We start from the raw sequence: 144,179 nt of genomic DNA, 5'->3' as shown, positions 1-144,179 counted from the left end.
TTTTTTACTTCCCCCCCTTCACACTTATTGTGGAGCTGGTTCCCCTGGGGTTTGTGCCCTCCTAGATTAATAGGGCCACATAGCCAAACTATTTTTCTTGTTTTAATTTTTACCTCAGGTTTGAGACTACCTATGTTGTCTTTAAATTAAGATTATAAAATGAATAAAAACTATATATATTTATCTAAAGAAGTTTATACAATAATATACATATATCATCAGTTTGAAGTAAGCTAATTTTTATAAAAGTTTGACCTAGTTATTAAACAGGTGCTCTTAATTATATTGAAAGTGTCATCTCAATTTATGACTAATTGATGTATTCTTAATAATATTATGTTATTTATATCCTCAGTGAGGCATTTTAGTAAATTGAAGCTTCATGGATAAGAAGCTTTAACAATACATACTGGCAAAATAAACTCTTCTATTACATAGCCTCCACTGAGACATATTATTATAAGATTCATTTCATGATTCAATAACTAAAACTTCTTAGGAAACATCCAATATACGTTAATGTTACAGAGACTTAATATGAAGGCCCTACCATTTAAACAGCTACTTTATCAAAGAATAAATTGCCATATCCTCAGAAGATTGTATTGTTATTTTACAACTATCTGCTGGTTATAGATAATTTTATAAGACACTTAATTATATAAAACATATTATAATATGTAAAGTTGCTCTGATATGATGTCCTGTTTTTAGGTAAGTTGTAAGGTATTTCAAAATTGGTGCCATATTTAATGTAATTATATTCAACAGAGAGGTTGTCAGAATGTCCTAAACATATCTTGAGAGTTAAGGGTATCAATGTAAAATACTCCTTTCTTTTCCTCTAGAAACAAATGGAATAATAGATACACTAGACAGCCAAGTGTATATGAAAATTGTTATTAAAAACAACATGAAGTCGCTTTAGATTTGTGTCTAAAAAGGGTCGACTATTATTCTTTCTTTGCCCCGCATAATCTCCTTTTCCCATACTTTTAAGTTCCTTGGAACATCCCACCTCAGGGAAAGGCTGTGTCTACAAAGCTACTTAACTTTTCAAGATGACTACTGCCTCTTAAAGGTCAAGGTGGCTAAATACAGAGCAAATAATACCCAGAAATTAAACATTTCAATATTTTAATTCTACAAAATCAAAAAAAAAATGAACCAATGAATGACAATTTCTTCTTACCTACTAACAAGAGAGAAATAAAGATAAGGAATGTAGCAAGAAGGGGTATTCTAACACAAGTGCTTTCATCTGAAAATGTGATGTCAGAGAAAGGGAGTGTTCCTACCAATGTAATGTGTTCTAATAAAATGTATTTTACTCAATTCATTGGCTATTTCCTGATAAGATACTTTTATCCTTCTGCCTGTGTCTCATTAATTTTTTGGAACTTACCATTAAATGGAAAAAAAAGAAAGTCAATGTGCCTTCAGGGATTCTGTAGCTCTGCTGTTGAAATAATGATTATCTACCTGTGATAGATATGGATTATATGAATGAAAGCAATTACCAAAACACTGAATTGATTACGTGGTAGAAAATATTTACAAGAAAGCACTAATTTTTCCCTCTGTTTAACATTTATAAAAAAGAATCAAGATTAGTCTTAATTAAAGATTCATTTTTGTTTGGATCTTAAAATATTTTTATTATTAGCTTCTGTTATTCAATTATGCTAATAAAAATTGCCATTAAAAGGTGCTTTGAGGTTTTTGGAACTTTACACTTAATTATCTAATGATTCTAACTGAGGTAAATTCAGATAGGATATGGAAATTTGCAAATCATATCCTATACATGTTTTCCTCCTAAATTCACGAGGCTAAATTCACAGAAATTAAAAAGATATATATATGCCAGCATAAAGTTAAATGTTTTTATTTTATTCAGAGTAACTTTAGTAGTCATAGTTATTTTAAAAAAATTTATGATACATAATTATGTTAAACTACCTTAAAGAGAAATATTTGATAGGCAGTAATGTAGTAGAATATGAAATTCATAGTTTATATTGATATTTCTCATTCATGCATATTTGATAAAATAGTGTCTACATTCTATTTATAAAGCAGGTTAGATAGGACATAAAGAAACAAGTTTTAGACTAAGGATATGTGTGTCATTTCAATTGTTTTTAATTTATTATATGTAGTACTTTGACATAAGAAAAGATTGAAGGCACTATGTGTTTCTGTATATCTGCAAAATTCTATGTTATCTAGATTTAAAAGCATTAGCTAATACATTCTACATGACAGACCAAAGGGAAAATGAAAAACAAGCTAGCCTACACATTACCATGATTCTAAGCTATAATATCCTGGTATCTTGGAGTAATCTCTAACTTAATTCATTAGAGGTAGAAAAAACACAGAAGTAACATTTATGAATTGCTTTTTTATTCTGGGAGTGATCACAAGACCTTCTTTTGAACACTAGGTATATTTATACTTGTTCAAGTGGTGTTCTTTGCAAGATTTTATGACTAGAGTTTGGGGAGAGGAGAGATTTTATTTTGAATTATAAAAGTAGGTAATAAAATATAAGCATTCATTTTTTTCTATAGCTTATATACATATATGTCTATAAATTAAAGAAAATAAATAAAATATATAGGGAGATATGATAGACGATAGATCAGTAGTTCTCCCTTATTCATGCTTTCACTTTCCATGATTTGTTACCTGTGGTCAACTATATCCAAAAATATTAAATGAAAAATTCCAGAAATAGACAATTTACAAATTTTAAAATTTATGTCATTCTGAGTAGCTTGCTAAAATCTCATGTCATTTTGCTCTGTCCCACTTGGGACATGCTCATTTCTTTGCCCAATGTATCCAAGCTGTATATACTATCAACAAATTAATCACTTAATAGCCTTCTGGGTTATCAAATCTACTGTCACAGTATCACAGACAGTATCTTTGCTCAAGTAACTTTAATTTTACTTAGTAATGGCTCTAAAGCTACTCACGTAACTTTTTTTTTTACAATATGTTGTTATAATTGTTCTATTTCATTATTAGTTTTATTGTCAATCTCTTACTATGCCTAATTTACAAATTAAACTTTACCATAGGTATATATGTCTGTATATATGTATAGGAAAAAAAAACATATATATGATTTGGTACTATCTGCAGTTTTAAGCGTCCTTTGGTTGTCTTAGGGCGGCGGGGGGCGGGGGGGAGATAGATAAGGAAGGACTACTGGATATAAATATGGATGTTGATAGAATAAATTTATATTATCTACTTTTACATATATATGTGATAGAAGAACATATATATTCAGAAGCTAAACTTTTGCTGATGAAAGCTCAGTATGATTCCCAGGAGAAATAGTATTCAATGGTTTGAGAGCATTCATCATCACTATTCTCTCTCTCACTCTCACTTTCCTCTCTCCACCCCACTCCCCACCCCTTAGTAAGGATCTCTCTGTCTTGTTTCTTCTCAGGACAGTAAAGGCTCTGACCATGCTAAATAAGTGTGGGTTGACAAGGCCATGACCTTGTTAGAAAATTCTCCCTCTGAAATCTCAAAAGATCTGAATACCAACATTAAATTTGCTTGAGTCTGTTATCTGATTTCTGCCAACACATTACTCAGGAGCTCTCTGTAAAATTTGGTGATGCTGGTAATACACTAGTCCCTTAGATTTTTATATTAAGTACAAGTTCTCTACGAAACTTTTAAAAGCAAAAAAAGTATAGAGAATATAGGGAGGAAGTTTTTGTTGTACAGCAATACATTTACTCTGTAAAGCATTCCATTTATTTATGCTTATGGTCTTTACTTCTATATTAACCTCATCTGATTTATGTTAATTTCTTCTAAAAATGACAACAGAAGCAGAAAATTATAGAGTCACATAGAGTATTTGCTTTACTATCACTCCACCTACTGGAATTGCCCTTTACTGACCACAAATCCTAGAACAGAGACTTGAGCAAATATGTGGAAAGAAAGGGAATTGGAATTATGTGTATGTACTGTTTTATTAATAATGATTTATTTAATAAGCTGATAATTTGAAATGAATGTGTAATTTTATTGGAGCATGAGTTGAGACACTTCAGTAACAAGATACATTGTTTTACTCTATTATTTTAATGTTCTTCCAGCTTCAGAGTCCTAACCATATCATGTAAAAACAGTGTTATTTTGATGTCAAAATGCTATACTATTTCATTATTACAGTATGTATCATTTGCTTTTCAATTAGGCATGCATGCCTTATAAAAATAAAATGGAGGTAAAATATAGGTTCTCTGAGGTTTCAGAAATGTATTCAAACAAAATGATTTTAAAGGAACACTGAAGTATTTTGTTCAGTGCAGTCTTACATATTAAGGTAATTAAAATAACTTTTGTTACGAATACAATATAGAAAACTTTGAGTTACTACAAATTATACATTCTAACTTAATAGGTTTTCCAGATCATTTAGATCAGAACGTGGGAATCCACTATGTATAAATATATTTGCTTTTGTTTTTAGAAACATCATACCTTATTTTTAATCTTGGAGTACCTGAAGAATATAATATAATTTTATTGCAGTTAATTAGAATTTAATTAGAACTAGGATTGCATGTGATATCTGTATAGCGCACTAATTGAGCAGGTAATTTGTCTATGGCTATACATATTTTTTTTTTAATTTTTATCTTAACATACTGACTTAAAATATTTGGGGATATTGTCAGTTATTAGGCTCACTATACTTTGTCTTATTTTTAAATGACTCAAAATAATCTGAATTTATTTTGGAAGTAAATTTCAAAGTGACTTTCCTTTATGGTAATGTGGAAACAAATTGACTGATACTAGACTAATGCTAAATTGTATATTTATAAATGTGAACAAATATGATATGTAGGGGTATAATCAATCTTCTCATTTACATTACCTTTTCTTGAATTACATAAATAAAAATATTAGGACAAACAACTTTAATGAACATCTAAAGTGGTTTTAGTCATCTTTCAGCATATTCCATTAACCAATGACAATGTAGAGGCTCTTAACTCAGTCATCAATGATTATTATATAATAAATCTTAGATTAAATACTTCTATTTTTATGTTCAAGAAAGTCAAATATTTTAAATTAGTCATAGACAAATTTAAAAGAACTTTTTGTGCAGTTACTCACAGCTATCATTGGAACTTGGCAAAAATCAGATGATCTTACATTGTTTTTGATGGAAAATACCCTTTTTCTGAGCACAAAATAATTTTTTTTTTCTGAAGCACAATAAAAGCATGTTCTAGAAAAAAGTGAATCAACACAGCTGCTTGCTAGCATTATGATTAGGGATGCATTAGTTTGGATAAAATAAGAATTGGCCTGAATCTTTTCCCAAAGCTTGAACTGAAGTGACCTTGAAATAAGTAAACTACTTTGCCAAATTTCTCTTTTTTCCCCTTTTTATAATGAAATATTGGGAAGATTCTATTTTTTGATTCACTTAAAGAACTTCTAAAAAAAATGACAAAACATGCAAGTATACAACAAAACATATGCTGAATTTTAACAACCCAAATTTAAGGCCCCAAATTGAGTAAAGGTATATTTATTTTACGTGAATTCCTTTTGAGGTTTTTTTAAATAAGTAATATTTGAAATTTTATTTTTTTACCAACAGAACACACAAAAAAATGAATTTTTAATTTTCCACAAATTTTTTGAAGAATGTTGTATTGTATGTCAGTGTTCAAGTTTCATTCTTCTGTAATCATTATAGCTCTGTTCTGATAGGTCATATTATGAACAGACTGAGTAAATATGTAGCTACCTATTGTGCAATATGGGTTATAGTATAGGTAAAAATATAATGAGAAAGAATGTGTTTCAAGGAAGAACATTACTGTCAGAAATTGATTTGGCAAAAGTAGAACTAATATTAGAGTTACAAGTAAGCACTCTAGAGGAATCATAACTCCCAAATGTCCTTACATTCTTAGTAAAATGCAGATATTACGATTAATGTTTTAATAGCGACACTGGCATTGCATTTTTCTTAAGCTGGGGCCCAGTAATCATAAACTAGGTCATACAGTTTAATGTTATTCTACCTCCTGTCTGACCTCTCAGAGTAGAGTCACATGACTTAAGGTCAATCAGCAGTTATTGAAAATGCAGTCTTTAAAAAGCGAATATAGAGAACCTCTAAAGAGCATATTACTCACCGGAGTGCAGCAGGCTGAAAACACAGAACACCTTTTCCTTTTAGGTGAGAGGTGGCCAGCAGTGGCATAGAAGGGAGATTGAAGAAATGGGGAGAGAAAAAAAAAAAAAAAGTCTAACAAAAGAAAACTAAGAAAGTAAGAAGTTTTGGTAGGAAGAAACAAAGAGGCTAAGAAGGAAAAAAACAAAGGAAGAGAAGAAATGTGAAGGACAGAGAAAGAGAAGAAAGAAAACAGGTGGAAAGAAGAGTGGGGTGAAAAGTGATGAGTAAAAAGCCAAAAATAAGGGAAAAGAAAGAGCAAGTGAAGATAAGTAAGAAGAATCAGAAGAGGATGAAAGAACATGGTCACGCTTTCTCTCTAACTTCCTTTATTTGTTTTTAATATCTGTTGAAGCCTAAACAATAGGCCTGCTTTGAGAGAGGCCTCCCTGCTGCTCACAATCCAAGTCCCAGGCAAGTAGTGCAAGCCTGCCGTCAGAACTCCCTTCACCAGCACGTGGACACAGAGACAGGTCACTGTGTGAAGATACTTTCAATATTCTCTTCTAACTTTTAGCCTTCTTTTATTTTATATGAATAATAAAACTCAGACTTAGTCACAAGTGAATTAGAAATAATAGGCTTTGTAAATACTACATAACAAACATTAACTCAAGGGCTGTATTTCAGAAAAAAAATACCTTCTAAAAATTTTTTTGAAAGGAGCCTCATTCTAAGACTTCTTAGTAGTCTTCAGTCTTTTAGAATGAATTCATTAATTAATCTGCCTTTCTTCAAATTTATCATCAGATTGTTTGGAACTTACTCTACTGTGATATTATGATATAATGAGAAATATATATAGCTTGATCTTTTTCCAGTCTCCTGGCCAGAGTTCCAAAAACCCTTGTAATTTTCTAAGTGATCTTTAAGTGTAATTTTTTTTTTTTAATTTCCTAAGAGCAATGGGAGTATCTTTTGTTATAATATTGGTTTTTGTCCTTAATGCCTGAAACAGCTCAAGAGCAAGAGATGAAATGAGCACCTTTTTTTACTCATGACAAACGCCTTTTAAACACACCTGACTTTATGTTAATAAAATAACTTAATTGCTAATAATTGACATATTTCATAGAATGAATAATAGTTGCTTAAATTTAATCTGTTCAAAATATGAATTAAAACTTGGTTTATCTGAGCATAATTTTTTGAATTCAACATGGCACATACTGTTTTAAACTATATAATGTCAGCACCGAGCTGATTGAGAAGGGAAGTTTTCGGTGGTGAGATGCCCAGTTGGAAGAATGCATGAGGGACTGACATAGGAATGAAATGTCAGGCAGGCACCAACATTATTAAAGGAAGCACATTTCTATTGCTGGAAACATGTTTCCGCTCCAGTCCCTGCTTCTGCTCCCCAAGGGACTGCATTGGCTCCACATATATCAGAGTATGATAGTGGCATTCTGCCACACATGCATGGTACAGTAATTTGAATCATGTTTACATGAGTTGGGCTCAGGCACCCTACTACACTAATGTAACATTTTAAATCCAGGGTCCTACTCCTAGGCATGAGCCTGGATCACAGCCAGACCTAGGACCAGCCAGGCCTGGGACCCACAACTAGCATATACCATGTAGCAATATATTTGTTTTTTAAAGGTAAGTGTGGACATTTTTATTTTCTTTTTTTAGATTCCTCATATGAATGAGATCATACAGTAGTATTTGTCTTTCTGATTTATTTCTCTTAGCAAGATCTATCCACATTGTTGCAAATGCCAAGATTTTATTATTTTTTAAGGCCAAATATATTTATTTATATGTATGTATATATGCATGTGTGTATATATATAACATTATTTATTCATCTTTGGACACTTAGGTTATTTTTCTAGCTTAGCTATTGTAAATACTGCTACAATAAACATGGGGGGCTGCATATATCTTTTCTAGTTAGTGTTTTTGTTTTCTTTGGATAAATGGATCTTTTCTATATTGAGTCATAATTAGTCTCTCATTTGTTACCTGTAAATTAAAATAGTTCAATGTGGTGTCAAAGTGATTTTATTTATTTATAATTTATTATGGTGATATTGGTTAATGAAATCCAATGTTTCAAGTGCACAATTCAATAATAAGGCATATATGTGTGTGTGTGTGTGCGTGTGTGTGTGTACACACACACACGCACACACACACACACATATATATAGTATTATGTGTTCACCATCCATAGATTTCTTTCTGTCACCACATATTTGACCCCTTTTACCCCATCTACCTCATCTTTACCCCCCTCTACCCTCTGGTAACCATTAATTATTGTCCATGTCAATGAGTCTCTGTTTGTCTTGTTCGTTTGTTGCTTTTAGGTTTATATGCCACATATAAGTAATATCATGTGATTTTCAACTTTTTCTGTCTGGCTTATTTCACTTAGCATGATTATTTCGAGGTCCATCCATGTCGTCACAAATGGCAGTATTTCATCTTTTCTTATGGCTGAGTAATATTCCATTGTATATATGTACCACCACTTCTTTAGCCAATTATCTATTGTAAGACACTTAGGTTGCTTCCATGTCCTGGCCACTGTGAATAATGCTACTGTGAACATCAGTGTGAAAATTATCTTCTCAGACATATGTTTTCAAGTCTTTGGGGGTAAATACCCAGTAGAGGGATTGCTGGGTCATATGGTAGATCAATTCTTAGTTTTTTGAGGAATTTCTATACTGTTTTCCATAATGGCTGTACCAATTTGTAGTCTCACCAGCAGTGTATGACGGTTCCTTTTTTTCTGCATCCTCTCCAACACTTGTTATTACTTGTCCTGTTGACAATAACTATTCTAAGAAGTGTGAGATGGTATCTCATTGTGGTTTTGATTTGCATTTCTCTAATAGCCAGCAATGTTGAGCATCCTTTCATATGTTTGCCATTTGTTTGCCTTTTTGAGAGAAGCATCTATTCCTCTGCCCATTTTTTCATTGAATCATTTGTTTTTTCTGTTGTTACTGAGTTATATGAGTTTTTCATATATTTTAGATATTAGGCCCTTATCGGAGGAATGCTTGCAAATATGTTTTCCCATTCAGATGGTTGTCTCTTTACCTTGTTTCAAATAATAAATTCCTTTGTCAGTTCATGGTTATAGGACAGATCATTCAGATAGTCCAAATATATTGAGTGTTTTATATGCTGTTGAAATGAAAACAGAGTATATTTAAATATGACAGAGAACTTATGAATTCTCTGCGACTTAGGTTATACATGACCCTGTATGAGAAACGTTGCTGTTGCCACATTAGAATGTTTCCGTGATATCGACAAGATAATAGGGAATCATTTGAAGTCCCTGAGGATATACAAGTCAGCTTTAGGTTTTAAGAGAAGTGCCTGCGAATGTAGATAGAAGTTGTAAGTGTGTAGGAAGTATGATTCTAGACTCATGAGATTTTTGATGAAAATCATAATAGAACTTAAATATTTTTATTCACTGTGAGAATGTAAACATGGTTAAACATTATTATTCAAACCATTTTTTTATCTTTTTAAAATTACCTTCAAAATGACTTAGACTTGTATAGCAAGTCAATTCCATTACTTTAAAATACCTAACTTTTGCTACTAAATTATACTCAAAGATAAAATTGCTTTATCACTGAGCATGCTTAGTAGAGCGGTGAAGTTTGAATAGGTCTTTGGCCTGCTTGGGGGTACTACAGTTGATCTTTGAATAATATGGTTTTGAACTGCATGGGTCCACTTATACTTAATTTTTTTTTTTCAAAGAAAGGCAGTTTACCCTTTGTATCTGCTAGTTTCGCATCTGCAAATTTAACCAAGTATAAATCAAAAATAATATTTTGTGTTCCCAACTGCGGTTTTCCAATCATGGATTCCCAACCATGAACTAAAAATACTGCTTTTGATCTGCAATTTGTTAAATCAATGGATGCAAAGGGTTAACTATAGTTAAGATTTTGGGGAGTCAAAAGTTATATGCAAAAAATGTCATATGCAGATTTTCAGCTGTGTGTGGGGTCAACACCCATAACCCCTGCATTTCAAGGACAACTGTACTGTTTTCTATCTGCAGTTGGTTGAACTCAGATTCAAAACCTACAGATACTAAGGGCCAACTATAGTTAAATTTGGGGGAAGACAAAAGTTATACATGAATTTTCATTATGCAGGGATTGATACCCCCTCACACCCGCACTGCCCAAGGGTCAATTATACTCTAAGTAAAGAATATTCATGATATGCACTTAAATGTACATTACCAGGAATACCTGTTTTTCCTATGCAAAGTTTGATAACCATGATTTTTTTTATTTCTACTTTTGTATGTAACAACTAAGTAGTGCTCTTTTTCGAAATATCTAAATCTCAGTTTTTTAAAAATCTGTTATCAATTTTACTATCTATAATTATATATTATTTATTTATAAAATAGATGTCTGGGAAACTATTAGTAGCACTTACATTGACTCTTTCACTAATATGCAGAGTAAGTTGATGTATTCCTTGTATGTGTGTACATGTGAGTATGAATTTAATTTGATATACATTCATTCAGAAATGATATATTAAAATTCTTTGTTTTTTTGACATTATATAGAAAGTTACATATTATTAAATGTAATATTGAAAAATTCAGTTTTGGTGATAAAACACTGATAATTACAAAGATCATCATTCCCTGAACATTATATTGATTATACATTTACAGCTAAAGCAATTTTCTGAACCAGCTATTTCTCAAAAGCCACACCCAGATGAGAAAAACAATAATGATTACAAAATGCTCAATATACCAAACAAATCAACAACATATCCATGTGTGCTTTATGGGCTTTTGATTCTTTAATTTGTGTTTTATAAAAAAAGTGTTCGATACCTGATAAATTTATGAAATTATGAGCTAAACTGAGTTAGATAGATTTATACTGAATTTCTCTAACCTACCACATAATAATTTGCATTATTTACTTTATGATAGGAGGCTATAGTCTGTAGAGTTATATAAACATTATTGAGCAAGATATCACTTTATTCTTATACAGGATCATAGAGGTACATCACCAAGTAAAAATAAGAAAATGCCTATTTCTTTTAAGTTATAATATTATAGTCAGATGCTAATAGGTATATTTACTGCATAGGTAGGAGATTATCAGTGTTACTACAAATTTTTGTTTTTATGACAATGATAAACATAAAAGTAGATTAAAATTGATTATATTGAAATATTTTATAAGTTATTGTACAAATTTATGTTGCAACTATTATTAAATAATGACCTAAAAATATGAAGTCTTCAATACAATAGTCTTAATGATAAAATTATTTTATTCATCATTGAGAAAATTATTGCTTTGGGCTTTAAATGATTGTTTTAATAGGTAAACAGAACTTTTTATAATACCTGAGATTATTGTGTTGCATTATTTCAGCAAACAGGTTTATATTTTTATTTAGGTTAGTTTTCTAAATCACATACTTTGTTTGTCCTTTAATGGATTTCAAAAATTTTGTCTTGAATCTGATAGAATTGGACCATTCATTTATTCATTGAAAAAATGTATATTGAAAACCTATTTCCAAACAGATTTTAGATATTGAACATAAAATGATGAAAAAGTCCTGATATTATAAAATACCTTTTTTATAATATCAATAAAGAAATATGTAGGTAAATAATTCTAATATTTTTGATGGCAATAAGTGCTTTGGAGAAAAAAATATAGAGAAATATATTCAATAAAGAAATATGTAGATAAATAATTCTAATATTTTTGATGGTAATAAGTGCTTTGGAGAAAAGTAAGCAGAGAAGAGGACTAGGAAGTGCCAGGCAAGTTTGCAGCATTAAATAGAGTTGCCAAGGAAGTTGTCACTCAGAAGGTAGAATTTACACAAAGTGCTAAAATAGGTAAGAAAACAAGCATTTATATGTCTATGTAGTGGGAGAATATTCCAGGCAGAAGAAAAAGAAAGTGCAAAGGTGCTCAGGTGGGAATTTGTCTAGTATGTTCAATAAGTAGCAGGGCATGTACTGAATGAGAGGGAGAAGAGTAGGTGATGAGGTCAGAAAAGTAATAAAAAGGAAAACAGATCATGTAGGGCCTCCTGGGTCATCATAACGACCTTTACTTTTACTGTAAGTGATATGGGAAGCCATTGGAGGGTTTGGGGCAGAGAAATAACATGATCTAACTTACTTTTAAAGAACACACTGAACTGTTTGAGAATATGCAGTAGGGGAGAAAAGAGGAACAGAAAGATATGTAGGAAGCTATTGCAATAATCTAGATAATAAAAATGGTGTAAATCAGGATGTTCATGGTAGATAGTGTAAAAAGGTCAGTGTCTGAGCAGAGTTGAAAGTAGACACAATAGCAGTTACTGACTGGCTGTTGGATGTAACAGCCAGTCAGTAACTGCTATTTTGCTCAATTGCTTAGAAAGATCTCATTGCCACTTATTGAAATAATAAAAACTGGAGGAAGAGATAGGTAGAAGAGCAAACGTGAGAAGATTATGAGACTTCTAAATGGAAATACTGAAATGGTAATTGCAATATTTAATATGGAGTTCAGAAGAGAAGTCTAGACTAGTGTTGTATGTCTGGGGGTTGTCAGCACAGGAATGGGTCTTAAGTCAATGGGACTGAATTAGATTACCAGGGAACTGAGTGAAGATAGAGAAGGAACAGGCACTAATCCCTAAGACTTTCCAAATTGGCAAAAAGAGAAAATGAAGAAAGACAGCAAGAAGGATACTGAGAGGAAGAAGTATCTAGTAAGACAGAAACTAGAATAATCTGGAAGCAAAGTCAAGAGCATGTTAAAAGAGGCCAAGTCAGATGAGAACTGAAAATTAATTTACCATCTACAGTTGATTTTGATAAGAGCAATCTTGAATGAAATCTTGAGTGAACCTGGGGGTAATAGGCTGAATACAGTGAGCTTAAGAGAAAATGGGAGAAGGGAAATATAGAAGTAACCAGGGAATTAAATATTGATATGTAAAAGTAGAGAAGGGAAAGAAGGTATTGGTATAAGGGGATTTGGAGTCATGAAGTTTGTATTTTGATTTGATTTGGTTAAAGATTGGAGTAATTATCATTAAAATTATTATGTCTGTGTGTAGATGAAAAAGAATGCAATGCATACAAAGAATATTAATCTGAGAACACAAGTCCGCCATAATAAAAGAGGGGAAGGACCATGGGGCAGGTAGAGTGCTTGCAGCTGGTGGAAATTCCTTCTTGATTGCCACCCTCTTCCCTTTTTTCAAATACCAAACGAGGTTATCAGCTGGGAGTGAGGATCGAGGAGATAAAGATCTGAAGAAAAAAGGAAAAAAAGTAGCTTTCTGGGAGAATGAGGTATTGACGAATTTAGGGAAATGCATTTTGATTTCTTGGCACCAGTAAAGAGTACACTTGATGTTAATGATTATGAACTTAAAATGAGACAACCTACTATAGATGACTGTTTCTCTCTAGCTGTGCTCAGATATATGAGTATAGGTGTAGAATAAGCAGAGATGAGGTTTTGATAAGTGAGTATGACAAATAATGAGAGAAGCGGGGAGTTAAAAGTTGGTGATCAATTTCCCATGTATGAAAAGAATTCATTTAGTGATATTTTATTAAAATATTATTCTTTAAATAATATTGCTGTTTAAAAGGCAACAGTGTAAAGGTGTATAAGATAGTAAGAGCAAATTCACATAAAAAACCCACTTCATTCCATGTCCCGGAGGTAGCCACTATAAATAGTTTTGTGTCTTATTCTCCTAGACATTTTCTATGAATACATAAACAGATAGATTTTTTAAAACCAAATATTGCTTCACACTATTCATATGGTTACTTTTTTTCACTCAACAATATATCACAGGCACACATCCATGCTGGTTCTTAGAGATCTTTCTCATTCTACAACTACATGATATGCTATTATATTACTGGGACATAATTTATTTAAATAATCACTTTTTGGTTTAGGTTGTTTCCAGCTTTCGCTATTATGGATAACACAAAATGAACATCCTTACCCACTGTTTATTAGTTCTTGAATTATTCTTCTAATGTAAATTACTAGAGGAAGAATTGCATAGTCAAAAAGTATGTACTATTTCATAATTTCTACTAAACGATTGCCACAAAGAGCATAATAATTTATTCCTCTTCTAAGTTCTCAACACAAGATATGATAATTTAAGTATATACTTATTAAGTTATGAAGAGTTTGAGTATCACTTTTCATTTTAAAAATAGAAATATTTTAAATATACAAAAATTATATACAAACATGTAGATACTAATGAAATTAAAACTGTTTTATGATGTGATCATTGTACAGGTTTCTTATTTCATTTGAGAAAGACTTTCTACTCACTCTACATTTTCTCCTTTTCCCCACTACAAGTAAATATCCCAAAATTTTTTTTCTGTTTACCATATTCTATATTTTACAGTTATCTTTTTGTTTTCCTTCTTCATTAGAATAAAAATACCATAAGAGGGAGGATTCATGTTTAGTCGATTCACTTTGAATCCTCAGGATAGGAAGAGGATGGCATATTATAGGTTCTCGAAAATAACTGTCAAATGAATAATGTATGGATTAATAGAGATATATATTCTCATGTTATTTTCCTTTTACTATAAATATAAATATACATAAAATGTTATGTATATTCAAAAAATTAATATAATTGGAATCATGCTATCTGTTCTTTTTCAAATAGATTTTTGACTCAATATTTTGCTTTTGAGACCTAGTGATATAAATATTTTTTGATCTAATTCATTTATATAAATTTTGTACATTATTCATTTTCATTGGAATAACTTACCATTCTCTTATTAAGGGCAGTTAGGTTATTTTCATTAAGATTATTAATCACTTTTTCACTGTATATACAATTGCTATAGAAAAATTACCAAGCCATAGTGCATGTGTGTGTATATTTTTTAAATTATACTAGTATTGCTAAATTCTTCTTAAGTTTTTCTTTATTTATTTATGGTGACATTGGTTAACGAAATCCAATGTTTCACCTGTACACTTTAACAATAAAGCATACACACACACACACACACACATATTTTTTTACACTGTGTGTTCACTTCCCATAGTTAGATTTCTTTCTGTCACCACATATTTGACCCCCATTACTCTGTCTACCTCCTCCATCCCCTCTCCCCTTTACCCTCTGGTGACCACTAGTCTATAGTCTATGTCCATGAATCTCTGTTTGTAAGATGATTATATCAACTTACACCCCTCTAGAATTTCTGCTTCTCTACACTTTCACTAACTCTTCTCATTCAAACTGGGTCAAACTGTTGACAGTGAAATTGTATACTATGATTATTGTTTTGTTATACTTTTGCCTAATTAACAATAAAATTGAGAATCTTTCAAATTTGTATTGGTCATTTGGATACCCTTCTCTTTTTAGGGGCCCAGTTATATCCCCCTAATTGTTTTATTTTTCTTATTGGGTAGAAATGGATCACATGTAGTAAATATACATGAAGTAAAATTGAGATCTGGATAATTTTTATGTGCCCTTTTAAACAACTTTATACCTAAGTTGATATGTGACTCAGTTAATTTAAAACATTTTATTTGTTTCCATAAATAAGATATATATATATAGTTAAAAATAAGTATTGTGGTCAAGTTTTACCTCATAATATTAGGATAATAAATTAACATTAGGTGATCTGTTATTTTAACCAAAACAACTATTGATGAACCCATTTATTTCACTTATTTTAATTACCAAATATGAATATGTTTGGTGAATGTATATGTAATAAAGTAAAGTTTAGAGCTCTTGCCTTGAACACTAGAATTATTTAATGGTACAGACTGGTAGAATCTCTTTCAGTATATTTTATTTTAAATAAAAAGGTACAATGCAGTGTTGTGCAAAAAATGCACAAGATTGGGGAATGGAGGACTAAAGGCCCAGGTTTCATTTCTAGGAATTTCTTTCTGGGTCACTTCTGGCACACTACCTAAATTTCGTAAGCTTTGGAATCCTGAATTGTAATATAAGAAAAATGATAATTACACTTACTTTTTGGATTTTTATGAAAATCAATTTAGAGTTTGTAATTGAATTTACACATCTCTAATCTGTAAACAGGGTATCACCAGCCTACTGTTCCCTTTGTGCTGTCTCAGCATGTGTAGATACCAGAGGAGCAGTTAGCCTTGAGAATCAGTGGTACTGGGTCCTGGGATCTTCTATTTTACACAAGGTGAAGCCTAGATATTATTTCAGGGCATAGTGGACAAAGATCCAGTATTCAAGTACAGAAGTTTCAATATTCAAAGCTACTCCTCAGACCCTTTCTTTTTGATGTCATTATATTAAACGAATAGGGACAAAGGAAAAAAAAGTATATCCTGGAATGTCAATAATGTTTTCAAAGGAAACAACAATATAAAATAACAAAGTTCATGGGCCTCCATTTAAGCACATACAGGCACAAATTAAAAAAGAAAACATGAAATTCATCTTTATGGAAGAAAAATTAAAATGAGGCAAAATTTAGAGCAAAATAGAAATGGAAATGCCAGAAGCATTCTTAAGGCGGTCAAATTGCAAAGTGCCTATTACTTAACTGCTATTATGATACAAGTCTCAGTACAGTATTGATTTTCTGTAAAGAAGCCTCTATTTTTTTAAGGGGAAGTAAATGGTATTTTCACACTTTAAGACCGAGGACATAAATTTATAGGGTATATTCTTAATGGAAGTATTTTTTATAAGTTTGAAAATATAAAGAGATTCATCCTGTCTAATTTCTTATAATGCTACAATACACCAGCCAAAGGCTTTATGCTTTGCAACTCAAATACAAAGGCCATTTTTAGCGTTCCAATAAAATGCATGAACATTTAATAACATATTTTATTTGTAATGGAAATTATTATGGTAGAGTATTAAAATATTAAGTATAGCTTAAATAAATAACTTCTTGGAATTATCACTTTCAATCATGTTATTGAAAAAAATGGTTACTTCATATGTGTTCTGTTCAAGAGTTTCAGCTGGGATTCATGTTTCCCATGCCTTTGTGCCTTGCTAACAGCTTTCATTTTTCCAGTAACACTTTTGGTAAGACTTCTGCTGCTTGAAAATAAGACCTAATTCTACCACTTTGTATGCTTTCTGACCCATATATATTTTGTATGACTGTCACTGGTGCTAACTGCCAGAATTATCATGCAATAATATAGAAATATGACAATATTTATCTTACTTATAAATATCATATCAGCAATCAAACTGTTCATATATTTTATTGAAACACCTTATTTCTTTCTACACCACTGCTTGCTAATAACAAGAGGTGGGGCCATCTGAAAATTTTCAGAGCAATTTAGCACAAAATGTGGCTATGAATAAAATGGTATTTTTAGGCTGATTCTTAAAAAGATAATGAAAAGTCTTTGAGTAAAAGGCAAGATACTCATTACCCTTTTTTGAAGTTTTCTATAGTTACCATGGATGATACACACAAACACCTTTTTTTTCTCTTGCTTTTCCTTACTCGTCTACAGAATGCGTGATGATTCAGTAATAATTAAAATATTGCCTTGTCATTGAGGTTTTCTCTGGCCAGTGATATCTTCTTTGGCCATTTTATGGAATAATATAACTGCTCTAACACTTGTTAATTTCTTCTTTGCTTTATTTTTCTGCTAAATCTCATCATCAAATACCACATTCTATAATTGGTTTAATAGCCGTGTTTGTTATCTTTTTTCTCCCACTACAAAGTCAGCTTCATAAGGCAGAAATAGCTCCATTTTGTTTGTTAAATGTTTATCTCTGTTCCAGTATTTGTCAAATTGTAACCACTAATCCTTGCTTTTTTAATAAATGAAAAAGAAAGGATAGATAGAATACGAGAAAGAGTAGGCACTATGGTTAAGAAAATACAATTTTTAATATTTATTTACTATATTTACCTGTGTGTAGTTGTGTGAGTTTTGATAAATGCATGAGCATTTAACCATCACCATAATAAAGATACAAAACTACTCCATCGACCCAGACCGTTTCCTTGTGGTGCTTCTTTTAGTCAATCACTCTCCCTATTCTTTATTCCAAACAACCACAGAAATGTTCTCTATTTTTGTAATCGTGCTTTTCCAGATTGGCATAAAAATGGGATGATATGTAGTCATTTTACTCTAGTGTGTTTAACTTATTGTACATTTGTGGTTTATCCATATTGTTGATTGTATCATTAGTTCATTCCTTTTTACTGAGTTGTGTTTCATCATATAGATGTGCCGCAGTTTATTTTTTTCACTAACTGAAGAAAAACTACATTGTATCCATTTTTTTACAATTAAATTTTTTACAATATTCACGAGCAGGTTATTTTGGGAGGTTAGATACCTATGGTAAAGACCACTGGTCATATAGTTTGTGTATGCAAAAAAACTAAATTATTTTCTAAAGAGGATGTATTATTTTGCATTACCACCAGCAATAAGAGTTTTAATTGCTCTGCATCTTTATCTATATTTGTACTGTCAGTTTGATATTATTGTTGCTTATTTTTTATTTTCTTTGTTTTGAAGTTCAATTCATCAATATTTTTAGATGAATTACATTTTATTTCATATCCAAGAATATTTTGCCTAAAACATGGTCACAGTCATTTTCTCCTATGTTTACTCCTAAAAATTTCAGGTTTTACATTTACAGTAGTCTCCCCTTATCTATGGCTTTGCTTTTTGCAGTTTCAGGTACCTGCAGTCAATCGCAGTCTAAAAAATATTAAATGGAAAATTCCAGAAATAAACAACTCATAGGTTTTAAATTGCACACAGTTCTGAGTACTATGATGAAATTTCTCGCCCTCCGGATTTGTCCCGCCAAGTACGTGACAAAGGGATCTCTAATTTTCCAGCGACATTTTCGAAAAGACTGTGCTTTCACCCTATTTTATTGTTTCACCTTTGTTGAAAATCAATCATATATGTTGAGTCTCTTTCTGAACTCACCATTCTGATCTACTGATTTATATGTGCATTATTTTGACAGTACCAGACTTGTCAAGACTTTACATCTTGAAATTGATAGTGCAACAGTTCGTCAACTGTTTTATTTCTTGCTATATAAATTTTAGAATATTTTTAATACCTACAAAATAATTCTACTGGAATTTTGATTTAAATTGATCTATAGGTCAATTTGAGGAGTATTGATATAATACTATTAAATTTTTCAATTATGAACTTAAAATATTTCTTGATTTAATCATTGATTTCTTTCATCTGTGTCTTAGAGTTTTAAGCAGATCTAGCCTTATTGTAGTAGACTTATAACTAAGTTCTTTATTTTGTGTGCATGCTCTTGTAAATTATTTTTTTAAATGTCAATTTCCAAGTGTTCAGTGCTACTATTTAGAAAATCAACTAATTTTTGTACTATTGATCTTAAATCCTGCATTCTTGGTAAATTCACCTAACAGTTATAGGAGCTTTTTTGTCTAGATTCCATGAGATTTTACAGACAATTGTTTATAAATAGAAACTATTTTAAATTATCATTCCCAAACTCATATTCAATATGAGTGCAGTGGCTAATTTATTATTTTTTAAATCTTTTTCTATTTATATTTGAACATTTCTATCTTTAGTTTCACTTATTTTTCTATCATTTATATTCCAATGTTGAGACCATCCAGCATTTCTCCAAAAATTCAAATATTGTATATTTAATTTCTAAAATTTCCATTTTGATCTTTTTCTGTGATTTTCTTTCATTGTTATGAACTTTTACCATCTGTTCAAAATATTTATATTTACTTTATCGATTATATCTTAAATGTTCCTATAAAGTCTTTGTATAATCTCATTGTCATGGTAATCTTGGGTTGACATCTTTTTGTCTTTTCACATGATGATTCATCAGTTTTTTCCTTAATTTTCTTTTTTTCATTTGGTATGTTATTTTGTATTCTGGATATTTTGAATATTATGTTGGAGATTCTGGGCCCTAGTCAAATCCTCTGGAGAATGTTCTTTGTTGTACTGTTATTTTAGAAAGAAATTAACATGGTTAGGTTCAAAAGATGAGTTCTATTTCATTTTCCATGGGCACTAGTTCCAGTGTCAGTGCACCTATAAACTGTGTTGTGTATTTGTGCTTGCCTGTGAATGAGTCACTCAGAAGATCATCTGGGACTAAACTGTAGTATTTTTAATCTGCAGTTGGTAATCTCCATATGTGGAGACTGCCTTAAATTATACCTGGACTTTTGACTGTGTAGGGGGCCAGCACCCCTAACTTCTATGTTGTTCAAGAGTCAACTATATTTTGTTGGTGGTTTATATTATAGCTCAGTTCTCAAATCTATTGTTTTATTAGTTATTGACCTTGGAGATGAGCTCAGACCCATTTGCTTCTCTAGTGCTCATTTCTTCAATATTTCCTCCAGAATTCCTAGTTCTCAAGGATTTTATTTCTCACCTCCTCTGGATGAAAAAAAAAAAAAAGTTTCTCTCAGAATTATATTCCCTATGTCATCACACAGTTCCACACACCTTGGTCCATCTTTGAGATGAGATGTCAAGTAATTAGAGAAAAAAATAGCTATGATTCTATATAGACACTCTAGAACATAGGGGTTCCTCTGATTAAAGAGGAATGTTTTTCCTCTTTAGAAGTTTCAGGAGCCTATACTATTGTCACCATTATAAGAGTGCAACTCCATGACTGAGGCTGACTTGAGAACAGAAGTGAGAGAAGAAAAATAGAAAAAAAATTTTTTTTCTCACCCCTGGAATCTCAAAGTTTCCTTTTCCTAGTCCTCTAGATAGATGGAGGAATTCCCTTGGAAATTTTGAATTCTGCAATTTAGACTGCACTCAGGTCAAAACCAGTTAAGAAAGGAAGGTAGGGAGGGTGGAAAACAATGTGAAACTGACCATCCTACCTGCCATTCTTTAAGTTTTAACTTTTTACCCAATCTGTCTGCTACTATTTACTTTAAAGGGTCCTTGTCTAGTTGCTTTTTGTATTCTGTCCAGATTTTTTTATTATAATCAGTGTGGGTAGGGTGAATGTAATGGGTTTACTCCTTAACAAGAACTAAAGTCAGAAAATGCAGGTTTAACTCTACTGATATCCAGGTTTTCACTTGATAACCTAAATGGAATCTAATAACATAAATTTCAGTTGTTAATGACAGAAACCATTAACATATGTTTAAATGTAAAAATATATATATATATTAGCTATGTATTAGAATCTATTAAATAATTAATGTTAGATGTAAGCTAAATGTGAATTTTTTTTAGAAATTAACAATAATGGTGTCCCAATATAAGCTGGGAATCATAAGTTGGAGAGATGCCAGAAGCTGCTTTAATGTTAAATTGCTCGACAAAAGAGCAGGATTCAAACCCAGGTCTTTCAGTTATTGACCTGGGCTCACAAACACTATGCAATGTGTGTTAAGAAAGACTATTTTTTTCTGATTTACAACTTTAACTTAATATTTAATGATTTCTCTTATGATTGCATGCTATAAGAATTTATTAACTTTAAGAAAGAAAGAAGAAATGTCAGGATATGCACTCATTCATTTACAAAACTTTTGAACAGTACCTTTAAGATATATGTTTATACTGTATTATAAGCAACGAATCCTTTCCTCGTGAAATTCATATTGTAATATAAAAGGTGAATGTGTAAGTTAGTACATAATTACCAGGCAGTGTGATTAGTTCTATAGCGAAGTTAAGTATAAGGTTCAAGAGTGGCACAGAATGGCAAAGGTTATCTCTCCCTGGGAAGAGAGAGAAAGAGAGGTTTTATTAAGACCTGGGGCTTACAGCATGAGAAACCAGGGGATATGAAAGGGGAGGTCATACCATGAAGAAAGACCAGCAGGTACAAAGATATAAAAGAGGAAGTAAATGACTAACATTATCTCTGTTCTCATGGCAAGAAGGAAGGATGTGACCACCATTATATTAACTAAATTGATTGTTATTACATTATCAGTGTTAAGTTCATAAAGCCATTATTTTATGATAAATTTCTGTGGAACTTAATGGCATCTGTTGCCTGTCACCAGGAAAGTCCAAACACTTGTGTTCACTGCATATTGGTATCAGAGTGCGCAAGGGAAACACAGTACAATTAAGCGCTGGATGTATAATGCTCTACTCAAACAGAGCAAGATCAACTTCTGTAATAGGTGCCAGGGTCCCATGACCAAAGGATCCTTCCTGACAGCCAGCACAGGCAATTTGTCTGCAAGGACCCTTTTTGTGCTGTAGTAGAAGAATTCTATCCCTTCCTCACAGGGGAAGACATAGTAATGGGGTTGGCCAGGTCCCATATGATACATACGGTTAAGCAGAACAAAGTTCACCTTGAGTCTGAAACAGGGAAGGACATCCCCACACAAAATGATAAGCTCAGGCTGTGAGGGTTCTTTCTCTCTTATTAAGGAAGTGTTCCAGGCCCAGTGCCCACTTTCATACAGCCAATAGGAAGCTGAAAGATTATGTGAAAGACTGACTGCCTTTAACCACAATTTCATAGCTGTTTAATACTAAAATGGCTTCATAATCATTTAGCTACAGTCCTTTTTATTAAAAATTGGTTTAGTATTTAAAATTGATATACCTATTAGACCATCATGGGTTCCTGACACCCACTCCAGAGTTTTATCTGCTGCATGTTTTTCTTTTTCTTCTTCTTTTTCTTCTTCTTTTTTTTTTTTTGGAGGGGGGTGGGTCGGGGTGGGGGGGACTACTTTTAACGTACAAACAGAAAGCCAAGAAAGAATTAACATAAAGATTATATCATTAACATATGTATTTAGAATTTGAATAAGGAATATGGTCAGGTTCAATTGTCATTTGAAGGGTCTAAGAACTCAGCAGTTTTGTAGCCTTGAATAAAAAATCATGTTTATCCTACAATCCTATAGCTATGAACTCCTAGGCAATGAAAACTGTGACTAAAGGATTTAACTAGCTATTTCCAATGGAATGAATAGATAGCTCATCATAATAAATATACTTGGGTTTTAATATAAAGACTTTTTATTATCTTCTGTAGTTTTAAAAACGTTTACTTAGCTTTCCTCTTTCCTTGTTATGCAGCTAGCTATATATATTTACCCCCTTAAAAATCTTTGGCCATTTCCCTGAAGGGAATAGAGTCAGTGGACTAAATAGGATTAGCATCAAAAGTCACCACTGCTTTCCCAAGCAGAGTTTAAAAATAGGATCATTGAATAATAAGGGATTTAAGTCTCAACCAAGCAGGGTGCAGAAGGAAATTATTTGGATTTAGACCAATAGAGATTAGAATATGATTACAGACTACCATGTTCTTTATATCAGATTCAGGGACTTGAAAGAGAAAACTTGCAGGAAAAAGTCAGGTTATAAAATTTTCCACCTGCTTCCCTAAATCAATCAAAGAAAGATCACTCTTTTCCTATACATTTCTGAGTCTGAGAGTACTGACTGAAACAAACACAAAGAGATGAAGGTCCAGCAGTGTGACAGTGTAAGTATTAATGAAAATTACCTTTGGGAGATAGTCAATATAAGAATCAAGGAACCAAGACAGGTAACCAATACTAATAACCTTTATATAGATATTTTAACTTAAAGAATCCCCAAACAATTTCCAGGGAAGAAAATGCATCATATACAGGAGAAATCTATCCATCCCTAGAGTGAGACATTTGTGTTTAATACAGAATTCTTGGCCGGGACAAAAAATAGAGAAAGATAGATAGATAGATAGATAGATAGATAGATAGATAGATAGATAGATAGATTAGATTAGATTGATAAAGTTACTTTACATTGCTTAATCAAAGTTGGAATAAAAGAGTTTCTCTTTCATTTTGCCAAAGTATTTTGGGGGAAGAAAAATACCTATGCAAAATCACTTAAAAATGTTTCTCAAACTGAAGTAGATGTCTATTTTTTTTATTTAACAGAGTTTAAGACAACAATTAGCATTGAAGCAAAATTGGGTAGCATACACCACTTAAGTATCAGCAAATATAAAAAAATAATCATTTGAAATTGCAAAATTTTTTACTTAAGTTAAAATTTCAAAATGTTAGAAACTTGTTTTGAACAATCTGTATTGTTTCCTTTATGAAGATAGTAATGATCTTTTGAAAGAGAACCTGTTAAAAATCTATGTAAACAAACTAGGACATAATTCTTGTACTTTTTCAAAATATCCATCTAGTTAAACTGACTTTTGAACGCATTTTTTTCTATCTAAAATTCCACTTATTCTGAAATCTGCAGAAAATTTCAGAGCAGCAGCAAGAATATAAATCTTTTACCTATGGTTAAAAATTGTGACGTGAATAGGTATCTGTTAGCTTTGTTCTTCTCTGTATTTTAGCACATTTTTATTATGAACCCATAGATTTAATTTTCAGATAACCTGAAATTGAGACTATGATTTAGAACGATGTACATATCAAATTTTGTATAAAGGCAAAAACAAATGATAAACCTTTTCTTTCCATAGAAGAAATTACTTATCTGTGTTTATTGCATTATCAATAATTCCAGTTTTTACTATAGGGCTATGAAAGCATTCATAAATATAATTTGTATTATTTACTAAACTGTAGTGAATTGGAGACAGTCTGTGTTTTGCCATATCCATTTATTTAATCATAATTATTATAATGTATAACTTTAAAAAACTGTATTGTTTGATCATTTACCTCGATAAACTATTTTAAATAGTAACCCCACTATTTATTTAAAACTATTTTAAATAGTTGTGCATGTGTGCATGTGTTTGTGTGTGTGTGATAAATGTATACACATATATTATTCAGAGATAATATAGTAATATAGTCAGGTACAGAGTTTGAGACTCTTCAATAGCTACCTTTAAAAAAACACTTTATGGAAATATGATTGATATGCAAAAGCAATATATATTTGTTATAAATAATAACTGATGAGTTTGTAGAGACGTATGTATTTATGAAACCATCACAATTTATGCTATAAACATTTCCATTGCCTCCAAAAGTTTCCTCCCATCCTCTTTATTATATTTTTTCTCTATAGCTATCTTAATCATGTTGTTTACTACCAAGATCAGTATTCTTTTATTGTTTAGAAGTTTCAGCATAATATCAATATTCTATTAATAATTTAGTAGAGAGTTCTAAATATGAATCACTACTCCATACTGTTAACCTTTCATAGACCACTGTTTCAGAAGCAAATTTCATTGTTGTCATGATCTGTCAAGTGTCCTGAAATTAAAGGGAGCTTTACAATGTCATAAAAACTAAATACTACTTTGAAAATATTTTTCCATTACTAATCTATCATTTAATTAACAGCTCACTGTAATAAAAAAAGATAAATCTCAATTATAACAGTGCCTAGAACATAGTAAGATCCAAATAATTGTTACCAAATGTTATTTTCTATTCATCTTTTTTTTATTTTTTCATTTTCAGATTGAGGATAACAATACTTAGCTCATTGAATGTCTTTTGGAAATGAGTTAATGCATGGGATATAATTTTTATACTTCTTGAGATGATGTTAATAATAAGGTAGTTATAGTTTGATAAAATATGCTATTATTGTTTTAACTCTGAATAGAAGGAGGCATCATTTTGCATGAGTCATTTTAGTGAGATTCTTATGGATGTGTTGGTTTGGGCATGTTGATAAGGAATGAGGAAGGTATGTGAGGTGGGGAGTAGGTGCTTATAAAGCCTGAGATTTAGCATTCGTATTTGGAGCACAGGGAGAACTTGTTGATGTTAACAGGAAATTGTGAAGGATAAAAATATTATTACCTATAAAACCCAATAATATGGTAGGGCAAAATTTTGGCAAGTCTTAAAAGTTAGGTAAGCAGCTCGGATTTTTCCATATTGTATTTGAATTTCCTTTTGTGGGAGGTCACTTTTTCCTTTGTAAAACTTCATGTTGTTTAGAAAATAAAAATTTCAAATGTTTTGAGGATTGAATTGATTGGGAGGAAAGTTATCACAATGACTTTAAGGCTTTGAAAGATTATACCAAAATGACACATTGAAAAACAAAAGAAAGCTTAGGTTCCATATCTGTAAAGAGTCATATATAGTATGCTGAATATTTTGGTTCTGGTTTTTTTTTTTTTTTTTTTTTTTTTTACCAACTAGATTTTACATTTGCAGCAAGAAATATAAAATGTATTTCTAAATAGAAATTTAGTAGGTTGTTTGAAATGAAATCAGCTGCCATGTATTTTAAACTATTTCAAACACACGAGTCTTATTAGAAAAGGAAAAGAATCATTGGCAGACATAGAATTTAGAATTTAAAAAAAATGTATTAAAAGCCTTTGCCTAATTGGTATATTTTGCTATTCTCCTAAATTATGGAGCCGGGTATTCTGATTAATGTTGAGAGGCTGTGGAAATGACTTCCCTAGAAATCTTGAATATACTAGAAGCCCATCTGTCTTACAGGGCTTAGTTGTAGTCCTGCCTGGAGGCAAAGGATAGATAACCTGAAATAGAATAAGCAACCCAAAGGAGAGGATTAAGCCACTAGATTAGTGGTGACCATATGCTCTATGGAAGGCTCATGAAATTGCTCATTTCCATGGGAAAAGATATGTTTCTCTCAGTGGCTGTGGATTTTATAAGGAGACTAGTGCCACCAGTTTCCTTTTAAAATGTCCATTAAAATCACTGGAACAAGTACTCTTTCTAGGAGAATATTTTTGTTCCAGTTACAAAAACACAGTTGTTAATACGAAAACTCTCTTACCTTTACCTCTCCTTACTTTCTTACCCTCTCATTTCCCTTTCTCCTCTCATTCTCTGTCCCCTTTCTGATACATTTACTTGCTCCTTTCTTTTTTTTCTTTTCTTTCTTAAATATTTAAATTCTATACTAATATTATTTTTCAGATGCTATGTTTAGATGGCTTAGAAGAAAATATTCTAAAAAGAAAAAAACTTTGAATTCAAGGCATACTCTTATTTACATTGATTTTTAAAAATTTTACTGTTAGCAACAAAAGGTTTTAAGCATAGAACAAAATGTTATTTTTCTAAAAGTAATTCCATACTACTATAAAATATTGTACTGCACTACATAGTTAGAAAATGGGTTTTAAATGGAGTCTTCTCTTTAACCTCTCCATTACTTCAACCTATAATATAGAGCTTTCTTTACTCTTGCTTAAAATATACTTTATGAGATTGATAGGTTATAAATTCTTCTTAAACTCGAAAAGGTCTAACTTAAGGTTTTGTTTCATTTTTTTTTCTCTGTATTAACACTTAAATGAAGAAATGCTATTAAAGTGTAATATGAGTTAGTATTTTCAGAGGATAGAAATTCATAATTATATTTAAATGTTTCTATTATCAAGGAAAATTAACTTGTGAATCTACTTTAGTGTCATGCATGAAAATTCAGTGCCATCATGTACTCTTGTCATCTCATCAATTTTTTCTCTACCTTTCGTCAGACGTTCCATCTTCCTGGAATGTTTCTGTCTGTCTATTCCATCTGTCTTTCATTTCCCTATTCCAAATGCCACCTCTCTTATGTACAGTATGTTGCTTTTTTTGAATCCTCTCCCCATGACCTCTTGTAGAATGTGATATAGTTCTTTCTCCTCAAATTTCAAAGTACTTTATCATGGAGTTTCTTTCTGCCTTAGAATATAAGTGCATATGATAAATGTTTCCTATATAGACTGTAAACTTCTTAAGGGCAGAGGCAGTTTCATATGTATATAGATATGGCTGGGAAGAAAATGTTCAATGTTCGGTATGTAGGTATTTAATAAATTTGGATGAGTGGATGGATGAAATGCCTTATTCCAGATCTGGAATGTGGAGGTTTTTACCTCTTGTTATAAAGCCTTTATTTATTGTAAACTGTGTCTTAAGGGATATATTCTTTTCTTCTTTTTCCTATCTGAAATGAAGTAATAGATATCCCACCATGCTGCTTTTCATGGCTTAAACCTGCTTATTAGTGATTCTATTTCTTTCTTAAACACCATGGTTCTTTTATTTTTTCTTCCTAAGGTGATCTTAGTATCTACTGGCCTATGATGTCTAACAAATGACTACTGTCAACCTAACCCCAACATCTTTTGGTTATTTTAGTTACTTAACCATCCACATGACATTTCTTACACAAATAACTATGTATTTATGTTATTTAATTAAAATTTAATTTTCTCTAATATCTCTAGATTTTAAAGCAGAGTGCTTTTTTTCTGCTTGTAGGCATGACCAAATATAAATTCATGTTAAATGGAATGACCAGAATTGTTCCTTTACAATATGAATTTTTAGTGAATGGTGACCAGATTTAGTTCTCACATTATTTTTCACATGGTTTATACAAATATAAATATACAGAAGAATATACAGTACAAAAGAGATAATATAAAAAATACTGAGTTCACTTTTATTAAACTAAATTGAAATATTAATGGTTATGGTGCCCTGTTATTAAAGAAGTCACTTATTTTTATTTATTGCTGTACTTGACAGCCAACAATCCTCTTCTCCTGCTAATCTACATTACCATGACACATATGTCATGTTACTTAGTCTCCCACAAGGTTAATATAATTGCATTTCATGCGGATTAAAGGTTTATTAAGGTCTTTGCCCTCAAGTTTATAATCCATAAGAGACCTAAACATTTGTTACTACCGATAGACAAAATTATTAATTCTGAATATTATTTTGAGCAAAGAACATTCTTAAAGAAGATATGAAAAATAGCTTCCTTGACTTTTGTCTTTTCTGTTCTCTAATCTTCCATTCTTTCTCAACCAAATTCTCCTCTGGTCTTTGCAAATCCTTTTCCCCAAACCAATCATTCTTATGTAGAACACACTACTCCATTGTAATTTCTCTTTCTCTTTTCATACTCACCATTTTCTCTCTTTCCTTCTAGTGCTAATTAATAGTATATGGTTTAAGAAAGCGGTCTAGTTTTATTCTTTTGCATACATCTAATTTTTCCAACACCATTTATTAAAGTGACTGTCTTACCCCGATGTATATTTTTTGCCTCCTTTGCCATAAATTGGTCATGTAAATATGGGTTTATTTCTGGGTTCTTTATGCTGCTTCATTGATTTATACATACATACATATACATATATAAGTATATATGTATATGTATGTATGTATATGTATATACATATATAGGTATATATGTATATGTATGTATGTATGTATGTATGTATAGTTTTGCAAGTACCATGCTGTTTTGATTACTATAGTTTTGTAGTATAGTTTGATATCGGGTAACATGATACCTCCAACTTTGTTCTTTATCAGGATTTCTTTGACTATTCTGGGTCTTTCATGATTTCATAGAAATTTTAGAATTATTTTTTCTAGTTCTGTGAAAAATGTCATCGATATTTTGTTAGAGATTGCATTTAATGTATAGATTGCTTTGGGTAGTATGGACATTTTAACAATGTTAACTCTTTCTATCCATGAGCATAGTATAGCCTTTCATTTATTGTCTCTACTTCAATTTTTTTCTTCAGTGTCTTATAGTTTTGAAAGTAAGAGTCTTTTACCTCCTTGGTTAAATTTATCCCTACATTTTTTATTCTGTTTAATGTAACTATTAATAGGATTTTAATTTCTCTTTCTGATAGCTTCTTATTGGTATATAAAAATACAACTGATTCTGAATAATAATTTTGTATCCTAATACTTTACTGAATTCATTATTCTAATGGCTTTTACTGAGGAATCTTTAGGATTCTGTCTACATAGTGTCATGCCATCTACAAATAATGACAGTTTTACTTCTTTCCAATTTAGACAACTTTTTTTTTTTTTCTTGTCTGATGATTGTGGTTAGGATATCTAATACTTTGTTAAATAAAAGTGGTGAAAGTGGACATTCTTGTCTTGTGACCTTAAAGAAAAAGCTTTCAGCTTTTCAACATTGAGTATGATATTACCTGTGTGTTTGTCATATATGACATTTATTATATTATATTTATTATATTATATTATATTACTGCTATTCCCAGTTTGCTTACTTTTTATTATAAATAAATGTTGCTTTTTTCCTGCATTTATTAATATGATCATATAGTTTTTATTCTTCATTTTGTTTATGTGGGGCATTACATTAATTGATTTGAGAATATTGAATCAGCCTTGCATCCTAAAAAATAAATACCAATAGATCATGGTGTATGATCTAGTAAATGTATTGCTGAACTTGGTTTGCTAATATTTTCTTGAGCACTTTTGCATCTATGTTCATCAAGAATATTGGCTCATAATTCTTTTTTATGTAGTGTCTTTGTCTGGTTTTGGTATCTGGATAATGCTAACCTCATTAAGTGAGTTTGGGAGCCTACTTCCTTTTCAATTTTTCAGAATAATTTGAGGGTAGGAATTAATTCTTCTGTGAATATTTGGTAAAAATTCACCTGTGAAGATATCCAACCCAAGAACTGTTTGGTGGGAGTTTATAATTACTGATTTGATTTTGTTAGTAGTTATCTCTCTGTTCAGATTTTCTGTTTCTTCCTGATTCAGCCTTGGGAGATTGTATGTTTCTAGGAATTTACCCATTTCTTACAGGTTCTCCAATTTGTTAGCATGTAAGTGTGGTATTTCCTTATAATTCTTTTATTTCTATGCCACTTCTCTTTCATTTCTGATTTTATTTATTTGGACCCTTTCTCTATTTTCCTTGATAAGTCTAGCTAAAAGCTTATCAATTTTGTTTATCTTTTCAAAGAGCAGACTCTTGGTTTTATTGATCTTTTCTATTATCTTTTAATACTCTCATTATTTCTTCTCTGATCTTTATTATTTCTTTTCATGTGCTCACTTTGGGCTTTTTTCTTTTGCTAGTTCCTTTAGGTGTAAGTTTTGATTGTTTGAGTTTGTTTAGGTAGGCCTTCATATATATACGAGGAATATATATATATATCATATATATATATATATATATAGAACTGCTTTGGTTATGTCCCATATACTTTGGGTCATTGTATTTTCATTTTCATGTGTTTCAAGGTCTCTTGATTTCTTCATTGATTTCATATTAACCTACTTATTATTTAGTAATATCTTCTTTAACCTCCACATGTTTGTGTGTTTTTATATTTTCTTGTATTTAATTTGCAGTTTCATGTCATTGTCGAAGAAGATAATTGGCATGATTTTAATCTTAAATTTATTGAGACTTGTTTTGTGGCCTAACGTGTTCAATTCTGGAAAGCATTCTATATGTAATTGAAAAGAATGTATAGTCTGTTTTGGAGTGAAATGTTCTTAAAAAATCACCTGGCCTAATGTGTCATTTAAGGTCATTGTTTCCTTGATTTTCTGTCTGAATGATCTATTCATTGATGCCAGTGGATGTCAAAGCCCCCTATTATGACTATTACTGTAAACTCCCTTTAGGTCTGTCAATTTTCACTTTATGTATTTAGGTGTTCCTACATTGTGTGTGTAGATATTTATGAGAATTATGTCCTCTTGTTGGAATGATTCCTTAAACATTATGAAATGCCCAATTTTTTGTCTCCTGTTACAACCCTTGTTTTAAAGTCTATTTTTTTTCCTGACATAAGTATTACTACTCTAGCTTTTATTCATTTTCATTTGGATAAAATATCATTTCCATCTCTTACTTTCAGTTGGTGTATGTCCTTTGATCTGAAGTGAATCTCTTGTAGATAACATCTGTATGGGTCTTGTTTCTCTTATTCATTCAGCTACCCTATATCTTTTGTTGGAGCACTAAGCCCATTTGAAGTAATTATTGACAGGAACGTAGTTATTTTTATTTTAGTAATTGTTTTCTGATTGTTTTTATAGTTCTCTATTCCTTTTTCAGTCTCTTGCTCTCTTCTCCTGTATAAGGATGACTTTCTATAATGTTTGGATTCCTTTCCCTTTATTTATCATATATTTTAGATTTTTGGTTTGTAGTTACCATATGCTTCATATGCCAAGCTATGTTTATTGCATTCTATTTTAAGTTGATAGCTGCTTAAGTTGGAAATATTCTAAAATCATTACAATTTTACTCACCCCATTAACATTTGTCATTTTTTACTTTTGTGTTTGTGTGTATCCCTTAATATACTGTGTAATTACTCATGACCTTACTTTTGCTGTTTAACCTTTGTACTAGCTTTATAGTTGATTGAACCACTACTTTTACTGTGTTGCCTTTGTCGGTGAGAATTTTTTCCCTATATTTTCTTATATATATTTTTATCTTTTCTATTTAAAAAAATATCTTTAACATTTCCTGTAATTTTGATGCACTGATTTAGCTTTCTCTTGTCTGAGAAATTCTCTCTCCATGGATTCTGAATGATAGCCTTGCTGAGTAAATAATGCTTCAATGAACATATGGAAGCACTTATCACTTCGAAGTATTGTTTAAGTTTCTTCATATATACACTCAGAAGTAGGATTCTGGGTCCTTTATAATCTCTTGTTTTAAGGTCTATTTTGTCTTGTATATATATTGCTACCCCAGCTTGTTTATTTTCATTTTTATGTCATATCTTTTTCCAGCTCTTTACTTTCAGTCTGTGTGTCTATCTGAAGTGAGTCTTCTGTAGGCAGCATATGTAAAGATCTTGTTTTCTTATCTACCCAGCTACCTTAACTTTTGATTGGAGCATTTACATCTAAAGTAATTATTGATAAATATATAGTTATTGCCATTTTATTATTTATATTTTTAACCTATTTTTCTTAAATAAATGCCTCTCATGTTCTTTGTAATACTGGTTTGATGGTGATAAACTTCTTTAGCTTTTTCTTGTCAGGGAAGCTCTTTATCTGTCCTTCAATTCTAAAGAATAGCTTTCTGGGTAGAGCAATCTTAGTTTGTAGGTCCTTGTTTTTCATCCCTTTGACTATTTTCTGCCAATCCCTTCTGGCCTGCAAAGTTTCTGTTGAGAAAAGAGCTGTCAGTCTGATGGGCACTCCCTTGTGAGTAACTAACTGCTTTTCTCTTACTTTTAAGATTATCTTTAAATGTTGACATTTTATTCAAGATGTGTGTTGGTCTCTTTGGATTGATCTTGTTTGGAACTCTAACTTCCTAGACTTGTATGTCTATTTCCTTTGCCAGGTTAGGGAAGTTTTCAGTCATTATTTCTTTAAATAGGTTTTCAATCCCTTGCCAGCTTTCTTCTCATTCTGGTATCCTAATTATGTGAAGGTTGATATGCTTTAATATATTAATTTTAATCTATTCTGATTTATTTTATGGTTTTTAACTCTGTTGAAATTGTCACTGAGTTCATTTATTCTTCCCCTAACTTTATTGAGCATCTTTATAACTAATGTTTCAAACTCTGTATCTGGTAGATTGCTTATCTTCATTTTATTTAGTTTTCTAGAATATTTGTTCTGTTCTTTGAGACATGTCTGTCCCCTTATTTTGGCTGACTCTATGTGTTTATTTCTCTGTATTAGGGAGATCTGCTATGTTTCCCAGTCTTAGCAGAGTGGCCTTTTGTAGTAGGTGTCCAGTGAGACTCAATGGGACTCAATGGGACAATCTTCCTGTTCATTCGATCTGTGTGCTTCGGGGGTGTCCTTTTTTGTGGGTTGTATTTACTGTCCTGTTGTAATTGAGCCTTTATTGCTGTTGGCACATTAATGGTGGGATTGGTCCTCAGAGTGACTGGCTTTGAGAACTGTCTGTAACTACCATACACAAGCTGTTGTGCAAGGGCAGATTTCACAAAAAGGAGCCATTTTAGGGGGACTTTGGTGCCTAGTCTTCCCTTCAGGTGGTATTTGTGGAGCTAGTTGGGTAGTTCTCTGGCATTGCCCTAAGCTGGACACCAGGTGTTTTGGTTCTGGAGGTTCTTAAGAAGGGCTCTGGTGAAAGCCAAGGTCAGTTGCCACTTGTGGATGGCTTTGAGGTCACTTGGTGAAGGCTAGAAATTGATCTGAGTCTAGTTTCCATTTGTGCTGAGCTTAGAGGAGCTTGGGAGAAGCTATGCTGTGAATCAAGGCTGGCTGCCATTAGTGCTGGGTTTCAGACCACTTGGTGACCACTATGTTGCGAGCTGAGAACATCCACTACTTGTGACTGACTTGTGGTCACCTGATGGGAGTTAAAATGCAAGTTGTGACTGGTAGCTGCTTGTGCTGGGTTTGGGGCTGCTTAGCAAGAGGTACCGGGCTTTCTCAGGGTGATTAATGTTTATTTGGGTTTGTGGACTTTTGAGAGATTTTAGGAGCATCTGTAGCCTGAGCTGAGGCAGGCAGTGGAAAAGCCGCTCGAAGAGACTTGGGCTAGGTATGGCAGGGTCTCAGTAAATCATCAGCATGGAGCAGACAGTGTTAATCAGAGTTGATGGAGAACTCAGACTTGGCACCTGCCAGTTGGGTGCAGGAAGGGCTCAATAAAGGAGCAATGGTGCTTGCCTTGGTTTCTGTTCCCAGAGAGAGCTACCCTGACTTCTCCACCTCTATCCCTAGCCAGAAACTAGTCAATTTAGTTTCTTGTGAAAAGCACCATACGGTCCTGGTGCTTTTCAAGTTGCTGCCCCTACAAACTTAGAACAACTGAATTTATAAGCAAGCATATCTCTGCAGGGGCCCTTCAGTGGAATGCCTGAAACTCTAACAGCACTTCTCATTCAGATGTAATCCCCACTGCTTTTTATGGCCAGCTCTTAAGGGGGTTCCTCTTTCCAGCCCTGGTGCCGCAGGCTGGGGAGGTCAGTGTGTGGCGGGGTCCTCACTCTTCATTGGGGACCTCTGCAGCCAAAATATATCTCCTGATTCTTGATTGCCATACCATGCTTGTAGGACCTGCCCATTCCATGTCTCCAACACTCCTATCAGTCTTGATGTATCTTCTTGTTTATCCTTATAGATCTTCTGTTCTGCTGGTCCTCAGGTAGTTCTTAGTAATTGTTGTTCTATAGTTTTGATGTGGTTATGGGAGGAGGCAAACAGAGCATTTAGTCTGCCATCTTGACCAGAAGTCAATAAGTTATTTTTAATAATTTCAAAAAGTTTCCATTCCTTCATAAAAACTAAATTTTCATGTGTCTAATAATAGAGAAACTCCTCTATATTATTCATACTGTATTCTATTAGGACTGAATTCTTTGACTTTTAGGGAAGTTCATATATATATATATATATTTGGTTCAAATTTGTCTCAACAAGTCTAGCAATTTTTTAGATAAATTAATATTTCATAATAAAATAATGTGTCTATATCTTTAAGGTCTTTTCTGAACTTAATATTGTTCATATTAAGAAACAGTTTGGGGTATAGGCATTAATTTATCATAGTATGAAGTCCTTACATATGGAAAATTTAATTACCTCAGACTATCTTACACAATGATGAATTTGAATAATGTTAACAAAAATATATTAGAACACAGGATATAGATGGAAATTTTTAGTCAACCTGAAAACATGAAAGAAAAACATTTTGGACAATGAAATTCCTCTATGCCTATAGGAGAAATAAAGTTATTTCTGATCTTGCTGCTTTCCATTGGATAGGAAGACCTAATTTGTATATATTTGCTGATGATTTCCATAATATTAACTTAAACAGCTATAGCAATCAAATTTCACTGGTAGTAAGTGGTAAAGATGAGACAGATGATATAATCGGTAGAGCTCACAATGTCATTTAGAGGTCAAAACAATGATTTCTGACTTAATTTTCTACAGTGTTAATTAAATTAACTGAACAAATATATTTTATCTATTAATGACTATCTTTTGGTATGAATATGTAATGGCAGGACATAGTGAAACTCTTTTTAAAATTGTGATTAAATTAAAATTGATGGAGCAATATTATTGGCCTTACTGAGTAGCATAAGCATTAAAATAATTTGAGGTATTGAAAATAAATATGCCATTTAAAAGTATAGGTGATTGTTTAGACACAAATAAAACACACTCATATGTTTAAAAATGTGCTTATTTAATTTAAAGTTTGATTTTTAGTGTGGCTTTTTTCTTGTCTATAATATAATTAGTTATAAAAATTTTGGTCTGCTGGAAATCAATTATTAAGCATTTGATTTAATTTCTTGTACATCTAAGTACTTTCAGGTATTACGGGGGAACTATATTGTACTGAGATCTTCCTACTCCATTAAACATATTTTACACCTTATGGAAAATACATGTCCTATAGAGATTGTTCACCATTTAATCACATAGTAGGATTCCCATCTTTGATTTTATATTTTATAATATAAATGAAATCCAAGTAATAGAAATTTTTATTATGCTCAAAATTTATAGTTATGACTTTAGATTTTCTTGTCTCTGAAAAAAATATATGGTTGGTAAAAAATTTTAGTAAGATTAAAAAAAATGATAGTGTACTGTGTCTCATATGAGATAAATATATATCAATTCTTAAACAAACCATTACAGACTAGAAGCATTTCTAAACCATACTTCACAATGGCATGCTTTTGATCTTTTTAATGAATTACTTGGGCATTATTCAAGTAGGCATGTAGAATTGAAAAAAAAAAAAAACTTTGGTTTTTCATAGGTCTCTTAAACTAGCTCAAATGTTTTGCTCCCTTGATATTTAATTTAGATAATATTTTAGTGGTATTGGAAAGTCTTATCTATTCAAAAAGTATTACTATTTGGCAAAATTAGAAGCATAGATAAGTATTAAAATTCCATGTAGGTGAATGTCTTCCCTGTTTCCTGTAACTTCCTTCAGAGAAGAAAACTGAACTGAAAATAATATAGAATTGCATATGATACTTTATGGATATGCCTAGTTTTTTTTCTCCCTCTCTTTAGCTTTACGTTCACGCTCATCTCTAGGACTATTTACATAAACACACTGAGTCTGAAGCAAATCTGACTGGTTTTCAATGTGATTATAAAATGTAAAATTTATTGTTGGAGTAATTTATAAACAGAACTTTAATCCTAGTGTAACAGAAATGTATATGATGATCAATATTTAATAATTTTTTTTCATGTGGTAAATTGCAAAGCCTGGAACAACACAAAGCAGAACATACATCTATGATTTGACATTTTCAGTGATCGAGAATTACTATATTTTGTAAATGGAAATTCCATTACCAAAAACAGAATGCTATAAATAGAATGATGACATTTGTTTCCAAAGACTATCAATACACTACAGATATGTGAAAATAAAAGTAAGATATTTCATAGCAAACTTGGGGGGGGTGGGTAAAGTTAGGGCTGTATTTGAAAGTAATCTTGGGGTAAATGCTGCATCTGCAAGAGGTGCCAGTGAGTATTCTCAGGGCAAATGAGAAATGGGTTAAAAAAAGTATTTCTTGACCATAAAGGTTTTACATTACTTATATCATCCCTTTTAAAAGAACAACATATTCCTTGTGTCTTGCTGGCTAAGATATCGAAAGTAGAAAAGACATTTAGATTATCAACTGTAAGTAATCTTTTTTTACAGCTGAAAAAACTGAAACCCAATGAAAATATCAAGAATATATAAATACCATATTTGCCCATTGTTTGTTTGGGTTGAAATCATAAGGCTTTGAGGCAATACATATTCAGAATTAAAATTAGGAAAGAAGATGCAATGAAGAGCTAAGCATATATGTGTACTTGAGGATTATAATGGAGAAAATTATAGGTAATATATTTTCAAGAGGAAAGAACTTCCCAAGCTAAATAGAGCTTAAGAACCTTATAGAAAAATATTTATAAAATGGTGATTATATAAAAAGGAAAATTTCTCTAATGAAAAACACATAATTACCAAAGTTAAAATTGATAAAATAGGAGAATATGTGTGACACAAGGTTAACCCTTCAAACATGTAATTCAAGAAAAAACAAATAGGCAAATTAAACACCTAATAGGCACAAAGAAATGTGTTTAATTTTGTTAAATCAATGGTGTTTGATATTTGAAATTTTATAATTCCTACTATTAGCCAGTGATTAGAAAGGAAATACTATTATACACAGTTTTTAATTAACTACGGACTTTGGGAATGCACCATGGAAGTGTTTATCATAATTTGAAATGTGTATATTACTGAGAGTAACATCATGGCAGCATGAATTGTTCCTCTTTTCTCTCTTTGATAAACTAATTGGACATCTATTATCATATAAAAGCACCGCTGTCTATGGCCATGCTACCCTGAATATGCCTGATCTCATCTGGTCTTGGAAGCTAAGCAGGATCAGGCCTAGTTAGTACTTGTTGGTGAGACCACCTAGTAATACCAGGTGCTGTAGGCATTAAAAAATAAATAAATAAAGCAAGCACTTCTGCGCATTATAGGAGAAATACCTGAGAGGTTTCTACCCACCTGTATATCTGAAAGTTGCAAATAGGGCCTCAGTGGGGGCTGCAAATCCAAGGAAATCAATGAGCCTTCTTCACTCCTACTCTTAGCACTTGAGGCAGAGGTGGGGAAGAGAGCCTGGAGAGTACAAAACTGGGAGGATGACCACAGCCAACAGATAATTTGTAAAGGTCCTGCATGCCTGACAGGAGAATCCAGCAAACCATCAGAAGAGGATAAAAAGTATTTGGATGCGGAGGAGGAAAAAGAACTCACCAAGGTGACCTCATCCCCAGGAAAACACTGAACAGCACAGGGCTCTTGATGGAGTCAGTGGCAAAGCCTCTCATACAGAGATGATAGAAAGCCAAAGTGGTGAGTCACTGCTCGGTTGTTCTAGTTTTTCAGGGTATGGTTGAAGGGACCCATCTATCTTCAGCATTTAGGTTTTTGAGGTGAGGACTCCATGATTGGGAGGATAGAGAGGAAAGGGAAGGAAGAAGACAGGTCTATCAAAGGAAATTGAAAGAATGGTTTTCTGTTGTCTACTTCCGGACTTCAGCAAGAATCACACACTTGGGCTATATCACCCCCTTTTGGAAGACAAAAGAAAGTTTTTTAATAGCTAGTTTGTCAAATTGTAAGATCAAAATAAAAACTTAATTAAAGAAAGTTGTGCGCTATTTCAAATGTGAAGCAAAAACACACATCTTCAAATACTATGAAAAATAAAGAAAAAATAGTATCACAAAAATAATTTTTTTCAGCAACAGAACTCTGAAACAGAATATAAAGAATCCAAAATAGCTATTACAAAGAAATGTAATGAATGATAAGAAAACTCATAAATGTAGTTCAAAGAACTCAGGAAAAAAAATTAATGAACATAAGGGTTCTTTACCAAAGAGATTAAATTATAACAAAGAACCAAACAGAAATTTTAGAGCTGAACAATTCAATGAATGATATAAACTATGCAATAAAAAGCGTTGGTAACAAAGCAGACCAGATGGAAGAAAGAATAAATGACTTTAACTATAGTGACATAGAAAAATAATTCAGTTAGAATAGGAGAAAGAACTATGATTTTTAAAAGTGAAGAAATCAAATGCTATTGAATTCAATCAGAAAGACAAATATCAGAATAATTGATGTACCAGAGAATGGACAGAGAGTTTATTTAAAGAGATAGCTGAAAACTTCTCAAGCACAGGGAAGGAATTGGACATACAAGTCCATGAAGCAAATAGAACACCCTATTATCTCAATGCAAAAGATCTTCCCCAAGACAAATTTTAGTGAAACTGTCAAAAATCAATAATAAATAATCTTAAAAGTAGAGGAAATAAAAGTAACCAACAGAGAAATCCCCATTAGGCTTACGGAGTTTTCAGTAGAAACTCTACAGGCCAGGAGAGAGTGAATGACACAAAATCTTGAAAGATAAATATTGTCAGCTAAAAATACTTTATCCAGCAGTTATTTTTCATAAATGGAGAAATAAAACTTTCCTTAGATAAACAAAATATAAGGGAGTTCACCACTGGATCTGCCTCACAAGAAATACCATAAGTTGTTCTAACTAAAATGAAAAGATGCTAATCAGTGACACAGAATCAGTGAAAGTACATAATATTCTGGTATAGGTGAAAAAAAATTAGAAAATTGTATTATAGTGCTGTGTTAACCACCTAACTACAAAGTTTAAAGAAAAACATTTAAAATATAGATACTGTAATGTGTTAATTCATACACAGCATCAAAAAGATAAATTGGTGACATTAAAAGTATAAAAAGGGAGGAGTAAAAGGATGAAGCCTTTGTAGACAAATTAAGTTGCCGTCAGCATAAAATGAACTGTTTCATACATGAGATGTTTTTAATAACCTTATGGTAACCACAAAACAAAAATATAGAATAAATTTATAAAATAAAAAAAAAAGGAAGACTGAGCATACTATCACGAAAAACTACCAAGTTACAAAGGGAGGCAGAACAGGGAAAAATAACCCATGGCAATACACAACAACCAGAAGACAAATTATAAGATGGCAGTGGCAAATCCTTACATATCACTCTAGATATAAATGGATTAAATTCACTAATCATAAAGCATAAAATGGATAAATTTAAAAAGCAAGACCTAATTGTATGCTACCTATAGGAGACTTCTTTTATCTCTAAAGACACACAAACTCAACGTGAAGGAATAGGAGATATTCCCTGCTAGTATAAATCAACAGAAAGTGGAGATAGCCATATTCAGATGAAATAGACTGCAAGCCAAAAACAGTAACAAAAAAGACATTCTATATACCATAGTAAAGAGTTTGATAAATCAAGATATCGCAATTGTAAATACATAAACATCCAACATCAGAGCACCTAATATATTAAGAAGAACAAACAAATATGAAGGGAGAAATAGACAACAATAGTAGGAGACTTCAATACCCCACTGTCAGCAATGGATAGATGATCCGCACAGGAAATCAAAGAAACGTTGTAATTAAATTATAATTTATACCAAATGGACCTGACATGTATCAAATTTCCTATTCAATAGCAGCAGAATACATTCTTCTCAAGTACACACAGAACATTCTCTAGGATAGATATTATGGGACATAAAACAAATCTTAGCAAATATAAGGTTGAAATTATACCAACTATCTTTTCTAACCACAATAGTATGAAACTAGAAATCCATAAGAGGAAAGGTGAAAAATCTACAAATATGTAGAAACTAAACAATACCCTTCTGAACAACCATTAGGTCAAAAAATAAATTAAAGGAAACTAAAAAAAAAAATTTTTTCAAAGAAATGAAAATGGAAATATATCAAAACCTTTGGGATTCTGAAAAAGCAGTTTGAGAGGAAAGTTTATAGCAATAAATGCACATATTAAGAAATTAGAAAGCTCTTAAACAACCTAACTACATCTCAAAGAACCTGGCAAAGCATAAATTAAGCCCCAATTTAGCAGAAGGAAGAAATATACAAGGATCAGAGCAGAAATAAATGAAACAGGAACCAGAAAAAAAAAAAAATAGAAATGGTCAGCAAAGCTAAGAGCTAGTTTTCAAATGGATAAACATAATTGACAAACTTTAGCTAGACTAAGAATGAAGAGATTTAAATAAAATTAGAAATGAAAGAGGAGACATTGTAATAATTACAGAAATATATAGGATCATGAGACTACAATGAACTATTATATAACAAATTAGACAATCTAGAGTAAATGGATAAATTCATAGAAATAAATAACCTTCCAAGACTGAATCTGGAATAGAAAATCTGAACAGACCAATAACAAGTAAAGAGATAGAATGAGTAATCAAAAATTTCCCAACACAGAGAATCCCAGGATGGCTTCACTGGTAATTCTATCAAACATTTAAGAAAAGTTAACACCAAACTTTCTCAAAGTCTTCTAAAAAATATAAAGAGGAAGGAAACATTTTCAAATTTGTCCTGTGAGTCCAACACAACACTGATAACAAAGCTAGATAAGGACACTACGAGAAAACAATAGACCAATATCTCTGATGAATATACAAACATTCTTAACAAAATTTTAGCAAACTGAATTTAAAAACACATTAAAAGGATTATATACTATCACCAAGTAGGATTTACCCCTGGGTTTGAAGAATATTTCAACATACAGAAATTAAAACATCAAATTAGTAGAATGAAATATATAAATCACATGATCACCAAAATAGATGCAAAGAAAATACTTGCAAAATATAGCATCCTCTAACGACAAAAAACTTCAACAGACTGGGTATAGAAGGAATGTACCTCAACATAACAAAGGCCATATTGTACTCAAAGGAGAAAAACTGAAAGCTTTTCCTCTAAGATCAGGAACAAAATATGGATGCCCTTTCTCAATACCCTTTTTTCAATATAGATTTGGAAGTTCTAGCTAGCACAATTAGTCAAGGCAAATAAATAATATATATAAAAAAAAAACCATACAAATTGGAAAGGAGAAAGTAAAATTGTCACTATATTTAGATACATGTGGACTCTAAAATAGCTTGACTTGTAAAAACAGAGTAAAATAGTGATTACTTGGGGATGGAGGCTAAGAGGATAGGATGGACATTGTTTAAGGGTACAAATTTGCAATGAATAGTAAGCCCTAGAGATCTAATGCATAGTATAGTGAATGCAGAAACAATATTGTATTATAATCAAACGTTCTAAGAGACTAGAACTTAATTATCCCAACCACTAAAAACAAATTATAATTATGTGACACAATAGAGGTGCTAATTATCACCACAATGGAAATCATATATAACATATAAATGTACAAAATTAACATATCACACATCTTAAATTTACGCATACTATATGCCACATATATTTTAATAAAAAGATAAATGCATAATTCATGATATATTTAAGACTTTTGCCTTAAAATACACATGTGTGTTTTTAAAATACCTTCAAGAATATTATACCTTCGAGAATATTAATTGCAGTATGATAGCTATAGTAAAAGTTGGAGAAAACACCAACAACAATAAATTATAATACAGAATAACAATCCTCAAAAATGAAATATAGTATAACAACCCTCAAAAAGAATATATACATACTCATATGAATTATTTTATATGTAATAAGTGAAAAATAAAGTCATATTTTAGACCTGGATATATAGCATAACTACATTGAATAAAATGTGCATACATACACACAAACTCATAAGAGTTTATATTATCTATTGGCATATACACAGAAAAGGTCTAGGAGAATGTATAAAATAAAAATCCACATATATATATATTTTTTTTTTTGGAGAATCAATTTGGGTATGATAGAGTTTACCCTCTTCCATATTTTAAAAATATGTATATTAAATCAAAATGCATTCATTTTGTAATTTTTAAAGAAGCAATATATATTTTTGAAACAAATATATGTCTAGAGTTCCTTTTGTAAAAGAAATTAAATATAATAGAATATAATACTAAACAGGGATTATCCAATGCTGTGTCTTAGCTTTAATGACTGTGGCCTAATTTAAAAATTGCAGCTTTCCAGTTTTGCTAAAATGTTTTTTGTTGTCAACTATTAATTATTTAATGTTTCTTTGAGCATATCAGTGCACTCACTAATAACTTGAAGAGTAAAATATTATAGTTTGCATGCAGATGTTCACTTTTTTGCTAAAGTGACATACATTTTTGACTAGTTGGCTGTAATAGTTTTAATTTAGTATTTCCTATATATTTTTTCCACGGGCAATTTTAAAAGTGCCCTTGAAAACAGATTAAAGCATAACACATTTGAGATTATGTTAACAAATATACTTTACATTTGTGTGCATTTACTTGGTTATCTATCACATATGTCTACAGTAGTGTTTTGAATACTGAAAAAGGTTTTTTAAAAAATCTGAAACTATAACAATAAAGAACTATGATTAGAATAATTTAGAATAGAAAGAAAACTTGAAAGACTAAAGTCACTATACATATAAATTATTTTAAAGAGATTTAATATTATTTGTTAATGAATAATACAAATTGGGGCTATGATAAGTCTACTACTCTGAATCTGCACTTATATGTACCAAACAGATTTAAGAAAAACAAAACTTTTTAAAATTGGTATTCGAATGAAAGGAAATGTGAAGGTAAGTGTTGTCTATGTGTTATTAGAAATGAAGACTGAAGTCTTGCAATTTTCTTCCCTGGAGTGTTATCGAATGAGAAAAGAGTGATAAGAGAGAACTTAGCATGACCCCTGCGGTTAGTTAAAAAAAAAAAAAATCAACTAAGAGTGCTTCAGTTATTGAATCTGTATAATGCACTGAAGAGTCTCAAAATGCCTGGCTATACACAATAAATTTTAAAATGAAGATTGAGACATTCATCTATTTTTTGAACAGGAATTTTCCTTCTCTTTCAACTGTCCTACAGTAGATAGATAACTGTGGCACTATGGACTTCAGATTTAGTCATTCATGCATATAACAGCATTTATTGAATTGGCAACTTAGTCCAAATATTGTCGGCCTACTTGTCTCAGTCTTTTTCTCCTATAGATGCTGATCTCTCAATCTATGAGATCGAGTCTTTTGATTTCTGAGTAATTGCTAACCAATGCTTTCACAGACTTACATCTACTTATTATAAAGTCTGAAATTGTTTTGGCAGCTGTAAACAGGGCTTTTGGTCTGAACTGGGTCAGTAGCTTCTCAAAATAAACAAACACACATACTATATAATTTTAAAATATTTTAAGTATTTTCATAGATGAACTATTTTTATCACATTATTACTAGTACATTTTAGTTTCTGAACTGCTAAAATACAGGCTTTTAGACCTGAGTCTTGAAATGTCACTGCTCCTTCATTCTTTTCTTTCTAGTAGGGGTTGCATTTTGCTTGCATAATTCTGGCTCTTGACTTTCGGCTGTAAGTGTCCTTCCATACTGTGACTTATCAATGAGGAAAAAAAAAATATCTTCTTTTCTAACTTCTCAGCAGCAAAATCTATAACCTCATGAAGCAAAAATGGTCAGGGCACTCTTGAGTGAAGGGGCCAGTACTTGGTAGGGTCCATGCCACAGAACTAAACTGAGTAAAGAAGTCATACAAAGTGTCCAGTAGCAGCACACATCATGGATGAAGAATTATGTGCAAGCCTTGTTCTATAGTACACCAGGGGTTAAATTCTCCTGTAACTTCAAGGGAGCAAAATGACTGAAGTCATTGAAATAAAGTTGATAATGGAGGGGAGAGGGTGGGATAATCAGATCATTTTCTTAAAAGGGGACAAGAGTGACTAAGTCATATATGTTGACCTTTGAATGATTCTGTGTAGTTGGGCTATGGTACAAGTCAAGGTTATGCTAGTTGCTCTTATATACTAGTGGATAGTGCATACTGGCTCAAGCATGAGCAACACAATTTCTTGTTCACAGAATATTACCAAAAATGTTATCAGTGCCTTATAGTCACCTATCTAATAATGATTCTAAGATCGTGGTCTAGCTATATCTAGGAATAATAAAAAAAAAAAAAAATGGGTGTTATTAAATAGCTGGTCAGTCCCTATTATAAATACTCTGAAAGACACACTGTTGATAGAGATATATCTGGGTATCTGTCATATAAAATTGTAATCTCTAAAATATAAGAATGAACAGAATTTTTAAGTACATAGCTTTTCAGTTTGCCCCAACCTGAAAATACCCATGGAACCTCATCATGGGAATGGCCAGCAAATAGTACCTGTAATTTTCTCCATAGTATCATTCACACTACATCTCCCTACCCCAGCAATAACCAAGTACATCAATACTGAGATGTTAAAAATGTAGGAGAGAATAATTGAAATATAAAAACTGAAATATGAAAAAATATAAAAATCTTTTATGCTTCTTACTTTTTTTTACTTTCTACTTTTCCTCTATATAATTTCACAAACATCCAATTCAAAATATAAAATCAGCTTTTGTTGAATTTGAATGTATTACTCTCAGTTGACTTCTCCATCTTTGAGGTATATAAGATTCTTAAATGTGTGGGGTCATACCAAGGTTTCTCTTTTCACCCTTAGTCTTTTGTAAGTTCAATATTCCCTATAGAAGAAGAAAAAGATTACAGAGAATTTAAATGGCATTGCTACTGCTATGTAGATAACTGTTTTTCCCTGGACTCCGATTTTGTGATAAATGTATTGGAGTCCTCTGTTCCCAGGTCTGATCCTTGTAAACATCACCTCTGAATTCACTCACAAGTCAGCACCTGAAGCCTGCCAAGCTAAAGTAAATAACTAAAATCAATTATCGGTGCTTTTACAGCCTAATTTCCTTGCCATCTAAATGAAGATAAATAGAAAATCTAATTTTTATTATACCTCACCTACAACTTTTAATAAATATTAATGTACATGACTGCGGCTGACCTCTCTCTAGACTTAAAATCAATAGGTGTTGATTAAGGTCTTTTGGGCAGCATTTCAAAGATGAAGACTCACTATTTATTCTCATTGCTATTCCCCAAACAGGTTAACAGTGGACCTATTAAGAGAAGTAAAGTATTGGAGCAAAATATGGTCATGTAAGAATACTTGTGCAGGGAGTTGAGTCATGCCTATTTTATCTGCATGGGTTATATAACATTTCAAACTATTTTTTATCACTTGTGATTTTAGTTCTGATTTTTACTTTTTAATGGCCATAATGAACACTCGACATTTCTTTTTTTTTTTTTTTTTTTTTTTTTTACCATATGCCAATCCGGGGTAGCAATTTAAAATGTTTTTAATTCTATAATTTCTTAATGGTTTATTGATTGCAATTAAAATCCAAAATCATCAGAAACACCCATTTTACTCAAGGACAGTTTCTATGACCTGGAGTTTGATCACTAATTTGTAGTACAAATATTTTGTTTTTGAAAGTATTTCCTTATGCATATTTATTCTTTATATATTCACTTGGTACCAGATATGATGTTAGACACTAGAGACTCAACAGCAAATAGCATAAAGTTTCCACCCTTGTGGAAATTATGACAATGAGGAATATTAGGAAAGTAATTATATTCGAAGAGTAAAGAGTAAAAATATATGTGTAGCTGAAGGAGAGTGTATGAAACTGGGAGATATCATCACTGTATAAAATTAAAACATGAAAAGTCTGGGGTTTCATAAAAACTTGGCATGATGTGATAATCTAGAAGCTTATATATCTATCTGCTGCATAATGTGGGAACAACTTAAAATGAGTAAGATTCACCCAAGATAATGCATATGAAGAGAAGAAAGTACAGCATCAGTGATTGAACACTGAGTACGCAGCCGGGGACGAGAGAGGATTTAGTGAATAAGATGCTGAATAAGGAAGTGAGGATTAAGACATTAAAGAAGTAGACAATTTTTTGGAATACAGAAATTCAAAGAAACATCCTTCCCATCTCATCCTGAGGGAAGGTCAATAGACCATAATTGAAAACTAAGGGGCCCGAGGATCAGGCTCACAGATATCATTATTTTCTTCATTGTTTGAATGAAGATATTCTAATAAAGAAATTGATATATTTCTTCTCTTTGTTGTTCCTTAAGCTGATGTACCATGTTGAGAAAAACAATATATATTAGCTATGTAACTGAATACGAATACCTAGGCATACAAAGAATTCTGAGAATATTAAATGCCAAATTTAGTGGGGCCCTAGTACCTGGCTAGTGTAAAGGACATATTTAAGTGCTCCTCTCACCACAAAAAAAAAAAAAAAAAAAAAAGTAAAACTAGCAGAAATTTCAAATAACATGATGCTGCTAATCCTCAACAGTTATCTGAAAGAAAAAGGGGAACTATAAAATATTGTAATTATACCTTTAATTTTTATAATAATATCAATTATAATGGTATTATATATAATGGTGTATGTTGTATATAATAGTATTTTACATACATAATAGCACTATATGTATATTATATACATATATATATATATTATAAAAGAGAGATTGATTTCATTAAGCTCAGGAGCATGGAACCTAAGGATCTTATTACAACTTGTAATTCTTTATGGGGTTGGGGGGGGGAAACATCTAATGTTCCAATATGTGATTTCCAAGTCTTTGAGACTTGGTGAACCTAAATTGAATGTTGCCTACATTAACTTGTGAAGTTTAGAAACCACCTACTGACCTACGAGATAACCACAAGAATTCGTCCTAGATTTCTAGACATTATTATTCCTCCTCCTCCACTGACAGCATTTCAGATCTCTGGCAAGGTGCCTTCACTTTCCATGGTAGATTTAAAACACTGTGGTGTTTGCAATATTCTGGAATAGTAAACAACAAAGTCAGTGAAGTATTATTTCCACTAAGCCTGTATATTTCATTTGAAGCATGAATTTAAAACTTTACAAAAATGCAAGGCCATAATCCAACCTTCGGGTAACCAACTGGTTATATAATAGTTTTGTACTTAATAGGAAATTTGAAACATATCTGATAACTATTCTAAAACGTGGAATAAAAATAGGCACCTATGAATTACAAAGCTTTATTACCATCAAGACATTCCCGAGGACATGAAAATGCCTATGTGATTTACAGGAGAGAAAAAAAAAAAAAGCTTTTTTCTTTTGTAATTGGTAGTTAGGAAATACTTTGATTTATTTCAAATGTTTACAAAATTATGAAATAGGAGTTGAATATCACATCTTGCATGTGTGGTTTCTGTTTTCAACATATACATCTTTTAGTACCCAGAGGGCTTATTGCAGTCAATTATGTCTCCTAAAGAGAAATAATGCAACCTAATAAAAGGTTGTTTTATTTTGTAACTTTAGTTCTTGAGCCATGTATTTATTTCATGAATTTGTTCTCTTCAGTATTGGCCCAAAGCTAAAGTCTTAAGACAAAACTGGTCTTACTTTGCCCTTCCCTTCACCTTTTTTTTCATTTCTTCCATTCCCTTTCTTTATTCTCATGGTAGCACTCCAACTTGCTCTATTTTTTTTTTTTTTTTTTTTTTTTTTTGCAGATAGTACCTCAACATCCTATCTCAAAATATAAACAAATAAGCCAACATAATTTTGACACCTTATTATCTAGCTTTCAGTTGTTTATTATGGAATAAATTCCTTGAAAATAATTCCAATTCAGGTACTCATGACTGATACTATATAACTCTGCATTAACATTTTTAAAGATTATTAAATACCATTATTAAAGACTTTTAACACATTCAATTTAGTTTGACAAATATTAATAGAATGGATATTTTGTGAAAGGCACTGTTTTAGGTGTAGAATGTTAGAAATGAAGAGGAAAGAGGATTGTGATCTAATATTTTATTGTTTTCATGTGTTGTTTCATTTCATCTTCAGAGTAATGTAATTCCTGTTGTTGTTGTTTTTTTTTTTTTTTTAATAAAGAAACAAAAGATCAAAGTCTGAAGTTACCTCTTCATGATTAAATTAGAAAAACAAAAAAGTATACATTTGAATTCATGACATCTGCTTTTATGGAGTGAAATATGACAGTTACCACAGGCACACAAAAGCCTAAATGAAGCCTATGGAAAGCTGAGGGAAGGAGAGTAGAAAAGTCTGTCTTAGTTGCCTGGGTAGATGAGAAAATACATCATAATGAAGATGGAATTTCAGATTGGCTTAAAGTATAGGCGAATAAAATTAGCTTAGAAAGTAGGAGTATTACAGTTATAAAATCCAGACTTTAAAGAAACATGGCTTAATTAAAATGTAGAATGAGATATATTCATTTGACAGAATTATGGGGTATAAAGAGGGAAAAAGTATGAGAAGAAATTGGAAAACAGAGCTGAATATTATCACAAAGATCCAGGTATATAAGATTGAGGGGTTATAGGTAGTATAAAAGACTATGGGAGTCTTTGAAAACTTTTAAATAAATAAGTAAAATGTATTCGGTCTGCTTTGTGGAGAGTATAATATAGATAAGTATCTAAATGAACCAGATGGAATTTGGGGGATTAGCTTAGGTAAGAAATAATAAGATGCTAAGCTAGAATAGTAGCCATGTGAGGAAAAAAATGAATAAAAGACATGTATGTAGTTGAGATACAATTTACTTGTCAACTGGTTGATTGTTAGTGCATGAAGATGTCAGTATCTTCAGGGTTTGAAAATAGGGTGACTTAGGTGATAACAATACTCAATGAATTGATAGAAAGAAAAGCCTATCATAGGCTGATGAGAAATGGCTTATTATTTATGACTCCTGGGGGATAGTCAAAGCCAGATGGATTGAAAATGACCATAAAGCTCTGAAGTTACTTTAGGCCATGCAGCAGTATTACTGTATGTTCTACATTTACCTTATTCCATTGTGACATAGCCCACAATGACAACTGATTCAAAATGTCTACACACCTTTTCCTCCTCCATCAGCAAATTTTATTTTTTACCAGAAAGATTATCCTCAAAATAACAAAATTTTCTTCCAAAGTATACAAACACTTCTTCATTTTTCTTTGTACTTTGGATAAACTTACTGTATTTCTTTCAAAGGCCAATAAGATTTATATTCCATCCCTTAATAACTTCTCAGGAATTATCATACTTACTAATCCCTCGTTGGGATCATCAACCTATTCCATTATAGGGGGAGAGAGTTTATTATCATTACCTATGTAGAATCCTTGATCTTAGGACAGTAAAAATTATAATAAAAACAAGATAGTTCCAGTTATTTTTCTCTCTTCAGACCACTTTATGGCTCAGCTTCTACATCCTTCTGTCTCATTTATTCTTCAACCCACTCCAATCTTAAATCTGTTCTATTTGTACCAAAAACAAAATAAAACAAAAAACAAACAAACAAAACTTCATATTGAAGTATTTAAGTATTGAAAAATTAAGTAAACTTATTTTGTTACATTATTAGATCAAGAGCATTCAACAAAGTTAACCACTTCCTCCTTATTAAGACAATATTTTCCCTTAGAATACTTGACACTATAGCCTTTTGAGAATCCCTCTTACATTTAATCACTCCTTTAGAGTCTCTTTTTCCAAATTTAGCTTTTCAAAGGATTTTTAAAGCTGGAGTACTTCTCCACATCTTTCTCCCTCCTCTCTTCTCCCTCCCTCCTATTTGCATCTATTCCTCTGGCCTCGAATGCATTTTTTGATCTATATTTATATAGATAATTAATTCAATTAATATTTGTGGATTATGAACTAAGGCCAAAATTCTGCTCCCCAAATCCTCATTCTAAATTTGAGAGTGATGTCACCTAGATGGCAACATAGGTCATTCCTGACTTTGCTCCCCATCACAAGAACAACAAACAAATACTTATGGATAAGACACCACTGAGAGAATCCTACAACATGTGGGTGAGGCTGAAGCACTCTCCTGTTCTACATTAGACTGCATTAGAAGAGTAAGAGGAGCAGTTACATGCTGACCTTATTGCCCCACCCCTAGGCTAGGGAACCACTATCCTGAGAAGTTTCCCCTGAGACTGTAGTTCTTATGGTGAGAACAGAGAACTAGGGTGGATGTCCAGTTATCCCAGCATTGTAAATAACTTTTTGGGAGCCCCTACTCTAGTCTTGCCCCAAATAGATTATAGGAGATTCTCTTGAGCTTTACCACTAAGAATTGGATTATGACAGAGAAGAGGAAAGGAAATTACAAAAACCAACACTTGGATATTGACAGACCAATTTCATAACCTGCAGCACCAAATATTAGTGTCAACAGCTTTGCTCATCTGTAGAGAAAAAGCAGTTACACATTCTGACCGGGGAACTCAGCCGGTACAGATCTGCCTGATGCAGATTCTCAAACAAAGAGCCTTATTAACCCTGCAGCCTGGTTTGCCTCCACCAAGACAAGAGAGCTGAATCATAGGCTTCCAGCTTCACCCACCAGAAAACCAGCCAGAACATCTGATAGCTACATAACCCAGCAACACTTGAGCAAAATGTATGATAGGCAGAGCTGATCATCTGTAGATTAAAGCCAGTGACATAAATGATTAAGGGAACTTGGGGCATTGGTCAGCTTGAGTCAAGACCACAAAGAGGTTATTGACTGTGGACATGATTTTTCTCTCAACTTGGGCAGAGATATTAATTAATAGCCCTTTCCATAGCTGAGAAAGCCTTTGGCTTGCCCAACCAGGCACCCAACCAGAGCACATGGAAAGCTGCATAGCCAATCCAAAAGCCTTGCTTACAATAGCACATGAACAGAGAGCACGGCCTATGACTTTCCTTTTCTTCAGAGAAAAATCAGAGGCCCTTTCTGGCCAGGGAAAATGATGCATAGTCTTGCCTGATTCAGATATTCATTGAGCCATGTGGGCCCTAGGGACAATTCTGCTGCTCTATAAGGACTAAGAATCTAATTCACCACCTACTGCTAAGGATAGTACCTAGACCTTACCATCTAGTAAGCCTGACCAGAACCCAGAAAATTGTAAGGCTCATTCTATAACCTGGCTTATGCAGGGAATCAAACAAGCAGTACTATACAATTATTATCAGCCTCTTTCCACTTCATGATGACAGAGCTCAGGCAGTGGCCTCACCCAAAAATAGACCCTAATAGCAAGTTCCACCTGCTCAAGGACATTCCCAGAAGATACATCCAGACAAACAAACAGTTGACTGATAAAGAACTATCTACACCAAAGTAAAACTGTAAATTCTGGAAGATGAGATTACTTAATGCAGGTAGCAAATTAAGGAATCAAAGAGCATATAAAATCAAGTAAACATGACACCACAAAAGGAAACTAATAAGGCTTGAATAACTGATCCTAAAGAAAAAGACCTATTAACTATCGGACAAAGAATTCTGAAAAATTCACTCAGAGAAGTTTAGTGAAATGCAAGGACCCACAGACAACTAAATAAAATTAGAAAAACAATGCATGACTAAAACGTAATGTTCAATAAAGAAATAGAATCAAAACAAACATATTCTAGAGCTAAAAAATACAAGGACTGAAAAGCAATTAAATACTTCAAAAACTGACTTTAGAGTATGGAAGAATCAATGACCTAGAGACAGGATATTTGAAATTATCTAGTCAGTGAAACAAAACAAAACAAACAAAAGAATGAAAAAGAGTAAAGAAAGCCTACCAAACTTAAAGGATACAATCCAAAGAAATAATATAAACCTTATGAGAATTCCAGAAGAAGGAAAATGGACAAAAATGTATTTGTCCATTTCCCAAATCAGGGGAGGCAAATGAACATTCAGATCCATGAATCCTAAAAGATTCCAAATAGGTTGAACCTGAATAGGGTTACACTGGGATTCATATAATCAAATTGTTAAGAGAGAAAAGACAATTTAAAAATCAGCAAAAAAGAAAAATTACATACAAGGGAACCCAGAGAGAATACACATGGGCCTCTCAATAGAAACTCTTCAGACCAGGAGGAAATGGAATGATATCTTGGGGGGAAAAAAATCAACAAAAAATTTATACCTGTCCAAGCTGTCTTTAAGAAATGAAAGAGAGGTAAACAAAAGTTGAGGGAGTTCATTACCACCAGACCTGGCTTACAAGGAAAGTTAAAGGAGTTTTTGAATGGAACTAAAAAGACACTAATTATCATCATAAAAACATAATAAGGTAGTGTAAAACTTACTGATAATGATAAATACATTCTTAGAGTTAGATTAGGTAATATAGTAATAGTTATGCACGATTCACTTATAATGTTAGTATAACATTCAAAAAGTGTAGTAAAAATAATTATAACTACAATAATCAGATATTGAATATATAATGTAAAAATATTTAGGCTGTAACATCAGTAATTTAAAATGTGATGGGGAAAAGAAGTAAAAGTATAGAGTTTGGGAATGCTCCTGAAGTTGTTATTATCAGCTTAAATAGTGTTACAATTTTAAGATATTTTATGTAAGCCTCATGGTAACCACAAGGATACAACCTGTAGTAATTACACAAAAGAAAGTGATAAAGAACATAATAAAGTAATTACACAAAAGTACTGATACAAAAAGATATTAAAACACATAAAAAGATTGCTGAATTAAGAAACGAGAAATTATACTTCTATGAAACAGCCATATACAGTAAACAAAATGGCAATAGTAAGCTCTTACCTATTAATAATTACTTTAAATGTAAATAAAATTAGCAAAGGTCATAGAATGGCTGAATGTAAAAAAAAATAAATTAAAAAAAAAACAAGATCTAATGATATGCTGCATAGAAAAATTACTCACGTTAGCCTTAAAGACACACATCGACTTAGAGTACAGGAATGGATAAGATATTTCAAGCAAATGGTTAAAAAAAAAAGAGGAGGAGTAGTTGTAATCTATACTTATATCAGACAAAGTACATTTTAAACCAAAAATAAGACACAGAAGGTCATTATATAATAATAAAAGGGTTGCCCCATCAAGAAGATATAACTGTAAATATTTACACGACCAACATCAGAGAACCTGAATATATAAAGAAAAAAAACAGACCAAAAAAGAGAAATAAACAGCTATCTAATAAGAGCTGATTTTAATACCCTCACTCAACATTGGATAGATTATCCACACAGCATATCAGTAATAAAACAGATTTTCATACAATTTAATTCATATGTAAGATATAAAACAGAAAGCAACAAACAAAAAAGCAAACAAACTTATAAACACAACAGTATAGAGGTTACCAGAAGAATGTAGGGGGAAGATGAAAGGATAAAAGGGGGTCAAATATATGGTGACAGAAAAAGACTAGGCTTTCCGTGATGAGAACAAAATACAATACTCAGTGATGTGTTATAGAATTGTTTACTTAAACATATTATGTTATTAACCAATGTTACCTCAATAAATTTTTTAAAATAGCAGATTTGGACAAAACTATAGCACAAATGAGCCTAATAGATATATACAGAACATTTTATCTGACAATAGAAGAATACAAATTTTTCTGAAGTATATATATACAATTTTCTAGGACAGACCATGTTAAACTTTAAAACAAGTCTTTGATAATTCAATTCAAGAAGACTGAAATTATACAAAGTATCTTTTTGACAACAATGGTTTAAAACTAAAAATCAGTAACAGGACAAATGAGTTTCTCTTGAATACATGAAAATTAAACAACATTCTTGCAAACAACCAAAGGATCAAAGAAGAAATTAAAATAGAAATAAAAAAGTATACTGAGAAAAGTGGAAATGGAAATACAATGTACCAAAATTTATGGAATGCAGCAAATACTGTTCTAAGAGGAAAGTTATAGCAATACATGCCTACATTAAGAATCCAGAAATATCTCAAGCAAACTACACATCAAGAAACTAAAAAAAGATCAAACTGATTCCAAAGTTAGTAGAAAGTTGGAAATAATAATATTAGAGCAGAAATGAAATACTAAATGAAATAGAGAACAAGAAAACAATAAAAAAGATTAATTGAGCTAGAGTTTTTTTGATAAAAAAAAAACCTTTAATTTAAGATAACTCTCATTTAAGATAAATAAGATTGACAAACTTTGGCTAGACTCACCAAGAAAAAAAGAGAGAGGATCCAAATCAACAAAATTATATAAAATGAGCCATTACAACTAATGCCACAGAAACAAAGAATCAAGACTCTACTATGAACAAGTATATCCTAACGAACTGGACAACTTAGAAGGAATGGATTAATTCTTAGAAATATACAACCTACCAAGACTAAGAATAAAAAACAAAATCAGAACAGACTAATTACTAGTAAGGAGATTGAATCGACTATCAAAAATTTCCCCTCAAAAAAAAGTCTAAGATCAAATGGCTTTTCTGGTGAATTTTACTAAGCAATTAAAGAAGAATTAATACAAATGCTATTCAAACTCTTCCAAAAAAATGGAAGAGTAGGAAACACTCTTCAAAAATGATATGATCATCTTAATAGCCACAGAAAAATCATTTGACAAAATTCAAAAATTATTTTTGATGGAAAGTCTTAACAAATTGGATCTAGAAGAAACTTATCTCAACATAATAAGGGACATATATGGCAAGCTCACAGCTAACATCATACTCAATGGTGAATAGTTGAAAGCTATTACTCTGAGATCAGAATAAAACAAAAGTGTCCACTCTCATCACTCCTATTCAACATAGTACTAAAAGTCCAGTCAGCAGTCAGGCCAGAAAAGTGAGTAAAAGGCATCAGAATTGGAAGAAAAAGCAGTAAAATTGGCTGTTTGCAGATGACAGGTTGTTCAACATAATCAATGTATCAGTAAAGTTGCAAGATGCAAAATTCATAAATCAGTAGTGTTTCTATACACTGACATCCAAGTACGTGAAAGAGAAATTAAAAAAAAAAAATCTCATTTACTGTAACGTCAAAAGGAACAAAATACTTAGGAATAAATTTAACCACGTTGGTGAAAGATCTCTACACTGAAAGCCTCAAGACATTAATGAAAGGAATTGAGGAAGACACAAATAAATGGAAAGAGTTTGTGTTCATGGATTGAAGGAACATTGTTTAAATGTCCACACTACTCACAGCTATCTATAAATTCAAGAAAATCCTTATAAGATTCCAATGACATTTTTACAGAAGTAGAAAAACAATCCTAAAATTTGTATGGAAGCACAGAATATCTCGAAGAGCCAAAGCAGTCCTGAGAAGAATGAAACTGGAGGCACACACTCCCTGATATCAAGCTGTATTATAAAGTTATACTAATCTAAATAGTATGTTATGTATGCTGAGATACATAATCATAGCCTATAGACCAATAAAACAGAATTGAGAGACCAGAAATAATCCCAAGCATATATAATCAACTAATATGTGACAAGGGAACCAAGAATACTCAAAAGAGAAAAGACAATATCCTAAATAAATCATGATGGAAAAACTGAATATTCACATATATAAGACATGAAATTAGATCCCTATCTGAAACCATTTATAAAAATTAACTCCAAATGATTAAAGGTTATAAATATAAGACATAAACCATAAAACTCCTATAAGGAAACATAGGATAAAAGCTCTTTTAACATGAGTGTTGGCAATGCTTTTTGAGATATGACACCTAATGTATAAGCAACAAAATAAAAAAGTAGGACTGTATTAAGCTAACAAGCTTCCATACAGCAAAGGAAACCATCAACAAAATGAAAAAATAACCTATGGAGTTAGAAAAAATATTTGCAAACCATATATTGAAGGAGTTAACATTCAGAATATACAAAGAACTCATACAACTCAATAGCAAGAACATTTTTTAAAGGCTAAAGGAACTGAATAAACACGTTTTTGGGTCAACATATATTTTCTTCATTAGAGAAATGCAAATCAAAACCACAATGAGCTATCACCTCGTACCTGTTAGAATGGTTATTATCAAAAAAAAAAAAAAAAAATGGCGAGGATTTGGAAAAAAGGAAACCCTGTGCACTGTTGCAAGATTGTAAATTGGTGCAACCACTGTTTGGAAGTTCTTCAATAAATAAAAAAACAAAAACAAAAAACAAAAACCTACCATATTATCCAGAAATTCCACTTCTGGGATTATATCTGAAGGAAATGAAAACACTATGTTAAAGAGATATCTACATTCCCATGTTCAGCATTATTATTTACAATAGTCAAGGTATGGGAACAAGGTAAGTGTCCATCCATAGATGCACAGGTAAAGAAGTTGGGGGATACACACACATACAACATAACTTTCAGCTATGGAAAAAAAAAAAAAAAAGGAAATCTTGCCATTTGCAACAACATAGATGAACCCTGAGGGTGTTATGCTAAGTGATAAAAGTCAGACAGAAAGACAAATGCCGGAGGCCAGCTCCAGCCAAGTCCAGGGCTGAAGGAAACATGGAGGTGGTGAAGGAAAAATGACAAGGAAAGGGCCTTGATTCAAGGTGGTTTTATTTTTTATCACGCTAAAATGTAGAGGTACAGGGTTGTTAAGCCCAAAATTTCATTCTTCATTCTGTCTAAACACTAAGGTCTATTTTTCTTCTATTCACTACCTGTCGACCCACAGGTTGGGTGTGCAAGTAGGGGTACAGAAGCAAAAAGCTTATTGTTAGAATGTTGTGTTCCTATGGGTGACAGCCCATGTTCCCATGGACATAGCCATGTTCCCATGGACACAGCCACAAACTTACATTTAATATTTAATCTATGTTTTTCATTTTCTTACCCTTATGACCTATCATATTACTTTCCTGTGGTTAATGTGTGAGGCAAAGCAGAACAAAGTGATAGACAGACTTTTTCCTCTTATGTCTCATAATCATAAAGACAGTATTTACATTTCATTTTCCTATAATGTTGATTTAGATATCTCCTAAGACTATTATGCTGATCCTTGGTAAGGAGGCAACTAAGAGGGCCCTGCCAGAAGAGTCTCATCATAAAAGGTAGATCATAATATCACACCCGTTTCCCATTTATATCTACCATTCTAACTCTATCTATGTCAGCTCCTGTATAAGGTAAAGTAGGTAAGGGAGAGGCGGGTAATTTTCCAACAGACCGCTTTCTCAGAGGGGGTCTTCCACTTAAGCACTGACACAATGGCCTGCTCAGGAAACAAACCTTGCTTTCTCCTTTCATCAAGTTGTTTGATTAATTCCTTATTACTCATATTTCTTTGTGCCCCATTCTCAGAAAATTTGCCTTTTCCTCTAACACTCCCCTCCACTCCAAAGGACGGGACAATAATCAGAAGCAATACATAAATTCTAAATATAGACAATACAGAAGAAAGCAACAAGCACAGATGACTCTAGCATCGCTTGCTTTGCAAGTGATGCCCCACTCCCGCTGCGACTGTGTCAAACAGCCTGAGGTCTGTGGCCTGTGGCAGACAAATACCATTTGGCCTCACTTAAATATAGAACCTACTCATAAGAAAACATATTAGATTTGTGGTTATTAAAGGTTAGAGGTGGAAAAGGGGAAATAGGTGAAGGTAGTCAAAAGGTACAAACTCTCAATTATGAGAAAGATAAGTACTGAGATGTGACATACTACATAATGACTACAGATAACACTACTGTGAGGTATATTTGAAAGTTGTAGAGAGTAGATCTTTAAGAATTTATATCACAGGGGGAAAAAAAATACTTTTTTCTTTTTCCTTTTTTTTTATCTGTTTGAGATGATGAATATTAAATAAACTTATTGTGATCATAATATCACCATATATGTAAGTCTAATCATTATGTTATACACCTTAAATTTATACAGTGCTATGTATCAAGTCTCAATAAAAATGGAGAAAACTTATGTCCCTGCATCTTTAGATAATCAAGAGCAAACTAAGATAATGTAATAATTTTAGGTGATGTGCCATTATTTATTCTTTTAGCAAACCCTCTTAATTCCTTAACATACACCAATGTTATAATGAAGCAAACTTCTTATTGGACTGCTATTCTTTTACTTACTCTATATTTTTTTCCTTCTATTATTCTTTTTTTACTTACATTCGCTTTACTTATCAATAACCCAATAGCCCGTAGTTCAGAACTCTGGCCCAAAAACCTTTGAAAAATCTTAGTTTTGGTTATTTAATGTTGCATTTTACTTTCTTTAGTTGCACTAGTAATGATGGAATTGGGAATATGGTCAGGCCAGTTTTTCAGCCTCTAAGAGAATTTGAGTTCGAGGTGATTGGACATCCCCATGAGACTGCTGGTTGGCAGAAAACTCAAGTATGATTTGAGATCTAGAGTAATCTAGTGGATGGCTGAGGATAAACTTGAATTTTTCCCTTCATATGCCTCAAAATCTGGCTTCTTGTGAGACTAGGCTAAAGGTGGAGGTTAAATAATCTGTTATTCTGGTTGGAGGGCCATAAAAGGAATGAATTTAAAAAGACATTAAAATAACCTCATGAATTCAGAACATTTAAAATGGGATTAAGAAATTTCCTGCAAGAAAGACAATAATTGTTGCCATAGTAATATGCTCAGCTGGTTAAAGATTGAGGCCAAGGTCATAGATCCATTTAAGAACCAGTTAGTTCTAAATTAAAAACAAAAAATAAAAAAATAAAAAATAAAAAAACAACAAAAAAACTTCATGATAATGAATGCTACTCATAATCTAAGTCTTTTGCAAATATGTATTATACACATATTGGAAGCAGGTAAGAGACTGAAGCAGCTCAGGGCATGCACATATGAATCTGGGAAAGTAATTTAAAAGTACATATACAACTATTAGCAGATGATATACTACCACCTGGATGATTTCATTCATTTTCATTATTTCAGATTCACTGATTGAAAAGCCCATACTTCTCTTAGGTTTGCCCGCTAAATAAATCATTAGATAAAGAATCCTATTACATGTTAGTATTAGGGCTGGTAGCTATTCCATGGCAATTTCTCTCTCTAGTTTCCTCATAGCTTATGTTTCCGCCCAGCCACTAGGCTGAACGAACATGATTAAAGATTATAAACAATTGCATATGGCTTAGGGACAAGAAACTATAAAGAGTAGGAACTGAGGCGATCTAAGGAGACAAAACAAACACATCTGTAGGTGAGATGTTGCTCACAGACTGCCGGTTTTCAGCTGTGCTAATGGTCAGCATTTCCAGTGCTGAGCCTCTGTTTCTTTGTCACAGTATGTGCTGTTGAACTTTGATTATGGCTAATAATTTATTACCTAATATCCAATAAGTTATTACCTAATGTTTCAAATGTTAAGTGAGCAATAGTCACATAAAATGGAATACACTTAGACTTTCTAAATGGTTTTAGTTCTGAATATAAAATGTCCATGTGAAGGGGCAGACAAAAATAATCATCATCAAATACCCCATTTCTTTGCCTTCTCGAGTATTTTTCTTATGTATTTTTGTTCACTTAAAAATATATACTATCCTTGTCTTTTAAACAAATACACAGTATTTTTCCAAAGAGAGTGCCACTGATATTACTCTTTTATTAGGTTATATCAGGAACACCTATAGTCATTAAGACAAAGTTCTATTTTGAAAGTAAATTTTTGTTCAAAGTAAATTATTCCTTTCTGGATACAAGAAGGCTGACCATAATTTAACACTGTGAAAGTCCCAGGTTTACTTCTAAGTAAAGATGAGAGGTTTACTCCTAAGAAAGCATAATTTTTAAAATGCACTCCTATGATTAGACTCAATATTAATTTTATGTTATGTATGTCAAGTTCAATATATAGCCCCATTTCTTGGAAAAGTAAAGTAAAAATTAAAGTACACTAATGCTAGTAATTCTCATATTTTATATTATGCCATCGAGTTAAAATATTTTTAAAACTTTAAAACTTTAAACAAAATTATTATGCTTTATATTGGCTATTTTATTTCAAGAGATGCTGGAGATGAAGATGTTGGAGACCCCAGCAGGCAGATCTTCATGAATTAGGTCACATAGAAAAATAGAGTCACATAAGCCAAGGGTCAGTTTCCAAGCCCAAAGATATGTTTGGGAAGAAAAGGAGCCCAAAAAAACCAGGAAGGAAATATAAAGAAATCATGTACAGACACACAAAAACAAGAATATTCACTGAAGGAGACACCAAAGGACTGAACAGTCTAAAGAAGGAAGAGTAAACACTGGGTCAAATGCAATATTCAGAGAAGTCTCATCAAATAAGGACTGAAAACTCATAATTTTTTTCTATCACATAGAAGGTCATTGATGACTTTTGCAAAAGGAAATATACTACAAGACCTTAGAAAAGTCAAGGAAGTCAAAATCGATTTGCTATGAGTTATAGAAACAAAATAAAAGGCAAAATCTTTTTAAATATCTAATTTAGAAATGGGATTCTAAGCTCATTATATTGACAAATAATTTGTTGAATTTTCTAGAAACTCCTTCACTGTAAGCTTTTCAATGGCAGAAGTATGACATTTATTTTTTGTTCTTGAGTGGGTATTGTCTTTCTTTGCTAATTTTTTTTTGTGAATATTGAAAAAAAGAAAAAAACAACATGACTAAAATTATATGAAGAGCCTTTTGTTATCAGAGGACAAACTAAATGACCCATATTACTTTTTAGTCTGTGATATTTTTTCTTTTCTTTTAATATAACAAATTATCAATTAGTATTAACAATTATATTTATGTTACTTAAATCTCAGGAATGTCTTTACTCCTTCCCTCTTTATTAATGTAAAAAATCCATAAATATAATTAAAATGCCTTTACCTGAAATTTTCCCCAATGTCATCACAACTAAATAGAAAGAAAATGTTTGATATAACCAAACCTCTTTTAAAAGTTTTCAATCATTATCTTTTTCACATTATACTAGATCTCTGCCACACCTTCTTTATTCATACTTTTATTTTGATACATGGTTGGACTTAGTCTGACCATCTGGCTGTGCCGTATCTAGCTCAGTCATAGCATCTTATTAAGTCAAGTAAACCAAAACTGAAATTTGGAAGTCCTGACTTTGAGGTATATCTATTTTACTCATTATACATATTTTTCTTCTGTGTCCAGATAAAGGAGGAGGAAAAGAAGAAATTACAGTATTTCCAACTGTCAAAAACAGCAGAGATGACTGTTATGTTGACTGTCAACAGAAATATTGGAACGCCAACTATATGTAAAGTATACTCTGTACCGGTACTCATTTATGGATGATCATAATACCAGAACGTGATTTTGATAATCTATTTGTGCAAGATGCTATATATGATAATCTTCAAAAGACATATTCATTGCTCCCAGAATTCTTACAGCACTGATGAGACTTGGCTGGGGTAGATGGGAAGAGGCTGCTCTTTGTTATGCATCAATGTTTCTAGATGCCGCAGTGACTTCTTAGCTGCATTTTCTGCTATCATTTTTAGCCTATAATGTAATTCTCATAGAAATCAGTGCTGCTTTTTTTTTTTTTTTTTTTTTTTAGCATATTTCCCATGATGTTATTTCCTTGGGTAAAACTATTAAAACCCTTAGCCACTTCACATAGAAGAAAAGCCTCATGCTTTCTCTATTTCATGAAGCTCTACTGCCTCCTACCTAGGTTCCCTCTGCTAACTTCTAATTTGTTCTAGGTTCCCACTGCTGCTTCTAATTTGTTTCAGCCACACTGCTCCTTTTCTTTCATTATTTGAATTCACTACCTTGAATGCTGCATCCTAATATTTGCAAAAGTGGTTCTTAGTACTCATTTTAGGGAGATACTCTCCAACAACCCAATCTAAACTTGTCACACACAGTGTTATATCATTTAATATAATTTCTGCCAAGCTCTCTCTAGTGGGTGATGGTCTTTTATGTTTATTGTGTGTTTCTTTCCTTACAGAACACTCTGTGACAATATAAACTTGTTTTTTTTTTTGTTCACTGATGCATTCTCAATGAGAACAATAAATGACAGTGTGGGCATTCATAAATATCTATGGAGTGAAGGAATACCCATGTATAATTCACTTATACTTAAACAATGGGGCAAATTAATAAAGTCATAAAAGAATTCAAGTTTCTGGCTTACGTAGGAACTCCTGAATTCACCTCCTTCCAAGAATAATTCAAGTCTACAGCTACATATGAAACATTCCTCTGAATAAAAAAAAAAAAAAAACAACAACAACAACAAAAAAACTAGCTGAGCAATTCCCACATATTGGGTGAATGAGAGGGAAAAAATATCGAAGTGAGAAAGAGATGCTGAGACAGAATTTTGCCATAAACCATACCCATAACTAGAAATTAACCTAGAGAATTTAACTCTTAAAGTTTTCAACTATTAAGTAGTAAAACTGGGATGTGCAACCAGGTCTTTCTCACTTCTCATGTGGAAGTCTTATTCCACTAACTATATACAAAGTTATACATTATTGCCCCAAGAGAAGATATATATTGGGTTGAAAATTAACACTTAAGATAAAAGTGTAGAAAGCTTCTATGGACTGAATTGTGTTCCCACCCCCAGATTTATATGTTGAAGTAATGCCAGATGTAACTGTATTTGGTGATAGAGCTTTTAGAAGTAAGGTTAAATGAGGTCATAAGGATGGGCTCCTGGTCTGATAGAATTGGTGGCCTTATAAGAGGAGATGATCTCTGTTTCCCCCTCTCCCCTTTTCTGACTTAGTAAGAAGGTTGTAGTCTGTAAGCCAGAAAGAGGTTAGGTCGCTAGAATCTGACCATGCTGGCAATCTGATCTTGGACTTCAAGCTTTCTGAACTGTGAGAAAATAAATTTCTGTTGTTTAAGTTACCAGGTCTATGGTATTTTGTATGGCAGCCTGGGAAGACTAAGACAGAACCAAACACTGCAATAAAAAAAAATACACACACACACACATATGTATATATGTATGTATATGTATATATGTGTGTGTATCTATATGTATATATGTATATGCATCTGAAGAAGAAATAGGGAAAAATGACAATCGTTCTAACTAGCCAGAATATTTCTTGCAGATATATTTCCACACTAGATTTATGAATCTTCCAATGCTGTTAACTCTCTCCCACTTTACTCACTTCTGAGTCACTTCAGATACCTTGGGAGAAACAAATGTAGCTTTAAAAATTTGAACAAGAGAATCTTGATATGTTCAGAAATTTTTCTGTCAAAGAGCATAAATAGTAGACATGCAGAGCTTTAAATAATTATTGGTAGGTAAAAACAAGTTTTTTAAAGGCTTATTTATTAGGAAAATTTCAAATTTTGAAAATACATAGGAGTTATACTCCAATAGTTTCTCATGTTGATGGCTTCAGAAATATAAAAAGAACTTTCTCAGCCCTCTCCTATCTACTACCTATTATCCATTATGCTTAGTTCCCATTGACTCAAAAATATCAACTGGGGATCAAATACTGGGCAAATGGGTGGAAGAACTTAGAAATGAACATCCTTGCATTAATACAAAGATATTCTATAGATGCTCAGTTAAATAATTGTAATAATAATATGTTTAATAGTCAATTTTGATAATCAAATACATTTCTACAGATTTTAAACCTGTAGCCGAGTTAAAAGCATATTGTAAAAAAGTTGAAGTACAAATGTTTTGTCATAAAATTTACTGAGGAAATTTGATGACAAAATTTCTTTGAAGGTTTTCTCTAATAATTCTAGAATTAAATAAAAAAAAAGCTATATCAGCTCTAGTTCATTGTCCTTCAATTATTTCTCCTTCAGGCTAATTTTGCCACCAAATGAGCAACAGTTAAATGGTAATTCAGTGTGTTGATGTCAGCTTAATGCCTAAGAGTCATGGAAAACTAAATTAAACTGCATTTAATCATCAATATGTTAGTGTTGCTATTTTACAAACATGAATGACTGGTTCTTTTCCAAATAAACATTTTATTTCTCATTACTGATGTCAGAAAAGGCAAAAATAGACCTTTACTTCAAATTATTTTTCTATTCCTTAATTATTAAAACTATTTAATACCCTGTAACAGCTTGCTTTCCTGTCTAATAGGATATATGTTGACACTATTCTATGTTAGAACAGAACTATCTTCATCTGATGTAAAAAACTTTTTAGTGAAAAATGAACTTTTCTCCTTTAATTTTTAGTGAAATGTGTTGGTAAATCTGTACAGCTCACTCAACTTGAGCAGCTTTTAACTAAAACAATTATGTTATTTTTTAAAATAATGAATCAGAATTTTGCTTTCAAAGGAAAACATTAAAAAATTTTGTACTAATAATAGGCTATTACCCAAAGCTCTGCACGGGAAAATTACATGTAAATTATGGGTGCTAAAATATTTGTTTTTTTTGGTCAGTCTCTTTAGAGTTTGAGAATGGGTCACTGGAGTATTTCTAAAAATTTTCTCATCATAAGAATCACTGGAGGGGGCTTGTGAAAAATAAAGATTCTTGGGCCCCACAACAAAACTACTAAACCAGAATTTCATCAGGGAGAAATGTTTCTTCTTTTTAAAAAAGTGTAAAAAAAACTTTTTATAATAGAAAATTTCAACTATATAAAAGATATAATGTTTATTATAATAAACTACCTTGTTTCAATTTCAAGTTATGATAAAACAAGAAAATGTTTAATACACCATGTTCTTCCCCATCCTGTATGATTTTGGAGCAAATCCCAGACATCATATCAGTTAATCCATATACATTTCAGAATGTATATCACAAACAAGACTTTTCTTATAACATAACCATAGCAACATTACCATACCTAAATATCTATCATAATTACTAAATGTCATTTTATATCCAGTCACTATTTTTATTTTTTCATCAATATATTTTTACCATTTGTCTAAATCACCATTCAAATAAAGAGCATACAATTTACTTGGCTTGTACAACTTTTAAGTCTTTTAATCTATGGGTTTCCTCCCAATCTCCTTTTCTTCCTTAGCAATGTGTTTGTTGAAGAGGAACATGTATTTTAATAAGAGCTCCCCATGATCCTTATCAAAGAAGCAGGGGACGCTCAAAGCAGGGGATTTAGCTCAGGATATGTGTGTGTGCTTTCTTTGTATCTATAGATGCACTCACCTTCCTGACTGCCTCACCATAAACCCGAGACCAGGCAGTTGACCTTTCTATTATTTGTTGCTCCATGTGTAGAGCAGTGATAATACCTGTTGTCTTCTTTGCAAGGATGCTGTGAAGATTAATGAGCTAATATCAATAAAGCACTCTGAAATTGTGAAAAGAAAGGTTTGTTTGAAAAACTTGGAAGAGCCTTACAGCCCTTATAATACTTGTGCAGGAGACCAAACAATTACCTTTAACAAATATACACTAGCCTATGTGAACTGTGTATTATAAATTAATGATGGATGCAAATCAATTTCTTTCAAACTACTCGAATGAATGGATGATAGAGAAAAAGAGATATAATATTATAGAACAAAATAAGCCATTTATACATTTTACTATTTATCCACATGGTTAGACTGACAGTCAAAATAGCTTTGATATTTAGAAAGTATTATAAAAATAATATAATCACCTATCATAAATAAAACTTTATCAAACCCTAAAAAAAAAATAGCTTGTTCATGTAATTTTATTGCCAAAAAAAAATTTAATTGGTATAAACAATTTCTGCAGAATCACTGGTTTTTAAAATGTTGTCAATAATGAGGGGTCTATACTATTATCTTATATAAAATCACTTCTGTACTGAAGAATCATTTTGGTAAATATGGAAGACTATAGACTGAATGTAGAGAAATCTCTGGTTTTCACCTAAAGCAATGAAAATATGTACAATTTGAAGCATATTGCTTCACCTCTCTGAGCTATAATTCATTCTATAGTTCAGTAAATAAGTTGTTCTTTCTAGTTCTAAAACTCTGAATTGGGGGAGATGCTTTTCTATTAAAAGGAATTTGTTATTTTATTTTATCTTTCCTTGCATTTCTGTTAAACAAACTAAAAACTCAAAAATAATGAGAAATGTAGAAAGCAATTTAAATTCAAATTATTATCTCACTATAGTTGCCTCCTGCTGTTGAATTATTATATAGTAGTTATTTATAAAATTATAGACTTAGGGAACTCACCTGATTAATATCCCCTTAGTTCATAAATTTTAATAGTAGCACACATATGTACAATGGAATATAACTCAGCCATAGAAGAGATGAAACACTGCCATTTACAACGACGTGGATGGACCTTGAAATAATCATGTTAAGTGGAATAAGCCAGACAGAAAAAAAGTTGAAAACCACATATCACTTATATGTGGGATATAAACCTAAAAGTAACAAACAGGACAAATAAAGACTCATGGACATGGTCAATTGACTAGTGGTTACTGGAGTGTGGGGGAAGGGGAAGGTAGATAAGGTAATAGGGGATCAAATATGTGGTAACAGAAAGAAATCTAACTATGGGCGGTGAACACACAATGCTCATGCTCGCTCACGCTCTCTCTCTCTCTCTCTCTCTCTCTCTCTCTACACACACACACACACACGCGCGCGTGCGCGCGCATAAATGCCTTACTTCTAAATTATGTACCTAAAACTTACCGGATTTCATTAACCAATGTCATCGTAATAAAAATAATTTTTTTAAAGTAGCTAGAATTGAAGATTTATACTGTTTGAAATTATCAAAACACAGCAAAGCATTTCTTTAAAGTTATATAAAATAATTTATTATTTCAAAGTTAGCTTTCCTATTAGAAAACATACAAGGGAAAAAACCTCTAAATTTAACAGTGATTACCTAGTATATAGTTTTTTAAATAATGTTTTAAATAGATCATCATTTTTATACATAGCCTAACTTTCTATTATTCAAGTATCTGCAATCTTTCACTTAAACAGTCATTATTGCTATCTACTAAAACGAATGTTACACTGACACTTACATCTGTTCCTTACTATAGGGGCAACAATTAGAAAGATTATTCTCAAGATAATAACAAAGTTACATAGAATCAATAGATGACTATAGGAAGGAGAATTTTATTGTGTGTAGATCAAACTAACATTTATGTTTCTAGTTCCATTTTGAAGTCCTTACCTTAGGGAAGATGGACAGCCAGTTGGGAAACAATAATAGAGAAATATAAAAGAAAAAAAGAGGCCATATTAATTAAGTGGAGATGGATAGAATTAATTAAGAAGGTCCCCACGTAAGCCTATAACAGACTGGCTATAGAAACTTCTTGTTTGGGCTTCTCACTAGAGTAAAAATAAATGCCTTTATAATGTTGGACATAGGTGCCGCTTGAAATGTGTGCTTTTAATCTTATATGTACACATTAAAGTACATAGTTTCACAGTGAAGTGCTTGGTACTAGGCAAAACTAGAAATTTTGCCAGCCTATCTCTAGTCCTCAGATTAACACAAGATAGGAAAATTTACTTCCATTTTACAGATAAGGAAACCAAAATCGTTTAAGCCGTATGTCCAGGGACGTATAGCTATGTTTCTGCCTTTCTAGCTACACTTTCAGAGTAGTGAATTGGCTGAACACTCTTACCAAACTTTTTCTCTATCATCAGAATCTAAGCCACTTGCTTTTCAGTTCTTATCTCATTATCAATAAACAGCAAGGCTTCCAGCTCTGCAATATCCATTGGAAGATATAAGAAACATGGAAATGCATCAACAAGGAAGACATGAAGCTTGGGCTCCTAACTTTATGATAGAGTATAAACTCTTAGAGCAGAGAATATGTTCATTTTGTTCATAAATACAGCACCTAGTTAATAGTGTTTAATTTTTTATTAAAATCTGTTGATTGTTAAATGTTTATAATGACAATTTTTTTTTTTTTTTTTTTTTTACCAAATGTTCATATAACTGCTTTGGCTTCTTCTGGTTTTTAAAGCAGAGCTTTTTGTTCTTGCTTCATCTTACATCTCAGAAGTGATTCTTTTGTGTGTCTCTTACCATGAGCATTTCTGGTAGCTCTTAACAACTCCAATTCTTTTTCTCCCATTCCAGAAAGCATATTGGAATGAGAGTAAGAAAGATTGATGTTTTTATATCAATAAACTCTGAAGTATTTCCATTGATATAAAACTAAAAAATATATAGAAACTATCAATAACAAATTACTTGTGACTCACCTCAGAGCTGTTGAAGTCAAATCCAGTGGCTGAACACTAAGAATCTGAGAGTCTGAACTTAATCCTAATGGGAATCACTTTTCTATGATTGTCTGACTTAATTCTCATATCTCTACCACCCAACAATTGGGGCTCCTTGGCAATTTTTATGAAGGCTCAGATCGAAATTGAAGACATATCTTGAAACTCCTATCTCTGGATCTAAATCACAAATGGGTCCTGCTACTTATTTCTACAACTGCTGATACTGGCTGCTACTGTGCCAGCCTTTCCACATTTTTTGGCTGCTCTACTCCTAGATTACACATAACTAGGTCTTTCTAACCCTCTAAAACACACTTTTTTCACTGGACTTAAACTATATTGACTGTCTCATTTCAAAAATACCATATCACTTTATTCTCTACAAGGTGTATCTTGTTTGAATTTCTTAACATATATCTATGCGGTCCGTCCACCCTCAACTCCTCTTCCTAATTTTCTCCTAGTTCTGGTCTCACTTTTGATGTGGTATATAAAACATGATTGTATGTTCTGCCCTGTTTCTCAGATTTTTCTCAGATTTAGGAAAAAGCAACCTAAAATGTATGTTCAGTAATAATAAGAGTTTTATGATGAGCTTTTAATGTGTATCAGAATTCTTTTGGCTGTAATATATCTGAACATTTTCTTAATGTACAGTTTTATCACTATATAAGGCAATGATTTTTTTCAGAGAGATAAAGGCAGATTTCTTTATTGCATTTTCTAGTGGTAAGAAAAATGGAATAAATATTTTAAGAAATTATACTCCAGAGTACTAATTAAAGATTTATTTCATGGACAAATAAACCACCTGCCCCTGAATTCTTTAGGGAGATGTTTTACATTTTCCAATTCTTTCTCTTATACCTTCATTAATAAGACAGAATAGTGCAGTTTGCATTAGGCGTTTTCATAAGAATAAAATATTCAGCTTCCACAGTACTGAGTCAATATAGACAATATAAATATGAACACTAACTGTACCTCTGCAAAAGTTCAGATATAAATATATGTCTAAGTGCATATATGTATATGCATATAAACATACACATACATTTGCATGTCAAAAAGAGCCATATTTTTATTTTTCTGTTATCATTATAATATCTATTGTTAAAAAATTGAAAAGTTAGGATATATTGCTTAATTTTGAAAAATCATTGCATTCTTGTCTTTATAACACTATAATGAATATTTGTAATGGCTTTTATTCATAAATCTTAGTCTTATTTGGAATTCTGAAACTTATTATAAAATTATTTTTTAATAACTTCAAAGCATGCCATGTTCGCTGTACTTTCACTTGTTTTTTAAGTAAGTTTTAAACTTCTAAAATGGGTTTGCATTTCTTAGGTTGGTCAAGATATTTTCAGAATTTATATTTTGGGCTTTCATTTTAGATGTGTATTTGTAAATAAAAAATGAGGAATTATAGATCCAAATATATTACCGAAATAAAATAGACAAAATATAATTGAGACAAGTCTGTTACTATCTCAAGTATTCTGAGGTTTGAATACAATATCAAGTCAGTGAGATCCCATCCCCACTAATTAACATTTTTCTATGAACTAGATATTTTTGTGAAAGCAATTTCTTAAAATAATCACATATTGGCCACCAACTCCTATAGAAACTTGACCATAGTGCCACAGAAAACTGTCAGAATACTGATATTTTAACAAGGCTATATCTTGGATCTCATTTACAATTTCCTGCAAAAAATTGAACCTCGATTAATGGTGATATTTACTATTTATTTACAATAGCTAGATAATACTTGTAATTTTGATGTGAAAGACTTCACCAGTATAGTCATGTGCCACATCAAGATGTTTTAGTCAAGGATAGACAACATTTATGAGGGTGTTCCATGCGATTACTATGTAGCTGAAAAATTCCTATGGCCTAGTGATATCACAGCCACTATAATGGTTGTAGCACAACATATTACTCATATGTTTTTGGTGATGCTGGTGTAAATAAACCTATAATATACAGTATATAGCACATATAATTATGTATGTATACATATATGACTATGTTACTACTTTATGTATTTACTATATTTTTTTGGTTATTTTAGAATGTACTCTGTAAAAAGAAAAGTTTGCTATAAAACAATGTGCCATTTATGCTGACAACAGCCTCATATATCTCATGGTTACCATGTCTCTTAATTTCATAATTTTCACTCATACTATTGTTGTTTTGTACATTAATATGCTATACAGGTTTGTGGTAATCAGAAATGGTATATATATAATTATAAATATGTGTATGTATATATATGTGTGTGTGTGTATATATATGTGTATGTGTATATGTATATAAAATAAGGTATTCTAGAGAAGTACTTCCTAGTGGTTCTGCTCTTGGTTTCTATAGTTTTTCATTGTCATTGTTATAGCTTAACAAGTTACGGTAAATTTAATGGTTTAAAACAACACAGACTTAATATCTCACAGTTTCTGGAGTCAGGAGTCTGAGAATGAATGGTTTACTCATTCTCTGCTCAGCATTTCAAAAGGATGAAATCAAAATGTTGGCCATGAGGCACTGTCATTTGGGGTTTAAGGTTCTCTTTTTAGATCTTTCAGGTAGCTGGCAGACTTCAGTTTTTTGAGGTTATAATTACTGAGGTCTCCGTTTTGCTGACTGGCTATCCACCAGGGATCAATCAACCTATGCTCCTTGAGCCTCCCGTTCATACGCTGACTCACAACATCACAGTTTACTTCTCCTTTTGGGTCAGGAGGCTAATTTCTCTGATGCTTCACCTTCTTTAAGGACTTGCCTGATAAGATAAAGCCCATCAAGGATAACTCATTTTTCACTAACTCAAAGTCAGCTAATTATAACCAGTTCATGAGAGTGCTATCACATATTATTCAATGGTTGTATTCATATTCAATGGGAGGATTTATTTGGGTTGTTTTAGAATTGTGTCTACCACAGTTTAATATCTTTGGAAGAACAGCAGCTAAATTGATTGTCCCAAACTTGCACAATAGCCTTTCTTTCTTCTGCCATTTTTTATGACAGCTATGGAAATAACATGGCAAATGACAGGTGTAGGGACTCATTTTTTTCCTCACAAAATCAAAAAATAATGATCAAAGAAAAATTAATTTCTGCGATATTTCCAGTCCCCAAGTACAGTAAATACATTCTAAATACCTATCCCTCCATGCCTATTTCTCTAAGTTGAGTTTATCTTAGAAAGCTTATTTATTATTCACAATCATCTTCTTCACAATCTCAACTTCTTCATCTACCGGCAAATGGAAGTAAAAAACAGAAATGTACCGAGTCCAAGTCTTCAAAGCATGATGGAATTTTCTTACTTTCATACCAGACTTGCATAACATATTGATTATGCTAATATCTCTGTCCCCTATCAACTCACAACTGGATTTTTTGAACCATCAATTTGTAAGTATATTATGTGCACAGGTATTTTTCTCTATTATGATATCTACTCTCAACCACATTATAATTTATATTAGGCTACATTTTTATTTATGGTTGGTCTGATTCCTTACATTTTTGCAGGTGTTTCACCTTTCTTTTATGTTGTTACTCTTATCCTTTAAAAAGAAAAACCCAATACATTCAAATGTTCATGTTCATAGTTATTGCATACTTTTTTTTTTTTTTAGCAAGTCTTGTTGTAGTGACACAATTGAGATAATACTGTGTAGCTCTACTAGGCTATTTTATGAAATAATAATCTTGTTGCTTATGAGTGAACTCGATTATAATCTTATAAAACTACAGTAGAAATGCTATTACCTTACAAACATTTATGGCTATTTGATTTATTTTAAATTATATCTAGTAAAGATATAGTTAGAAGTCAAAGTTTTTCTGGTGCAGTCTAACTGCAAATCAAATTAGAAAAGTCACAAAATAAAGATACTTGCTGATCTACATGTCTTAAAATTCTCCTAAATTGTCTCTTGATGTTTCCTTTATCTGGTTGACCTAAAATATATGTGTGCCTCCTTGTTAAGTGATATTTTGTAATCAATAACATGAATTCTAAGTTTAAAAAAAATAAATTAACTGTAATTTATTTAGTTGATATTTTTAAGTGATGATTTTGTTTTTTGAATCATTGTTTCATAACTTCAACTTACTACATAGTCACAGATGCTTTAATTTGAGGGTAGATAGGTCAGTGTTGCTGAATCTCAAACTTCTTTCCTTATCTCTAATTTTATCTGAATTAAACAAAATTTTAACAAGTCCGTACATTACTTGCAAGGAAAAATGTATCATTACTGTAGACATTAAGAAGAGCTAACTACAGCAGCATGCAATCTTTCCAATTACAAATGGTATAGATACAGGCCAGATACATAGGCAATGGCAGTTTTCCATTTGGAAACATTTTTTTTTTTTTGTATCTAGTATTTATATAATTATATGTGTGTATATCTATTTATGTGTGTGTGTGTGTGTGTGTATCAAACAAAATTAATCTAATTTGACATCTGAATAACTGAATCATTGGAGATAAAAAAGATCTAAAGTCTATCCTTTTTCTCATAATCAGGAGATGTATTACTTAAAAATAATTTTGAGATATTTCTGACATATTTTAAGTGCCATCTTTTTCTTACTGGAACATAGTTTTATAGCTCTTTCTTAAAAACTTTTACTGACTTCAAATTTTATAATTTTATCTGTTTTCTACTTATACTCTCTGACCTTCCCAAGAGGTCTTGCAAATATTTTCATAGTAGACCATGGCTTCTTGCATCTTTCTGCCTGAGGGTGTTCTCTAGCTAAAAGATATTCTCAGCTGTGCTGAGCAGAAAAATTGATAGTCTAGAACAGGATTTGGCAAACTGTGGCTCTTAGGCCAAACTCAACTCACCACCTATTTTTATAAATAAAAAGAACACAACAACAACAATTTATTAAATTTTTTTTATTGTTGTTTTGTTTTGTTTTTGTAGCTGCTTTCATGTTTCAATAGCAGGGTTGCATAGTCTGATAGAGATCAAGTGGCCTGCTTATTACTAGCTGGCCTTTTACTGAAAAAGTTTGCTGACCAGTGATCTAGAAGCTAATCTTAACCAATGCAAATGGTGAATGAATACCCCTTTCCTTATCAAATAGAGAAAATTTTAAGGTATGTTCCACACACAGTAAGATTTAGCCCCCTTCATTCACAGGGGTTACTAATTAATATTGGCTCTCCTCTTTCTCCTTATTTTATGCTAACACATTCTTATCAAGCTTTCCTGATCATCTCTCAAATAAATGACTTGTACCCAAACCTCTACTCAGAAGGTAATTGTGTGGAACCCAAACTTAGGTATTTTCAGTTCATAGGACCTTTTTATCTCTCCAACTATTGCTTAAATTAACTTTGTGAGTTGTTATATGACAATAAATTGTATTCAATATATTTTACTGAAAATATCATGTGTCAGACTGTAACATATGGATAGATTATGAGATGTCTGAAGGATACATTTGGTAACTCTCTTTACCTTTTGGCAACTTTTGGTGCTCATATACAGAATTAAGTTTAATTTGTATTGATATCTTGCTGTGTATCTTACGAGTACAAATTATCAGTTCTCTTCTACTCTTAAGATATACAGTAATTTATAAATCAATCAACATAAATTAAGTCAATGTAGGGCACTCTGAGAAATATTGACTACTTATACCCCTTAAGACAAAAACTAGGGATGAAGACATCATGACTCCTTGTCCCATCAGTGGTTGAGAGAGTAGGCATAAGCAGCTTTAGAAAGTCTTAGGAAACAAAAAAGTCATTATTCATTATCTACAATGCATGCTAAAGATCTAGGACTACCAATATCCAACTTGCTATCTACTGGGTTATGTATCTACAATGTAAGAGCTGACCTTTTAGAAAGAAAGGAGGCACATAGTAAACTATTCTATCTCAGCTAATGTCTATGGAGACAGTTTAGAACCTGTAATCCCAGAATATTGAGACAGATTATTTGAGAAAACTTGTCTATCATCATGAGAAGGTTTAAAACCCATCTATTTTGGAACATAGAGCAGAAGAGCTAGAAAATAGTTATGTAGAAGCAGCTTCAGAAGGTTTATGGTGGCAAGAAAAGGTACTGAGTCTTTACAAAATAAATTTTGAAGACAAAGTGAGTTTCGGCAGATATACATTGTCAGTAAATGGTAGCCAGAGTTCAGTTCTTATATATATATATTTTATTAGAAATAAAAATTGTGATATCATATGTGGTGTCATTTTGCAGAGGAATGACTCTGGAAGACAATTCTATAGTTTTATTTTCTCTTTTAATATTTTAGAATATTTTAGGATCTAGAGGATTATAGGGAGTTTATAGTTACCTACCCATTTGTTCAGAGTAACTTAACTGTGGTTACTTCTTTGGGCTCTAACAGCTGATCACAGTAAGACATTCAAGAACTTTTAAAACATGGTTTGTATTATACAGTTAGAACAAGTAAAGGAATGTTCTAAAACTCAATTTGATATTTATCCTTTGCCTCTCCACATTGGGTATCATTTGCAAGACTTAATTATCTGTCCCAAATCTGTTATTCTACATTCTTGAATAATGTATCTTTATTTTTTAAAAATGAAAAAAGATGGATCATTCCCCTTTTTTAAGATCCCATTACAGATACATAATCTCTCACCTCAATGGCTTTTAAAGTTGGAACTATCTTAATAAATTCCCTTCCTGTCAGAAATATCTTTCTATGCTAGAACCACTTTTAATCTTTCACTGAAAAAAAAAATAAAAATAAAAATAAAACAATAACATCTAGATCATGTCATAAAATGTTTTACAACTTGCAGGCACTCAGCTTCTGTTGATCTTGTCATTTTCTCTTTTGCCAGCTCTCTGGCAGATGTCTCATTTTTGCTCTTAGCTACTTGAAATAATATAGTTCATTTTCAAGATGGTTTAGATTTCACATCAATTTATCAGAAGATACTTCTTAAAATTAGTGTGCTTATCAAAATCTGTTTTGTCACTTTCATCTCATGTTATTTAATATTCCCTGTAGTAAATAGCCTAAGTAATGAAAAGTTTTGAACAATAAATCCCCAATTTACATTCTGAAAAGTGATACTCTTTTCCCTAGGAATCATTATATTTCTCCCATCTATATTTTAAATTAGTTATTCATATACTGTGGGGAAAAAATCTTAGCCACAAATCCCTTTTTGAAAGCAATTAGAAAATGCTTATTATGTTAAAATCTGTAAATTTACATATTCATTCCTCCCTTTCCCAAAACATTGAAAACTAAATTACTTGATTAAAATAAAGACTCTCCATTGGTATTTTACGTGCCATTCAGCTGTTAAATTTAAACCAAAGTTTTATACATTGTCATAATTTGCTATTTATTTACTTGCAATTTTTAAATTTGTTTTATATTTAATGATTCTTAGTTTCCCTTATTTTTACTTGATTTTCATTTATACTATATTAACCCATCTTGCAAAAATATATGAATAACTAAAATATATTGGGGTTCAGTCATACAAATAAGCAAAAGATAGAGATTCACATAACACCTGTTGTTTGTACACAAAACCCACAGAAAAATAGTCAAGTTTTTCCAATCCAGTTATAAAAACTTTTTGTTTATGGATTTTAATTTTTTCTTTTTCTTTACAACAATTCAAAATATTTAGGAAGTTTGGTTAAAGGAATACAACACATAACTGAAGTTGGAGGCTTTTAGTCTGTGTGTGCAACAGATTTGTGTGCCAGTTATTCCTCCCCTTTGTTAGAATATAGTACTTTACTATGGATTTGAGAACTTCTCCTCCATCTCCACCACCATTTTTTGTTTTGTTACATCTGAAGCGCCACTATTTTCTGGCTACCATTTGATTTGTATGAAAATGTTGGTGACTATGTTTTCAATCAAGTAGAAAAAAGAAACAGTGAGAACAAATGGAATTTTCATGTAGCAAGAAGCAAAGATGAAAGAGAGAGTAAGAGAGGCAAGTGAGAAATCTACCAAATAAATGCATTACTGATTACTGAGATCTTACTTTTTTGGCTTGTCCAGGCCAGTAAGTGTTAAAAACTAGTCAGAGTTGCATTTTAATTATTTGCATTTGAGTCTTTACCAATACCAAAAGTTAGTTTCAACTAATCTTTTAATCTATAAGATAATGGTAATACTTCAATCTAATTTTGATATATTTATGAAATTATGACAAATAATTTTTATTAATAATGAGGAGTTACTTACCTTAGCTAAATTCATAGATAATATTCTTTTACTATTATAGATTGCAGACTATATAAAGGAAAGTCTGAAAGGTCCTGGGAAGACTTATTTTTATCTCCTCATTAATTAAAGTACTAGAACTCCATACTGAAATTTGAACATTCATTTTACTATCATATTACTTTTTGACAAAATGTAAGAAATATGTTGCTAAAAGTAATTTAAGGTACAAATTCATCAATAATTCAGCAATACACCCTGTGAAATTAATTAGAAACTGTTTTTCATGGTATATGATTTTAAAATCATTACTATATATTATACATAATCAAAGTAAATATAAAGTATGTCTTTTGTGTTTCTCAAAAGCAATAAAACAAGGAAAATATTGAAGATATCAAATATTTTATAAAATTTATATTATATATAATGAGAGGACATTATTTCTTTCTGCATACACTACATATTTATAAAATTAAAAATTATTTTAGAAACTCCTTGAATATTTTTGTATTCTCTTCTTCAAAGCTCCTCTGACCAAGATAATTAGTTGAAATATAACTGAAATAAACTCCCAGCCAAGACTGAGATAACTAACAAGAAAGCCTAAAAAGGTCATTTTTCAATATATAAGGGATTTTTCCCTTGAACTTTGAAACCTCTTTTAGGCTTTAAAAGTGCTCTAAATTCAAATAATACTGAAATCAGTGTTACCTAACAACTTAACCCTCATATGGCATAGCAAAGACTATAACGTGAGGGCTGAGGGAGTGGGAGAACATTAAGTGGTTACCGGAATTCATATTGATAAAATATGATTAACCTATATGCTGAGATGCTTAATATATTCCCACAAAATAAAAATAAGGCTTTTCTTTCTGATTACAATCAAGGTTACTCTGAACATGAGGCAGAGTAATACATAGTTTTGACACAACAAATGTATGCATTAAAAAATAAAGAGAGCTAGAAAAAACAATGGTAAGTTGTATATGGAACCACAAAAGACCATAAATAGCCAGAAGAATCCTTAGAAAGTAGAACAAAGCTGGAGGCTTCACACTTTCTAATTTCAAACTACATTACAAAGCTATAGTAATCACAACAGTATGGTAATGGCATAAAAATAGACATAATGAAACAGAATGGAGAGCACAGTAATAAACCAGTACATACACGGTCAGTTAATATACAACAAAGGAGCTAAGAATATACAATGAGAAAAGGACAAGCTCTTCAATAAACAGTTTTGGGAAAACTGGAAAGTCACATGCAAAAGAATGAAACTGGACCATTATCTTATACCAAGCACAAAAGGTAACTCAAAATGGATTAAAGACTTTAATATAAAGCCTAAAACCATGAAACTCCTAGAAGGAAACATGAGGGATAAGCAGCTTTGACATAGGTCTTAGAGACAATTTTCTTTTTTTAGGGTTGACCCTAAAAACAAACACAATGAAAGAAAAATAAACAGATGGAACCACATTGAACTAAAAAGAAACATCAACAAAATAAAAACCCAACCAATTGAATTAGACAAAAATATTTGCATATCATATATTAGGATAGGAGCTAATATTCAAAATAAGTTTTGAAAAAATTCATACAGCTCAATAGCAAAAAAAAAAAAAAATCCAATTAAAAAGTAGGCAGAGGATCTGAACATTTTTCCAAACATACAGAAGGCTAACAGTTACTTAAAAAAGGTTTTCTACATTACTAATCATCAGAGAAATGCAAATCAAAACCATAATGAGATATCACCTCACACCTGTTGGGATGGCTATTATCAAAAACACAAGAAATAACTAATATTGGTGAGGACTGGGAGAAGAGGGCACCTGTGTGCACTAGTGGTGGAAATATAAATTGGTGCAGCCACTATGGAAAACAGTATGGAAGTTCCTCAAAAACTTAAAAATAGAAGTACCATATGATATAGCAATTGCACTTCTGAATATTTATCTAAAGGAAACAAAAATGCCAACTCAAAAAGATATAGACATCTCAATGTTCAATGCGGCACTATTCACAATAGCCAAAACGTGAAAAGCAACTGAAGTGTCTTTGGATGAATGAATGGATAAAGAAAATATAGTGTGTGTGTGTGTGTGTGCGCGCGCGCGCACGCACGTAAGCGCATGTGTGTGTACACATACATATACACACACACAACAGAATAGTGTTCTGCCATAAAAAAGGAAATTTTACCATTTGCAACAATATGGACGAGGGCATTATGCTAAGTGATATAAATCAGACAGGAAAAGACAAATACCATAGATTTCACTTATATGTGGAATCTTAAAAAACAGCAACAATGAAACCAAACTCAGATATTGGTGGTTGCCAAAGGTGAGGGGTCAGGGATAGATGAAATAGGTAAAGTTGGTCAAAAGGAACAAACCTCCAGTTATAAAAGAAATAAGTCTTGCAGGTTTAATGTGCAGCATAGTGATGATACTTAATAACACTATTACATACTATAAAATTACTAAAAGAATAGATCTTAAAAGTTTTTATCACAAGAAAATAAATTGTAACTATGTATGGTGATGAATGTAAACTAGACCTATTATGGTCAAACCATTATCTTGTACACCTGAAACTAGTATAATGTTATATGTCAATTATGTCAAAAAATCTTAAAAAGTCAAGAAGCCTTCAATCTATGTTTATTCTATTTTAGATCATCTTCCCAAATAGCAGTATGAAGGAAATTGCCTCATTTTGGCTTCAGAAATGTTCTCCTGATTCTGACCCCCTTTGTAAAAGTTATACAGACAAGTAGAGTTACTAAATCTCCTTCTCTGAATTATGGTTACTAGGAGAAGTTCTACTCTTAGTTGAATTACGTCCTTTCTCCAAACCAGATGAGTTTCAAGATGGAACTCTTACAGCCAACTGTTTCACAAACAGGATGCAAGAGTATTTCAAAGAGTAGATTGACTAGCAGAAATTATGATTTAGTTTTCATTTTTTGAATTAGCTATAGTTATGGCTCTAGTCTGAGATTTCTTCACTGCATAAATGATAAAAAAAACTATGCAACATAATTTCTCCTAGGAACTGAGATTCTATTTCTGGTATAGTAAATGGTGTCTTTGTGCTAATAGTATATGTTACAAATTCAAACCAAAATTATTCATCAAGTGACTGTGGTGGAAGCTGCTGCCAAAACAAGTTTTTAAGTTTCAAGCTGTCATTTGAACATCTCTCTGCCTTTTATTGACGTGTTAGTGGTAACTTTACAGTAGCAATTTTCCTGTTTGCCTAGGAGGAAAAGAAGTTTATTATTATCTACCCTCATGGAGAATATAAAAACAGAAGTAAGGTAGCTGTTGACTGAGGTTAACACTATGTCAGGATCAACTGCAGAAAGAAGCAGTACAGGCAAATGTGATAATGTTTAAGTCCAGCCCACTGGGAGGGCTATACCCCTAGTACAGAGGGGTAGTATGAGAAACCTGGTTATATAGTTATATGCCAATTTGCCTTGAGGGCACCCAGAAATAGCAGATTTTCCAAGTTCTTGGATATTTCATGTTTTATTTTTATACTAAAAATAGTACAGATGTAATAATACAGAGAGAAGGCGAGAGAAGGGAGAAGGAGAGGGAGAGAGAGAGAGAGAATGAGGGAGGGAGCCAGGGAAGGAGGGAGCGAGGGAGGGAGCAAGAGAGAGGCTTTCATACACAGAACTGAAATTTTGGCATGCAACCTCCTTGAAAATCAACACATCTGCCAGAGAAAATACAGAACCTGCTCTCATTGACAGTTGAGAGTAGAAGGTTGAGAGGAAGGAGTTAAAAGCAAAATTTAGTAGATATACATCATTCTAAATATTTTCTATTTTTATTTCCTATATCTTCATGTCTGTATTCAGTTTGTTCATACTGGGTTCAAATTTATAGGATTTTATTACAATACACCTCTTTATCTCTGGTTAGAGAGAGAGCTTCAATAACAATTTGTACGCGTGACTAAAGGCAGGGAAGATTTATTGTGTTCTCTGTGGAATGGTTTACTTGTGTGCCTATATACAATATATCTTGGTAGACTGAGAAGAATTTTGAAGTTATTATATATACCTCTGAGGAAGTCTTTGGATACATTTTGGAAAACTCACATACAAACCACATCTTTTGTGGAAATTATCAATAATATATATAGAATCTACTCTAACATTACATGACTATTAGACTTGTTTACATAAGAATTTAAATTGTACTTGGATGGGAGACCACCTAGGAAGACCAGGTGCCGTAGGCATAAAAAATAAAAAATAAGGGATTATAAGCTGACAAAGTCTTTGCAATCTGTGAGGTCGACCAAGTGTTGCCCCGCCTAAAATATAAATTTAAAAAAATTTTTTAAAGAATTTAAATTAATCAAAGTGATATAAGGAAATATGCTGTTAGCCATGTTTTCTTCTACAAGTGTTTCATAGTTAATTGAAAAAAAATTAAAATGTTTTAAGTGCTTACCATTCTCTTGTCACTGCTGAAGAGAAATTTTTTTTATGAATTTTATTCTTCATGTTTTTTAAACTGTGTGATGATTTACATTTTGAGAGGAATAACAATATTCTTATCACTAGCTTTGTTAAAGGTCAACTTTGTTAAATAATTCTTTATGGACAGGAATTTATCTGGTTTTAAATATTAATTATAGAATAAAAGGGAATAAATTTGGTGGGCCTATTTCTGTAAGCTCATGGCAATCATTTCTTTTAGTCATGGGATGATATATTACATAACCATGTAAACTACTATAGCTAAGCAGAATCGATCTTATTTGAACATCTCTAACTCTGCCATTTTTGTGTGGACATGGCCTTGGCCAATAGTGGATTTAATTTTAGATGGAGTCTGACGAAAGGCAGAATGTGAAGGTAAAATACAAGTGGACATGCAACAAATTTGAGCAACTGCATTTCTTTTTCTGTCAGGCTTGTAGCTGTGACATACTTGGAGACAGAAAACTAAAATGGAGGAAAAGTCTGAGAACCCATAAGTCTCAGTGAGAAATTGCTACTGCTGAAAGAGAATTTTTTTTTTTATGCATTTTATTCTTCATGTTTTGTAAACTGATGATTTGCATTTTGAGAGGAATAGCTGAATATTCTTATCACTAGCTTTGTTAAAGGTCAACTTTATTAAATAATTTTAATGCTAAGGTTATTAGAGAAACCCATTGTGTTATAAAGAATAAATTGCTAAGTGTAAAAGAATAGAACAAGGAAGAGACTGTTTTGTGTTTTTTATTATTTCCTGTAAATAATTCTGTGTCTTGGGGTCTATAAAATTATTCCATTAAATCCTATTTCATATTTTCTAGTGCAATAAGAAACACTGTTCTCTCAGAAGTCATTTGAAGAAAAGGTGTTATATCCAAAGAAGTAGAAGGCCTATTTTTATTCCTAATCTGATAGTTTCTATTTGTGAGTGATATTCTTTATATTTGCTCTATATCAACTGCTGAATTCTTAAGAGCAAAACCTGAGAAGGGAGCAAAAGTTAATTCTGATGGGAAAATAGATGATTTAATGTTTAGATCTCAGAGTTTAATTTTTTGAAAATTTTTCTCACTTTCTCTGATAATAAACATATACCTTACAGAAGAACAGAAGAGGGAGAATTTTAATCCTCTTGTTTCTGCAGTGTTTTCTAATTATTAAAAGGAAATAATGGAACCATTTTATTCTTAATATATATATTTTTAGTATATAATCATTTTATTTTAAATTATTCCCAACCCTGAACTTTATTCTGCTTCACCTTGTTTCCCCATGCCTTATTCAATCTCTAGATATAAGGTCAATTTTTCTTTCTCTGCAATTTTCATCTCTGAATTCCTTAGAGTAAGTACATTTCATTTTTAAAGTCAACATATTTAATGTTAGCATATATTTGTTTTAATTATTTTTATCTTATTTTAATTTAGATCTCTCTTTAGTGCCATTGTAACCCTTGAGGACATAGTTCAAGTCCTATGTAGGCATAATGATACAATTGCAGGTGTCCCCCCCAGAAGATACCTTAAGCTCTCAAAATATCTTCTCACAAGTAATATTCCTTCTGCCTAAGTAGTCACTTTGATAGAAATGTGGAAAATAAATTCTCTTAATTCTTTATTTGAAGGATTAATGTGTTAAAAATATTTTAAGATATATTTTGGAATAAGTAGAAGACATTGAAGAACCTGAGGGCTTTAGGACAAAGGATAAAATGTGGTAATTGTAGAAATGAACAAAAACTTAGTAGCTATTTTTCAATTTATTTAAGATTTAATCACATATAACTAGCTAATATGGACTTCAATATATATTTCTAGAACCAGGTAGAAAATATTCAAGTATCTTGTATCTTATTTGTCTTATATTTATTTTTAGAAAAAGAGAACTATTTTCAAATACAAACATAAATGAACTTTTTTATGGTGACACTATTTCCAATCTATTTTTTTTCAATGTTAAATACCTAAATTTAGAGTTTCTTTATTTCAGGAAATTGAAGTTGTACATTGAAAAAAAAAATGATGTCAAATTCTCAAAAAAAAAATACTATATATTTTTCTAACATTGATTCTCTTTAATTTGATGACACATGTTTTTAAAATGTGGCTACAATAAAACTAATGTAATTTAATAGAAATAAAACTTTCAAAATATTTTAGAAAGTGAAATTTAAGACTTGTTCATTAAAAAAATTCAATTTAATTTCTAGAGACACAGTTTAACTACTATTCTTAAGGAATAGGCAAGATGAAGATAACTAATTCAATGTAAGAGGTAAGTTACTTGACTTGTCTTCAGCAAAATTTTACTACCTATAGATAGGGAATAGTGTTATTACAAACTAAACCTTATTTGTCTTGGTGACTATTACTATTCTGAGAAGTGAAAAAGGCACTGGTAATACTAAAAGGGACCAAACTTTAAATGAACTTAAGAATCATAATTAGAATGGAGTTTGCTAATAATTTAGATAACTAATATACTGTAACTTTAATATTTGTCATATTTCTATCAATAACTCTTTGGCTCTAGCATAAGATGATTATAAGACATTAATACCAGATTCACAAATATGCAAAGAAAAAATTGGTTGTATTGCCATAATTTTAATTTTGCTCATTTTCTTTTCTTAGATGTAGAAAAAAAGCAGTAAGAAGCCTTGTGCCTCATGGTAGAGCCCCTCTCCTTTCTCCTTGAGTAAGGAACGCATGAAGTGAAAGTCTCAGGCAACTGGAAAAGGCCTCCTGTACTTCCATATTTCCTTCCATGGGCATCTTTGGCACAGCTTCTTTGCTGTTTTCTCTGGCTACCTGAATGTTGAGCATCTACTGGGAGAATGGTAACAGTAACTGACACATGAATTAATGATAATGCGGCAATGCCTATTTTGAAGTGCTTGATGAATGGAAAGAAATGCATTGCACCTATTCACATAGACATTTAGAGTTCTAAAAACTTTCAGTGTTTTTATAAACAACATTTGCACATAAAGAAAATGTTTAAAAATAATTTTTGCCATCTATGGAGTTATATTAAAAATTATTTAAAATTAGTATTTTTTTCCTTTTTTGTTTCCTAGCTGTACACAGTTTTTAGGTAATCTGTTTAGTTATTCTAGCCTTGTTTCTATTTCTTTGATATTGTTTTATTTAATTCAATTTACCATTTCTGGAAAGATCAAACATTAAGGTGGATCAAATGCCCATTAGTTTTTCCTTCAAAGACTATTCATTGATGTATGTTGAAACTAGCCATCAATAAGTTAGAGGTGTCCAAAATAGCATTATAAAAAACACATTTTTTTTTTGTCATGAGTGATAGTCATTTGAAATATATAAATCAGTTTTTGTTTGTTTTTGGTGTTACTAGGGATATTTTATCTTTTATAAAGCTCAAAATGTTATTTTGATATGATCACATTTTTAAGGATTAAACATAAATAATGATATTTGGTAATATTTACATTTAATTATAAAGCCTGGCTATTTTCTTTTAAATCACTTTAATATAGCATGAAAATGTAATATTTAGTCTTTCAACAAAGTTGAGGGAGTAAGTTGACACAAGAAATAGTATTTATTTCCTCTCTTTGATATAACACATTGGGTTTATCAATTTGTGAATCATTTACAGAGTGGCTGTCAATTCAATGGTTTAACAAGTCCATTTCCCTTTGATATCTGTATCATGTTTAGTTATTTTTATTCACCACAAAGTTACTTAGGGCCTGAAATTAATCATATGGGCTCTCCAGATACAACTAAGCACTTTTTAATTTTTTTAATGGAAGGTTAAATACAATGAAATCCTTGCAGGAGAGTAATTTATTCTACACTACTTAGGAAATTATAGGAGCACTTTCATTTTTGAGTTTAACATAATTCTTTAAACTAATTTTGAAGAGCAGCGAACTAGTGTAGTATATGACAAATCAGATGCTTATATTTTCTCTTCTGTTATGATAAGAACTGAATTAGCAGGTTCTTCTTTTGTTCTAATAAGGATAAGACCAAAACCACGCATGATACTTTGCAAAGCTTCCCTTTTTCCTGGTTATTTATAAGTTTGATATTTATATTTACCCAAGAGTGTTACATAGCTATAGGTAAATATGAAGACAGAGATGGATTGCTGACACCAATGCCTGACATATGAGTATATATGTAGTTATTTCTATAAGAGAAAATTTACACATACACACACACTTACATGTGTGGTCATTGGCATGTGTTTATGTGAGAGACAGACAATTGTGTAATAATATGTGGTCAAAATTCAAATGTTTGGTTATTTTTCTACTTTCATTGTCATGTAGTCCTTGATTTTGGAGGGTAGTTCTAAGAACTGAACAACATGATGGCAACCTCCTTGACTACACATGTTTTGTCCTAGAATATTTTACTATGAATAAGATAGACTGTTGGTTTAACACTTAATTTTCCTATTAAGACAAAATATGCTCATTTCAGTATATTCTGGTGTGATAAAAGATGTTCAAGTGTCCTGGCCAAACACTGAAACTTGAAAGTTCTTTTAAAAAATGAAATATAAAATAAAATAATAAACTAAAATAGATAAAATAAAATAAAATAAGATAAGATAGAATAGAATAAAAATAATAAAATAAAATAAAATAAAATAAAAATAAAATAAAGAGAGAGACAGAGAGAGGAAGAGGGGGAGAGGGGGAGAGGGGCAGAGGGGAAGAAAACTAAGTCCCAGAGAATACACGCATCACTAAAATATTTTTGGATGTCATGTTAATTTTCATCCTTCCCACTTATCAGGCCAAAAAGTTTCCAGAGAAATGTTGGGTACTGTAATTTTTCACAGTAGGGAGAAAGTCTTTAGTGACTCTTGATTCTATTTTAGTTGTTAAAGTTGCTTAATGATCCTCAGTGTCCACAAGGAGAGAAATGTTCCTCTCCTTCTAAGTTACTTGCAGTTTTTTGAAAAAATTTTAATTAGTTTCAAGTATACAGTACATTGGTTAGACATCTATATAGTTAGTAAAATGATCACATTTGCTCCCTCCCTCCCCTGACCCTCCACCTAGCCAATGTATTAATGCTAATTGCATTCCCTATGTCATGCTCCCCATCTCCGTGACTGTCAGCTACTAATTTGTACTTCTTTAACCCTTCACCCCATTCCCCAGACCTCCAAACACCCCTTCTCTCTATCACCAAATTATCTACTATATTTGTGAGTCTGTTTTTGATTAGTTTGTTCTTTTTATTCCTTAAATTTCACATATAAGTAAAATCGTATAGTGTTTATCTTTCTGTCTGACTTGAACACCTTTTAAATTCATCAAAGCAATGTCTTTTTCCATTCCCTTCTTTGCATATGTAGGGCTCTTGATTTCTTATCCTTTCAGCCACTCTATCTTTTAGTTGGAGCACTTAATTTTTTTTTCCATTTAAGGTACTTATTGATAAGAATGTAGTTGTTACCGTTCTTTATTCATGTTTTCGATACATGTTTTTTCTTCTTAAAGAAGTCCCTCCAACATTTTCTGTAATACTGGCTTGATGGTGACAAATTCCTTTAGCTCATTTATCTATCTTTTATCTATCATTTATCTATCTTTCAACTCTAAATAATAGCTTTCTTGAATAAAGTATCCTTAGTTGTGAATCCTCAGTCTTCATCCTGTTGAATATTTTTTGCCAAGCCCTTCTGTCCTGCATAGTTTCTTTTGAGAAGTCAGCTGCCAGTCTTATGGGAGTTCCTTTAGAAGTAACTATCTGCTTTTCTCTTGCTGCTTTTAATATTCTTTCTTTGTATTTTAACCTTTGGCATTTTAATTATGATATGTTTTGGTGTGGGCCTCTTTGGACCTGATTTTTGGAATTCTCTGTGCTCCCTGCGGTTTTATATCCATTTCCTTCACCAGGTTAGAGAAATTTTCCATCATTATTTCTTCAAACAGCTGTTCAACATCTTGATTTTCTTCAGTTACACTGATCAGATGAATATTTGAAGCCTTAATAGTGTTCCATATGCTCCCTATTTTTATAGTCTTGGCATCTTTTTTCTTGCCATTCTGATTGAGTGTCCTGATTGACTTTCCTGTCCTGTAGATAGGGCATGTGATCCTCTTCTTTATTTACTATTTTTATTTCTTTGTTTATTCATTTCATTTAATATACTTCTCATCTCAGATAATGTGTTCTCCATTTCAGACTGATTTTCTTTTACAATTTCCATTTCTATTTTTATCTCTTTGTTGGAGTTCTCTACACTTCCCAAAAGTTCACTGAGCATCTTTATAGCTAGTGTTTTTAACTCTGCATCTGTTAGATTACTTGACTCCATTATATCGGGGTCTCTGTTCTGTTCTCTCATATGGTTTCTGCTTCTCATTTTGGCTGCCCTTCCATGTCTGTTTCTATGTACTAAGCAAAGCATCCAAGTCTCCCAGTCTTATTTCTTAGTGTGGACCTGTGAAGTAGGTGTCTTTCCACTGGCACAGTGCTGAGAAACGTTCAGCTGCAGGTCAAATTTAGCTCAAGACTCTACCCTGCCAAGGCCACCTGTTAAGATTCACCAAGCAATCCACAGATGCTGTGCTTATAGTTGCCTCAAAAGGTCATACCAGAAACCGAGGCCAGCTGCCTTCGCCAGTGTGAGTCTCAGCAAGGAGCACTTGACTCACTGAGGATACACCCAGATGTGGCTTGGGTGGAGGCCCAAGTTAAAGTAGGTGGGGTTTCAGGGAATCCTCTGGGTGGAGCGACCTCTGTTATCCAGTTTGATGGCATTATAGCTATCGAGGTGCTGTATTCCAAGCACTGATAGTGGGGAGGGCTCAACAGGGAACAATGGATACTGCTCACCTAGGCCTTCATTCTGACAATGTCTCCTTGTAAGTCCCTGGATCCCCCTGCATGCAGCCAAACAGGCACTGGTGCTCACGGTGAGCAGGTCTATCACCATGAAAATCCACTCGTGGATGCAGCTCCTTTAAGAGACATCTGCCACTGCCACTGCTGCAGCCTCCATCTCACTCAGCTGCTCAGAATTGGGCGGCCCGGCGTCCTTGCCCTGTCCTCCCTTCTGCCATTGCAGGGTACTTTCTTAGATTTCTCCATAGTTGTATGGCTTGTTCATCTAATCCCAGGTAATTTTTCTTTACTGCTACTCCTTGTTTCCGTCACAACTTTGATTTGGTCACCAGAGGGATGAATAGAGCCTCTGTCATCTATGCCATTTTTTCTCTCCCCTACTTTCACTTTTTAATAATTCTTCTAAGCCTTTCAAGTTCTTTAAGAGGTACAAGAAGTATGTAACCAGTTCTCTCTCTTATTTCTCACCTAAACATGCATGGAGCTCTCTCTATTAAAAAAAAAAAAAAAAAAGTGCTACATAAGTCCTCAAGTATTTCTTTCAACATAAAATCCTTCTATAACAGCTCACTCTTTCTCCTGACTTAGCCTCTAATTCCCATTCTTTCTCTAATGATCCTGAAGGTCAGCCTCATCTAGCTGCTGCCAGTCCATCTACCACTTCTTTTAAAAGTCAGGTAATAAAAAAACAAATGCTGCATGGTATTACTTATATGTGAAATATAATAAACAAACAAACAAAAAGGAACTCACAAAAACATAATAGAAATGTGGTTTCCAGGGCCTGGGGTGGGGAGAATAAAGAGAAATTTATAAGAGTACTAACTGTCAGTTAATTTTAAAATGAATTGGATATAGTGTAAAACATGGTGATAATACTGTATTGTATAATTGAAATGCAATAAGAAAATAGAACTTAAATGTGTTCACCAAAAGAGAAAGAAAAGTATCTGAGGTAATAGCCATGTTAATTAACTTGATGTGAGGAATCTTTTCACAATGTATACAGATATCAAATCATCACATTGTATACTTTAAATATCTTACAATTTTGTCAGTTATACCTCAAAGCTGAAAAAAAAAAAAAAGCTGCTTATAGTAATATGAGGAGCTAGAGAGGGGGAAGCAATTTAATCAATGTCAAGAATATATAGCAAATAGTAAAATTATAACACTGACACTTTGAAATTGGAGCTCTTAAGAACATCTTACTTTTTCTCATAGTACTATTTTACCTGTTGAGCTATCAGATACTTTGAAGGCCAGTCCCAGAAATACACATTCTTAGAGGAGCTACATATACACAGAATAAAATCTATACCCCTGAATTTATGCTTTTTTATATTTTGATACATTTAGTTCAAATTAAATGTTTGTGACATAATAAATTTAAATACAAAGTATGAATTGAGAAACTTTTCCCTTTTTTTTTTTTGTTTTCTTTTATTAAAATATTTAGCCTTAATTTCTTGATAAGCAGAATGTATGATTTCTAGGCAATACTTCCATTTCCACATTTTGCCATTCAGCATTTTATTTTAGTGGTATTACCAAAATTTTGTTACCCAGGATGATCTTGAGTATAAATAAATTTGGCAATCATGTATGTAATATAAGTTAAGGCACTTTGGCAAAGTTTCCTGCACAAAACTTTTTCCACTAAGCCTGCTGTCATGGCTCACCATCATGAGTTAACACATTGAAGATAGTAATGATAGGTCAATAGGATATTCAAACTTCTGGAATTTTTTAGTCGAAAGTAATTGTGTGTATATCTAGTAAATTATGTCTTCCATCCTCCACATCAATTAATCTAAACATTAACTATACTTCTTAAAATCTTTATACCTTGTGATAAGTATCACTTCAGAGAGAAAATTCAGATCAAATGAGAATTTCCTCATCTTCCCATCTACACATCTGCACCTATCCTTAACACATTTAGGATTTGTTCCATTTCTCCTCCTATTCCCTCCTTAACTCAAACAACCAAACTTTTGTCCCATCACTCAAGTAAAATTGTTGTCAACCAAATTGCCAGTAAAGTCAAATTTACCAAATCCTATAGTCGGTTCTCATTCATTATCCCATTTGATTTTTTTTTTTTTATATTTGATATAGTTGATCACTTCTTTCTTAGCACATATTTTTTTTTTTTTTTTTTTTTTTTTAGGATATCTCAGCATGTATTTTTCTCCTATTCCTTAGTGATCTCTTCTCAGTCTACTTTGCTGTCTCTTTCTCCTCTCCCCATAGCTAGATATTGGTTTTCTTCTGTTTTATATTTACTCTCACTCACTGTCTGGTCTCTTCTAATTACATGGCTTTAGATATATTCTGATAACTTGATTTTTTATCTTCAGCTTATTCTCTTCCTTGTATACTAAACCCAGGTATTGGTCTACCTAATAGGCATTTTGTTTAGGCACTTCATAGTAATCTTTAACTTAGTATATCTAAAAACAAACACCCCCAACACACATTGGACCAATCCTATGTCTCTTTCAGTCTTGCCTGAGCCCAAACATTCAGAACTCATACTTGATTTCTTTTTTCTTCCCAATCTTTATAAAACCCTTAAGCTCGTATCTCAAGTTGTACCAAATTTCACCATATTTTACCAAATCCATAAACTACTACCCAAATCCAAGCCTCCAAACTCTTTCACCTAGATTAAAACGTTATCTTATCTTGAAGACAGACAGACTATAAGGGAGCCCCATGATTCCTCCTTCTTGCTGTTCATACCTTGGTTAATATCCTGCCTTTGCATGTGGGCAAAAAATTTTACTTACTTTTAACCAATAAAATATGCAAAGGTAATGAGATGTCACTTCTATCATCGTAATACCTAAAACTATAATGCTTGTCTCTTAAGGAGACTTCCTCTTTTTCGGCTCTTAGGAAGGAAGCAGTCATGTTGGAAATACCCACATGGAAAAAGACTGAGAATAAATTCCAGCCAACAGCCAGCAAGAAACTCAGTCCAAAATCTCACAAGGAATTGAATGCATGCAACAATTGCATGGGCTTGAAAGCAGACAAGTCTTAGGTGAGACCACAGCCTCGAGTAAAAACTTAATAGCAGCTTTATGAGACTCTGCAGCTTAGTACTCAGCTACACTATATCCTGAGTCTTGACCCACATTAAAACAATATTCATTTATTATCTTACAGTTTAATCCAAAGTTTGTAGTAATATTAATATTAAATGTAAATACTACTAAACTGTCCATTAAGACTAAAGATACAACTATGAACGGCTATGTCACTCAAAATATTTGAATACTTGTTTCTCTAATTCTTCATCTCTTACTCAGTTTTTAATGCTGTAGGATTCATTCCACTCAATTGTCTCTTGCTATGTTTGAGCTCCTAAAATCTGTTGGAACCAGCCTTTTACTTAAGTTATTGATGTTCTTTTTGTCTTTCCTTCTGAAACACTACCCTACATTTTCTTAAAATTTTGCTTATTCTCTCCTTGGATGCGTCTTATTCTCTTTTCTCTCACTTCCTGGGCTTTTGTTCTTACTTCTTAAAAATCAAGATTCCCCCTAGATCTATTTTCCTCCAATTGCGTACTCTTCGAGAGTGGTTTTATTATTCTATACTTAGCTAATAGTTTTAATTATACAAATCAAAGACAGCCCTGTTTTCTAATTTCTAGATATATATTGCTACCTGAATATTCTACTTTATAATACGTAAATACCTTTACTTATCATAACCAATTGTATCCGTTGTATCTTCTTTCTCACTAATTACCTCCAGTGGTGTCTACCTGTATTGTTCCTGATCTTCATGTTTCCACCAACTATGAAGTCAAGTCAAATCCTTTAGCATCATTCTCAATCCCTTCCTCAATCTCTCGGTCTCATTCTTTCTCTCCACTTCTCCCCCTGCCTCACCCTCTCACTCTCACTCTATTTTTCTCAGTCCCTCTCAATGTCTCTCTGTCTCACCTGGTTCCTTTTTTCCTCTCATTTAAATATTCAGTGAAGAATTACTTTGTCAATTATTGCAGTAATAAATAGCCAGGGGATTAATTTCTCTTTCTATTCCTATTTTCATTGTTGAGTTCTGGCCTACATTTCAATGGATTTTTAAATATTCTCTTTGTTCCTAGTGTCCTCCTTTCTCTATGCTGCCTACTCATTTTCTACACTATCTTCAGATTGGTCTTGCAAACATGGAAAATATTCTAATGGTTTCCCAATACTCATATTCTACATTATTATAGCATCCAAATGTCTTAAAATATTGTACAGATAGTCCCTCTTGGTCTCTCTTCATTTTACCACTAATTTGCCCAAAGTTATCTAGTATCCTCTTCCTCACCATGATGCTTTAGGTATGCTCTTTCTTCCTGAAAGACACTCCACCTGCCCTCTTATCACTTCTATTCTCTCAGAGAAACAATAATAGTCTTATTTAAAGGGATAGACTTTCTCCTATCCCTTCCTTTCACATTGAGTCAAGTTCTTTCTCTATGCTTTCAATGTATGTTCTTTAGTTATTATAGTACTCGCCAAACATTTTTATAGATATTTGCTTAAATTTTATCTTTTCAGGATGATAAGGGTAATATAGGATAAATTCCTGAATTCTCCATTTGGACTCTATTTCTGGCACATAGTATGCACAAAATAAATATTTTGTAATTTTAAAGTAAGTGGTAACACATTACATTCTTTGTTAGCTATTAACAGCTTAGCTGAAAATCGCTATTTCAGTAACTGGCTATCTCCTTAGCATGGATGAAAGGATATGAGATACAGTACAGGATAGTTTGAATGAAGTAGAGTCTTGAATGTGGAAGAATAGGCCAGAATGGAAGAAAAGTGCAGCAGTGAAGGGTTCTGGTACTCAGAGCTCAGCACAATAGACAGGAATAATAGAGAGAGGACACAGAAGAATAGGAAGGGAATCACACAGAGAAGGATGGAGTGGTGCTAATGAAACACTCAATGTGCCTTTTCTATTTCACAATCTTTCAGACCTGACTGAGTGGCCATCTTCACTTGGATGATAAAAGTCACAGCCAGCATCAGTGATTCACTATTGATTCACTTTTCTAGTTCATTGTCAACCACTGAGTTATGATTTATCAAAAGTAAAATGTTAAAGGTAAAGACATCACTTTTAAAGCTGTATGACTTTAAGAATGGAAAAACTGATACATCAATCGATGGATCTTTGGTTATAATTCAGCCTTCAAGCTACAGATGCCAATGTGATAGATGACACACTGAAACTCTCAGTTAGCCATGCATCCTGGGTCATAGTAAGAACAGAGAGGTCAAGGCTCAGCATTTGATGAAGTACTGTGCTGAAGTGCTCAGCTCTACTTCTTGTTCCATGAGAACTGCATGCTTCATTGACTAGTATAGTGCCTACATTAGGTATTTGAGATGCATCTTTTATTTATCCATAGGAGGCCAGAGTCAAAAAGGGCTCTTAAAATTTGTTTGTTTTTTTTTTTAGATATTTTGTTTAAAGATAAAGAAACTTGTATGCGGAAAGTTAAATTTCGTATCCAATATTAATGCCAAGTTAGGGCCAAGTTGACAAGCAGGATGCTTAAGCACCATTCTCAATGTTCCTTCATTGTTTTCATTTTAATTTTCATTGATAGCATTTCACCAGCAGACTATCCCTGTCACATTGCACATAATAACTATTCTCCAATCCCTTGAGATTTTTTAGCTGATATTCTGAAACAGTGCCCTGATAATAACAATGTAAACTTTTTATTTTGAAAGGCATTGGCAAAATTCCCTATAACTGTGTCACTTTTAAAATAAATATTTAATATAAGAGAAAAATTCTAACATCACAATTAACAATAATACAACTGACTACTTCATAGATTAATGAAATACTAATTACTAGAAGCATTTAGAAGCTGGCTACTGTATAGGCCAGGGAATTTAACTCGATGTGTGTTCTGTGGCTGCCGATTTCTTAGGAAAGTGATCCTCACCCAAGTCTCATTATTAACTTAATTATTAAGTTAATAACTTATTAACTTAATAACTTATTAAGATTATTAACATATGAATGAGGAGTGGGCAAGTAGTTCCTTCTCAGATGTTGCAAGAAAATGGCAATTTTCTATCTCTACAGAATAGTCCTAACCGCAAATTGGTTATCATTTTGTTATAGATCTATTATTCCAAATATTAAAATAATTTACATGTTTAAATTAGGACATTCTGTATGGAAATAAAACAACTTGATATCTTAGGCAGAAAGGGAAAATCTATTATAACGAAACAGTTCACAAAAGCCAATGTCAGGAAATCAGCTGAACCTTATTTTACCATTTACTTTACAACTAGAAAATATTTATTTGGTGCCTATTGTGTGCTAGGACAGTAGTAGGACCAAAAATTTGCTGTTGTCTTTCATCTATAGTGTCCCCCTGTGCTTATTTCACTCTATCTCTAAACCTTGGATTTCTCTACTTGTGTATCCACATAGGAAGCAAATAGAAGCCACTACACCATTTCTAATGCTTACCAATGTTTACCTTCCTTTCTATAGTCTTTAAAAACTTTCCTGAGGAGAAAACTGAGTGAGCCTCTTGAGTCCACTCCAATAAACTATGGCCATGAGGTTAGGGTCAACAGTATTTGAGAACTTGGAGCTATAACTGAAGTCAGAGAATAAGCTGTTAAGTAGTTTACCAGAATCCTGGAAGACACTCCAATTAGGTATCAATCATACCCAGGCATAGTTCTTTACAAAAGTATGCAAAACCATACCCCATTCTAGACATTTAGCAAGACTCTCCAGTGCATAGTCCCAGAATTGGGATATTGAAGAAAGAAGGAACGTTCCCATGTGATTATGATGAACATCCCTATCTCTTACTGAAAATTATCAAATACATTTGTGAATTAGTAAAATAGAGTACATCTAGTACTAATTCTGTTTTTTTTTTTTTTTTTTTTTTTTTAATTTTAAGCACTCATTATGTCACTTTTGAAGTGAACCACATCTATCGGTCATAAACTAGAATAAAATTTTTGACCCTGGTATGATCATTTGGCTCATATGAATCTCAAGAGTAGTGTCTGTACTTGGATCAGTGGTAAGATGAAAAGAGGAGGTGATACAGCACTGTATTAGTACCCATAAAAAGGTATGTCATGAGATAATAAAAGAAATATAAATATTCTTACACTTCTCACTGAAATGCAGTGTCTTCAGTTGGGTTTCTTTGACACTTCATCTTGAGAGTGTACATGTATGTTAGTTTTATATGTATTTACACAGAAATGTACATGTGATTGTATAATAGAAATGATCTGTCTGAATTCACAAGGAATTTCTAAACAGCAGTGACAAGTCTTAGGAATGTTCTTGTTCTTTCTTAATTGTAATGGAGTTGGTTACAGGTTTCAGCCACTCAGAGGGGACTAGCTCCATTCTGTATATGTCTCACCATTTTCCTTTATATCTGCATTCTCTTAACATGACACCTATTATGAATAAAAAACATCTGAATAAAACCAAAGCACTAAAATAAATAATATAAAAGCTAACCTGTTAATTTTGCCTGTTTTATTATGGTGTAATATTTTGTCTTGTGAACAAAAAAATGTATTTTGTAAGAAAGTTCATTTTAATACTATTTTCTCTAGTGGCTATTTACAAGCCTTTTAATTCCAAAAAACATATTTTAACAATTATTTTTGAAACATCTTAAGGATATTTTTTGAAGGTTAGAAAAGACATTAAGCTTCTAAGAGTCAGTATAGATCTATGCAAGGTCACTACTAATTTGCTCAGAGTGGCAAACATTTAAAAAAGCTATGGATGATTATAAGCCAAGATCTTTATATAAAATATTTAACAAAAGGAAAGAATAGTAATTTTGGATTCTATCCTAAAGTATAACACAAGGATCAAATCTTACTTATTTTTACGTTTGTATTCTTTGCATAGTGACTTGTATATAATGTCTCTTTTTATTTGAATAGATTTTTCTTGTCATTCTATTTTTCTAAATAAAAAGGATAGATATATTAATTTATCTTAATGATTCAGAAGTAAACTTGACACTTTCTTGTACCATGGTACTGTCAGTAATATTAGGAATTCATGTTAATATTTATTCTACAACAAGAAATTAAAAACCCAAAAAGCAGTATAGAAAATTCTTTGACATTTATAATCATTATATTGTTGTCCTAAAACTTATCACAGAAATAACAATGAGCATTTCTTATGAGTCATTAAGATAACTATAGTTTTGGGTTAAACTCTGAATGATTCCTCTAATTCAGGATGGTAGTACTGTTGAGGGCATGTATTGTTGATAGAAGGAGAACAAAGAAGGCAATGACACCTGTGAGGATTATCCTGGGGCCTCGACTGCATGTGCAAGACTATTTTTTCATCTGGGTTACTGGGTATAGAGACATTCATTTCATTACCTACTCTTTTTGCATGCTTGAAATATTTCATAATTTAAGAAAAACATTTTAATTGACCCTCTAGTCCATCGAATATAAAACTTATGTAGACTTGGAATTGAGGTTATAAAATGACTAAAGAAGCAACTTAAACAGATATAACTGGAGACAATAAAAACCTACATATTTTTCTTACTCTCTTAATAAACCACTTGAAAAAATTACATAACCCCTCTAGCTGTATTTTTTAAGGAAATTTTAATGTTCTTTTTCTATAAGAACAGTCATTTGCATTATAAATAAGAAAAGTTAATCCTTGCTCCTCTTTCCAGGTTTATGTTTATTTTTTAGTAAAACAGAATGATCTGCACTAAAAGAAAATGATAATGGCTGTCATTTATTAAGGTCTTATTATGAACTGAGCCTAATTCTTATTAATCGTTAATCCTTATAATAACCCTATGAGTTAGATATTATTAACCTATCTTTATAAAAGAAAGAACACTTAGGCAGAGAATTTTTTTTTTCATTTTATACAAGTAATCAGTGACAGATCCATTGTTCAAATGAAGGTCTGTTAGGTTTCAAAATATATATTCTTTCCTCAAATATCAAGTATCCCACCACTAGTAAAATACCAATAAGACAAAAATTCAAGTAATCAAAACCTTTTCTCTGTGGGTTACCACTGGGCACTGTGGCCATTGATCCCTCCCCATGGTAGTTCATAAACATGGCACATTTTGGAGTGGGCAACAAAAATAATCAACACTAAAGAGAAGCTCTATGTAGATTTTTTAGAGATAAGCCCGTTATGAAAGAAGGAGCACCTTTACATCTTAATGCAATTGCTAGAAATATTAATCCTTCGGTATGGGATGAAAGAAATAACTAATTTACTCATTACTGAGATGTTTCAAATAGTGCAATTTTGACATTTAATAATACATATATTCATTTTTTGAAGCTAACATTATTTACTATGTATCAGTCACCATATCTAATGTTCTATATGAATTATCTCACTTAACTTTGAGAATAACCCCTTATAACATATGCCACTATCACCTTTTTGTTTCTGAATGGGCAAACTGAGTCTTAAAGAGGTCTTGGAAACTTCTTAAAGCTACAAATTGATCAAGGCATACAGCAGGGCATCTAATTACAGTCTGACTCTAAATCCCTTGCTCTAAACCATTAGTGTTCTGATTTCCCATCCTACTTGCTGTGTGCATACTAGACACAAAGACAAAGAAAGAGATAGGGATAAGAGTGCTAACCATTATTCAAGCTGTTTATATTTACAAATCCAGTTAAGGGCTATTGTACAACATTAAAATGTTTTTACTCCTTGACAACTCTACTTTCAGAAATTTAGTTTGTTTTCCAAGTTGAACCAAAAACTATATATGTATTGTATAAAAATGATTTTAGATATTTGGATGTTACTGGAAACTTTTAAGTTCTTAGATGCACACTACCAATCTTTTTCCCCCTGTATTTTACAAGGTAACATCTTATTGATAATTTATTGGAATGTAAAATACTGCAAAAAAAAGGACAAGGTTAAAGTCTAAGTTTTAAATTTATGGAATGTTCATAGATTTATTGAAATTCTTCTCTGTAGCCAAATGAGAAGATAGTTATAATTAAATGGTGAAAAGAGTCTATGGCTTTATGAATCTACCATTGTTATGCTAAAATGTTTAGGTCCATTTTCATGACTAATTAAAAACATATTAAAAAATTAAGTTTCAACTGCAACTAACTATGTCTCGGAGCATAAGGCAGTGAAGGATTTCTCAGCTCTTTTATTGTAAATATTGAATAAATGTTGAATTCCATGGGGAAATAACTTGAATGTCCATTGATTTTACCAGTGTAGTGGTTAAATATATTCCCTAATTATCTAATGGGAAGCTGCTTTTTGTCTGTGGATCTTGGTCTAGGTAAGCTGTTTCCTGGTTGTTAGTCCTGCAATAGCGCACTGCCCCTGCTAGTATTACCTACATATGAGAATCTTCATCTTCCTTTTCTCTTTGAAGTTCATCTTTATTTTCTCTATATTTCTGTCTAAAATTTTATCATATTTAGAAAACTCAGGGGAAATACAAAATATAAAGTTTATTTAGGAATTATATAAGGATTTAACGAAGAGTCCCCTACTGATATGACAATAATTTTTTTAAAAAGTGTTAATTGCTTTCCCAAAACAAGAGTATATATCTGGATTATACTTCCTTTTCTTTCCTCTGTTTCCTATCTTTAAAAGTTTTAAATTGCCTCTATAAGTACTACTGGGGAGAGGGGTATATTGCTAAAAGGATACATTCATACCTCCATTGATTTTTATATCCTATCATCAAACATCCATAAGTTTTCCCATTTTCCTGGAGCATAGATTTTCTGTTTGACAATAAGGTGCACTTAATTTAACATTGGTGATTTATTGGGTTCTAGGTTTATATTAAGGACATTTATATAATACCATACTTGTCTAAACTATTTGTGTTATCTATAATAGAAAGACTTCAATACAGAAATGATTATTGAATGCCTATCATGTGTTACAGGCAATGCAAAAAGCTCCTAACTTCAGGAATCTTACAAAATGAATAAAGATATGTCTGGGGAATATATGAAATTATAAGAGAATAAGTATAATAAAGAGAAAAGTACATGAGAAATCACATAGGAGGGATTCTTTACTCTTTTTTTTTCTTTTTTGGATTGAGACATGGCCTTTTGGAGGAAGTTATCTAAAAGAACACTTAATCAGAAGAGTAAGAAAGTATATAATTTGGGAAGTCTATGAAGAGGTTGATGGCAGGGTCAAGATGGGAAACATGACAGAATGTTTCAGAAGGGAAGAAATGTGTTCAAAAGCGAATAAGATTTCCAGATTTCATTCAAGAATATAGAGAGCTAGAAAAACAACATCATTCTTACTATTACAACAATAACAAAATTTGGACGAACTGAAAATTCATGATATTATATCCATCAAGGAGCTGAGGTCACAAAATAATCAGGAACCACAAAATCTAAGGGAATGCATTTGCAGGGAAAGATGGAACTCAAACACTTGTTTATCTAGAGCAGATGCTTGTGAAGAACTAGTAGAAGAATTAAACTAGAATACGGTAAGTCCTCACTTAACGTTAATCATTTTACTTAAAGTCACAAAACTTATGTATAACAAAACCAATTTTACATTAGGCTAACTGAAACAAACAAGAGTTAAGTTCCTAAGGCACCTCATCAATGTTTTAACAATGTTACTGGAGGACTCTGCTGTAGTTAAATTTATAAACGCTAAGTGCTATGGACAATGTACAGTACTGGAATCACAGGTATAAGGATAGTTGGCACATTTTTGCTGATTTTTTTCTCCATCAACCCATGAGATGCTCACTAAAAAGACTGAGAATACCGAGAAAGCGTCTGCATTAGTACATCTAGATGAGGTGGCTGAGCAGCTGCTGTGTGAGGAACATGAAAATCTTCCTGGATCTTTTCCATCTCCCCTATTAAAAAAATGCCTTATTCTCTGGGAGGAAGAGCATCAAAAATAGGCATCCTTGGGCACTAGTAAAGATTTATTGTAGCTAATGGAAAGGAAGAGAAAAAAGAAGCAATTCTTCTATCCTTGGAAGTGGAACAGGAACTAAATGCTGTGGGAGTGTTAAAAGCAATGAGAAGGTGGCATGTTTATACACAGGTACATTTTGTCTACCTAAGCCTGAGGCTTAATTAGAATATAAGAGAACATTCCCTTACCACTCTGTTAATTCATTATATACAGTAGTCCTTCCTTATCCATGGGGGATATGTTTCAAGATCCCTCGTGGATGTCTGACACCACAAATAGTACCTAACCAAACACACACACACACACACACACACACACACACACACACACACACCCCTATGGCGGTGTTTAATTTATAAATTAGGCATGGTAAGAAATTAATTAAAAAAACAGTTATGATAATATATTGTAATAAACTTTATGTGATTGTGGCATTATTAAGCAAAATAAGGGTCACTTGCATGCAGGCACTGTGATACCACAATGGTGGATCTGATAACAGAATTCTATTAAAAACCTAATAGGCAAGTGATGCGTACAGAGTGTACACACTGGAAAAATGGGTGATTCATACAAAGGGTAGAAGGGAGTGAGATTTCATCATGCTACTCAGAATAACACCTAATTTAAAACTCATGAATTGTTTATTCCTAGAAGCTTCTATCTACTATTTTCAGACAATAGTTCACTATTGGTAGGTAACTAATTATGAACTATGACACCGCAGAGTAGGGAGGACTACTGTAAATAGTATTGTAATAGAATATCTCTATAGATGAAGAGGAAGCATTTAAAATTCAATGTCCTTTTTAATAAAAATTTTCAGTAAAACAAGGGATGGAAAAAAATCTTAACCTGATAAAAGGCACATATAAAATCTACAGGTGACAAATTTAATTTTTATTTCTAATACAATGTTGAATAGGAGTTGTAAGGGCAGACTTATTCTCAAGGGGAATGATTTTGCCCTTGAGAATAAGTCCACCCTTATGACTTCTATTCAACATTGTATTAGAAATCTTAGTGTAACAATGAAAGACAAAAAGACAAAGGTAGTTAGATTGAAAAGAAATAAAACTACCTCTCTTCATAGATCACAAAATCTGTAGTCTATGTAGAATATCTCAAAAAAATCTACCTAAAAAGCTCCTAAATTAATTGAGTTTATAAGGGTCCTAGAATAAAATCAATTTTACAAAAATCAATTTTATCCCTATTAAGTACTAATTAACAATTTAAAAAGAATTATTTCCAGTAGCATCACAAAATAAAATATTTAGATATAAATACAATAAAGAATGTTCAGAAACTGTATGCTGAAAAGTACAAAACATTAATAAAAGAAATCAAAGATCTAAATAACTGTAGAGATGCACTATGTCTGTGACTCAAAATATTCAATAGCATAAAATGACAATTTTCTGTCAATTCAACAGAATCCCAGTCAAGTTTCCAGAAGGCTATATTTTTGGGAGAAAGTCAAAGAAACTAGAAAAGCTAAACAATATAAACAACTAAAAAAAAAAAAAATTGAGGACTCACGCCAAGATTCTAAAATTTACTATAATTCTGAATTAATTAAAGCAAGTGAATAAAAATAAATAGAACAAGAGAACAGAGACTCAAGAAATAGACCCACACAAATTTTGTCTACTTATTTTTGACAAAGATACAAAGTCAATTCAGTACAGAAAGAATAGTCAAAAAAAAATTACTAATAACAATGTCAAAAAAGTTTACTGCCTATATTTTCTTCTAGAAATTTTATGGTTTCAGGTCTTACATATACAAGAGTTTACTCTTGTATAAGGAGTAAGAAGGTGGTCCGTTTTTTCTTTTTTCTTTTTTCTTTTTTTTTTTTTTTTGCATCCAATTTTCTCAATACCATTTGTTGAATAGATTATCTTTACCCCATTGTATATTCTTGCCTCCTTTGTCATAGATTAAATGACTGTATAGGCATGAGTTTATTTCTGAGTTATCTATTCTGTTCCATTTATCTATGTGTCTGTTTTCATGCCAGTACCATGCTCTTTTGATTACTATGGTCTTGTAGTCTAGTTTTATATCAGGTAGCATGATAACTTTATTCTGTCTTCAAAATTGCTGTGACTATTCAGAGTCTTTTATTGTTTTATATAAAATTTTCAGATTCTTTGTTCTAATTCCCTGAAAAAAAATGCCATTGGTATTTTTATAGGAATAACACTAAATCTAGACTGCTTTGGGAAATATGTACATTTTCACTATGTTAAATTTTCTTCTCCATGGGCATGATATATGCTTTCATTTATTTGTATCTGTTTTAAATTTTTAAGAAAGATAATCTTAAAGTAATAAAAAGATAAGCCAATGACTGAGAGAGCACATTTATAAGTCATATTTTTGACAAAGTGCATGTTTCCAGAATAAAGAACTCTGAAAACTGAACAATAACAACCACACAATCCAACTGAAAAACTAGGAAAAAGATCTAAACAAGACCTTCATCAAACAAGATATATGGATGGTAAATAGCTTAGGAAAAGGTGCTCAAAAGCTTTAGTGCTAGAAAATGTAACTCAAAACCACATTGAGATATTAGTCACATAATCAATGGTTAAAATAAAAATATTGAAATGACCAAGGTCTGACAAGAATATGGAATGACAGGAACTCTCACGCATTGCTGGTGTACATACAATATATACAGCCACTATAGATAACAGTTGGGTTATTTACATAAAGTTAAATAGATACCATATTGCCACACAGTCCTATTCCTAGCTATTTATCCAAGAGAAGTAAAAATTATGTTCACATAAAAACCTGTATGTGAATGTTTATAACAGCTTTATTCATAACCATAAAAAACTGGAAACAACCCAGATGTCATTCAACAGATGAATGAATAAACTGTGGTACAGCCACCAAATACTACTCAGTGATAAAATAAAACACATAATTCATTCATGCAACAATATGGATGATCATAAATGCATATTGAAAGCTTTGGCCTGACTCAAAGAATCTATACTGTATGATTCCATTTATATAATATTCTAGAAAAAAAATTATAGGATTAAAAATAGACTTGTGCTCTCTAGCTTTGAGGCTGAAGGTGAAATAGACTAAAAAGTGGAAAATTTAGAGCAATTTTAACAGAGGTGAAACTGTTTTGATTTGTAATAGAGTTAGAGATACACAATTCTATGTATTTGCCAAACTTCATAGAACTGTAAATCATAAAGAGTATGTTTTGCTGTATATAAATAAAAATAAAAACATGATGTTGAGATATAAATGAAATACAAACTAAAACAGATGAACCTATTACCTGAATAATACTGAAGGAAATAGAGAAGGAAAAAACTAGCCTATCTTTAGGAAACAGTAATTTGATTTAAAATTAAAGGAAAAAAACTGTACACAAACATTGTGCCCTCAGGGTATAGTAGATTTCAAGGTATATATTTTCTATCTCTATCTAAACAGAGGGACTACATACAATGATATCATTGTAACAATGAGCACACCTAGCACTCATAACTTGGTTTCTAAATGCCATTCTGAATAAAGTAAACAGACCAACTTGGAGAAGTAGTCGATTCTAGGACAGAAAATACAAGATGAATCTATAGCATCTTGTGGCTATTAAAAAGAAGGGAATAATTCAAAAGATAAGGTTGTAGAAAAGGCACAGGAGCCAATCTATGAGTTCCTAATGGTTAAAGCTCAACAACTATCAACAATTAAGCAACACCATGGAATGACAGTACTGATTATAATTCTTAGAATAAACATCCATGAATTAATAGTGATAATAGTGACATAAATAAATGAATAAATGACAGACAAGAGTTAGGACCTTCTTTCAGAAAACAATTAATGGAGGATTAAGAGAAATGGCAAATTATCAGAATAACTCAATATTTTTCTTTAGATAAGTTCCACCAAGAGATGTTAAAGTTAGTTGACAGAAGTTTGAGTAACAGCATATTAGCATAGTCTCAAAACATCTCTCAGACATATTGATTACAAATGAAAAACAATAAGTTTATCTTGGAAAAAGCCTTAACCAAGTGATCAAGTTTAAGACAACCAGTAATAAGACATAGCATCACGTATTCCCTCATATGATGTACTGAGATTACATCTGACATTTCTACTTTAGAAACATTAGGCATTTTGATGTGAGCTAAAAATAATCATTTAATAAGCAGCTCTAAAAATTGTCAAATAACCTAAATCGCATGTACTTTTTCCATCTAGAGACAACATATTTATTTTTTCTCGGCTATCTTTCTCAAAGCTAAGCCCTACTTCTAAAATCGGAACCCTAGGTGTGATGAACATTGTTATGATAGAGTGGATAACCTGCGCAAGAAAAATTACACCTAGAGAGAAATATAGTTGTGTTTAAGAGTCTTAGCCCTATAGCTAAACAAGGCTGTGAGACACGTTCCTCCACAAACTTCATTTTTTATCTTTAGTGAGTTTCTCTCTCCAATACATTTCTTTTTTCATATCTATAAAGTGAGGATAATTAGTATAACTATCACTTTAGTTGTGTGAAGTTTAAATACATGTAAAGGGTTTGAATTGGTAAACAGAGTGTACTTTAAGTAAATGATATTTATTCATACTAAAGTTTTTATCGTTGACTATTTTATTGACCCCTCTTTCTTCTTTCAGAAGGGGCCAAAAAGCTTGTTAAGTGCCTGCTCGTTCTCTAATAGTTTGATGAAAAGCATAAAGAGAATGGTATGTATGCCCTCATGTGATTTTTATCTTCATCCCAGACTGCATGGGAAATAATGAATTACATTAATAACAGTAATGTTAGTGATACCAGTACTATACATATCAACATTATTGTTAAATAGCATGGTAAGTTTTTCTAAGAGACCATTTTTCATAATATATATGATACATTCTAGTAAAAATTCAAATACTGAAAGTAAAATATGAATGTCTGTAAAACTCCAAATGTGGTATTAATTTTGGGATGCCTGGCAATATTAGAATGCAAAGGTCTGGGCAGTAGTTGAATAGCCAAGTTGAAAGAGCAGGGTAATAAATTAGGTCAGTGGTCTAGATTTAGAATGACATAGAATAAATGTCAGAGATAACACATAATAGAAGGCAAACCTAAACTAATTGGTATTAATTACCCCCAGAGTGTCATGTACAATTATTAAAGAAAAGCACTATAATAAAACCTGCACTCAATGCTAATCATACATAATGAATTTTATAGAATCAATGTTGTATTAGGGTAGTTTTAAAGAAATTTCGATTCATTTAAAAAATTCCAAATATTTTGTAAATATTTAATCATGAATAATAAATTCATGGATGTAATGGCAATTTATACCCATATTAATAATTTGTTTCAAAAAATTGGAAATGGAAATTCAAAACTTGTCATTTAACATTAATTTAAACTAAATGGTTCAAAAATCTGACCAATCTAGAAATACCTAGATTGTCCTAGTACATAATATTTTATTACTTACAGTAATTAGTGGTTTTAAAAGTCCATTTTTTACCTTCCACAAGTGCCTAATAATGAATATATATTACATAAATTATCATTGGTATTAATAGAGATATTTACATGTTAGGAATTGTATTACTTATACCAAGAAAACCTTTTTCCAGGATTTTCATCATTTTATTTATCTAGCTCAAAAATATTTTTTGATCAACTGATGTTCTATAGAATTCTGCTTTTCGGGAAGTCTACAGCATTTGATTTATATTTTAGATTTGTAGAGCAAACATTCCTCATATTTTTTCTCCAGACTTCACCTGCTTGCTTGGCATTATCAAGGCAGATAGAGCCTGAAAGGCTTTGTATAAAAAACAACTAATCAAGAAAATAAGACTCTAGGAGATCAGAGATCTGAAGGCTAAAACGTTTGGGATAAGACTATTACTACCTAATCTTAACAGGTAACTCTGAATTGAGTTCTACAACATTTGGCTATAGTTAAGACATTTCTGATTACTTCTGATATCAGAAGTTAGATTTTCTACTGCCTTGGGATAGATGAAACTTCATCAGAAAGTAAACATCTTCTGTGTTTTCTCCAAAACAAATAAGATTTTAGGATTTTTACTAAAGCTTAAGGAAATGAAGCTCTAGATAAGTACATAGTTTTTCCCTCTGGTGTCTAAAGGAAATAGCATTTAGTAAACTTTTATTTTTTTAATACTGTATTGTGTTAATATTACCCACAGTTATTTATAATTGGAGTCTTTGAACAAAATTATTTAAAAATATTGATTGAAATGAGGATAAGACTTATTGCTAATTTATAGCCTTTGCCCTGAGCAGAACTGCTTTTGGAAAATCTAGCTGAAAAAGTTCCATGATCTGAGAGGTCATTTTTAATGCCACAAATTATATAATTGATATAGATTAAAAACTGATCACTACCCCAATAATTTCCATGGAATTTTATGTGTTTTTTTTTTTTTTTTGGTTAGAGTTTCTTGATGTTCTTTATTTATATGCATCCTATAAATAAAAAGTGTCAGAGCTAGAACTGTATATTAAATGTCCTCAGGGCACTGAGAGATCAAGGTTTATAGAGCCTTGATGTTATCACGTTTGCCAGCAACAGGAGCTGCCATAGACTCTGCCCCTGAACCACACTTTATAAGTCTCACACTGATATTTATGAAAGGATAATCTGATCATATCATTTTCTACTTAAAATCTTCCAATTCTCCTGATAGCCTTCAGGATACAATCTAAACTCTTAACATGATCTACCTATAAGATGTTTCAAAATTTGGCTTCTGCACACCCCTTCTCTCATCTTTCTCCTGCCTTCCATTCTAGCCTATAGATATACTTAAATAATTTTAGGTCACTAAACAATACTATATTATTCTTTTTCTGAAGGTTAAGTCTTTGAACTTGCTGTTTGCTTCATCTGTAATCCTCCACTTCTGTTATTGCCTAGGCATGTTCTATTTCTATATTATAGCATTCATTATCCAACATTGTGTTGATTTACAAATATGTATGTCACCTGAGAAGAAAAGGACACTCTTTTCTTCACTATTGTTAGCATTATGCTTAGTAAAGCCAAACATTTAGAAAGTTCTTGACAAATACTTGTTGAATGAATTAGTATATGAATAAATTAATGAAGTGATTGCCTTCTCTGTATAGTCCCCAGACACACTCGGCCTTCTCAGAATACCATTGGTTACATTCCTATTCTTCTATCCCAAAACTCATGATGGCTGCATCTTAAACTAGGTAAATTAATCACTAGGATAAATCATCACACCTGGATCACATCAAATAGTAGAGGTAGACCAAAAGTTCTTCCCCAAGCTATCACAGCAAAATAGTTTTTTTCATGTCCCTATAAAAATCTCTATACCTTGAAAGCTAATATTGATATCAGCTCAACTTTGGGCCTTCTGGAAGTCTGAGGGCATACTGTTGTACACGATTTGCTTTTACTTAGCCCATCATCACTTAAGAAACCATCGCTTATTTCGATAGAGGGAAAAAGTGATTTTTCTTTCTTTAGAAAGTTATTTTTAGATGAATTATTAGGAAAACAAACTAAGATGGAGAGTTTCATGCAAGAAGTATACTTGGCAGTGATCTAAAGAACCCAACCCCAGAAGAGTAAGAGAAGCAGCAGTGGGCAGAGGGAGAGGTTGAACTATAATGTAGTTTCAATAGACATCTCAGCTGATCTCTACAGGGAGCTCTGGAGCTGGAATAATGCTTCCTAATGGAAGGATTGAGGGGAAAGGTCTACATCTCTGTTCCTTCTTATCAACCAGCCATTCTTTTAGACTTCCCCTGAGTAACAAGGTAACTTTGGGAAAGGCAGCACTCTTTTGCTAAGTGCAATTCTCTAATGGAAATGAAGGGTGTCATTAGCAGCTAAAACTCTCAAGCATCATGCTAAATTTTTTTTTCCAAATGAAACACACATATATTACACGAAGTTTATCTGAGAGGCATAGGCAGATTCTAGAAGATACTAAGGTGGCTGCCTACTTCCCTCCTTCAAAGATGAGGCACTCATTCTTCCAGATACCAGAAGCCATGGCAGTTGAGACAAACATTTTACTTAGTGCAAGTCATTGTTTTATTCATGTTTCTAGTACAGCGTTAGCACCATCTCGGGGGCCCTTGACCCCGTGTTACTCTTGTGTCATGAAGGGGTACTGCACTAGTTTTCTATTGTTGTAATAGCAAATCTCTAAAACCTAAGTGGCTAAAAAAAAAAAATACACGTTATCTTATAATTACGGAAGACAGAAATCTGAAATGGTTATTACTGGGCTGAAAACCAAGGTGTCACCAGAGCAGAGTTACAGCTGGAGTCTCTAAGGTAAGGGAATTTTTTGTTTTTGCCTTTCCAGCTGCTAAAGGCTGCCCAAGTCCTTTGTCTTCTGGACTCCTCCTTTCATCTTTAAAGTGAGCAGGTTGAGTCCTACCTATAAGTCACTCTGATTCCAGAGTCATATCTTTTCTGACTCACATTTTAACTCCCTCCTCCAACGTTAAGAACCCTATAATTATACTGGAACAATATAGATGGTAAATATTTTTAGTTTATTAGCAACTATATATATATATATATATATATATATATATATATATATATTTTTTTGCCTTTTGCCATGTAAGAAAAAAAAAAAAAAAAATACTGGTTCCAGACATTAAGAAGTGAACATTCACGGACGGAGCACTAGCCTTTTAAGAGAGCAATGGGCCACTTCCAAAGGCCACACTGCATTTAAGGAATCTGAAAATTCAACACTTTTAAGTGCATAGATCATTTTCTTCTCAGGGTTCCCATACTTTTCCAATTAGGGCCTTAACCTTAGGATGAACACACTTACAGAGATGAGAATTTGAACTTTTCTGAAGCTCCACTATTCTTGTAATTAAATTACAGGCCTCATACATAGCTGTTTTTGCCCCTCAGAGATGAAAATAACTTTATGCTGCTTAGAAGGTTATCTGGCTTTCACACTTCACCTAACGTGGTGATTAATCATCTCCAGCCTTTATATTATTTCCCGAATGCATCAGTAGCACCCAACAAAAACTGACTGTTAGCAGAATTCTCATAATACTAATCTCTTTGAATTCTCAGATGCCTCAGATATTGCAGCAGCCAGTGAATTCCCTTCCACTATTATTCTATCCTAGTTTAACATTAGTGAAAAATTTAAAATTTCATTGAGACAGCATAACAGGTGTTACCTACCTTCAGTGACATGGTCTTCACTGTCAGCCAGGCAGAATGTAATGGAATTTTAAATCTCATTTTAGTATGTGATTTCTAAGGATCATTTCTGATACAAATTGTCTTATCTAAGTTTCCCTAGTGAAGCAGCTTCTGAGAGAGGTTCAGGTGCAGAGGATTTTGGGGTGGGGGGAGGATTTCTGGTTGCAAAAACTCAGAGGGAGTGAAAGAAACAGTACTAGACAGAAGGAGAAATCGAAAATACCTTTGCATCACAGGCACCAGCAATTCCATGAACAGCTCTAAAGTTAGGATGATTCCCAGCAGTTCCGATTTAAGCACAGGGGCTGGGTTTTTATACCCTGTATTGACCAGTCAATGGATATCAGCTGCCCATAGGAACAACCCTTGAGCAAACCATTGCTCTCCAGCCTGGAGAAGAACTCAGCTGTGAGCTGTCAGCAGCCAACATTCTTTCCAGCTGGGGGAATGAAAGCGCAGGTCTGAAGAAAGACTCTGGCTGTCTCACCACAGCCTCCATTTCTATTATTTTTTCTTTCTCTTTCATAGATGTCTTTAGCTTTATTATTCACCAATACCTCATCCTAAGATTGCTTTTTCAAAAACACTTCTGAGTTTCTGTTTGATGTGGCATTAGAATTTTATACCACATTTTATTTAAGGATCATTTGTGTATAATTTTATTACCTATTAAATATGATGAATAGGAATATGTTGACATCTGGACAATATCCGAAAAATGATGATATACTATGAATTAGACAATAATAATGACTACTCTTTGCCAGGTGCAGTCATCTATTGAATGTCTGCTATATGTCAGGTACCATTCTAGGCATTTAGATTATATCAAGGAACCCAACAGATATAGATCCTTGCCTGCCTGTGGTATTACCATGGAGCAAATAGCTAATAAACATTTGACATATTACAAAAAAAGTAAATTAAGTAATCCACTTGAAGGTGGATTACTTAACTTAAGAGTGAGTGGAAATAAGTAAGTCAGATTGTACATCCTGAGGAGGGCAACAGTTGAAAATTATTGAGACCTATTAAGAGATTAAATTAGACAGTTATTCAAGTATATATTTAATAGGATAGGGGTGACAGCAGATATGGTCAGATTCCAGAGCCACAGAACTTCCTGAATGATTGGATATGAAGTGTGAGAAAATTAGAAGGTTTGAGGTCTGGGTAACTAGAAGGATGAAGATTCCATCAACCAGTAGAGAGAAGACTGCAAATAGATGTACCAGGACTTGGGGGGAAGATCATATATAATATACTGAATATGTTAGGTAAATAAACATACAACTTGAGAGTAGTTGGCTAGGTATACATCTGTAGTTTGTGAAAGTGATCTGACTATAGTTATAAATCTGAGTCCTCAATAGATAAATAGTATTTAATGCTAAGAGACTGAATAAGATCGCTAAAGGAGTGAATGGATATTTAGAAGAGGACTAAATTTAGAACTCAAAGCTAGGCAATATCTATACTAAGAAATGGGCCAGGAATGAGGAACCATTAAGGAAAACAGGGTAGTCACAAGTTAGATTTTTTTTTTAATGCAGTGTCCTGAAAGCCAAATAAAAAGTAAATACAAGATGAAGTGACTAACTGTGATAATGCTGATAAATTGAAGACAGAATTGACACCTTATAATTCTAAAACTATTATATTCATTTTACAGATTTAAAACAATCTCAAATTACTTAAGTCATTTACCCAGACGAGTAGTAGGTTATAGAGCTGGATTCTACAGAATACAAAGTCTATTTTCATCTCACTCAAGTATAGATCATTTTTTAAGTAGTGTTATTGAAAACAAAATTATCTTTCCACATGGCACCATTAAGAGTCCAAGATAGAGGATGCCGTCTGATCATGCCAGCTTGTTTTAATGTATGATCTTCAGGATTACCATTCCCCAATTTTTCCATTCTTAGATTTACATATTCATAAATTGTTTTTCTAGTGTCATTTTTGTCTATTGACTAGATATAGCCACTACTGTATCCACTATGTGATTTAATGACAATATACACAAATATGACCTCTTTGTGTTTTTGTCAAGTTTTTGTTTTCCTTCAGTCCTCAATTGTTTATCCATATAAAAAGTTACTATTGCTAGAAACCTTGGAATGATTTTCAAATTCCTTAGTCTTCAAATATAATTGATTTCTATATTTTAAAAATATATATCTCTTTCTCTATATAAATAACATATTACTCATGTATTATTTCTCCTCGGGACTATTACATTGGCTTACTAGTAAGTCCCTTGATTTGTCTCCCCCAAAATTGTCTTCTGCATTATAGGCAAGATTCTCATTCAAACACAAGTAATTATGTTAATTTCTTACCTAAAGACCTTTAATTACTTTATGTTGCCAAAAATACTTCAGATTACTTAGCACTTTACCTTTTACAATCTGTCCTCAAGATTTTTCACTTCTATCTACCTCTGTTCCATTTGCCCTATTTTACTGATACTCATGTTCACGTACAGAAAAAACTCCTTTATTACTCCCCTATCAAATATCCACAGAAACACACACCTCCTGTGCAACTCTTAAGTCACACCTTAGAAATTATATGCTCCATAAAATCTTCCTTTACTCTCCAAGCACAAAGGACTCTTCCGTGGGCTTGACTATGTAATGGCATTGATCACATTTCATGTAATGAGTTGTTCTATGATTGGTTCTTTTTGTGAAGAGAAACTACATCATATTTATTTTGAACCTGTCCCCCTGACTTCCTCACAACCTCAAGGTGCATAGTGCAGTGCAACTGGTGACTACTAATTATTTGTTCATTGATTTTGTTACGTAGCTAGTTAGACATGAATGACAGAGGAACAAAGGAACTTTGTTCTTAAAGAATCCCTTTGATACTTAAAGAATCCCTCCTGGATCCTGGGAGACAAATGACACTAGGGCCATAACCTATAGCTGATTTAATCCAGTCGCAGACGCTTGCACAGAAGGTACTACCCTAACTCTAACCTGCCCATAACCTCGGCCTCATTATATCATCATTATAATACCATGTTTATGCCTGGAAGTTCATTAATCTAATAGACTGAATTCTGGGCAAGCACATACACACTAGGCAAAGTGTTAAATAGCAGCCAAGTGTCAATCAGAATGACCTCACGTGCCAATCAGCTAGGAACACCTTTGTAACCACCCATCAGGGCCCCGATAGAATACAGCCCCTCCCACTTCTGCGTTGTTATAGCCCTCTTTTAGTCCTCTGTAACTTGCTCCCCAAGGATGCATATTCTCTTTTCCACGTGTTAGCTAGATTAGGCGTGACTTGTTCTCTACTTCAAACTGTGCTTTTAATCAGTCGATTTTTTTCTATATGAATCAATTAATTAATTTTTTATGGTGACATTGGTTAACAAAATCCAATGTTTCAGCTGCACACTTTAACAGTAAGGCATATATATGTTTAAGCTGTATGTTCATCTCCCATAGTTAGATTTCTTTCTGTCACCACATATTTGACCCCCTTTACCCCATCTACCTCCTTCCTTCTCCCTATCCTCTGGTAACCACTAGTCTATTGTTCATGACCATGAGTCTCTGTTTGTTTGTCTTGTACATTTGTTGCTTTTAGTTTATATCCTACATATAAGTGATATCATGTGGTTTTCAACTTTTTCTGTATGGCTGATTTCATTTAGCATGAGAAATCTTTTTCTAAGTCTCACTGATTTGTGATTCTTTGCTGCATGCTAATTGTACTTCTGTATTATTGCCCAAACCCCCATGCCGCTGAGGTGGCACCAGAGTTCAAATCGCCCCCAAACAATAACATTTTAATGAGAATATATACAGCCTTTGCTCTCAAGGAGCTTCAGAGTTTAGTAAGATAGTGCATTTCTTCTTAATAATTTTTTTTTCAAAATAAATTCTAACATTTTCTTTTAAAATGTACCTTATTTACACTTTAATTACAATATCCATCTAACTGATTTTGTTGTTCTGATGGTAGTGATACCTTCGGGGAAGATGTTTTTGTGTCCTTCGCTTCCAAATAAAATATTCTATTTCACATGGTCACTGTTCAAATTTTACTTCCTTAACCTCTTAACGACATATACAGAATCATCAATTTTTATTTTGGGCATAAACTTTATTTAAAGACTATTTCACTATTCTGCCATAAGTCACAAATTTTGTTTAGTTTTTCCATATTTGATGATTAACTAAAACACAATTTTACATGTAAACTGTGTAGTAAATGTCTAAAACAGTTAAATAACAGAATGTCAGAAGGATTTTTTGACGTTCTGTGCTATAGACTCTGTGCTATAAACCTTGCTTTTATGGTTTCTTTTAGAAGAATTCATTTGTTTAAAAATTTTCTGTTATTTTAAACTCAGAAAAAGTTGAAGCAATTATTTATATTCAACATAAAACTTTATTGAATGGCTAGTATATTCATATTTTATTTTAAAACTAAGATTTTTGTTTTCACAAATGAACCTCTACTAAATTATGAGAATTATTTTTACTTTTAACTCTGTTTATTTGCTTTGGTATATTCAGCAATTAAGTGTTCTTTGGTTGCAAGCAGCTCTCTTGTACATAATGGAAATTTATTGAAATGCTAATAATTACCTCAAAGAATCAACTGCAAGACTAAAAAGCTGTGACAAAACAAAGAGAAACTAAGAAATCTCCAGGTATCTAGACATCATTAGCCACCGGAGCTTTGCACAAGATACCAGTACTGAAATGAAGAAGCTCTAAACATCCTTCTACCATACATTAATTTATTCATTTGTCTTGATCTAGAAAAGTTACTAGGATCATCTTTTAGTAGATTATGAGCCCACTCCTTGGTTAAGGAAGAGTAGAAAATATTCATTAACTATCTATAGAGACTATTTGCAACTGGAGAAAAATAAGACAGCAATTAGTATCAAAATTGGATAATTTAATCCTGGATGATCTAAAAAACAGTACTACAACAGAAGCTAATTTTAGGAAAAATTTTTGAATTAAATATATTTTTTTAATTTAATAAAATATAGATTGCCAACAATGCTGTTTTATTGCAGTGAGTCAAAGTATAACATACATTGAAAAAGTATACTAAATTTTTTTAACCTGATATGGTCTTTTAAATATTTAAAATATAGTGTTTTAAATATTTAAATGATAGATGGACTTTAAAAAATAATATTCTTTATATAAATGTTGTGTGTAGAGCATGAGTTGATGAAATGGAGTCATATCCATTTTAATGGCATCAACTACAGTTTATAACTCTAAGACTTCTAAATCTGCATCTTTAGACCAGCTTTCTTTCCTTGGGTCCAGATTTGTGTATTTAAATTCTTTCTGTCATCTCCACTTGGTTAATTGAATGTTACGCAGGACTGCACATTCAATATGTTGAAACTAAATGCTTCAATGTTTTTTCCATCCATTTCTCTTTCCCAAACTTGCTCTTCTCCAAAAGTTTTTATTGATTAAATGATTTCTCTCTTAATCAGAATTGGATTAGACATGCTGTTGTAAAAATAATCTTCATATTTTAGTGAATTAATATAATAAGTTTTATTAATAACTCTTCTCACCATGTAATGAGGATCAGGTATGTCTCCTCAGAAGTTCTCTCACAGGGACTCAGGGAACCAAATTGTTAACAGTCTTGTAGCTTCACAATTTAGAGTAGATGGATTTCAATACTGCTATGGGAGAGATACACTGGCTTGTGGATAGTGTAGAAAGTTTCTAAAAGGTAGGCCTCAAAGTGGCTTTTATTACTACCACCCATATGATGAGCTAGTCACATATGTTATCTCATTGCAAAGAAAACTGGGAAATGTGTTTAAGTGCCCTCCCATAAAGAACATGGTGAGCTTAACGCAAAGTACTGACTTCCTAGATCCATCATTTATCTAGCTACTAGGAATCATTAACGTTTTTTTCTTCTTTTTACACTACATCTAAGCATAACTTAGTCCTCTTTATTTAACTAATTAATATCTCTGCAACCTGCTTCGTTTGTTTTCAATCAAGCCTTTATTGTGCCTCTCCAAGCTTACTGCAAGAGCTCGTTGTTCTCCTTTCTGATGGCAGAGGGATCTTTCTGAATTAAAACTGCGATTCAAAAGCTACTCTTTCACTCAAATTCTTATGTCTTCCAACATGATACCGGCTACTGTGAAAACTTCTTAGCATGCCCTAATAGGCTCTTCATGATGTGAACTCTGATTAAATCCCCACTCTCTACCCTCATCCTCATTATAGGTTTGGAATCTGCAGAAAAATAGGGATTTCTTCTTATACATCTTCATATGTACTTGCTCTTTTGTATAGATCATTCTTTAATGACTCTAATTCCTACTGATGCTTTAGGAATCAGAATAATTTCTTCCAAAGTGCCCTTTCTAATCTCAGTACTACATTTGATCCCCCACTTTATTTGCTCCCACAAAACCTGTGTCCATTTTCCTTATAGCATTTACTATACTAGATTTTAATTATAACAAAGTTATCTCTTTATAAGAAGAGAGTAAACATTTTACACTAAAGATCATGTGTTTTTCATCTTTGCATTTCTAATCTTAATATTTAGTGGTAATATTTAGTGGACCAAGTAAATATTTATTGTGTAGTAATATTTTTTAAACCAAAATGTTTTATATATCCATTGCCCATTTGTCTCTGCAACCTTCATTATATGCTCATGTATCTGATTACATAGGTTTCTATAACCAGCTTAAACTTCTATATTTTGTAAGCTACAGTTTGGATGGATAGAAATGGCCAAGTAGTTTTGTGATCACTCTCAATAAAAGTGGTTCTTATCCACAACCAAAAATATCCCCCCAAAGGAAAAGTAGGGAAGTTGTGTTAAAATAAAAAAGGATAATTTTAGATTCTTCATATAAGTGATATCATGTAATATTGAAAGGCAATAGATATATTTATGACATGTACATTTACCTCCAGTCTCATCACTTCTATAAATTAAATATGTATAGCTTTTCATATCTCAATCATACCTCAAAGAAGTGGTTAAAAAGAAAACAAAAAGAAAAAAGGAATGATAGAAAATGAAAGCAAAAAATATCCTAATTGTCTGATGCTTTATTCAATTTACTGCTAACAAGTTTTATTTTGCCTCGTTTGATTTCTCCTTTTGATGTATGAGAACAAAGGGAGAAAGGATAATAGAAGGTTGGGTTGTAAAGGTTTCTGAATCTTTGTTACATTCTTATTGCTAATCACATTCCTTTACATAGAGTTGATTAATTATAAATAACTTTTCATTAATTTTTCCAGATACTTTAGTGTTTTATTACACATAATTTAGTGCTAAAAGTAACCATATAGGTAAAATTTAAGAATATTTAATTCACTTTATTATCAAAAAAAATGTTAAATAAGTGCATATCTTAAACAATTTGTTAATAAATCTAGACCCCTCATTTGACAACAAAGAATACTAAAGCTCAAATGGGATTTATAATACGAGCTATAGTATTTTGGAAGTAAGGGTAAACCCACAGGGCTGTTAAGCTATGCAAGTCTAATTTAGACGGTGTAAGATAAAGCTATTGGGACCATACACAGGACTTCAGCTAGAATTCAGATCCATGGGCCCCAGTTGAGACTCTATTGCATGTTTCATCCTACTGAAAGTTCTCAAATTTTAAAATCTAAACTCTCCTCTATTAAAAACTAACATCTCATAAACATGTACCATATCTAAGATAACCCTTCCTGTCTTAAGAATCAATAATGTGCAAAATAGTAGATCTTTCTGTATTAGCTTACTATCTGGAATTTGCATTAAAAATAATATTAACATGTTTATATTTCTAAATATAAAATTATATTGTTATATTACATATGCTTTTTTAAATTTTATACACCCTTCTAAGAATGCTGAAATATTTCTCTCTATCATGCTTACAGCCTTAAAAACCTCTGCAATAGACAATGGTATTTCTTATTTAAAACCTTTGATGCTTTAAACTCTAGATCATTTCAAGTATGTGCCAGGTTTATAACCAGCATTTTATTTCATATTTCATAAAACATATGGTTAGCATATTTAAATATTAAATGGTAGGTGAACTTTAACTATTATTTTGCAAAATCTGTAGTCTAAAATGTTTGCATTTTATGTGGTCAACAAAGATTTCTGAAGGTTAACCAAGACATGAATCTAATGCAGAACTGATCTTGTTAAGGTGTGAGATTACCTTACTTTAAAACACAGATCCTGCCATTAAGTCACCAACAAAGCTTTCATTACAAATGTGGCTTTTAAATGCATCACACAACAGGACAATTAAAGATAGTCATAGTCTATTATCATTGCCATTGGTTCTGCTAATGAGTTCTGTGACTTGTTTTAGAATCAAAATGCTACTCCTGAGAAAGCTTATCAACCTAAGTAAGTGAGTCTTTATCACTTTGCCCTTAAATAGCTAGTGTTCTGCTCCTTTGAGTTTGGGGAGCAGTGCTAAAAGAAACTCTTTATAAAAGAGCTATTAGTCTTGTGCAGTCTAGGATTTGACAGCTCATGAAGTTACACAGACCATTACATTACCAACATCATTTCCAATTGCTTAGCATCTCCTCTAGCACCTCTGAAGAAATACCTTAGCTGTTTTTCTTTTTCTTTTTTCCTTCCTTCCTTCCTTCCTTCCTTCCTTCCTTCCTTCCTTCCTTCCTTCCTTCCTTCCTTCCTTCCTTCCTTTCTTTCTTTCTTTCTTTCTTTCTGTCTTTCTCTTTCTTTCTCCATTCTCTTGCATGTTTTCAACCTGTATTTGATTATTGAATGAAAATGTATGTTTTTTTGTTTAGAATTTTTTCTCCTAAATGCTTATTTTTTTTTTATTACATTCTGTGTAATACTTTATTCATATTTAGGTGGGAAAAAAAACAGTACAAATAGCAAAAATGAAAATTAATTTGCTTTTGCAAGGAAATCGATTGATTTACAAAAATAAAGATGTAGCATTGTTATTGGTAATTTCAAAAATATGTTAAGTAATAAGTGTCTGAGCTTCTAAAGAGGAGTACACTAGGCATTTAAGTAAGAACATTTGGATATGGGCATTTTTCAAAACAACAAATAGGATAAGTATGGTTTTATGATAAAATGCTAGTATCTGACAGTATATTTAACATGGTCTTATTTTTAGTAACCTCATATATATTTTGATTTAAATTTCATCTATAGACAGTCCCATAAATTTAAACTTTAAAAAAAAAGCAGCAATATATTTCCTATTTTATATTTGAATTTTCTTTGTTTGGGGATATTGCTGTATCTGAACACCCAAGACAGTAGAAAATAATATTCTCACCACTGACTGTTGTATTATTTAACCGTATGTTTATTTCATTGATCTGAACTTTTCCCCTAAAATTTTGTGCAGCTTTTTAAAAGAGAAACTAGATATTTATTATTCTCTTCAGTGTGACCTTTCCTATAGGGCAACTCTGTATTTCTAAAGCACTAAAAGCAACAGTGTCCAGGTACATGTTATAAATGTCGCAGATGTAAAGGTGACACAGGCAATGTGAAAACTAACTCAAGTGAAATTGTTATAGTAATCAAATGGCTCTCTTTCTTTTCTATTTTTACTCACTCTCTCTCTGCCTATGCCAAATATTTTATTCCAGTATTTTCAAAGCTGTATACTTTAAGAAGCACAAGGGAAAAAAGAGGGAAAGCAAAACTCCTGTTTGAAAATCAGAGCCTCGGAAGTTTCTATGAATGGCCTTATATATCACATCTGTTGGGATGGTGAAAGTCAGAGATTCAGAAAGACTGGTCTAGACTACATCTTATAAATAATCCAAGTTGATATTTGTTATTGTGATAAGAACAGATAACATGAGATCTGACTTCTTAACAAATTTTTAAATGTATAATGCAGTATTCTTAACTATAAGCCCAATGTTGTACAGCAGATTTCTAGAATTTGCTTAACTAAAACTTTATATGTGAATAGCAACTCCTCAAATTTTTTTAAGGCTGTTAAAATATTAACAGTTTAACATAGGAGAGTTTAGCACTATTAGAAAATTTAGGAATCTGACTACAATGTCCTCATGGTCCAAAGAGAGTATCTCAAGTAGTGGAATTTTATACAATCTCAGCTGGAACAAGGTGTTCATCTGTCATTCCCCACTTACATGTTACTGAATTTATTATCCTCCTTTAAATGACTCTTCTTTAATTTTTACATTTTGGATTCTTATTTCATGGCTTGAAGATTAGTAGTATCTTTTTCTCAAAGCTCTTTTGTTGGTAATAAGAAATGTTTGTGATTGACAGCAAACCCTAAGGAGAAGGAAAAATCAATCAGAATATCTTTAGTGAAACGAAGAGTCTACAATTGTGTTCGGTTTTTAAAAATTATATTTTTCTTCAAAAATTATCAAGATAAGTTAATATATTCTTGTTTTCATTTTCTGATTATAGCTCTCATGGAGATTAAAAATAAAATCAGTGCATCCTTAATAAATGTCATATCTTTATGTGAAATTTACATGTTAAAGAAATCAACTGAAAGATTACAAGAATGAACAATTGTAGTTCATCTAGAAATCTTCTAGAAAGTATATTTAATCACTTATGATACTTTAATTTTATAATTTAATATGTATTTATATTCAAAGATGTGAAGAACAATTAGAAGTTGTTTCAATTTTAACACCTAGATGGCCCCGTTTTTTCTTAGAAAATTTTAATTCTAACAAACCAGTTAAAAAAATTAGAATAAGAGCTATACTTCTTCTACATGTTTGAAAAGAAAATTCATCAAAAGGTATTTCATAAGTTCTTTCATATGTTAAAATTTATGGTAAATAATTTTTGAAAGGTGAGTCAGAATGCTTCAGATTGATTAATTTGTACTGAGCTTTAATCTATTTTGGTTATATATTTACTTAATAAATTATTTCAGAAAAAAATTAAAATGACCTATTTTCGAACTGATAAATAAATAACTGAGGAGATCTTATAAAGACTCCTTTTGCTATTTAATTAAACTAATTATTGTTCATTTGGTCAATGCATCACTTTCTAATGATTATCTCTTTTGCATCATTTTATGAATTTCTTTTAAGGAAATCTAACACAGACTCTGTGTTTTAATGCAAATTTGGTGCTGTAGTATAACTGTTGAAGTATGTTTGACAATATAAATTGCAGAAATAAACAAAAACCAATCAAATGAGAAAATCAAAGGCTATTTATTCTGAGCATAGTATAGCAAAACAGTCAGTCACCATTACTTGTACTTGGTAGAGACTCAAAAGCAGGCAGAGGAGTGGAAAAATTTTACAGTCAGAAAAAGGAAGGCTTCAGGTGTGCCTTGAGTAGGGGCTATTTTCCTGGAGAAGCTGTAGATGGACTACTAGAAGTGGGCATCCTATGTGATTGGTTTAAGGTACATATTTGGCTTTCTCTGGTCATGAATTACAATCAGAAACAAAATTGGGGAGGCTGTCAGTTATTAATCAAGTCCTGCCTATTCTGGCCCAATCATTATAGAAGTTATCATTTAGCTTCCTGGACTGTCACTAGAGTGAGAAACCTGAGCATCCTGGTTTCCTTAGTTGTTTATTGTATTTGGGAGGCAGGGCCAGTGGGGAGTAGGTGGGGCAGGGTGGGGAGCTGGTTTCCTGAACAGGTTGTTGCAGGTTGTAAGTCAAAGTTATATTTTTATATATGATCTGGTCATTGTCCATTTGTATATTCAATCTCTCTTTGTTAATAAAAACATGATCAAGAGAAAAAGATTGGATTAAATGACCTACGCTGATTCTATGACCTCCTTTTATGAATACAGAGTACATTGATCTAAAATTCTCATTAACTCATAGATCAATGGTAAATATAAAAGAAAGAGAATAACTCATTTTCCTTCATATAAAGGTTAAATTATTATTCAGAGTACATTTATTTAAACAAAATTAATTTTACCAAATATCTCAACTAGTTAACATCTGCAAACAAGTTTTTTTCTTTTTTTCATACCACTGATCTTTGAAGTAGCATATATTATGTTATTAAAGGCTGTACTAATTGCAAGAAATCTTGAATTTTTTTAACACATTTGCCAAAAATTTCAACTAAATGAAAAAAACTATTTTTTTGAGACATTTATTTAGTATGTACCGTATAAAAGATACTATGTACACAACAATGAACAAAGTAGAAATGGCATCTACTAAGAAAAGGACTACATTCTAATGGTAGAAGACAGATATTAAATAAAGGATATTATAGTGATGACTAATCTCACTAAAAGCTAAGAATAAGAAAAAATATTTATAAATTGCAACATGAAAAGTTTTAGATATACTTTATTTTTTCTGACTTAAAAAATGTCATCAGTTTAACATTTATTGACATGTAACTTTAGAATTCATTTTGCATGATGCTTATGTGGCTCTATTAATTAAAATGTTTTCAAGTGAAACTAACACAATTCCAAATTACAAGTATTTTAAATAGTAAAGACCTCCATTTTATCATATAACATGAAGTCTGGAAGCTGCTATTCTATATTGTTTTATTCTGTGGATCAACAATGTTGTTAAGAATCCAGCTTTTTCTGTCTTTCCCATATGTCTTCCATAGGGAAGTATAGTAGATATAGTAGATGGCTCACTCAGCGCTCATTTCAAGTACCATGTTCTCACTTTTCTCTACCATAGTCTCGAAAGAAAAAAAAAAAATCACTTTTCCAGACTCTTTTCCCATGAAAAGTGCCCCTATGGAAATGTATTTTGTCATATGCAGTCACACACGCCCTCCTCATTTCTCCTTCCTATTTTGACTCTTTTGACTTAGACATGTTGTTTGGGACTATAACACCCATTTGTAGTAATAGAGAAAAGCCAAGAGAAGTCAGAAATCTTGCTCTGAATATCCCAATACTTGCTTTTCTGAAACCAGCAAACACCAACTTTTAGACTTTGCATTGAGTGAGAAAAGTTAAACTTTAAATTTGTTTAAGCCTCTGTTTCTGTTACTTACAATGACACGAAGTAAAGATAAGATTTCTCTCTTTAACAGTATGTTCCTATTCATGGTGATAAAATGTCTGCAGCAGTTCCAGAATCACATGCAGATATAAATCATTCAGGAAAGAAAAGAGACTATGTTCCTGTGTATCTCCCTTACAGTGAGAACAAGCTGCAAAAGTTTACCAGTCATTTCTCTCAGGTCTTATTGATCAATAGTTGGTCATATGACAATATATAAAACATCCACTGCCAAAAGGAACAAGACCAAGATGATAGAATTGAGCCAATCATAATTCATCACTGAGGTTGGAAATAAGGTCACTATTCTTGAGCTCATGGCCTGGCAGAGGACAGACACAGTAGTAATAATGGACTTCTGTAAGAGAGAAAGGAGAAACAATATATATGGGCAGGCAAATGGCAATATTTTTTCACACTCGGAATATAGATTCTCTAACAATACAGTCATACAATTCCGTTACAACCTAGCATTGTGCTAAGGCCAAGTTTAACTTGACATAATGAGGACACTTTATTTGAAAACGTAAATTTTCATTCCTGAAAGATGGGCATGTAATGTTTTAAAAAAAAGAAGAAAAAGGAGAAACTCTAGGTTGTTTTGAATATGACGAAATTCTTTGAAAATTTAAAGTCATTTTATAGTACAAAGACTTGGTTTTTCCATTGTCAAATCTCTCTTCTGTTGAGTTAGAAGGTCTATGTTTTAAAAACTGTACTGAGAGAGAGGCGAGGCGGAGCGGGGTGAGGAGGGGCGGGGTGGGGCGGGGCGGGGCGAGACCATGCGAGGCCAGGCGGTGTAAAGGAAACAGAAGCTTTCCAACTCTATTTCAACAATTATATATATATTAGTTTCTTAAAGTTTGGCCTTCTGTTATAGCTTCCTTTGAACAAAAAATTTCAGAGGGGGGAAAAAACAGCAAAAATCTGATGATCCATTGAATTGCATTGCCTCCAAGCTCTTTTCCAAAAGGAACCTTCTGTACCTCTATAACTCCCTAAAATACTCTTGAATTGTTTCTCGGGATGAACTTTTTTGTTTTCTAATTTTTTAATTCATATTTAAGATGTTACATTTTAGGCAAACTCACATATTTAGCATGGTTCTGAAGAACTGTAACATTATGTAAAAGTTTCTGAATACGGATTTAGAAATCAGGTGCGAATCTATGCTAAAATATTCAATTTAGTTTGAATTGCAAGAGTAAGTTCTGACTAATGATACCAGTAAGCTATTATACATTATTCCTGTTTCAAAGGAAGAATAGTCTTCAACCCATTACTATATAAACCAATTTTTTATACTTTACCTCCAAAAAAGTATAACTGCTTTCTTTCTTAAAACATTGATGCCCAGTGACTGGTAGCAGTATAATTTATACCATTGGTCTTCTTATGAAACTTTATTCCTAATTTGTCAGCTTACTCAGCTCTGGTTTTCAAAGCTATGCAATAAATTACAATAGATGTTCAGTACATTAATCAATTTGACATTTGTCCTGGACAAATACAGTTGAAGAAAAATTGATAAGAATTTTCAGGTTTTAATGTATTAATAATAAAAATTCATAATCAATGATATGTTTCTAGATGTCTATGCTCTAAAAGTATTTTTTCTTAATAAACAGTACATTTAATAGAGAATTAATAACTCACAATAGAGAAGTAATAACACAATATGAAAGTTAAATGTTCTTTTTTCAATCCAATAATTCATAATTCATTTATTATATATTTTCCCATTATGGAAGAAATACATTTTATTATAAGAATACAGAAAGATAAGTAGGTTATAAATATTTTATTTGAAGTCCATTCACTAGCACAACTTTTTAAGATTTTCTTGTAGCTTTGTTTTCCATGGATACTATTTTCTTTCATTTCTTTGCCTATGATCATTGTGTGTGTGTACGCGTGTTAGTAATTAGTAAAGTTGTTTATTAAACATTGTGTTTCTATCTATGCGTTATGCTCTGTGAACATGTGGTATGCTTTCAGTACCCTACCTTCTTCAAAGTGGTGAGGCAATGTGATTTGACCAATAGCATGTAAGTGTAAATTTCTTGTACAAGTTTTAAAAGACATTGTGCAATCACCATGTTTGCTTCTGGTGGTACAGACTTGGTGCAAGAACATACCTAAATGAATACTGTTAGCTTGAGTCTTTGATGAAAAAATAGGAGATCCCTTAAATGACTCATAATTATATCTATAGCATAAGTGAGAATTTAATATTCATTGTGTTGAGAACAAAGATTTGGAAATAGTTTGTTGTGGGATCATAGCAGAGCCTGTTCTGACTGACAGATGTAATATCTTACTTTTTCATCTTAACTTTAGGACCAAGCCAATTGTTCTGTTATTTAAATTTCATTAAAAAAAATACTGTCTCTAACATAATTCACTTAAGTATTATCTTATTATTGAGAACAATATTTTTTTTACTCATCAGTATTTAATGATATCCTTTTTAAATATTTTGCTGCTATAAAACATGAAAACTGCTAACTCGTTGTTTAGATTAATTGTGATTTTCTTTTAAGATTGTTCTAAACTATATCATCCTACAGTTTGTGGCCTTCAGGAACATTTCTTGAAATTACTTAATTTTCAACTTTGAATTTATATTAATATCTAATAAAATTTTTATAACAGTATTATTTCTTCAATGCCATTTTTCTAGAAAGAGTTCTATGTTCAAAATGTTTGAAGTGTGCTTTAAAAAGTTTGCTTTTGCACAAATAATCACTGGATGACTCAAAATAAGTTACATTTCAAGTTCAAGTGTGTTGAAGGAAACTGCAATATGTGACACTGCAAATTCTATGGAGATTAATCCTAAAAATTGACTTCCTTAAAAAAAAAAACTAGATATGTGAAGATAAATTATCTCCTTAAAATAAAATATGATAAATGCAAGTGTTATTAATCATAGTGCAATCTGTATTGACCTGTCTTATATGAACTTTACCGGTATTAGAAATGAATTCTCTTTTATTTTTAGAAAACTTGAAATTGATGCTAAGTAGCTCACACTTTGGTTTGGTTTATAAATGAACAATCTTAAAACCATAAAAAACAAGTTAATCACAACAAGCTTAATTTTTCTATTTATAAATGAAATTTATAATAATAGATATCTCCAAGCATGTTTTTCATGATTACATAGTATGGTACAAGTTAAGGACTTAACATAATTCCTGAAGTAAAATAAAAAGTTTAGATCTCCTGAAAAAAGTATTTTCCATGTTATTGCTCAGTTTTAACTATCATGTCTACAGTAATTTATTTTTCTTAATGGCTAAATTACATGAAAGTTCCTCCAGAATACTTTAAAAATAATTATTGTCATTAGTATTTCCATTAGTGATCATTTGCAAAGATGTCTGGAATGAGTCTTCTTATGCTTTTGCCATTATTTGCATTTCTCCATCCTTGAATCTAGACTTGTGTTTTACTTTGAATAAAAGAGTGTGACAAAAGTGCATGAATTCTAAATCAAGTTCTAATGAAGAGATACAACTTATTCTCCTAGAATGTAGTATCATCATTGAGGAAATGTTGGCTAGTGTTATGTGCTGAACTGTGTTCCTCTGTCACACCCTCATTCACATATTGAAGACCTAACCTCCAGTATTTCAGATCAGAGAGTGACTATATTTGGAGATAAGGACTTGCCAAAAGATAATTAAGGTTGAATGAGGTGGGCCCTCATCCAACCTGACTGGTATCCTTCTGAGAAGAGAAAATTTAGACAGGTGAAAGTGAACAGTAGGACTGTGCATGCATGGAAGAAAGGCACCTCTGCAAGTCAAGGGGAGAGACCACAGAAGAAATCAAACCTTTCAATACCCTGATCTTGGATTTCTAGCCTTCATAACTATAAGAAAATAAATTTCTCTTTCTTAAACCATCCGATCTGTTGTATTTTGTTATGGTAGCCCTAGCAAACTAACATGACTAGCCTGTTGAAATATATAATCACCTGGAGTAGATGAACCTTTTCAGCAGGAGTCGCTTAGACCAACCAGCCTCCAAGTCAAACTCCAGATGATTGCGGAGATCCATCCACATGAATACAGTGCAAATTGCTTACATACAGAATAATAAGTCAATAAAATAGTGGTTGTTTGAAATCTTGGGGTGGTTTGTTAAGCAATAACTGATAAACAAGATATTTCATTAAGAACATACAGCATTGTTCTTGATTCCCTGAGATAAGCCTCCTATTATAATTATTTGCAAACCACAAATATTTGTTAAATACTAACTACATATCAGGCACTGAAATCACAAAGCCAAACTACAAGATTAAAATCTTAATGAACAGGTTCTGAAATATTTCAAAGTTCTCTATTTTCTGCTATTTTATATATACCTGTTAATACCTTCATAATAAGCGAATTACTCTCAATTCCATCCCCAAAAAGCACATGCACACATATCAAAGATACTAAGAAAATACTATAAGTTCCTACTACTTCTAATAATTACATTCATGAAAAGGAAGCCACCAAATTATTGCTATTCAAAATAATAAGAGGCATACTAAAGGCATACATAGATTAGTATGAAGGCAATGTAAAAATTTTCGGGGGTGGGGTGGTAAAGCAAGCTTTCATAGACCATTGAGCAGAGTCTAGGAGAAAAAAATGCTCTTTGTCAGATATGGAAAAGCGAGCAGGTCATACTGGACAAAGAAAAAAATGAGTGTTCTATAGCACACTTATTGACAGATATTAATATCATATTCAATGAAATAAAGGATGAATGTATATAAAATGTTAGAAGATAATGACTAGGATTCAGAGAATGGATTATTGAGAGATTAAATTTGAAAGTTAGACTGAATCAGATTGGTACAAAGTGTACCAATTAAAGACAGATATACGATTTTACACCTGAGGAAACGGGCTCAAATAATGTGAAAGAAATTTTATCATACTTACTAGCTAACTAGTAGTAATAAAGTAACACTTTGAATATGAAGCTCTACACATAATAGTTGTAGAGTTTAATATCATTATGGATTAAACTAATATCATAGACTTTTAGAACTCAGTTTTTAGAAGTTAAAACATTTAAAAGTCCTTGAGGCATAGATGGCATACTACAACATTAACTACTTTGGCTGAAAAAATAAGATGAAAACAAAATATTTGAGGAATATTTCTGATTTCAGTTTAAAACATGGCCTCAAATGATAATCTCTCCCTCTCCCCCTCTTTCCCGCCTTTCCTCCTTCCCTCTCTCTTTGTCTCTCTCTCTCCTCCACTTCGTGAAATTTTTCTGCAGTGTTGATTCTATTTCTAAACAAGTTTCCCATCCTGGTTTCCAGATCACCTTCTCAGTTCTTAATGCTATACTATTCCACATTCAAAAACATTAAGAAATATTATTGAATTTCCATGAGAACACCTGAGAGGCATTGTACACTGGGACAATATATTTACTGACAGGCTTAGAAGTGTCTTGTGCCCATCCCAAGAGATGGAGCTGAAACCCACATTTACAACTTGTTCTGAATATGAGGGGGTGGGGTTAATTTTCCTCTTCTTAGTCAGCTCAGGCTGCTATAACAAAATACCACAAACTGGTAGCTTAAACAACAGACATTTATTTCCCACAGTTCTGGAAGCTGGAGGTCTAAGACAATGTGAAAACCAATTAAATTCCTGGCGAGGGCCCTCTTCTTAGCCCTGCAGGTAGCCATCTTCTTACTGTGTCCTCAGAAGACAAAGAGAGAGAGACCAAACTTTCTGGTCTCTTCTTGTAAGGACACTAATCTTATCATGATGGCCCTACTCTCATGATCTCATCTACACCTAATCATCTCCTAAAGTTCCCATCTCTAAATACCGTCACACTGAGGTTAGGGAATCAATACATGAATTCTTTGGTGAAACACAATCCAATTCATAACATCCTCAAAATATAGAGAAGTTTCAGGATGACAGAAAAATAGAAAGAAATGAAATAATACCTAGTAGCAAGATTATCTAATAAAAACCATATTTTTGAAGAGAAAGTGAAGATTTTAGATATAGAGATTTTAATAAGTCCCTACCTACCATGACAGTTATAGAAGGTATCCTGAATGTCAGCTCAAAAAAAGGTTTAAATAAAAAGACTGTCTCACTACTAGAAGTTCATTTTTTCAGAGCATGTGCCATGTACTAGGCACCATGTTAAACATTTTCTGTTAGATAAAGGTATAGATTTTTGTAGCCTTGAACTCTATAAAAATGTGATATAATAAAACTTTTCTCTCAAAATTTTATTTAATGGAAATTTGATACTAAGGTTGTATTAATAGAAGGGAAGTGGTACTCTGAGATGACAATTATAAGATATGAAAGGTGCCTCTATTGAAATTTCTATAGCACACTCATTGACAGATATTAATGCGTTTTTGAAATCAGGTGAAAATAACAGGATATTCAATAATTCTTTGTTATAGTTATCCTCTCCTTCACTCCCCTCCAAAATTGTTTTCAGTACCTTCTCTTATAACTGAAAAGGTCTCAAAATGTCTCCCTTTTTTAATGGCAGAATACCAATTTCACGCTAAATGCATGAGAGCCCTCATTCCATGGGAGCACATATCTATTAATCTTTCTTTTTTTTTTTTTCTTATTTTTTTTAAACAGTAAGTCCATTCTACATTGAATTTTCTTTTATAGGCTTTACAGTTTTATTTGGAAATTACATAAGCCTCAATTATCTTTATAATTATACTTGTTATGATATTTCTCTATCAGAGTTAGAAAGACTGCTAATGTAACAACTTTCTAGTAAAAAAAAAATGTACAAATGGAAAACAAAATTATTTTTCTGAAATCATTTGCAAATTATGGTGCTGAGACTAAATCTTTTCACATTGATTCTTTCTATGGTTCTCAATAATCAAGCATGCCTCATCTTTAAGATGATAGCCTAGGAGGACTGGAAGAATTACATACTATGATAGTCTGTTGCTCCTTTACTTTCTGCCCTTGTCTATTGTTTACCAGTGAACCACAACAGCATTTTCTCAATTCTGTTAATCTGAGAAGCCAATTGCAGAGTGTAACAAGACAGATCTTTAGTCCTAATGAGTGAAGGAGAATGTGGCTCTCTCAATTCTTTCTCCCTTAAGAGTCAGTGTTAAATGCCTACATAGTCTTTTTTCCTAAAAGGAAAGGTAAACATAAATTCGTTCTGAAGTTATGGTTATTGCGATGAAAAAAATCTCTAATTTGCAATTTGGAATGTTAAAAGAACCATTCCTGCAGGATTGCATTGAAATGGAGGGGGAAAAAGCAGTCTCTTTATTCTAAATTTGGAGTTCCTAGTCTTAGTAGTCTACTAATTATTGATAGTTCTTAAATATATTCATTTTTAGTGATATTTATCTATCATGTCTCTATCTATCTATCTATCTATCTATCTATCTATCATCTATCTCTATATTATCATCTATCTACCTATCTCCTATCATCCATCTATCATTGATCTATCTAATCTATCATCTATCTGTTTATCATCTATCTATCTATCTATTCTTTGATTCATTTTCATTGCCCTCTACTGGGATAGGCAGAGAAACAACTCAAAAGCAATAATGCCTCTAAGGAGACAACTAGGCAATTATCGGGACAAAAAAACAATTCCCCACCCCCACAGAATTAACTATCACATTTGTCTTCTCTTCATTATCTGTGGTTCTGAGACTCAGGTGGCCATCAACAACTCTGTCCTGCCCCTCATTTTTGTAAATAAAGTTCTGTTGTAACACAGCCACACCCATTGGTTTATGAATTGTCTGTCAATGGCTGCTTTCATGCTTCAGTAGCAGAGTTGGGTGATTGTTATAAAGATCATAAAGCCTGCAAAGCCAAAAATATTTCCTATTTAGATTTTTGCGGAAAAAGCTTCCCAGCTCCTGTTAGGTCATTGATTATCACAACTGAATATAATTCACATAAATTATATTATTTAAACAAATTTAGTTTGAAAAAATTTTGCAGCATAAAGTCAAAAAATTATTTGTATTTTAGTCAGAGATCCTAGGGGGAGCCTTTCTGTGTGTATTTTATTGAACAAGACAAAAAAATGTAAGCATCCTATAGAATACATAAAATGAAAAGCACATATGTCATATTACCATTAGAGCTCTTTCATAATCAGAAATCTTGTGGATATGCACCTGATGGCTGTATGTATTATAACACAAATAAATGTAAAAAATCCAAATGCAACAGTAACCTTATTACACTTGGACCTCACACAAAGTTGTTTATTTTAGAACTCAGTAACTAAACATAATAAGTAAATGCAGGAGTAACTGACATTTCGCTTAAAAATCCAGCAACATAAAATTATTAAAATTTAACTATCTAGAACTTGCAAATTAATCACATATTAACATTATATTCATTCAAAAAGAAGATCAAACACATTTGAATCAAATCTTACAACAGCAAAAAGGCAGGCCACTTTGGAAGAATGCAATTTGCCTAATACTGTATAACTTACCCTTAAGCCTTGCAAACTCTAGACTGTACACTAGAAATCCCTCAAGTACTGCTTTCTCCTTCATCACATAGTTGTAATATAGTATGTTAGCAGAAGGCCAACCCATAAACTAAAAGGAATATATGAACTTATCTTCACCTCAAGACTCCAAAAACCATAAGACAAATAGTTTTCTATTTTCATCACGAAGGGTCCATTTCTGCCAAACATTGTCTTTACTCCTTAAACTCCATTTCAACTTAACATCCATTAAACAGAAAACATTAGAGTCCTAACTCAAAAGATTGTTGATATAAGTGAGAGAATACAGGAAAGTTGTTTATAAAACTCCTCCCCTCAAATTTGACAAAGGTACTTGCAAGCGTGATTAAATTAGTTGTAGTTATAGAAGCATTATGATGCTTATTTTTCCAGTTGACTACTCCATCCAAATGTTCAATACATATATTCATTTCTTATTGCTGTTGCAACAAATTACAACAAATTTAGTTGCTTAAATTTTTTTCTTATACTTTTGGAAGTCAGAAATCCTAAAATAAAGGTATCAGTAGGGCTCTCTCTTTTATTTTCTTCTATAAGTTCGAGGATCTATTAGTCCTTGGATTTTAATTTCTAAACCCTGTCTACTTTTCTTGGTTCATGGTCTCTTCCTCTACCTTCAAAACACATCACTCCAAAGTGTGCTTCTGTTGCCACGTCTTTTCACTGACTTTGACCCTTTCTCTTCCCTCTTACAAGAACCCTTGCGATTATATTGAGTTCACTCATATGATACAGGATAATCTCACTATTGCAAGATTCTAACTTAATTTTGTTTGCAAATCCCCATTACCATATATATAAGGTTACTACGAGGGTTAATTTTATGTGCTAACTAGACTGTGTGCCCAAATATCTGATCAAATATTGCTCTGGGTATTTCTGAAGGTGTTTTTTGATTCACTCATTCATAGACTAAGTAAGGTAGATTGTCCTCTTAACTGTTGGTGGGCCTCATCTGATCAGTTGAAGTCACAAATAGAACGAAAAAGGCTGACCCTTCCCTTAGTAAGGGAGAATTCCTCCAGCTTGATTGCTTTCAAATTGGAATATCACCTTTTTATCTGCCTTTAAACTTGAACTAAAGCATCAGGTTTTCCTGGTTCTCAAGCCACCTAGTCTTTGAACTAGAACTATACTAGTTCTGGGTTTCAGGTCTTCAGCTTAGGCTGGAACTATACCATTGGCTCAGCTAGATGTTGAGCTTGTTGACTCACTATGCGGATCCTGACTCTTGTCAGCCTCCATAATTGCATGCCCCCATTTCTATAATTTTTTTCTCTCTCTTTATAACTATATCTATCTATCTCTATCTCTATCTCTATCTCTATCTCTATCTCTATCTCTATCTCTATCTCTATATCTATACCTATACCTATATCATCATCTATATCATCATCTATACCTATATCTATCTATCTATCTATAGCTATATCCATTTCTATATCTAATCTATCACCTATCTATCTATCTATCTATCTATCTATCTATCTATCTATAGGAGATGGCCTCATATATGTATTTTTCAAATAAGATACACACACACACACACACACACACACACACACACACACACACGCACGCACATTTAGTTTTTTCCTAATAGAGAACATGACTGGTAAGTAACCTTTATAGATCCAAGAATTAGCAGATGAATGTCTTGAGTCGGAGGACATCATTCTCTTTACTACAACTTTTCTGATTTTAAAACATAGCAGTGATTATTTCTTATCCCGTAGTCCCTGCAGGACTTTCACTACAAATCTCTAAGGTCCTGCCACAGACTGCTGTTTCCCTCTGCATCAACCTCGACAGATCCACAGCTTAACCCTTCACTTTCCCTCATATCTTGGCACTCTTAAACTTCACAGCGAGTGAATATACCACCTCTATTAAGTTTCTTGAATTATAATTCTCATAATCATTGTTTATCTTTCCCTCTTCCTCATTCCTACCTCCTTCATATTGTTTAATCTTATCTATCCCTTTCTGTCTACTTCTGTCACAATTTTAGATCCAGCTTTCAACACCTGTTATTAGGTTACTTTAACCGCCCCTTAGAGGGTTGGTTTTTTTGATTATTTTTCTCTCTCCATTCCAGTCTTCACAGCAGAGTTACAGTGATCTTTTGATGCAAATATAATCCTATCATTCTAAGGCTTATAATCTTTCAGTGGTTCCCTATGGCTTTGAAAAAATATTTGAGATATTTGGCTTGGCATACAGGTCTTCAGACTCAGTCTCCAGCCATCTCTTCAGTGTCATTCTCTCATCACTCTCCTTGACCCATAACCCATGCATTCCTCATTCCATCCAGATGAATGTTTTATAGTTCTTAGAATATGCCATGTCCTCTTTTATTTTCAAGATTTTGTACAGGCTGCTCACTTCATTGGTAACATTTTTCCTGTACCACACTGTCATCTGGCTGACTAGAATGTAACTAAGTCACCTCTTCTTTGAAGATACTATTCAGACTTTTCTAGGTTTTGCTAGTTATTTTTCTTTTTAATTCTCCTAGGTCCCAATACATAATTCTATCTTAATATTACCTTTGCTTAGGAAACTTTTCACTTAGGTAACAAAAAACCTAACATAAACTAACTTAAATAATGAGGAAATGTATTATTTCACATTAAAGCCCCTCTCTCTGCCAAAGTATATTATTATTAAGGCTCGGTGCTCTCTTGGAAAAAGAATGCATGTTTCCTTATGTTGACTTAATTCTCTGTTTGACTGTCTAAGGAATCCAAAGAATTTGCAAGAAATAATGAAGAAAAATGTCTCTTTATTCCATTCTAAAGAAGGGAAAAGAAAATCTTTTCTGCCTTATTCTGATTAGACCAACTGGACCAATGACAGTTGCTTGAAGAAAACAGTAATCTCATGCTTGACTTCCAAAATCGGGAAGGGATTGACTCACTAACATCCATTTAGATCAGGGTTTCTCAATGATGACAGTATTGACATTTCATACCAAATATTTTGTTGTTCTATGCATTATAGGGTATTAGCAATATCCTTAAACCGTATACACCAGATGCCAACCCTTAAATTGTAATAATGAACAATGTATCCAGAAATTGCCAAATGTCTCCCGTAAAGCTTACACACTCCCAAATGAAGCCCACTAACTTAGATTAATGAAGATATACTCTGGATCTCTGGCCTCATGAAATATTAATGGATAATTTAATAAAATTATAGTTCTATTTAGAAGGGGAAGGGAAGAATGGATGTTGAGTAAGTGATCTATAGTATCCACCAGCCGTACTGTAATTATTTAGTCATGTTTGTCCACTTCTAGAAAGGACATTTATGGAAGTTTTGTTTTGGATCTTGCTTCTCTTATTCCTAGTACTTGGTATATACTGTGTTCTTAAGACATTTTTATTAAATTAATATGTGATTTATGCATTGGGAAGGACATTTCTTTAGTGGTTTTTCACTTCTACCCAACAACATTATAACACTGATTCTATGATGATCTGTGCTTTCACTGGTGAAAATGCTTTCAGATTTGTAACCAGATGTATTGAAAACACATTATCCAACTGTGGAAATGAAGGCAGAGCAATAAAATGGAAGTGATGGATGAAGGAGAGGTAAGATTACTAATTTCAAGCTTGGAAAACTTGTCCAAGTGAAGAAAAGAAGTGCAATTATTATGGTGGATGCATAAATAAGAGAAGCCACCTGTTTAGACCAGTCTTTTGCTAATTGCTCTGAATTAGGAAGTAAAATTTGAAATTGTGGCTTGTGACACAATATGCCACCATTGACTTTTCCTATGAACAAGCCATTTCTAAAACCTTTGCCCCAAGTTAAAGCTTGCCTGCATTTAGGTACATTGGAATACATGAGGAGTTTCATTAGAATGTGTGACTTAATGTAGCTACAGTCATTAAACTATAAATCAACTTTTCAGTGGAGATTCACATGGATTTTTCTCTTCTCTTGCTTGGCTTCTTCAGTAATAAGGCAATTTGTTTCCCTTGCTCTTGAGTTGTTGAGTTTAATTAAGAGATTAGTATATGACAAACTGTAATTTTATAAATATTTGCTTTTATGATATGAATATTAGCTTTGTAGAAATTGTCAGAAAAGCTGAAATACACTATAATTTTTAAAAATTTTATGCAAACCAATGAAATGTTGACAGTAAATCATATTTAATTTAACAATTTTCGAATGTTATAAAATGATACATCACCATTGTTATTGACCAAGTTTCCCTCTTGAAACCTGAAGATGTGTTTGCTTTCCTTCTGGGTATCTCTCTGGATCATTGTTTAGGTACTAAGCAATTTGTAACAGTCTGAGTTTCCACTTTCATTTAATAACTGAAACCTAAATGTTACGATGAAAAACCACTGGTCTGTTGCAAAGTGATCCATGAGAGAACAGTGAACTTATGTCTCCGTAAATTTGTTAGTCATCTAAGAGGAAAAGCAATACTGACTTCCTAATGTCAAATCCCATTTAGAATTAGGAAATAGGTTGGATGAGGTACTTGATGTCTTTTGAGTCGTATTAAGAAATACAGTCCAGTATAGGAGGTCGAAGGCCTTGGTAAATTAATGTGGCAATTGTAGCCTATCCAAATAATTTATAGTTGAATCCTATCTTCTAGAAGAAAAGAATGCGGTTAATAAAGGTTCTGACTTGAGTAAACAGTTTCAGGCAACACATGATTTTCAGTAAATACTCAAAGTACTAATTCTGACCTTCCACTGTCATGGTTTCCTACTTGTGACTTTTTCTAAAATCTTATTAGTAAGAAAATGTTTATAGCTTCTGTCACAAGCAGGACTCTCAAGCTGACAGGAAGGGCATAAACTGAATTTTAAGGCTATTTTATGTGTCCAGATTAAAGAATTATGTTACATAGCACTTTCTAGCTACTTTTTAGTCTTTTTTTTTTAAAGCTATATTGATCAAATGAAAAGCAAAAATTTTAGGTAAAATTAATTTTTAGGCATTTTTGTATTTTAACATTATCCAAGGATAAAACACAATTTGGCTTAAATTTATTAACTAATTGCCAGGTTTGCTGTTGTGGTGTATGTCAGAACATGACCATTGCGCCTCTGCCACAGGAAAGAGAATATTTCTCCAAAATTGCAAGCACTGTGTGTTTCAGAGTAAGGATTTGAGAGAGCAACACCACTTGATAATAACTACACTGCATAAATCTGCACAGTAGTTAATTAAGAAACAGCCTTATGTATAAATATTGGTTAATTGGGTTTCTGTATTGAAAACTTGAATTGAAAATGTCTGCTTCTATTGCCTTAAGGCTCTGATAATTTCTCCCTTCGAAAATTGCTGTAACTTGTCTTCTCTTTCTTTTCCCTCCAAACCATCTTTTAAACTTACAACGATTAGCCATGTGCTATGTAAATCTAATTATATTGCTTCTGTTTAAAAATTTCTGAGATTTGATATTACTGCCTTCTGTTAAAGTTCAAAGAGCTTATCATGACAAATAAGATCCTTCCTGATCTGAACTCTGCTCCCTAATCTCCTCTCACCACCTGTCATCAGTGGGCCATTTTATTAGTTTCAAGTATACAGTACATTGGTTAGACATTTATATAGTTATAAAACGATCCCCCTAATTGTTCTTCCTCTCCTCTGACTCTCCACCTAGCCAATGCATTAATGCTAACTGCATTCCCTATGCCATGCTCCCCATCACTATGACCATTCCCCAAGTTTATACGGCTTGTTCATGCCTCTGTTTTTGCCACCTTTGTTCCATTAGTCTAGATGGAACTTCCTTAACTCTTGTTCTTCTCTAATAGTCAGATTAGTGTCCTTCCAAGTACTCTCTGTAAGCCTCTTAGATACACACTTATTTTGATGTAAGGTAATGTGAGGATTGAGTTTTTTTATGTCCAGGCAATTAGTCAGTGATCCCTTTGAAGGCTTGGCCATGAAAAGCAATTAGTAGATAAATGTTTGCTAAGTAAAGGAAAGGATGAACCAGGATATAATGGTTGTGTGCTCTCCAAATATACTTTTCTTGTCTATGCTCTTTCTCTAGCCACCATTTTGCCTTGAGGAAGTTTAAAGTTATCATAGCAGAAATTCTTATTTATTTATTTATTTATTTGCAAGTAATTTTCAATAAAGGAGCCAAAAACATACAGTAGAGAAAAGAAAGGTCTTCAATAAATGATGCTTGGAAAATTGGAAAACCCCAAGCAAAAGAATGAAACTAGAAACTATTTGTTGCCACACAAAAAGTTAACTCAAAATGGATCAAAGACCTAAATATAAGACCTGAAACAATAAAACACATAGAGGAAGTCATAAGTACTAAACTTATGAATCTTCATCTTGAGGAGGATTTTATGAATTGACCTCAAAGCCAAGGGAAGCAAAAACAAAAATAAATAAATGGGACCATATCAAACTGAAAAACTTCTGCACAGCAACAGAAATGCTTATTTTAATGTTTGTTTTTTTACTGCAGCATAGACTCTTAAAAATGAAAGAGAGATGTTTTGAAGAAAGCCTAAGAGTGTTAACACCCAAACAACACACTGGAAAAAGATTAGAGGTGGAGATGAACTACCTTATTCCCAGACCTTAGGATGACCAGGGTTGGGGTTACTGGGTGTACAGTTAGGGCCACGCTGTGTGAACTTTGAGAAACTTGGAGCTAGGAACTCAGTGTGTCTGACTTGGAACAGGTCAGCGGTGTGGATGGAGGGGAAAGGGGAGGATAACATTGGGAAGATAAGAGGCAGCCTTAAGAGATTAGCAAATGTCTTACTCTTCTCATTGCCCTCATTCTGTGCTCTCTGGGTTTATCTCACTACCCAGTTTCACCCCCTTGAAAAGGAAAACGGTGGTCATATTGATGGGAATTCTCCTAGCCTCTTCTCTGGGAGAACGAAAAAAAAAAATAGTAAAGTGCACTTGTTTTATGATAAAATGTACAGTAGGGAAACACAAATGGATGACTCGACATATGAAGTTTGTTAACATATGATTTATATTATATTATCTAAGAAGAGATCTCAGAAAGAGTTTGAGGAAGACATTTTGTCCTACTGTTATTTGATTTCTCCCTGATTTTAAGATTTGGGCAGGCATTAGAATTATTAGTTTAAATGTTTACAGTGAAACCATGAAGGCCATTAAAAAGGGTGGGCACAGTTAGTTTCATTGCTTGGGAAAATAGGCTAAATAAATGTGATAACAAGGTGAGCATTGGAGCAAATGCATTTATATCCTGTTTATCTCAAGCACCAAGCCAATCTGGAACTCTAATTCCTTGAGAAGATGATAAATGTTTTCTGCCAGTCTTTCCAACTGAACAAATGCTGTTTGATTGGTATTAATCACTTCTGGCAGGCGATGCTCAAGCCTGCTAGCTGCAATCTAGGTGAAAAGCTTGTCATCGGTATCACATAATGAAATAAAAGAGTAGGGGACAAAGAGAGAAATATTTCCATTTACTTAGTCATCAGAGTAAGTGTCAAATTAAATAAGGTTGGAACGATTTATTTTAAGTGAACAGTTTAAAATATAAAACAATATAAAATCATTTTTTCCTTTTCTCATTTTGTTATTTAAAAAGCAGAAATCGAACCAAGTAATAATCTATGACTTATTTATGATAGAAAGACATCCCTCATATCCCCAAATTTTCTGTGGTTTCTGAAAATTTCCTAAAACCAAGTTTTCCCATGAGCAAACTACACACATATAAAGAATATGTGAACAAACTACCCCTACAGAGGGTTGGAGTAATCTGGAAAACAGAGTCTGCTATAGACTAGATATTTTTGTACCCCCCAAATTCGTATGTTGAAATCTGTTCCCCAAAGACATGGTATTTAAAGGTGGGGCCTTTCAGAAGTGATTAGGTTATGAGTGCTGAGTAATCAAGCATAAGATTAGTGTCCTTACAAACAAGACCCCAGTGAGCTCCCTTGTCCCTTCTGTGCTGTGAAGTTATAGCAAGACTGTCTGTCTTAGGGGGACCAGGAAGAAGGCTCTCACCAGATGCTGAATCTGCAGGTGCCTTGATCTTGGACTTCCCAGTCTCTTAGAACTATGGAAAATAAATTTCTTTTTTACAAACCACGTAATCTGTGATATTCTGTTATAGCAGCTCAAATGGACTAAAGTAGACTTTGAGATGGTTAGTAAGATTTAACAGTCTAAAAAAATGTAATCTAGTTCAAAAATGTCTTCCTATGGTTACTTGACTTTTTTTTTTAAATTTTTAAATTTTTTTTTTTTTTTTTATTTTGCTGTGTCACTTTCTCCAGGAGTCACCATTTAAATTTTTTTTTTTTTTTCCATTGGAAATGCAAAAACCCTTGGGGGCAGAGGGTGGCCATCTCATCCATTCACTTCTTAGAGTGATTCATTCTGATTGCCATACTTTTAATACCTCTATAACAATAGCTAAATTGGGAGAATTAGTTTCCTTCCTGGAACAAAACTCAGGCAGAAATTGTAGTATTTTATTTGATAAATCAACCTACTTTACCCTTACTCTGTGAGAGTATTCATATACATTATTCTTGGAGTTAATGATCACTTTAAATTGTGTTAAAAATGATTTAAATACATCCATTAAAACTCTTATTTTGAAGAAAAGATGGAAACATTTTTTTAAAAAATGAAAGTGGTTAATTAATGCTCAGTGGACACCTCCATTATTTTAATGATTAATTAATTGTATTAATTCTTGAGTTGCACCTTGAAGCTGTTACTCACATTAGCAGGTTAGCACAAGGCAATCTTTTTGAAGCCAATTGTTTTGAAGTGAATGAAGAACCTAGGTGAGCCATCTATGGAGAAGAAAAAAACACTCTATTTTGAGAATAGTGTAGTGAACTCAGCAGTTAAATTCAACCTAATCTCTGAAGATAACACCAGGGTTATTCTTATAGTATTGACTGATTTTCAAATACTATGTGTATGAAATTTTGAATGTTAAATAATAATAATAAAAAAGTCAAAGAAGCTAGATTTCACTTCTAGCAGGAAAGAGAACATTTGATTTTTTTGAACCTTCTATTTCTATTTATGTATAGTCTAGTGCATTTCAATATATCTACATCTGTCTTGTTTCATGTGATTTTATTTTTATTTCTTTTAACATGAATTTTAAAAATGATCTATTGCTTTCCAACAACTGCTGCAAATATCCCAGTTTATGATATATTTGATTACTTAATTATTTTACATTAACTATAATATACTTTTTAAATTTATGTCATGAGAAATTTATCATTTAATATTAAAATACAATAATTTTTCAAGATATATTTTTAAGATGTCAATTATCAGTCATGTAACTTCCTCCCCTCATCATTTTGTACTAGAAAACATTTCTTTCAGTTTCTACCCCCAGAGCATTACCATCACCATCATATGAGGGCATCTTTGTAACAGCACTAAAGTACTGGTTGCCCATTTTTAGCCTTTAAAACTGGTAGAAATGGTTCTCAAGCATTTGAATTTCTAGTTTTCCAGGGATCTATTCTTACACTTAAATTATTTTATTATAAATAATTCACTTGGTAGAGTGGTATTTTTAAAAATTTCATTTTTTGTAATCTAAAGTCCAGTCTGCATTAATTTATACAAATATTTTTGAGGACTATGAGAAAATTCTGGCAGATTCCAAAGATCTTGCTTTGTAAAGAATTTAAAGTGCTATGGAGGACAACTAGGTGTCTGGGAAGACTAGAGCATTACTGCCATGATTTAGGGTCCAGCTATACAGGGGGAAGATGGCAGTGTGAAGGAGTGATTATTATATCATGTTAGCATGTCCAAAAAACACTGGTATGGGAAACATAGGATTAAAGAAATTCCCTAGTGCAGTTTCCAAACACTTGAACTGAGTCTTTCTAAAAATCAAGAATTATTTAAAAATTATAATTTTTGAGATTGAAAAATCCTTAATAGATTCATAAAGTTAAGGAAGTGTTTTGTTGTTTCATAATAGCAATCAGTAATAAAAAAAAGAAAAAGAAAAACTTTATGAAATACTAAATAATTATGGAACATATTACATGACAACTGTAAGTCATTGAATAATATATTATTATATTTTATTATTATTATATTATAATATTAATATTATATTATATTATTCTGTTTAGAATTAGACATTTCTGGGTGTAATAAACACGTAATTATAGTCCAGTATTGAAGTTGCTTTTATGCACCATTCTTAATTATTATATAAAACTTTATTTTTATTGGTTTATAATTTTCATTTTTATTACGAAGCTTATCATTCTTACACATTTATAGTATTATTCTTATTGTACTGACTGATTTTTAAACACTATGTGTTTATGATCAATTTTGAAAAAAGTACATTAGTGACTCTATAACCATTTTTTTCTATTTTTTTTTTAAAGAAAATCCAACGTTTAAAGTGGTGATACCAATTAAAAAATATTAGTTGCTCCAAGTTTTGATCCAATGTTGACTCTTCTTCTAAATTTTTCATTTGGCTATGTCCTCCTCTTATAATGTCTTTCAGAAATTACTTTATCCATAAGTCTCTTTTCAACCTCTGTTTTATATCAGATCCCTTTTTATTTGCTTTTATACTACCTGTGATTCCCAGGTCTGGCTAGTCCCAGGTTTGGCTGTGATCCAGGCTCACGGCAAGGAATATGAACCTGGATTTAGAATGTTACATTAGTGTGGTAGGGCACCTGCAGCTAAAATATGTAAATATAATTCAGTTTATTGAAACACACATGTGTGTTCGAATGTCACTATTGTACTCTGATGTGTGTGGAAACCATGTAGTTCCCTGGGGAGCAGAAGAGGAGCTGAAGAAGAGAAGCAGAAGTGTATTCGCTGCAATAGAACTGCACTCCTTGCATAAAAATTAGTGCTTTTCCTTTCACTCTCATGTCAGCCTCTCGTGCATCCTTCAATTGAGCCTCTGACTACCGAAATCTTCCCTTCTCGATCAGCTCAGCATTAAAACTACCGATGTTTAATTTTCTTATTACATTTATCATATTATGAGCTCTTACAGGACAGAAGTTCTGTTTTATTTTTCTGTGTATTCTTTCTGCCTGCACGAGTCCTGGTAGAGTGAATCTTCCAGAAATATATTTTAATGAAGGACTAATTGGCTCCATTCTCAGTATTTTATATATAGGAAATAAAAGCATGCACATACCTACACACCCAACCAAACTTATCCCATGCATACTTTCACATCCCAGTAAAGAGTCACTGAGAAATCTCCACCCCCCTCTCTCCACTTAGGCTAATATTAGGGCTTCAAACTGTTGCCAGCAACAGATATCATAAACATTGGTCTAATAACATAACCTAAAATTTCTCAAATACCTACATTGACTTCTGATGTCAAAAAACTCATATACATCTAGTTTTCATCTCCAGTGCCTTTATATATGTACAATAAATATCTATGGGATTATTAATTGATTTTAAGCTATGGTCACTCAAGTTGCTTATACAATAGTGTCCTAATACGTTAAATAATATTTTGTTTTGCTAAATACTTCACAATGTAAAAAAGGCTTAAATTTTAACAAACACAACAAAAAAAATACAAGACCTTGAAGTCACCTTTAATCATTCTCCATCACCTTCTCCCTCACTCTTCTCCTTTACTACATCTTACCAACCACTTCCAATCATTATAAAAACCTAAATTCTAAAATGTCTTTTTGTAACAGAATGTGTCATTGTTGAGGACATCCAACATTTTTAACGCATTTGCTACGTTTATAAAAATTGCCTCTTTTTAAATCCTGCCTCCACCAGAGAGAATCAAGAAAAAACAGCTTCCCAGATCTTTGTGCCTGGAACCCAATCAGTAATAATTATATAAACTTGTTTGAGAGTCTGATTAAATAACAAGCAATTGAAGAAGGAGGCTCCATACAGAATCAACTGTGTTGTCTAAGGGTGATACCAGAAGTGCCCAGCAACAACTGAAAGGTCAAGATCCTGGAAAAGAAGTAATAGTAGTACTAAATTCTAG

This window comes from Rousettus aegyptiacus, unplaced genomic scaffold, assembly GCF_014176215.1.
Source record: "Rousettus aegyptiacus isolate mRouAeg1 unplaced genomic scaffold, mRouAeg1.p scaffold_m13_p_4, whole genome shotgun sequence".
NCBI classification, from domain to species: domain Eukaryota; kingdom Metazoa; phylum Chordata; class Mammalia; order Chiroptera; family Pteropodidae; genus Rousettus; species Rousettus aegyptiacus.
This window is presented reverse-complemented; position numbering follows the sequence as displayed.